This window comes from Vombatus ursinus, unplaced genomic scaffold (genome assembly GCF_900497805.2).
Source record: "Vombatus ursinus unplaced genomic scaffold, bare-nosed wombat genome assembly UNPS02014811.1, whole genome shotgun sequence".
NCBI classification, from domain to species: domain Eukaryota; kingdom Metazoa; phylum Chordata; class Mammalia; order Diprotodontia; family Vombatidae; genus Vombatus; species Vombatus ursinus.
Window position 1 is genome coordinate 1831439 of NW_020954589.1, and position 123001 is coordinate 1954439.

General features: G+C 41.2%; 1 protein-coding gene across 2 annotated transcripts; it reads right to left on the reverse strand.

Moving 5' to 3' along the window:
• Positions 1 to 60150: 60150 nt before the first annotated feature.
• Positions 60151 to 118255, reverse strand: LOC114053643 (leucine-rich repeat and fibronectin type-III domain-containing protein 2). 2 transcript variants are annotated; one of them, XM_027876754.1, is made up of 3 exons: positions 116838 to 118255; positions 60737 to 61195; positions 60151 to 60673 (listed from the first exon to the last, which is right to left on the reverse strand). In XM_027876754.1, the coding sequence occupies exons 1-3, from the start codon at positions 118253 to 118255 to the stop codon at positions 60151 to 60153; spliced, it is 2400 nt and encodes a 799-aa protein (XP_027732555.1). The 2 variants fall into 2 exon arrangements, with proteins under 2 accessions (XP_027732555.1, XP_027732554.1); XM_027876753.1 differs by having other exon boundaries at positions 60151 to 61195.
• Positions 118256 to 123001: the final 4746 nt, after the last annotated feature.

Below are 123001 nucleotides of genomic sequence, written 5' to 3' on the forward strand. Positions count from 1 at the left end.
ATTGATAGATCCTTAGTCATTAGACAAGACTAGGAGCAGCTAGGCAGCACAGTGGATAGAGTGCTGGCCCTAGAGTCAGGAAAACTCATCTTCCTGAGTTCAAATCTGGCCTCAGACATTTATTAGTTGTGTGACCCTGGGCAAGTCACTTAATCTTGTTTGCCTCAGTTTCCTCGTCTGTAAAATGAGCTGGAGAAGAAAAATGGCAAAGCACTACAGTATCTTTGCCAAGAAAACCCCAAATAGGGTTATGAAGAATCAGGCAAGACTGAAATGACTGAACAACAAAAACTGCATGTTAAGCACTGTGCTAAGGTGAAGAAACTTAAGCACATAAGAGATTTTCCTAAATTTACACAAATAGCTGTTGGTAGAGCAGGGATTAAAATTTACATCTTTCAAGTTATTTGATATGAAAGGAACAGGAAGTTTCCACTGACCCCAAATATATCCTTTCCCCTACTGGTCTGCCATGGAACCTGAAGATCTACCATTAGAGATTTATCCCTTTGGGTCTGTAAGATTTTTCTGGTCATATAGATTCCTCTATTAAAAAGGCAGAAACTGCAAGTTAAAGCAACAAGTATTTATTAAGCACTTACTTTGTGCCTGGCACGTTGGCAAGACCTGGGAATACAAATCCAAACAATGTTAAGACTTTCTAGAGGCAGCCAGGTGACACAGTCAATAGATTACTAGGCCTAGAGATGAGTTCAAATCCTACCTCAGACACTTACTAAATGTGTGACCCTGTGTGACCCTGGGCAAGTCATGTAATCTTTGTCTGCCTCAATTTCCTCATGTGTAACTGGGACTGATAATATCACCTTATTGTTGTTCAGTTGTTCACTTGTATCTGACTCTTCGTGACCCCATAGACTATCACAGGTCAAAGCTATCCACAGGGTTTTCTTGGCAAAGATGCTGGAGTGGTTTGTTATTTCCTTTTCCAGTGGATTAAGGAAAAGAGAAGTTAAGTGACTTGCCCAGGTTTACACAACTAGTAAGTGTCTGAGTCTGGATTTAAACTCAAGTCTTCCTGTCTAGGCCTAGCGCTCTATCCACTGAACCACTTAGCTGCTTCCAATAACAACACCTACCTCCCTGGGGTTGTTGTGTAGATCAGATAAGATAATAATAGTAAAGTGTTTTGCAAACCTGAAAGTGCTATATAAATGCTAGCTATTATGATTTCTCAGTTTAAGCCTTTGAAAGGATTATTATATGTGATGTTTTTCAATTTGAAAATGAGGCATAGTTGGAAAGGGATATAGTTAGATTTCCTCAGTTAGTGACATAGGGCTGGCATGTTATGGTGGGCCACAAGTAGAAAGAGCAATAGATTTTCAATAAGACCTAGATTCCATTCCCTGTTTCTATGTTTCCTAGCAATGTGACTATGAACAATTCATAGGACCATAGGTCTTGGAACTGGAAGAGACATTATGTGTTCTCCATTCCATTTTACAGGTGAGAAAATTGAGGCCTAAGGAGTGAGAATAACTTACTCAAGATCCTACCAATAAGAAATAGCCAAGTTGGATTTGAATCCTCTAACTGACTCCCATTCACTTCTCGAACAATGTATTTCTTTTCCATAAAATGTATAACCTGCCTCATCAGGCCGTAAGACAATTACTTTTATAAACCTTAAATGTGACCTCATGCAGGTATTTTGAACAACTCTCATTCTCATTAGGCTTCAAGCAGGCAGCCAAAGCCATAAAAATGTCTATAGGGGCAGGCCAGAATCAAGAGTAAGAGGAGATGTGGTGAAGAAAGAGTTTGGTCCAGAGTACAGTCAAGACGAGCTAAGAGTGATGGAATGATAATTAGGCAATTAAAAAGCATTTGTTAAGCACAATGTTTTAGACCTTATGCTAGATGGTAGAGCACAAAAGCAAAAATGTAATAGTTCCTGGCCTCAAGGAGCTTACATTTTATCAGGAGAGAAAATATGCATGTGCTTCAGATAAAGTACAAGTGATTTCAGTAGCATTTACAGGTCAGGCAGGCAGAGGGAACTCTATGTGGGGGGGTGGAGGCCATTCAGAAACAAAATGAAAACAGGAACAAAGGAAAGCATGGGGGAGGCACATGAACTTTGCCTGATATAATGAAATGGAGGCAAAGAGAGACACAGCATCAAGTGCATTTTGAGCTAGAGAGATGGGGGGACTTTTTTTGTCAAGTCCGGACTCTCTTACATCTTTGCTGACTAAGGGAGAGCCAAGGGAGCCTGTTAAAGAATGGGATTTTTTTTAGAAGTTCTGGAGTGGAGTGTCAATGAGATTGCCTGGCTGGGTGATGGAGGGTGAGAGTTGGGGAGTGAAGGCCATTCCTTCATTAGTGATAAAATGAGGGATGGATGATGCTGAATGGGAGGATTGAAGATGACCAAAGACACACTCATATACATCATAATTTTGCTCAGGGCTGGCCCTGACTCCAGGAATCAAAGTAGGAGTTAACAAAACTCAACGCCTTGGCACTGACTGTTCTCCATACCTGGAATACATTCCCTTCTCAATTTTGGTTTGTAGAATCTCTTACTTTCTTTAAGATTCAGCTCAAGAACCACTTTCTATCCAAAGCCTTTCCTGACCCCCCCAATTTGTGAGTGTATTCCCCTTCCTAAAAGTACCTTAAATTTATTCTATGTGATTATATATGTACATGTTGTCTCTCCCCATCCATTTTGCTCTTCAAATCTGCAAAATCTACCACAGTGCCTGGTGCACACTAAACATTTCATAAATTCTTGTTTGTCAGCTGAATTATTAAAAGTTATGGCCCTTGTTATTTTTCTTATTAGGGCATCTTCATTTACAAAGCTTCAGATTTAACTTTTCCTAAAAATGAAATGGGCTAGGTTATGCATCATGGGGGAATGAAAGAGACTTGTGGTGCTGGGAAGGGTATTCTAGTCCTATTTCTCTGCCCTTCCTGTGGAAGAAGTCTTATTAGTCCTTTCCATTCATCTTCTCCCAGCTTCCTCATCTCAGATCTCCAGGTTGAGTGACAACATGATATAGAGTTGAAGGAACACTAGACTGAGAGTCAAGAGTCCTGAATTCTATTCCTACCTCTTCTACTAAACATCCCAATGACCTTGGGCAAGTCCATTTCCTTTCTCTTGGCCTTGGTTTCTTCATCTGTAAAATGAGGGGGTTGGACAAGACCATCTCTAAAACCCAATTACAGATTTTCAGATGGCACAAAGTTGATAGGGATAGCATCACATTACGACATTAGGCCAAGTCTAATCAAATAAAATTTAATAGGGATAGATGCAAAGTCTTAAACTTTGGTTCAAAAAATCAGTTTCCCAAGTACAAGATAGGGAGGCATGACTGGAGAGCAATTTGAAAAGGATTTGGGGTTTTAGTGTAGTATAAACTCAATAAAGAGTAAAGAGAGGGACATAGTCAAGAAATTTAATACAATCTCAGACTCTACTATGAGATAGTTTCCTGGATTAAGGAAAGGATAATCTCATTATGCTCTTCCCTAGTTAGATCTCATCTCTAATATCATGTTCAGTTCTGGATACCACATGTTAGGGAGGATGTTGGTAGGTTATTGAGCTTGACAAGCATCCACAAGAGGGCAGTGCTAATGATAAAGATCCTCAAATTGATACCATATGAGGATCAAGTAGAAGAGAATATGTAGGGGATCTGATCTCTATCTTTCACCTATTTGAAGAGTCATATGGAAGAGGGATTAAACTTGCTCTGCTTGGCTCCAGACATCAGAACAAGGATCAAAGGGTGGAAAATGCAAAAAGCCTAATTTAAGTTCAATGTCAGGAAAAACAAAATAAAATTTCCTAATGATTAGAGCTCTCTAAAGGTGGAATGAGATGCTTAAGATTGGTCTTACGAAGTGTCTTTGAAGATTAGTCTTGAGCAGAGCTTTGAAGATGGGATATGGACACAATTTTGTGAAAAGGAGATAAGGGCAAAGAGCCTCTCGGCTGGCTCAGAGATAGGAGGTATATCATGTCATGGGCATGTTGGGCTGGAGGGACCTCAGCCCTTAGGATGGCAAGATCTAAGATGAATCTTCATATTATATTAACAAGATTTAGTCACAAACATTCATAAATGTTGTCAGGTCTCATTATCTAATTTTCTAGAGAAAAAAACCCAGGCCTAGAGAGCAAAAGTACCCAAAGGACACCTTTAATTTCAAATCTCATATATTTCTGACTATATAATACATGCTATATAATATAGAAATATAATAATAAAATAAAATACGTAAATATTTAATATACATAAATAAGGGAATTCAGAAATTTTAATCTGTTCAGAACAAATATAATTCATCCACATTTAAAAGAATATACAGTCCATGAGGACCCATGCAAACCACATGCAAAGACCTCTGTCTCTTTAAAACTTGAGGCCAAATGACATTTCTTAGAGATCACAGATTCTGTGAGTTGGAAGGGACCTCAAAGACTATCTGGTCCAGCTTGTGTCTAAAAGGGAATCTGCCCTACAGTAATCCCCCTAAATGGTCATTCATTCTCAATTGAAGATCACCAGGAAGAAGGATCCTGTTATTTCCTAAGGCAGCTCATTCCACACTTCAACAACCTTAGCTTTCATGAGATTTTTGTTGCACTGAGGTTGATTTCTTGACAACTTTCCCCCACCCCCTCATTCCCAGTTTTACCTTCTGGGGCTGAGGAAAATAAGACTAATCCCTCTCCTAGTTTCTGTGCTGTTTAGTATTTTTATCAGTGACTTGGATAGAGGCATAGATGGTATGTTTCATCAAATCTGCCCATGACACAAAACTGGAAGGGATAGCTAAGAGGATAGAGTACAAAGTCAGGAAACTAAAAGATCTCCACAGGCTGGAACATTGGGCTCAATCAAATAAAATGAAATTTAATAGGAATAAATATAAAGTCCTATATATGAACTAATTTTCCAAATTCAAAATGGAGGAGACAGTACTAAATTGAAATTCTTCGGGGAAAAAAAGGTAAAGGGATTTTAGTGGATCACAAGATCCATGTGCCATGGTGTCTCTGCCATCAGACTGAGGGCTGACTCCTTGGAGGCTGGGAATATGTGTCCACCATCAAATTAGGTATGCCCTGAAGACATTCCTTGTATTTATGTCTCCCTCTGCTTTATTTATACAGTCCCTGTTAGGGGGATCTAATGAACTATGCAGGTTATTCCATACCTTTGCTACCAATCTTTCCTCCTTAGTCTCTCCTCAAGCCAAAATAAAGACCATGGTCTCTTCACGGAAGAATTCTCTCAAGTACCCTTGAGAGATAGTCATAAGTCGCATCTTGAATATTTCCAGTCATGGGGAGTTCATTACTCTCAAAGGTATGGCATTCCACTTTTAGGCAGCTCTAAATATTAGGAAGTTGTCCCTTATATTGAGGCCAAATCTCTGCCCTTTTAATTTCTACCCATTGAATTGAGTTTTACTCTTTGGAGCTATTTAGAACAAGTCTAATCCCTCTTCTAGATGACCGTCCTATAGACTAAATAAGATAACTAAAAGATAGTTATCATTTCCCTATAGACAGAGAGACAGTCCATGAAATGTTGACATGAACTGGAAATTGACAGCAAACAGAACAAAGTGAGGGCAGACAAGTTGAGGAAGGGACAGGAAGAATGAACAAGGAGGGGAATGAAGAAGGGGAAAGGTGTGACCATAGAAACAAATGAGATGGGAAGTAGAAAAGCATTTGGGAAAAAAAAAAAGAATGATATGACCCAGAGAGAGCAAATCGCTTAAATTGGTCCTGACTAGATACCTAGAGAAGAAAGCTAATTTGAGATATTCCTGGGTGTGAGAACTAAGAAGTATAGAATAATCAAGTTGGAGTATTGGGAGTAGAAAGTAGGTTACATGACAGGAGGAGAAGTGGCTTGAACTCAGAAGTTGTGCCTGGAACAAAGGTCAGAAAGGGTCTTATGCTCTCTAGGACCATGGAAGCTTTGGTGACCTAGTGTAACCAAAAGGAGAGGAGACAGAGCAGAGAGTTAAGAATAAAAATCAAACTTATCTTTTTAACTGTACCAAACTAGATTCTATAACTATGCTGTATCCCTGTAATTTTCTGACTCTCTGCCCACTAGTAAATGACATTTTAATAGTTTTTATTGGTATCTTTTATTTTTCATCCACTAGATTTTCCCCTGCATTCCTCCCTCTCTCCCTCCTAGAGGTCTATCTTTTATATTAAAGAACAAAAAAGAAAAGCAAAAAAAGAAAAAAAAATCACAAAACCAATTAATACATCAAAAAATATTTATTGTTCGCATCACTCAATATCCATGGACCACCATATCCCCCTATTCTGCAAAGGAGTTGGGGGGAGGGAGATATCCCCTCTCATATTTATTATTTTATTATTTGGCCTCAAGTTTTAAAGAGATAGAGGTCTTTGCATGTGGTTTTCATGGGTCCTCATGGACTGTATACTCTTTTAAATGTGGATAAATTATATTTGTTCTGAACAGATTAAAATTTCTGAATTCCCTTATTTATGTATATTAATATGTAACATGTTCCTTCTAATTTCACAACACACATCTTTAATTGCTTGTGGTTGTTCTTTCTGTTGACATTGGAGTCACCATACTGAGTAACTTTAAGACAAGATTAAGACATGATCCCCTTCTAGGATCATGCTAGTTTCATTTGATTTCTGGGGATCAGTCACAGTCTCCTTTACTTTTATGGGAACTTTCATCTAGCCTTCCAACCCCCTGCATATGCCCGGGCTTTGCTTCTATTCTGCCCTATTGCATACCTCTCGAAAAGCCGTATCAGCTCTCCAAAAACCAGGAACATTTTCTGCTCTCTCAAATTATTCTTGTTTTTTTCTTGTCTTAATTTCATCTCCTGAAATTGGATCCTGAGTGATGAATTATATCACATATTGTTTTCCTGGCTTTGCTTACTTCCCTTTGCATCAGTTCATGTAGTTCTTTCCATGTTTCTCTGTATTCATCACTTTCATAGTTTCTCATAGCACAGTAATATTCCATTACAATCATGCATCACACTTGCTTAGCCATTCCTCAGTCCAGTTCTCAAATGTTATTATTTTTTAAACATCTCACCACAGAACTTAGAGCTGAAAGGGACTTTGGAGGTCTTGTAGTCCAACCATTTTATAGATGAGGAAACTGACCCCCGGGTATGTAAAAGCATTTCCCTAAGGTCACAGAGGGAATGAGTGATGGTGCTGGCACTTGAACTCAGGCCTTCCTACTATAAGTCAGTGTTCTTTTAACTAGACCATGCGCAGTACGTAAAGATTCGGACTTACTCCAGGGGAAGAACGATGAGGAGAAAAAGAAAAGGACCTCATTCCCAATTTTAAAGAGAGCCTCGCTTTTTTTGCCTCTTCAGTAGTTGCAGTGGCTGTAACAAGAAGCCTAATCCACAGATTTAGGATTGGAAGGGACTATAGAAACCATCTAGTCTGACCCACGTATTTTTCAAATTAAGAAATCAAAGCCAAGAGAAGTTAAGCAACTTGTTCCAGGTCACATAGGTAGTGAGTCTCCAAGCCAGGATTATAAATTCTCTGATTCTCCATTTAACCTTCCTTCCTTTGCACCACACTGTTTCTATATGAAGCTTTCTGTTTTGGAGGAGAACTAATATTAGATCACATGGTCCCCCAAATGCTGTCCCTCAGTCTCTCCTAAGCCAGAAATCAAAGTCGTGGGGATGATTGTCTCTTTTGTGTTTAGACATTCCCAGGGAAGAAGGATCTTTGCCATCTGGGGAAGGGGGAAAGGAAGGGAATAAGTAGTTGTTGTTCAGTCATTTCAGTCACATCTGACTCTTCTTGACCCCATTTGGAGTTTTCTTAGCAGAAATACTGGAGTAGTTTGCCATTTCCTTCTCCAGCTCTTTTCACAGATAAAGAAACTGAAGCAAACAGGTTTAAGTAACTTACCCAGGGTCACATAGCTAGTAAGTGTCTGAAACCACATTTGAACTCCTGAAGAGGAATCTTCTTGATTCCAAGCCCAATGTTCCATTCACTGTGCCACCTAGCTGCCCCAAGCATTTATTAAGTACCAACCATGTGCCAGGCACTGTGCTAAGTGCTTTACAAGTTTTATTTCCTTTGATCCTTACAACAACCCTGGGAGGTAAGTGCTGATATTATTCCTATTTTCCCTGGGATCCATAGGTCATGTTTGTTAATCATTGTACCCATGCACCTTCTGGCTTAGAGGAGAAACTGTTCTTTCCCCAGCATGTGCCTGCACATCCATTGTCATGGGGATAGGGGTTGGGGGTTGGGCAAGGTGTTTTTGTAGATTCAAATCCTGAGGCTCTTTCTAAGAAATCACCTGTGCAATCCTTGTCTCCATGGATCCCTATTATCCTGGAACATTATGTCCTGCTCTTCTTTGCTTGTTCCTCTGCATGCATCACAGAAGCTCTGAGCACACGACCACACCAGATGAAATAATTTGGTATGGTTCTTTTCCGTCCTTTTATTCTACAAAAGCCTAGCCCCCATCCCTGGCCCTAGTGATTCACAGCAGATCTGGGATCATCACGTTGCTCACGTTGAGAGCAATGCTCAAAGAGCTTCCCCTTTTAGGATCATTCTAGTTTCATTTGACTTCTAAGGATCAGTAATGGTCCCCTCTACCTTTATGAGAACTTCTACTCAGCCTTCCAGCCCCCTGGAGGTACCTAGACCTTGCTTCCCTCCTGCCCTATTGCATACCTTTTGAAGAGAAATGTCAGCTCTCCAAGAACCAGGAGTATTTCCTGCTCCCTCAGATTATTCTTGTTTGACTGTTCTTGTCTTAATTCCATTCTCTGCAATTGGAGCCTGAGTAATGAGTTATTTCACACCAAGATTGATCTGGGTATTAGTTCATCGTTTAGCTTGTGATTACGACAGCCAGTTCCAGTTACCACCTCCAAGATGTGAAGGGGAAATAAGCCTCAGGCACTGCTTTTCCAGTATTTCCCAAGTTGGGGCTCCATGCCCAAGCTGAAGAGGGCAGAGGAGGAGATCCTGGGCATGAGGGGGTAGGTCTGAAGTGTGGAGAGGAAGCTAAAAAGGAGGAACAGTAGGAAAGGGTGAATGGGGGACTTACAGGGCTGACATGTGAAAAAAAATCTTTTTGCTCAGCCTGGGGAGCTGAATGGAGGGTAACTAGAGCTGGGAAAGGGGCAGACCAAAGGCAAAGAAAAGGAAATATTTGGGGTCTAAAGAGGGAGCTGCTAATGGTGGAAAAACACTTTGTAGGGAGAGCACTTTTCTTCAATAAAACTATTTCCAGGAATCAATAGAGTTACAACTTGTGATTCAGGAAACCAGAATTCCTGTATGGTTCAATAAACTTTCTCCTCTATATAGTCACTGGCCTTATGTTAGCACATCCTATGTACATAAACCCATACTAAGCACCTGCAGATTAATTGAATGAATGAATGTATGGATGGAAAAGCATTCATTAAGTATCTACTATATCCCAGACAGTGGGCTAGGTGATAAGGACATGAATACCAAAATGACTCAGTTCCTACCCTCATGGAGCTTACATTCAAATAAGAGGGATGGCACATTCCCTGGAGTGGTGGCCCAGGAAAGGAGTTATGGTTAGGGAAGAAACAAGTAGTGAAAGTGGAGATAAGTGGGAAAAGATAACAGAAAGAAGGAGGCATGCTTCCTGACCTCACAGATGATCCAGTCTTTTGGGAGAATGAGGGTACAGACTTAGGCAGTCTGGTTTAGAATACTATTGAGTAACATACCAGACAGACTCAAGTTTTTTATTTGTTTGTTTGTTAAGATCTATGATTGCTTCATTTCAAGGAACTGAACAAAAAGTAAATTGGCAACCATAACATCTTATGTCTTAAAGAGTTACCTGAAACTGAGAAGTGAAGGTACTTGCCCTGGGTCACACAGACTATAACAGAGGTAAGTCTAGCTTGTACATTGTAAAGTGAGTTCATACTTACTGAAGGGAGAGAGAGGAAGGGCTACTAAGGAGTCAACTAACCAAGCTTGGAGCCATCAGCTTCCTAAGAGATGAGATCTTCTGGGGGCAAACAATCTCTGCAGGGAGAATCACCATCTCATTCACTGAGGGTAGTTCACAGTGAAGGCAAATGCTGAGCAAGTGAAACCCCAATGAACCCTTCCTTAGAAATAATGCTATGGGGCACAGAGTAAACTTCCATCATAGACCATATTCCTATCACCCATTCTCTCTGATCTGGAGAAATATTACTGGACATTTTATAACTGTTATGAGTATCCCTAGAATCAGTCAATGTCATGGAGGGAAGAATGATATGGAGCAGACATAGGAAGGGAGAATAAGAGGGGGAAAAAGAAAGAAAGAAACACTGTAACAGAGAATCCTATTGTTAAACAATGGTTTATAACTGGGGAGAGAAAATATGTCTGTGAATGGTGAGGGGATCTAGGGAAAAACAGATATGATAACAATATGAAGGGGAAGAGTCTTTGAATGTGTGAAGAAAATCTTACCATAACATCTAAGAGGCAGAATTGGTTAGGGTGTCACAGACACCAGGCTCTGCAGAAAAACAACAGGCTTATTATAAAACAGGATTTGGCTATGAAAACAGAGAGGTGACTTTGCTTCAGGACCTAGCTGTGAACAGCACCTAGCTGTGAACAGCACCAGGCTCTACAAACAGTGAGCCAAACCACTCACTACTCACCTTATAAATAGCACCAGGCCCTACAAACTGAGAAATGTTCTTCAGACAATGACAGTTTTTGTTGTTGTTTGTTTGTTTGTTTTTTTGTTTGTTTTTAAGCCTATGGGCTTTCTGAACAGGCAAAGGGTCTGCACAAGATAAGCTAATGGCAAAATGTGTTACAAAGAGTAATTCAGAAAATTATAGAATTTAGAGGAGGCAGCTAGTCCAATGGAAAGAGCAATGGATTAGAAGGTAGGGGACTTCAGTTAAAATTCTGCCCCTGTATGACCTTGGACAAATCACTTAGCCTCCTTGCATCTCAGTTTCCTCATCTATAAGGACTGAGATTGTTTTTACCTTTCTTTGTATCTCCAGTGCTTAACAGTGTCTGGAACAAAAGAAATGCTTTTTGATTCTTGCTTTACAACTATGATCCTAATATGTAGGGGGGCAGTTACGTGGTTTAGTGGACAGTGTTGTGCCTAAAGTCAGGAAGATTCATCTTCCTGAGTTCAAATTTGGCCTCAGACACTTACTAGCTATGTAACCCTCAGCAAGTCCCTTAGCCCTGTTTTCCTCAGTTTCCTCATCTGTAAAGTGAACTAGAGAAGAAAATAGCTAACCACTCCAGTATCTTTGCCAAGAAAACTCCAAATGGGGTCATGAAAAGTCAGACATGACTGAAATGACTGAACAACAACAAAATATTTAGGGAGACTCTGTCCATACTAGTACCAGAGTGACAAAGGATCTTAGAGATAATTTAGTCTAATTTCTTTCTTTTAAAATATATTTTATTTCTTTCAATTACCAAGCATTTATTTTTTCTTCTTCCTACATCTCTTCAACCATGGAAGGAGAGAGGGAAGGAAGGAAGGAGGGAGAGAGGGAGGCGAGGAAGGAAGAAAAAAGGAGAGAAGAAAAGAAGGAAGAAAGGAAGGAGGGAAGATTGTTGTTGTTGTTTGTTCTTCATTCTCAAAGAGGACCAATGACATCAGGAGGGTGATATCTTGACTTGCAAGTGAATTGGATTTAGGTGAGGTAGAGCTGTGCAAAGTCAGTCATCAGAGTCCAGTGGTAAGACATAGGTCAAGATGACTGGCAATGACCCCAGATGCAGTGGAAGACCTTGGCCTTTTTAAGCTAAGGTCTTTCCCAAGTCTCAGTTTTTTGTCTCAGGCAATGCACATTCAGTAATTAAAGACTAGGAAAGGGGGCAGCTAGGTGATGTGGTGGATAGAGCACCGGCCCTGGAATCAGGAGGACCTGAGTTCAAATACAGCCTCAGACATATAACACTCACTAGTTGTGTGACTCTGGACAAGTCACCCCCAATAGCCTCACCAAAAAAAAAAGCCTAGGTAAGAACTGGGGCAAAAGGGTGGCCTAGTTTGCCTTCATAAAACAATCAGTCTTGGAGTGGAAAACCCTCAGAGTTTCTGATCGGAACAGAAACAACTGGAGAGAAAAAAGGAGGGAAGGAAGAAGTGAGGAAAGAAAAAAGAAAGGAAGGAAAAAGAAAAAAAAGGAAGGAAGGAGAGAAGAAAGGAAAGAATGAGAGAAGGAAAGGAAGGAGAGAAGGGAAGGAAGAAAGGAGAGAAGAGAAGGAGGGAAGGAGGAAGTGTAGTCAATTATAAATGAGGGAACTAAAGCACAGAAAAGTTAAAGTGATTGTCACTTTTTGACAGGTTGCATAGTTACTGATAGAACCAGAACCTGGTCATCTTATCCAAAATATGTTCCTTGAGAACTTTACATCTCTCCAGAGAAGGGAATTGGACATTGGACTCATCCTGCTAATCAACCAACAAAGTTAACAGCCCTGAGCATGGTGAGAGAAAGCTACTAATTCCTAATCTGTAAAGTAGGTAGGCAGCTGCTCTGAGGGTTATGAGAGAGGGACAAGGCAGAGGTAGAGAAATGAAGGGAAGATAATTAATAGTAGGGAAGCAAAGGAAGTGAAAGAAGAAACAATATAGGCAGAGGGTAGGGAAGGGGAGAAAAGGAAGTAGATGGAGGACAAGTGGAGAAGAGAGAGAGGAGGGAGGCAGAAGAGGGCAGATACAGGGAAGAAAGGAAAGGGAAAAGGGGAAAGAGGAGGTAGAAGGAGACTGACATAAGGAGGAACATGGAAAGATAGATGATAGATACCCAGGTAGTTAGTAAATAGATAGATAGATAGATAGAATTTATTAAGCACATATTATGTGCCAAACATTTGCTGAGGTATAAATACAAGGAAGCAAAGCAGTCCCTGTCCTCAAGGAGCTTACATTCTAATGGGAGAATATAACATGGAAAGGAGAACCAGAAATGGGAGAGTGGGGGTGGGGTAGAAGCATGGCAACATGGAGATGGCCAGAAAGTGCTGTGGAAACTTGAATCTGGCAAGATAAAGTGAAAGCTGGCCTATCAAAGCCCAGGGCAGTCCCAAGGATGGAGTCCAGCTTTCAAGTAAGAACTGGGAGAGAAATGAGGAGATAAATACTGAGGGGTGAAGGAAGTAATGAATCTTATGAGAGATAGATGGGAGACAGACAAAGTGGGGGTGAAGGAAGTAGGCACTGGAGTGGGTATAGGGAGGGAAGAGGGAGTGGCAGTATGGATGAGGGAAAGAGTGGGCAGTTGGAATGAAGAGAGTGAGGAGTATGGGAGGGAAAAAGAGGTAGATGGGAGGCTGGAATAGTGATGGGAAAAGGAGGGAGAAGTAGGATGAGAAAGAGAGAAACAAAGAAGGCAAGAGGAAATAAGTAGGGAGAGGAAGGGGTAGTGCAGGCAAGGATAGAGAAGGAAGGGGATGTCAAGTAGAGAGTTTAAAGCAATGACAAACAGTGAGGAGTGAAGGAAGGAAGAGAGAAGGAGAAGTGGGACAGAGGTGCTGGGAGAAGAGAGAAAAAGGCAAATGGGAGGCAAACAGTGAGAGAGGAGGGAAACCAGAATGAAGGGAGGAGGAGACAAAAGAAGGAGGAACACCCCCTTCCACTGCGATAGAATGCAGAGGTAGATGTATGCCTGTGAGTATTTGTGTGTTGAGGCTGGAGGCGGTGATAAATTTCAGGGCAGCAGAAACCCCTGTTAGTAATTACAGTGCTTAAGTGAGAGGTAATTTGAGGGGCATTGCTGGGCAGTGGCAGAAGCACTTAATGAATCGAGAAGGAACCACAAATACCTACTCTGCAGAGAAAAGAGAAACCAAGTTCCCTTAAAGTACCTGGGAACCATAGCCCAGACTCCTTGGTCAGGAAGTAGGCCCATTAGCTCCTGGTCAGGCTCCCTGGCTTCCTGCTTAGCCAGTTTAGAAGCAGCTCCTCTCCTTTTCTTGTCCTACCCACCGTTCATACCTGATGAGAAGGTCCCAACATGACACATTCCTGCTACATTTTTGCACACAGAATGCCAGAAGAGATGCAGCATCTGTGTCTGCTGTCCTTTTCTCTGGCCATCTTATTCAATCCCTGTCGTTTTCTTTTTTCACCTACCTTTGTTTTCATTTTGGAAGGTGTCCATTTTGTCTTAAGTGGAGAGATTGTCTCAGTTCTTTCCAGTCTCCTGGACTTGGAGTCACAGGACCTTGGTTCTAGTCTAAGCTCTGCCATGAATCTACTGTGTGATCTTGAGTAAATCACTTCCCCCTATGGGCCTCAACGTCCTCATGTATAAAATGAGTTTCCTCATTTTAAGCTATATAATCCCTAAGGGCCATTTAAGTTCTATTATTCTATTCTATTCTTCTTTGGGTAGTTAATTGGCCTCTACCTCCTTACTTTCTTCCTCTTCTTCCTTGTTTCTTTTCTTTACTCATCTATTTTGTCCTCTTCTTCCCTTCTTCCTATTCCCTCTCATTCCTCCTCTCTCCTTCCGTACCTTCTTTTTCTCCATTCTGTCCTCCCTTTCTTCCCTTTTTTCAATTCCTTTTTTCCTTCCTTTCTACCTTTCTTCTTTTTAGAATTTGATAAATTAGAATTTCATAGAATTTGAGATTTAGAATGGATATCAGAGGTCATCTACTTTCATACTTGGGAAAATTGAGACCAGAAATAGGAAGTGACTTATCCAAGGTTCCACAGAGAGTTCATGGCAGTATCTAGGTCTTCTGGCTTCAGTAAAGTCCTCTTTTCATTATGTTTCACTATCTCCTCTTCCTCTTAATCATGAGAAGCCTATATAATGTATGGATAAGTTCTTTGAGGGTACTGACCATATTTTATTCATCTTTTTATGCCCCCAGCACAATGCCTTACACACAGTAAGCGTTCAGAAGGTACGCAGCAAGATGGAGACCCATTATGTCTTTCTGGGACCCAGAGTAGCCCTGAGGGTTCCTCAGGAAAATGAAGTAGTTGGAATGTTAACCACAGGACAATCAAAGTAAACTGTTGGGGCAGGTATGAAGCCACCACAACAGGCAGAGGAATGGGTAAAATGTGTGCAGGAACACAAGTGGCAAGACATTTCCTTTCTCTTTAACCTTTGTGTGTCTATGTGTCCATATGTGTATATTTTTTCTCCTTCTTTTGCTCTGACAAGGATTTCTGGCCTGCCATTCCATTTAGATGCAAGGAACAGGAGGGCAATGAACAGTGGCAAATAGACTCAATCTCTTTGCCAGCATTGTGCTTTGGGCATCCACCTGTGGATCAGGAGCAGTGCAGGTAGGAAAACAGAAATCCAGATCGACAGTAGAGAAGCGAAATGTTTGCTGGCTGGAACTTTGGGCAGCAATGTTGCTGCAATACATCACAGAGGGCCAGGGTCTGTGAGCTACTATGGATCACAGAGAAGGAGTGGTGAGCAGAGGATGAGGCAGTGGACCTTTCTCCCCAGATGCCCTTGTCTTCCTATTTAAACTCTGATGTCCTAGATATGAAATGTGTTTCTTTAATCCTTCCTCAAGCCTGGAAATCTGGGAGGGATCACTGGGAAAAGTGCCAAAAGGCTTGAGAGAAGATTGGATGAAATATTCCACATAAGGGGCAACAATTCTTTCACAGTATAACTGTGTAAGGGATGTGTTCTGCTGCATTTTGCCCATGTAGGTTTTGAGTCTGTTAGATGTGGCTCCCAGGGAAGGATGAATAGATATTTCCAGGGTTTCCTCCACCCACCCTTCTTCAAGGGAGACTTTGATTCCTGCCAGGAGGGAAAGCAGGAAGTTGGGGCCAGAGGCTGGCCACTATGTTCTTCTCACAGAAAGCATACCAGGATAGAATTGCATCCATATGGCCCCCTAAATATTGTTAGTCCAGGGGAAACAATTTTACATTCAGCTGAACTCCTGACTACTATCCCTTAAAAGGGTAATAGTACCCCAAGCTATATATCCAAGGTTTGACTTGCTTCCTACCAAGTACCAGTTCTACAATGAACATACATAGAGAATTGTAAATAAATCCATTTATCCAAGCTATTAGCAAACATAAATCAGAAAACATGTAGATGAGACTTTTTTCCAGACAGCACACAAAGTGTATGAGCTCTGCTACTGAGTTAACTAAACTCAAAGAAGAAAGAGTATTCCAGATCTCACTCAAAGGGGAAATTGCCCAAAGTCTCTACTGCAGTAAGCTGGGTATAGGGAGAGATCAAAGTGCCAGCTCCTCTGTATCTTTATTTCTTCCCAGAGTCTTTCTCTTCCTACAGGGATCTCTTCCTGAAGAGAATCTGGAATTGTGCATCTTCTTTCTTAAAGCTGGAAGCCAGAAGACCCAGGATCTCTCTTCAATCTCAAGCTCTTGCTAACTACACCTTCACACAGACATGGAGGATTGAGTAATCAACTTCCACCAATGAGAAGATTCTTATGAAAATGAGCTTTGAGATCAGGGTTACAACTATATTTAATAAAATATGTAACTGAACAGATCACTATTTGAAGACTCTTATAGACTATAGTCTCAGGTTGGTTGACAGAGAGCAAGATATGTGGTCTGGAGGTGGTGAGCCATACAGATTTTCTTATAATACTCATCAGCCATGCTTCATATCCTATCATACCTACATAAACACAAATTAAACATAAAGGACATGAAGAAAAAAAAAAGATGAGTCTTCCTGACTCCAGGCTCAGTACTCACCAGCTATACTACCTACCTGCCCTATATTTTCAAGGAGTATTATCTGGAATTGATATGGTAGTGTTTATATTGGACACACTGGAGATGAATGTTGGAGGGAGGGGAGCAGGAGAACTTATTAAGGTCAGTAGGGAGAAAAAGAAATGGTGTGTGTGTGTGTATGTGTGTGTGTGTGTGTGTGTGTGTGTGTGTGTGTGTGTGTGTGTGTATGTGTGTGTGTGTGTGTGGTGGGGAGAGAGAGTATTAAGTCTTATAGTCAGGTAACTGGGGATCTATAGCAGAGAGAGATAAGGATGAAAGCCGGTTGTGGTAGTTTGGGTTATGGGTATACCCAGGCCAGCTCTAAGCAAAACTGAGAAGCAGATCAGTTTTGATTTCAGTGCGTCCCAGCCCATCTTGTTCTTAGCTGATTGACAATTAATCTTCTGGAAGATATCAAGTCAATGATCATGAGTGAAATGCCTCATGGCTTAAGGTGTAAGGGACAGCATGGTCTGTTGGAAAGAACAGCAGTTTGGGAGTTAGAAGATTTGGGTTAAAAATCCTCATTTTACTCCTTATAACCCAGCAGAAAATAAGTCACTCCTCCATTCTGGGCTTCAATTTCCTCTTAGTAAAGTTGGTAGATTGGAGCAGAGGGTTTTTAAGGTCCCTTATAGATGTAAATCTTATACTTTTTTTTCTTTTGTGATTCCCTGAGATGCTGACGGACCAAAGGGCTTGAAGACCTGAAGAAACAAAGTTTTAATGTTGGTATTTGGAGCACATAACAGATGTGTATATATGTGAACATATATATATGTGTGATTGTATATTTATGTGAGTAAGGGCTTCTAGATTCACCTGCCTCGCATCATACCATATATAAGGGTGCCCTCAATCATGTCCTCTTCTGGATCCCTCTGCTTGGAGCTTTCACAACATGTCACAAAGTAACTTCTCGGATTGGATGCTTACCGATTTCCATTTATCTCACGCCTTTCAGCTAAATATATCCGCCAGGACCGGACAGGTTTTCCTGCCTAATAGTGCTCAACGCTTCTCTAACCAGACAGGGAGTATGAGTCTGGATTTGTCACTCGACAGATAGGGATATCTGAGTCTCTCATCCATGAGACGGCGTTATTCCCAGGGATCTGGGGGACTCTGGTGCCAAATGTTGTCAACCAGAAGTAAGCCGCACATTTCAGATCTGAGGCCAAAACCCCTCTATCCTCTAACATAATGGGGTCACATGGCGAATCATTTTGCAAAGTGATCTCTGTGGATATCACCACAGAACTCAATTTCTAACAGCTTCCTTCCCATCCTTCCCTGAAGGTAAGGCAGGAAGTGTACTTTATTTGGACTTAGAGGACCTGAGTTCAAATCCTCACTCATTTATTTAGTAGCTGTGTGACTGGGCAAGTATCTTTTCTTCTCTGAGCCCTCCTTTGTTTATCTTAGACACTAGACTTTGGGGTGAAGACTTTGTGGGTTCAGATACTAATAAAACCTTGGCAAATCATTTAACTTTTCTGTGACTCTGTTTTCTCACCTGCAAAATGAAGGAGTTGAACTTGATGGCTTCACAAGTCCCACCTAGCTCTAAATCTATGATCCAATGACCATTAGGAGGATGTGGACGTGTCTCAATGTCCTGAGCCTATTGCCAACTTCACTATTGATCCCTCAATTGGTGTAAAGAAGGAAAATCCACATGGGCTGACCACTGCTCCCCACTTCCCCCAGCCATGTGGAAGCTGAGGGTTAGGAGAGAAGAAGGAAGAGACTGGAGTAAGGGAAGCAGATTGGGTTAGGATGACAGCATTCAGGAAAACCTACACTCCTTGAGGGCTAGAATTGTTTATATTTAATTCCTTGGATGTGGTACACATTTATGTCTTGAACTAAATTGAATCTCGCCTTAAACATTGAATGGGAAGTCACTCTAGAGAGCTGGGCCTGGAGTCAGGAAGACCTAAATTCAAATCCAGCTTCTCACACTTACTATCTGTGTGTCCCTGAGCAAGTCACTTAAGCTCTGTCTACCTCAGTTTCCTCATATAAAAAAAGGGCATGATAATAATAGCACCTTCGTCCCATCCCACATCCTCCTAATTTTCTATATTTAGAAAGTCTTAGAACTTAATTGTCAGCAGATGATATCAGGGCAACATGACACTAGATTAAACTGGAATCCTGGTGGGGGGTAGGGTGAGGAACCCAACAAGTCAACCGGAGATAGAGAAAATGCAAGTTTCCTCTCTTTCAGAGACATTAACTCCTCAACTACTCTGCACACAGTGGAGATGTTGCTGAGGTCTGGTGGTAGGAAGAGTTCCTGGCCTGAAACAGGGTAAATGATATGTCCTGGGATCACAGGACCAAAGAAGTTTAGAGTCAGAAGGGATGTTAAAAATCATAAAGTTGAGCCCTTTCATTTTACATTCAAAGAAACTGAGGCCTAAAGAAAGAGGAATGGCTTTCTTTAGGGAGGACTCACATGGTGGCAAGCAGCAGGGTTGAAATTCACTCAGGTAAATTTACATAATAAGCACAGCCTTGGAGGTAGTAAAATTAACATTGTGTTTGGAGTTAGAGAACCTGGATGTGACTTGGCTTTAGCATTCATAAGCTGTGTGACCCTGAGTGAGTCACTGAAGCTCTGTCTGCCTCAGTTTCCTCATCTGTAAAATGAAGGAGTTGGGAAACATGACCTCTGAGGTTTCTGAAAGCTCTAAGTCAATAATGTTGTCATTGTTGAGTCCTGTCCCTTAGAGCCAATTCATGCACAAGTTAAGACATCACCTTGTTTTGCCATTGGTCCTCTTCAAGAAAAGAAAGGATGGACAACAACAACAAGGACAACAAATTGATGACCCTAAGATCTTAGGGCAGGAAGACACTTTCTCTTATCTGATCATCCTTCTAATGCTAGTTTTTCTGTACAAGACTTCTAGCCTCTTCTCAAAACAGTAAGAGCTCACTACTTTGAGAGGCAGACCGTTCTATTGCTGGACAGTTCTATAAGGAAGAGAAAACCAAGAAAATATTCAGAGTTATATATTAGTGGGGAGCTGGGAAGTTGTTTGAGTAAATGAAAGGGATTTGCTTTGGGGGAGGAGGTTGTGAGGACAGGGACCTGGAGGGCCAAATGATCAAAGATGTTATTTATGCCATTATCATTGGCCAGCTAATTGTTCACCTGTCTACCTCAATTGGCCAATGTAGATAACTTCCCTGGGCATATCTAGGACAGGGAGTGACTTTGAATTATTATTAAATCAAAAACTCAAAGGAACTTTGGAGATGATCTAGTCCAACCCCCTGTTTTTAAGATGAAGAAACCAAGGTTCAGAGAAGATAAATGACTTTGCCCAAGATGATACAGCTAGTAAATGATAAAGTAGGGACATGAACCCAGAAATCTATGTTGTGAAGTAGAGAGTGCTGGACTTGGAGTCAAGAAGACCTGAATTCAAATCCTGCTGCATACCCTTACTAACTATATGACCCTGGGCAAGTTGCTTAACCTCTAATCCTCAGTTTCCCCATCTGTGAAATGGAGATAATTGTAAGTATCCACCTTAAAGGGTTGTGAAGTTTAAGTGAGATAAATATTTGTCAAGCACTTCAAAAACCTGAAGGTGTTATATAAATGCTAGTCCTGCCTGGTTCTTCTGTGTCATATTTGTTTCAGCTTCTTGAGTTAGGTAGGTTAGGAGTCACTCTTTGTGGGAGCAGGGGGATGGGCAAGATGATCCCCAAAGGCTTCTCAGAGCCCTGGTACTCCCCTTGCAGCTGAAAGATGTCTTCATTCCCAGTCAGTGTTCCCCAAAGGAAGTCAGCTCCTTAGAATTTTGTTTCTAAACTTTCTGTGCCAAAGTTGTGCCTGATGGAGCGTAGGATCTCCTGGTTTCAATTAAAGATGCCCTAATAGAATTTGAAGTTCTGGAAGATAGAGATAGTTTCATTTTTGCCCATGTATCTCCCATACTTAGCACATGGTAGATATCTAATAAATGTGTGTTGATTGATTAATTAATTTCTTTTTCCACTTCCTTTCACAGCTAAGGAAGGAGGAAAGAAATGCTTGTAGACTCTCTCCTTGGTCTCAATAAAAAGCTGTGCTGAAACCAGCTTTGAAAAGGGCTATTTAACAGAAAAGATTTGATGTGTGTCATAATTTCCTGTAGTCCACAGGTCAGGACACTAATGGCCATCAGGTAATCATATGCCCTGTCACCCAGATATCCTTGTATGCATGTTCCTATAAATGAATGTTAGTATCTCCAGCCTAGCCCCCATTTCAGCACTGGGGGAGGCAAGGGAGAAGAGACAGCATGGGGTAACAGAAATGTTGCTGTGTTGAGAGTCAGAAAACCTGGAATCTGAGTCATGGATCTTTTGCTATTTGCCTTTGTGATTCTGAACAAGTCTGTTGCTCACTTAGAAAATGAAGCTAGACCAAGTTGTGGTATATAAATGTAATGAAATATTATTGTGCTATAAGAAATGATGAGCAGGTGGATTTCGGAAAAGCCTGGAAAGGCTTACATGAACTGATGCTGAATGAAGTGAGCAGAACCAGAACAGTGTACCCGGTAACAGTGACATTGTGTGACTTAGCTCTTCTCAGCAATACAATGATCTAATGCATTTCCAAAAGACTCATGATGGAAAATGCTCTTCACGTCCAGAGAAAGAACTATGGAGTCTGAATGCTGATTGAAGCAGAGTATTTTCTTTCTTTTTTTTTTTCTTTATTGCAGTTTTTCCCCTTTGCTTTGATTCTTCATTCACAATATGATTAATATGGGAATATGTTTAATATGATTGTATATGTAGAGCCTATATCAGAGTGCTTGCTGTCTTGGGGAAGGGGGAGGGGAGGAAGGGAAGAAGAACAATTTTGGAATTCAAGATCTTATAAAAGTGAATGTTGAAAACTATCTTTATATGTAATTGGAAAAAATAAAATATTATTAACTGGGAAAAAAGAAAAAAGAAGAAAACGAAGCTAAATATTTTTTAAAATCCCTACTAGATCTTTGATTCAAAGATCTCTTAGTATCTCTCTTATAAATGTAATGAGAATGTTTGTGTGGGAGGGCTGGCTAATGAAGGCCAAGGCCTGAGGTTATCAATGGGCACTATTCAGTTAGGTCCCCATGTGGGACTGTGTATAGACGTGTATATGTGAGCACACACCCACAGACTCTCTCCCAGGGATGCCTGGCTCAGTTTTGCTGGGTCAGCCAAGGATTAAAAGGATTCATTCACACAACTCTCATTCTGGATAGTGGGCAAAGTCATGGACACTCAGAATAGAGCCTGCTTGAACTTCACTCTCTTCCCTCCCCCATCCTTACCCAAGGGAAAAGGGGCATGGGGGAATGTTGGGAGTTTGAGACTTGAGCTAGGAAATTGCTATCCTCCGCATAATTCCTTGGGTCCAAGTTTCCCCAGAGGTTTCCCTTCTGCCTTTCAAGCCTACCCCCACCTGGTGCTCCCAGCTCCCCAAAGAACAGACGAAGCCCTTGTGACCTTGAAACTGCACATCCAGCTTAATCCACATCAGCGTCAGATTGAAGGCACTCTCTGTCACTTGGGGATATTTATAACCTGCCTGCTGGACTCCGGGTACTGGCAGCTGCGAAGAAAGTAGGCCACAGGAGCATTGGGAGATGAAGGCCCTGTCTGGGTCCACTTGCAACAAATGCCCGAGGCAGGCCTCTTGAGGAAGGACGCCTAGAGTCAGAGCCTCATTCTGTGGCTGGAGTAGGTGGGGGAGGAAGCAGGGAGGCAGCATAGGGAGCATTTTTGGGCTGATGGCTGGGAAAAAATGTGTCCCCTTTCCCCACCTCCCAAACCATCATGAATGGGATTTCTACTAAAGGCAGCAAATCCTATAAATAAAATTTCCGTCTGTTTTCTTCTTCCCATTCATCAGATCAGGCTTGTTTATCTTTGTGTACCCAGTAAGAGGCCACTTCTTTGAGAGAAGAGCCCTTTGCAATACAGTGGAAAGAGGTCGAACTTTAAAATATGATGTGGTGGAAAGATCATCGGCTTCAGTCATACATAGATATAGACCTGGAATGGACCTTGGAAATCCTCCAGTCCAACCCCTTCCTTTTTCAGATGGGGAAAGCGAGTCTCAGAGAGGTTACTAATGACTTGCCCAGGGTTACACCAGTAAGTATTTGAGGCAGTATCTGAACTCTGATCATCTTGATTCTAGGCATTTTCACTGACTATTCCCCATTCCTGGAATGCTCTCCCTCCTCATTCCTGGCTCCTGGCTTCCCTGGCTTCCTTCAAGTCCCAGCTAAAGTCCCACTTACTGGAAGCCTTCCCCAACCCTTCCCTCTGTTGGTATCTCTAATTTATCCTGGACATATCTTGTTTGTACAGAGTTTCTCCCTCATTAGACAATGAGCTCCTTGGAAGTAGGGATTATTTCTGGACTGTCTTTGTACATCCTCACTGCTTAGCACAGTGCCTGGCACATAGTAGGCACTTAACAAATGTTTATTGATAAACTAACTGCCTGGCTGACTCCAAGTCTAGTGATCAATCCACTCAGTCACACTGCTTTGGTTCCAATCCTGTCTCTGTGACTTACTGCCTTAGTGACCTTGGAAAAATGACAACCTCTCTGGACTTTGGTTTCCTTATCTAAAAAAGAGGTTAGCTAGATGACCTCTCAAATTCTTTTCAGCGCTACATCTGTGATCTTATGATCAGAGAATCAGAGTGCTGGATCTGATGCTTAATACTTGTGTGACCTTGAAGAGAGGTCACTTTGTTTCTCTAATGCTCAGTTTTTACATCTGGAAAATGGGAGTAATACTACTTAAATAATTTACCTTACCCTCTTTCCTCTCTTCTCCCTCTCCCCTCCCCAAACTCAAGTTCTCATTTTGGAATGAAAACGACTCTCAGTTCTTCATGGCTATGCCAGCAGAATGGAAATTTTGGGCAAATGATCCCCAGAGGAACAGGTTTTAATTATCTAAACACCAGCCAAACTAAATTTGGAGAATTAAGTCATTTCAAGTTTATGGACCCTTTTTTTTTGGCCACAGTTATGCATAAAGAATTATCTACTAAGGCATGGAAGGGGTGAGATCTGCCTCAGTAGAGGGACTAGCCATACAGAAATGATCATGACTCCTTGGAACATTGAAATACTAACCTTACAAGGTTATTGTGGGGATACAATTAGATTTTATATGTAAATATACTTTGTAACTTCTAGAGCACTATATGAATTATTATTATTATTAGCCACCAGCTCAAAAATCCTACCTTGGCTCTCTAATTCCTATAGGAGTAAGTCTAAAATATTTAGCTTGGCATTCAGAGCCCTCCATAGGTAGACCTCAAGGGACATCTAGGCATATGACTTACTCCTCAATATGTATCCTCCACTCCAGACTGACTGATTTCCTCACTGTTCCCTGAAATCACCAAGCCAATACCCTTGGTTTAAGCAATTTCCCCTGGCTGAAATCATTGTGAGCTGACATTTATAGAGTGCTTTGAGGTTTACAAAGTTGCCTAAATGCGTTATTACCTTATAATAATACTGTGAGGTAATTATTATAAACATCACCTCATTTTACAGATAAGGAAATTGAGGCTTAGAAAGATTAAATGACTTGCTTGTGGTCACATAGCTAGTGTAGGGGGTGGGATTCAAACCCAAGTCTTTCTTGACTCCAGGTCTGTCCACTATACCATACTGTCTCGCTATGCCCTCCATCTTCTATTTTAGCAAGCCAAATCCATACCATCCTTCAAAACAGCTCAAGTCCCAACTCTTCCATATTTATCTTCTCTGACCATTTGAGAAGTGGTATTATGTAGTGACTAGGGTCAAGAAGATGTGGGATCAAATCCCACTTTAGACATTAGCTATACTTTATCTCACTGTGCCTCACTTTCTTCATCAATCAAATGAAAGGTTGGATTCAATGACCTCTGAGATCCCTTCTAGCTCTGATTCTCTGATCCTAGTAAGAGTAGGTAGATCTTCAGCATGTATGGTGGGGCATGCCAATAATCCCTGCTACTGGGGAGTCTGAGGCTGGTCAACTCTGTGAGGTCAGGACTTCTGAGCTGCAGTACAGTTATGGTGAGCCCTAGTCACAGATGGCTACCAGGCTTCCAAAGGAGGGCAAACCAGCCCACATCATCTGTGACATCCCAGTAGTGGGATCAGGCTATTGGGTGACCACAGTATTTCCAGCTTGAAAGAGATAGGGAGGCCCAACCTAGAAGAAATGTTTAAACAATTTTTTTCAAAGATCCAATCTTATTTACATAGCACTTCTCTATTTACCGCTACAAATACATACCTATTTTTCTCATCAGACCCTCACAATGACTCTGCAAGGTAGATTCTGCAAGTATTTTCCTCTCAATTTTATAGATGATGATATTGAGACTCCACTAACATCCTGTTCTGTTGCTTTATCCTGGCATGGAGCTGACCTGGGATTCTTAAAGGCTTTCTCAGGCGAAAACAAATTCTGGCAAGTCCTAGCAGGCTCGAGAAATTTTGAACATAAGACTAGGAACTGACTCTTGGTTTGATATCTGGAAACCAGTGGCTCAGATTCCAATAGCAGAGGAAATACACATGAGTTTTATTTCAAATTTGAGTTCTGCCACTAACTAGCTGGGTGACCTTGGGCAAGTCATTTCCTTTCCTCTGGGCTCCCTTTCCCTCTTCTGCAAGACAAGGAATTTGGACCAGAAAAGGTCCCTTCCAGCTCTAAATACTGCAGTTCTGTCCCACAGCCCAGCTGCTTGACAAATGAAAGCCCAAACTCAAGAGTAATTCCTCCTGTTAAAGCATGACTGACAGAATATTTGCCTTCCTGAACCTAGCTGCTGTTAACCTCCACCATTTCCAATGGGAGCTAAGCCCCTAGGTTCCTCTGATGTTCCGTCACCTCCCTCTGTTTTCTCTCCCTTCCTCTCTCTACTCACACTCCCCTCTCACAGCCCTGTCTCTTCTCTCAGAAAGGGATGACTTGTTTCTACCCATGTACCTGACACTCTCTGGGCTCGTTCCTTTTTTCTTTCTTCCCACATCACTTGTCTGCCCCTCAAAGGTTTGCCCATCTAAACCAGTACCTCCCACTCTGCCCTCAGGGGATTCAGAGGAAGGAGGGCTTCAAACAGGACAATAACTTCTCTTGATCCTCTCTTTCCTTTTCCCCAAGTTCTTCTCTGGCTTTCTCTACTCTCCCAATCTCCCTATCCCCACTCTTTTATTGTCTGAAGCTTGGTCTGACTCTGTACCGATAGGGAGAAAAGGCCTAAAAATGGTATTGGATTGGAGTCAAAAGACTTCCTCAGTCCCTCCAAGTTGAACCCCACTCATTCAGCCAACACCTTGGATCAATTTAGCACTCCTTTCAGTCTAGTTTCCTTTCTCCTACTCCCACCCCTTCCCACCCACATGTAATCTCCCTAGTGCCATCTTTTAAGAGTACGATGGAGAAAAGACTGCTATGCTTGGCATCAGAAGACCTGAAAATGAGTCCTAGCTCCAACACTTACTAGCTGTGGGACCCTAATAAAGGAATTGAAATGTTCAAGGCCTCAGTTTCCCCATCTATAAAATGGGGATAATGATATTCTTACCATCCATCTCACCACCATACTGGCCTTCTATAGCTCCCTAAACATGACACTCCATCTGTCCCTTATCCTTACCTCTGCACCAGCTGTTCCCTGTGCCTGGAATGCTCTGACCCCCCTCAAACTTCTAGTTTTTCTAATTTCCTTTAAGAGTCAGTACAAATGTTACCTTCTATAGGAGGGCTTTCCTAGTTCCTTCAGTTGCTAGTGCTTCCTACTTTCAAATTACTTTCATCTACTCTGTGTATATTTTGTATGTACCTAGTTATTTGCATGTTGTCTCCCCCAGGACATTCGTTAAGTGCAGGGACAGGGAGTTAAGATGACAGATCAGGACAGCCACCCAGCTGAACTCTCCCAACATTCCCCTCCAAACAACTTTACAATAACCCTTCAAATAAAATTTTGGAGCAGCAGAACCTACAAAAGGTTAAGATGAGACTTTTTCTGGCCTAAGAAAATGTAATAGGTTGGCAGGAGAAGTCTGCAACACCAGAGTGGAGACCTGTCCAGAGCCCACCCACATAGTAGAAGCAACAGCAATTGCAGCAGCAGCAACTTTGGAAGCCAGAGATGGTAAGGGAATTGGACAACTGAAAAGAAGGAGATTACAGGGAACCCTTTGCTGGCACTAGGTACAACTGGCATTAATTATCAACTCTATTGCCCATTCCCAGTTTTGAGTTGTAGTTCAATGGTAGAGAGAAGTGCTGGGTTCAGTCAGAAAAGATCAGGGGCCCTTTCTGGATGAAGACCAGACACAGACCAGGAAAGCAGTGACTACACCTTTCCCAGAACCAAAAAGCACTTGCACACTCCCAGAACTAGCTCTGAAAATAGAAACACAGAATATCCTGAAGCTTGGGACAGTGCCCCCCCCCCCACCTCCAGGAAAGCAGAGTTCAACTTTAACAGAAAGTTGAAAGTCAAGAAATAGCCTAGGAACATAAGCAAAGAACAAACAAATTAACTTGACTATAAAAAGCTACTATGGTGGCAGAGAAGGTCAAGATATAATTTCAGAAGAAGAAAACAATGTACAAACAGCTATTCTCCCCACAAAAAAAAACCTCAAAGAAAAATTGTAATTGGATCCAAACCCAACAAGAATTCCTAGAAAAGCTTAAAAAAGAGATAAGAATGGTCAAGGAATATTTGGGAAAAGAAATGAGAACAATGCAAGAAAATTATGAAAAGAAAACTAACAGCTTGGTAAAAGAGGCACAAAAATACTGAAGAAAATAACTTCTTAAAAAAACAAAATTAGACAAATGGAAAAGAGGTACAAAACCTCACTGAATAAAATAAATTTCTGAATAAAATATTTCCTTAAAAATTATTATGGGACAAGTAGAAGTTAACAACTCCATAAGACATCAAGAAACAATAAAATAAAGCAAAAAACTGAACTGCAAAGTAGATCAAAGAGAGATAATGTAAAAATGATTGGACTACCTGAATGCTATGATCAGAGAAAGAGCCTAGGCATCATGTTTAAAAAATATATCAAAGAAAACTGCCTTGATATCTTAGATCCAGAAGGTAAAATAGAAACTGAAAGAATCCATCAATCACCTAGAAGAAAACTTTCAGGAATACTATAGTTAAATTCCAGAGCTCCTAGGTGAAAGAGAAAATACTTCAAGAAGTCAGAAAGAAACAATTTCAAATATCATGGAGCCACAGTGAGGATTATACAAGATTGATCAGCTCCCACTTAAAGGAGCAGAGGGCTTGGACTATTACATTCTGGAAGGCAAAGGAGCTAGGATTACAACCAAGAATAACATGCCCAGCAAAATCCAGTATAATCCTTCAGGGGAAAATTGGATATTTAATGGGATAGAGGTCTTTCAAGCATTCTTAATAAAAAAAAAAACTGTGTTAAATAAACAATTTGACATTCAAATACAACTCTCAAGAGAAGCATAAGAAGGTAAACATGAAAGAGTAATCATAAGGGACTCAATAAAGTTAAACTATTTACATGGAAAAACTGTTTACATGGAAAGATGATACATGTAATTCCTAACAACTTTATCCTTATTAGGGTGTTTAAAAGGAATTTACATAGACAGAGGACATAGCTGTGATTATGTTGGAATGATCTCCCGAAAAATGAGTAAGTGAGAAAGAGGGATGAACTGAGAAAGGGAGAAGGGAGAGATAGAATGAGGAAATTTTTCTAACATAAAGGAGGTATTCAAAGAAGTGCTTTTCCAATGAAGGGGAAAATGGCAGGGCAATGTTTGACCCTCACCCTCATCAGAATTGATTCAGAGGGAAGAATATATATATATATATATATATATATATATATGTATGTATGTATGTATATATATACACATATATATGTGTATATATATATATACACACACACACTGTTGTGTAAAGAAAATTAATTTACACAATAAGGAAAAAGGAGGGGAAGGGGATAAGAAAAGGGGGGAAGTAGAATGACAAAAAGGAGGACAGATTAAGGGAAGGAGTCGTTAGAAGCAAAAGAGACTTTTGAGGAGGGACAGGATAAAAAGAGAGAGAGGAATAAAAACAAGAAAAGGGGATGGAGGAAAATACACAGTAATCATAACTGAATGTAAATGGCATGAGCTCACCCATAAAATGGAAGCAGATGGAGGAATGGATTAGAAACCAGAATCCAACAATATGCTGTTTACAAGAGATACCTGAAATAGAAACACACACACAAAGTTAAAATAAAGGGCTAGATCAGAATCTAATATTTCTCAGCTGAAGTAAAAGAGGCAGGGATCACAATCAAGGCAAAAGCAAAAATAGACCTAATTAAAAGAGATAACCAGAGAAACTAAATTATGCTAAAAGGTACCATAGACAGTAAAGTAATATCAAAAATTTTTACAGCAAGTTTCTCTGATAAAGGCCTCATTTCTTAAATATATATTGAGTATAGAAGTGAGTTAAATTTATAAGAATAACAGCCATTCCCCAATTGTTAAGTAGTCAAAGGATATAAACAAGGAGTTTTCAGAGGATGAAAGCAAATCTATCTGTAGTTATATAAAAATACTCTAAACCACTGTTGATTAGAGAAGGGAAATAAAAACAACTCCAAGGTACCACCTCACACTTACCAGAGATTACAAATTCTAGAGGGGATGAGGGAAAAATGAGCAGGTACAATAATGAACTTCGGGTGGTATAGTGAACTGGTCCAATCATTTTGGAGAACAATTAGGAACCATGTCCAAAGGGCTATAAAACTTCACATACCCTTTGGCCCAGCAATGCCATTATTATGTTTGTGTCCCAATGAGATCAAAGAGACTGATATGTACAAAAATATTTATAGAAACTCTTTTTGTGGTGGCAAAGAATTCAAAATTGAGGGGATGCTCATCAGTTGAAGAATGGCTGAATAGGTTGTGGTATATGAATGTAATGGAATACTATTGTGCAAAGTAAAGTGAGAAGTACCAGGATATCATTGTGCACAGTACCAGCAATGTTGTAATGATGATCGACTGTGAAAGATTTGGCTACTCTGATCAATATGATGATCCAAAACAATTCTGAAGGACTCATGATGAAAAAAAATGCTATCTACCTATATAAAGAGAACTGAAGAACTCAGTGCAAACTGAACTATAACTTTCTCAATTTCTTCTTTTAATATGACTAATATAGAAATTTTTGAATGATTTCATGTGTATAATTGATATCATATTTCTTGCCTTCTCAGTAAGTGGTAGAGGGGGTGGAAGGGAGAGAGAGAGATAATTTGAAACTCAAAATTTAAAAAGAAAAGAATGTCAAAAATACATAACAAATTAAAATGTTAAAAAAAAACTAAGAAACAATAAGTTAACCAAGAAAAAAAAAGAGCAGGGAAATTTTTGGCTTTTTTTTTTAACATCTCTAGCTTTTACCACAGTGCTTAGTATTTAAACACTTAAAAATGTTTGTTGATTGACTTAACTGGTTCATTGTGTGGGGAAGTGCTCTGCAAACCTTAAAGCACTATGAAAACAAGACTTATCACTATTACTCTTTCCCAGAAACTCTAGTCTACAGTGGAAAGAGTCCTGGATTTTGAGTGAGGAGACTGAATGTAAATCCCAACTCAAACACTTATGACTTGTGTTACAGACAGCTCAATGACAAGTAGGTGGCACAGTGGGTAGAGTGCAAAGTATGGAGTTAGAAAGACCTGACTCCAAATCCAGCCTCAGACACTGATTAGCTATGGGATCCTGGGCAAGTCACTTAACCTCTGTTTGCTTCAGTTTCCTCATCTGTAAAATGGAGATAATAACAACACCTACTTCCCAGGATTGTTGCGAGGATGAAATGAGATAATAATTGTGAAGCAGTTAGGACAGTGCCTGGGACATAGTAAGCACTATATAAATATTAACTATTATTATTATTATGTAGGGAAATCAATCTCTCTGAGCCTCCAATTTTTTATCTATGAAATGAGGCATGCATATTGTGTGTGTGTGTGTGTGTGTGTCCCCCTTTTAGCTCCAAATCCATGGTCCTATTATTTCTAATCTACTTGACTCAAGTCTAGTATCATTATTTAATTGTTCTAGGTGTCTCACCTTCACAATTAGACAGAACTATTTGAGGGCAGTAACTATGCCATCTACTTCTTTGTATTCCCCACGGTTCATCAGAATAACAATAGCAAATGCACATATGCATATACATATATATATGTATCTGTAACCTACTATGTTTATATAGAAATGAATACAACACAGTTCTTACCCTATTGGACCTTATACTTTAACAAGGAGACGATATAGGTCTTCCCGTCTTTGTTCCTGAACTGAAATATGCCCCCTTCCCTCTTTGCCTATTGAATTCTTACCCATTCCCTAAACCCCAGCTCCAATGTCATCTTCTCTGTGAGGCTTTCCCTGTTGTATTTCACCTCAGTTACTATCTTCACCCCCAGATCTCACTGAGCACTTTCTGCCGCAACTAGTAAATAGATTTATCTGCTATATAGCTTATCTGCGCAAATGTCTCATCTTCCTACTAAATTATAAGCTTCATAAGGATAGGGATTGTGTCTTATCTCAATGCTGTATCTTCCACTGTGCCTAACACAGTATTCTGCAGACATTAAGCACTAAATAAATATCTTTCAAATTGAATTGAATGTATACGAATAGTATAGCTAAACCAAAAGGCAAGATATGGTCTTTGAGCAAATTATTACTCATTTCTGGAACCCAGATTCTTCCTCCTCCAAAATGAAAGGATTGGATTACATGGCCACTGATAGTTTTCAATCTCTAATTTCTATGTACTTTGTAATAATTAGTGAAATTTACTTGTAATAATAAAATAAAATAAAGATAAGAATCCGTGATATCCTTGGTAAGCGGAACTCCCAGGTAAGGAAAGTCCTTCCACTTCAAGTCAGCATCTTCTCTGAAACTTAGTCTTAAAGAGCCATCTAGAACACTGAAGTATTCCCTTTTTTAGCTCTGATATTCTGTGATTCTGGCCAAATAGTTTTTTTCTTGGTTTCACAGGCTCAACTTGACTCGAGGCCACAGTGATCACAGAGGTTGAATCACAGGTAGGGCTGCAAGCGACCTGAGAAACAATCTAGTCCATTGTCTACATTTTTCAGAGGAGGAAACTACAGAGTTATCTGCATATATGTGTATATATACATATGTATGTATGTGTGTGTGCATGACTTGCCTAGGGTCACATTTGAAAGTATGTGTCAGAGGCAGAACTTGAAGCCAAAGTTTCCTGACTTCCTGACCAGCCAGGTTGGTGATGAACCTCTTTATACTTGGCATAGTGGATAGAGTAACAGACCTGGAGTCAAGAAGACTCATATTCATGAGTTCAAATCTGGCCTCAGATACTTACTAGCTATATGACCCTGGGCAAGTCACTTAACCCTGTTTGTCTTGGTTTCTTGATCTGCAAAATGAGCTCAGAGTTAGGACTTATGGGTAGACAAAGTAGGTATCTGCCTAAGGCAGAACATGGAAGTTGTGTGCATGTGTGTGTGTGTGTGTGGATAGGGTGTTCTGATATATATATATATATATATATACATATAATATATATATATGTATGTATGTATATATATGTATATATATGTATGTGTGTATATGTATATGAATATAGTATATGTGTATGTATATATGTATAAATGTTACTGAGATATATATATATTTTTTTAATGTTAAATTTAACATTTCTTAGTTCTGCAAAATGGCATGGAAAAGAGGTGTTTATTTTATGATTAGTCAAACAGCTCTGTCATTTACTAGCTTCAATTCAAATTAAATTAAATTAACATTTATTGAGTACCTACTCTGGGCCAGGCACTGTGCTAAGGACTGGAGGTACAAATAAGAAAAAAAGTCCATCCCTGCCTATGAGAAGCTTAAAATGTAATGGGAGAAGACAATACACAAAAAAAGAAGTTTGAGGGAGTAGGGCAGCAGGCAGTATCAGACATGAGGGCAGGATGTTCTGTGGAATTGAAACCAAGCAGAGCTGCCTACAGAGAATGAAGAGTTATCTGGAAAGTTCTGATCTGATTCTCTAGAGAGGAAGGCTTTGGGGGGAATCTCTTGCTCCATTCTGCAGTTCTCCAATCAGAGGGAAGAGGAAACTGAGGGAGTTGATAAGGTATTGAGTAGAAAAAATCAATTGGTATGGAGATGAGATTTCAGATGATCTGGTGATTCTGACTGAAATATGATGGTTTGGAGTTGGAGCAATGCACTTTTCCTCTTAACTTGAGATTCTTCCTCAATAAAGGCTGCTCAGTGATGGACTATACATATTTGTAAGAGATCCAACTTTGCTGGTTTTGGTCGCATCCAACTCTCCATGATCCCACTTGGGGTTTCCTGGCAAAGATACTAGAATGGTTTGCCATTTCCTTCTCCAGCTCTTTTTACAGATCAGGAAACTGAGGCAAACAGGGTTAAGTAACTTGCCCAGGGTCACACAGCTAGTAAGTATCTGAGGCCAGATTTGAACTCATGAAGATGAGTCTTCTTGACTCCAGGTCTGGCATTCCATTCATTGTGCCAAGTATAAAGAGGTTCATCACCAGCCTAGGCTTGGAATCAGGAAACTTCAGCTTCAAGTTCTGCCTCTGACACATACTTTTAAATGTGACCCTAGGCAAGTCATGCACACACAAGCATGTGTGTGTGTGTGTACACACACACATATATACACAGATATATACACATATATGTAGATACATACACACATACACATATATATAGGTTATATATGTATGCATATTATCAACTTATCCATATACATATTACTTAATTTACATTATATATATATACATATATATGTTGCATACTTAATGATATACATATTTTTCCCACCAATAGAATGTAAGCTTCTTGAGGTAAAGAACTCTTTCATTTTTGTCTTTGTGTCTTTAACATTTAGCATAAAGCTCATAGAAGGCACAACAAATATTTGTTGAGAAAAATAATAATAATTAAATAAAATAGGGATAGGGATAGAAATTGAAACTGTGATTTTCTTAGTATGGGGATTTCCCAGGTGGGGAATGTCCCTCTATTTAATCTGAATGCACCTGCTTTGAAACTTATAGTACTAGTAGAGAGTTGCTTAGACTATTAAGAGGTTAAGTGACTTGAGAAATAGAATAAAATGAGGGACTTGGACTAAATTATTCCCAAGCTCTCTTTAAGCTCTATGCTTCTACCTAAGAACCACATTGTAAGCCTTCAATACTTGTTGAATTAAAATGATCTGTAATTAACCATGAACTCATTATGTGAGTTCTACGGGAGGCATTTCCCTCCATCTCTTGAAAATCTAATTATTACCATGGACCTTCCTCTAAAAGGTTTTCCTATATGTCCTCATCCTTTCCCAGAACTTGTACAGTCTTTTATCTGGGTTTCCTTTCAGCCTTTTCTTCTACTTTCTCTCCTCTTTTTCCTCTTCTCTCTGGGTCTCCTTCTCCTACAGAAATATGGATGTGGGTTCCTTTAAAAATGTTTCTGACTGGCTAACCCCAGGACATTCTCATGATAAATATATGATGCCAGGGAAGCACACCTGCTGCCTCTGGTCAACCAAATTGTTTAGGTCTAGAACAAAAAGCACTTTAAAATGCAAATCTGTAGAGTCTAGAACTGCCCACTTTACCCTCCATGGCCCTTCCCATCCCTACATACTCTTTTCTGGTCCTAGGCACAAAGAGCCCTTGGTCAGGGTATTGCAACTGCGCTTGACTCTCAGTGTCCCATAATTATGTGTGGTAGTACAAGCTAAATGCCATGTGGGTAGTTGTAACCAATGTAGTTTAGTGGAAAGAGCAGTTGTCTTAAAAATCACAAAATCTGGGTTACAGTCTGTGCTCTTACACTTACTTGCTGGGTAAATCTGGGCAAACTGCTTCCTTAAGCCTCAGTTTCTTCATTTATAAAATGGGGATAATAATAGGCCACCTATATCCCAGGGTGAGGAAAGGAAATGACAAACCTTACATAGCTGTACAAACATGAGTGCTTAAGATTATGAATTATAAGTATCCAGGGGTACATACCTGAGAATAAAGGTTAGGGGATTCATCCTAAGGCAATGAGCTCCATCTTGTCCCCAACAGTCCATCAGAGGAGGATATATGTGTGGAATAGGAGCTGTCCCTGGTGCTAACCCACCTTTCTAGACACTTGTTGGTATGAGCTTGAAATGACAAGGTTAAACACTTCAGAGGGTGCCCTCAGAAAAATCAGGTAGTGCATACATTAGTCATGGTGCCTATTGACATCTCTATCTAAAATGGTATTCTTACTCTTTTTCCAGGTTTCACTCCTACTCTCCCCAGATATTCTTGACAATATCCTAGAAAACTCTTCCTCATGGAAGGTCAATCCACCCTTGGACTCCACTCCTGGACTTAACACACTACAAGTACTTTCTGCCCCTACATCCTCTTCCTCTGGATTATTCCTCCCAGAACCTCCATTTTAAGGTAGCCAAGACTAACCGTGTCTTTGTTCCTCTCCAAGTTGCATTCCTGACTATTACGGATTTTCTCATCCCTGCCCCACCCCCTTCAGCTACTTTTTACACATTATCTTCCCCTGTTAGAAAATAAACTCCTTGAAGGCAGGGACAATCTTCCTTTTAGATTGTTTTGTATTACCAGTCCTTAGCACAGTGCCTTGCACATGACAAGTACTTAATAAGTGCTTGATGATTTGGTTTGCAACCCATATAAACATGGTTCTTTCTCTGACTGGTAAATTACTCTCTGGATCTCAGCTTTCTTTTCTGTAAAATAAACAAAAAGTTTGGACTAATTGATCTAGCTCTAATATTTTGTCATCCTGCAATCCTTACCCTTTATCAATCCTGTCCTCAGTTTCTTCTTAAAGGATGATTGAGGGAAATCCTTTTGGGACTTGAAGAATTCTTTCCCAGTTCCCCCAACATCTAATGTATCTGTTTCATAAATATGTGGGTTTTTTTCATATCCAGGTCTATTCAAGTGGGACAGTGCTATGTGCATGCTTAACCCTGAATAATAAGTATTTTTATGGTTATTAAAAGGTTCTGTTTATGATAAGCTTATTCTCAATAAGGTATTAATGACTGATAATGACTTCACTTACGTTTTAACAGAGGATAGGGTTCTACCTAAACAACCATATTTTTAATGGTGGAAATTCAGGCACCATGAAAGTCCAGTAAGGGAAATACTTTCAGATAGTGGGGGGCAGGGGACTTTTCCAATCTTTCTTTTTCTCCTCCCCCCAAAGTATCATATAAGTGGCTATTGACTTTGACTCTGTCATTCTGATTCCACTCAGATCCTCTGCCAACTAGCATGGAAAGTCTCCTTTTGGTGGACATCATCAGTATCTGGTTTCAGTGATGAGTACAGTTACATCAATAATCAGAGAAAAAAAATAGATCTATGATTCCCCACCTAAGGTCCTCCTCATTTTTACCTTTTCTACCTATTCAATTTTTAAACTCTTGAATAAGAGAAGGGATTTATCCTGTGTGGTTCCAGACAGTAGAAGTTACTGAGTGGTAGATTCTGGCTTAATAGGAGAAGAATTAAAAAAAAATAGAGCTGCCTGAAGATGGAACATGTAGTGAGTCTCTTGCCACCAAATCTTTTCAAGAAGAGACTGAACAAGCCATTTGTCCTAGTGTGTTTCAGAATGAAATACTTCTTCAGGTAATAGTTAGGTGTGATGTCCTTTGAGCTCCCTTCCAACTCTAAGAGCCTATGATTTTAAGAATCCATGATTATCTTGATCTTTTCCTTGGACACAAGGGATGGAGTTTCCCAGTATCCCTGGAGCTCCCCACCTCCCATTCTGACATGATTCCCTCCCCCCCAGATAATTCTCTGCTAACTATGGCAGCCAGTACTGTGATTCATACTCCCATCCCCACAACCATCTCCATCTCTCCATCACTCTGCCCCATGGCCTGACTTGTTAAATAGTACAGATGGTAATGAACTACATGATATAAAAATATCCTGGCCCTAATTATTTCAGGGAAGAGTTTGGGGACCATTAATCAATTATAAAGGGATGCCTTTCCAAAGGCAGCTTGAATAGAATATGTTCTATGTGTAGTGGGAGGGGGTGGCTGGGTAAAAGGGATCTCCTATGCCATAAATAGTTCAGATCAGTGAGATGATAAAATGAGACTCTGCAGGAGATGTAGAAAAGGGTTGGTGACTTTTACCAGTCTACTGGAATGTTGCAGTATTGATTCAGAATCCTTAAGAACTGCTGTTAGGGTCCAAGTCCTCCTCCTTCATACAAAGCAGAAAGAAAACAAAGGTTGTTCCCTGATAATCCCTCAAATTAATAATTGATGACAGAATAGAGAACTCTTGAAGAATTCTAAATCAGCCCATCACTATTCTTCATCCTTTATCTATCCCTCTTTCTTACTTCCACCCTAGTCTCCAGTCTCCTTTTGCTGATTCATAAGATACAAGATGGAGAGACTTCTTTATCTTCCAAATGGAGACTTTCCCTTCTCCCACTCTCCTTGGCACTATCAAGACCCCACCCAGCTCTAGGGAGTGGGAAGAATATGATGGGCAAGAGGAATGAGGAGTAAAATGTGCAAGCAGCTGTGAATCTAGACCAAGGTTCTTAACCTAGAAGTCTGAGTATTTCAATAGGAAAAAAAATCACATTTTTATTTTCACTGGCCTTTAACTGAAATACTTCATTTCATTCAATTATTTAAAAACATGATTCTCAGAAGGGGTCTATCCATAGGTTTAACCAAACTGCCAAAACAGTAAGAAAGATTAAGAACTCTTGGTCAAGACAGATGGAACTGTGAGCCTTCCACAGCTCAGCAAGGCAGTGTGTCCTCAAAATCATAACATCTAAGATTTGGAAAAGTCCTCAGAAGTCACTTAGATGAACCTGTATTTGAATTGAAATCCCCTTTATAATATCAGTAAGAAGTGGCCATCCAGTCTCCGCTTGAACACCTCTAGGGAGGGGGAACCTATCAACTCCTTAGGCACCCATCTGATTCAACTTTTAGATAGCTCTAGTCAGGGGTGTGCTGAAGCCAGCTCATACAGTCTCTCAAGAGCCCACTGGTAAAATGTCAGTGTGAGCATTTATACCTTGGAAATTAGCAAATAATACACGTGGGGGCTTGATGTACTGTTTTGTTGATTGTCTAGACTTAAGAAAGTAAGAAAATGTTAATAATGCAGATTAAACTTAAAAGTATGTACATCTTTCGAGGGAGAGGGACAGTCTATTGTTCAATATTACCAGAACACTCCTGGCTGTAATTATCTCTTTATTTTTTTCTTCTGTCAAGACTAAAATTGACTCTCTGTAACTCTCACCTATTGCTCCCAGTTTTGCCCTCTGGGACTGGGCTGAGAAAGTCTAATTCTTCTTTCAAATACTTGAAGACAGCTTCATATCCCCCCCCCACATTATTCTCTTTTCCAGGGTATAAACATCCCCATTCCTTCAAATTGCACATGACATGGGCTTCCAGCCCCTTCATAATCCTGGAAGTTCTCCTTTGTCCTAGTTTCAGCTTGTTATCTTTCCTAAAATGTAACATGCAGAACTAAGAAAATACTACAGTCAGGTGTAGTCTGACCAGAGTCAGAGTACAACAGGACCATCACTTTTCTTGTTGTGGCTACTATACCTCTTGGTGCAGCATAAGATAAAGAAAGGATGATGAGAAAGAAGGAGGAAGGAGGGAGGAAGGAAAGAAGGAAGGAATAAGATAAGGAAAAAAGGAAGAAAGATGGGAAAAAGAGGGAGGAAGGGAGGGAGAAAGGGAAGAAGGGAGAGAAAGGGAGGGAGGAAGGGAAGAGTGAAAGAAGGAACAAAGGAATGAAAGTGAGAGGAAGAGAGAGGAAGGAAAGGAAGAAAAGAGGGGGAGGGAGGAAGGATGGCAGGAAGGGAGGGAAGAAGGAGAAAGGGAGAAATGAAGAACAGAAGGAAGGGAGGAAGAAAGGAAAGAAGGAAGAGAGGGAAGGAGGAAAGAAAGAAGAAAGGAATAGAGGGAAAAAGGAAGGAAGGAAGAAGGGAGGAAGGAATGAAAGACAGAAGGAAGAGAGGGAAGGAAGAAAGAAGGAAGACAAGAATAGAGAAAGGAAGGAAGGAAGAAAGGGAGGGAGGGAAGGAGGAAGGAATCAACTTATTAAGCACTTCCTACACTGAAGGCACTATACTAAGGACTTCATGAACATTCTCTCCTCTGATCCTCACAACAACCCCACAGTTGAGGAAACAGACAAACTGAGTTTAAATGACTTGCTCAGGATGATATAGCTACTTAAAGTCTGAGGAAGGATTTAAACTTAGGTTTTCCTGACTCCAGGTCCAATGACACCATTTGCTGCACCATCTTGCTGCCTCTAATAACATTTTATAATAACATTAGAGGTTTGGTTGTTGTTGTTTTTTCATAATACTTTTGACTCAATTTTAGTTAATAGGTCATTAAACTCCTCCGATCTTTTTCATAGGAATTATTGTTATGCCTCTCCCATTCTGTACTTGTGAAGTTGATTTTTTGAGCCCAAATGTAGAATTTTACATTTATCTCTATGAACAACTTAATTTTATTAGTTTGACTCATTTTTCTAACCTATTGCAGTTCATTCATTCACTCAGTAAGCTTTTGGAATTTGCCTACTATGTGCTAAGCATTTTTCTAGGTAATAGAGAATATTGGAATCCTGACTGTCATTCAACTTGTTAGTTCTTCCTCATAGCTTTGTGTCATCTGTAAATTTGACTAGCATGCCATCTGTATGTTTATGCTTATCAATGACTTCATTATACTCCATATTATACTCCACCAGAGGCTTCCTTCCTAGTTGACCCCAACTAAGGGTCTAGTCATTTAACCAGTTCCAAATCTACCTAATTGTACAATTGTGTAAACATACGCCACCATTTTACTGCAATGACAATAAAAAACACTTGTTTCTTGGAAGGAAAGCTATATGGCAAATCTGGACAACACAGTGAAAATTAGAGAAGTCACCTTTCTGACAATGGTCTGATAGTTAAAGCTATCGTTTTTCCAATAGCAATGTATGGCTCTGAGAGTTGGACAATAAGGAAAGCAGAGCACCACAGAAGCAACATTTTCAAATTGTGGTGCTAGAAAAGACCTTTAAGAGTCTCTTGGACAGTAAAGAGATCAAATCAGTCAATACTTACATTAATTCAAACTACTTATTGGAAGGACAAATACTGAAGCTGAAGCTTAAATACTTTGGCCACATAATGAGAAGACAAGACTCAGTGGGGAAAAAAAAACAAAACTCTGATGTTGGGAGAGATTGCAGAGAAGATGACAGAGGATGAGATGAATAGATAGTATTATGGAAGCAATGAACAGGAGTTTAAACAGACTTCAGCATATAGTAGAGGATAGAAGGGCCCAGTGTACTATGCTCCATGGGGTCACAAAGAGTCAGACATGACTGAATGAATGAAAAATAACAACATATTGTATGTATAGCATTCCCATACCCTAGAAAGCCTCCTAAGACTCTGGACAGATAGTTTTATGTGCCCCAGTAGCCGTGACCTCTGGGGGAAAAATTCTTGGCTGTTGTATGACTCTCTTCTTTCTCTGGAAACCTATCACCTCCTAGGGTGAGAAAGAAAAAAATCAAGGTTCAAGTAGACTGTATATGTCTGTATGAGAAGTATACACATACACACAGACAGACAGATTGACATAAATACGTGCTCCCCTTTACAAGAATTTCATGTATTAAAATTCACATTTATAAAACAGATACATTCTTCAGAGGATGGGACTCACAGAATGTCTTAGTTGCAAGGCACCTTAATAACCATATAACCTAACCTCATTTTACAGATGTAGAAACTAAGGACCAGGGATGGAAAGTGATTTTTTTTTTCCAGAATCCCAAAGCTTATCCTCCTCTGAGAGAATTCCTTGAAATGTTGCATTAAAAAAGACTCAATTTACAAAAAATTTACATTTTCAGAAACATATAGTATGTGTACATGTATATAAGTAATATCTCTGCCTCCATTTCTGTGTATTGGAAATGGACATAATAATCTCTGATCAGGGATAGAATACACTGTAGAATTGACTGGTAATATTCTCAGGAAGATGGGGGATCTCTGATTTTAAATGAATTAGAATTCACTGATTCTAAATGAACTACTTAAATGACTTGTCTGTGGTTAGAAGCAACATAGTATAGTTCATTGGAGCAGCTAGATGGCACAGTGGCTAGAGTGCTGGGTCTAGAGCCTAATCTTTGTGAATTCAAATCTGACTTCAGACACTTACTAGCCGTGTTACCCTAGGCAAGTCACTTAACCCTATTTGCTTCAGTTTCCTGATCTGTAAAATGAGCTGGAGAAGAAAATGGTAAACCACTCCAGTGTCTTTGCCAAGAAAACCCCAAGTGGAGTCATGGAGAGTTGAACATGACTGAAAACAACTGAACAATGACATAATTCATTAAGAAAGCATTGAAATTAGAGTTAATGAATCCAGGTTTTACTCTTTGCTCTGTCATTTACTATCTATGTGACCTTAAGTAGGTCATTTCTCTATTCTGTGCTACAATATATAATGAGGACTTTGGACTACATAATCTGTAAAGTCCTGCCCAGCTCTTATTACTGTGATGACTGACTTAATGTAACTATCAATCTTTCTTTATATCCCAGTGGGTCAATGACAGCAATCATACTAGAGCCCAAATCTCTTGACTTTTAGTCCAGGGTTCTCTTCATTTGGTTCTCATGCCTGCTTCCCTTTATACACCAGCACATAAACCACACAAACTCATGTACGCATATGCATGCATGCATGCATGCATGTATCTATACACACATACACATATATATGTAGGTAGGTACACACATATATACATATATGTATATACATATATGTGTGTACATAATAGGATTATTATATCATAGGATTTGGATCTGGAAAGAATTTTAGAGATCGTCTAGGACAGTGAAGACTTCATTTTACAGATGAGGAAGCTGAGGCCCAGAAAAGGGAAGTGACTTGACCAAAGTCACAGACTTATACAACAGATACCCATATACATACACACATACATACATTCATACACACACACATATGTACACACACACATACATTCACACACATATGTACACACATACACACATCCATACACACATATATGTACATGCATACATACATACATACATACATACATACATACATTAGAGCAGACCTGTGATTTTACCATACAGGGAATTTCCAGTGAAGAAGCTCCCTTCACCTAGGCAGATGGGTGCCTGGGGCACTCTCTCTGTGTCTCCTTAACTCTCTGTCTCTCCATCCCCCTTTCTTTCCTTCTTTTCATCAGTCTAAGGTACTGCTTTGTGTGGAAACTCCTTCCAACCCTATTGATGATCTTAGAAAGGACAGAGAAGTTCAGTGTCTTGCTTTCGATCCCCCAGGCAATATATATCAAAGGCAAGATTTGAACCCAGGTCTTTCTGACTCCCAATACTGGCCTTCTATCCACTACACCAAGCTGCCTCTCATATGTATAACACACATATGATATCTATGTGTATTTATAACGTATCTATATATGTGTCACATATACATATATTATATATACTATACATGCTAGTTAACATTTATATAGCATTTTAAGTTTCAGAAAAAGAGCTTTCCATGCAGTATTTCACATACCAGACTTAAAAATCTTTAGTTTCACACCAGAAATGAGTGTTTGGGCCTGGGTGAGATAAATGGGCCTTTTAAGTTGGCTGATGCTAAAGACCAGGGTTCTCTTGAAGGACTAATTGGTAATTATCCAACCCGGAAGAATGCAGGACAGAAAATAGAACCTTAATGGCGAAATTCAGAATCTTTACTGCCAGATTCGGTCCTTTGACAGGTTCTTTGTGTGGGTTGCCTAGAGAAATGAAAGACTTGATTAAAAGGTTTGAGAAACCAGCCCTTCCAGGACTCTCCAGAAGGTGGCTGGATTGATCTCGTATTTTCAAGTTAGTTGCTCGCTTGGACTTATTAAATATAGCTGTCCATCCCCAGCAGGCTGCTTCAGCCCTGAGGATGGAAGAGGCAGGATGATTATCTGCTTTAGGGGTGGCAATAGGTTAAGAGATTCCCCTGGGCATAATGGGTAACTGCCCTTTACAGGAGGGGCAGGAGGAAGCCACCTCCAGGGCCTAAGTCCTCATTTATCTTTCTTCCCTACTGAAATATTTGGAGTATGCCTGGAGATTAGATACTAGACACTCAATTTGAAGGAGACTTAGACAATGGGGTGTAGGAAAAACAGTAAAGGACCTAGAGTCAGGAGACCTAAATCTGAATCCCTGACTCAGCTCCTTTTCCAAGGATGAGTCCCTTCTCCTTCTCTGAGCCTCAGTTTTTTCATCTGGAAAATGGGGGTGATCGTGCTTGTACTTTTAACCTAACGGGGTGAGGAAAACCTTAAAATGCTTTTTAAATGTTTTGTTATTTAGTTCAAACCTTTAATTTTGTGAGGGAAGAAACTGAGGCCCTGAGAGGGAGAAGGGACTTGGTTAAGGTCATGAAATGAGCTAGTAGAAGAAGTGGGCCTGGAAATCATGACTCCTGACTCACTGATGCTCAGGCAGCGCCATCTTCCACGTTGGCCTGGGAATATTCTGTCTCGTGTATTGTGTGAAATCATCGGATCATTAAAAAAAACAACTAGAAGGAGCCTCAGAGACTCTTTAGACTGATCACTAATTGGAATACATACAGAAAATGAAGCCTAGAAAGGGAAGATGACTCATTCAAGGTCACACAACTCAAAGGGGGCAGAAATAGGATTTGAAACCAGGCTGTCTCTAAATATAACGCTCTTTTGATTACACCACACTGCCTCCATGAAACCTAGGTTCATGTACCTTGTGGTATGTGTACGTGTAGGTATGCATGTGTGTGTGTGTAAGAACGGGGGTTCCCTTTTCCATCCCTCCAGGACAGGGAGTTTGGCCTAAATCTTCCTGAGATATGACTTGAATGTTATGGGCATCATCACTGCCTGCAGGGAGATGGGAAGAGCCACTCTCCCTTTTCAATCCTATTTTTACTCACTCTTTTCTGGTATAGAAGATGCCTGAGATGAGAAAAGGAAACTCTCTATGCCTTTTCTCTGCTAGGGTGAATCTTTGTCTTCTCTCCAAACATGGCAAAGTAAGCAAACAGGGGTGATGGGTTTGGCCTCCCATGATCTCACAGCTTGTTAAAGATGTTGAATCAGGCAGCTTGACTCTGAATCCCAGGGTGGAGCAAATGCTGGACATAATTATGTTTTCCCTGACCATCATTGTCCTTGTTTAAAAAGCACCTGCTGCCTTCTTGTTCACTGTAAAACTGCAAGGAACACTCAGGGATACTCCCCATGGATTGAGAAAAATCTTCCAACAATCCCAGCCTGTTGGAACTTTGAGAATAGCAAGTTGTTGGAAGTGGAGGACATTCCAACTCACCTCCCATGACTATAACAGTCCTCTTCCTCCGTTCCATTCTTGAAATATTCTTTCTTCTGGTACCATCTCCTCCAGGGAGTCCTTCCGAATGCCGCCCCCCTCCATTCAAACTTTCCTAGAGCACTTTGCATTTCTCCTTTGTCTGAATCTACTCAACCTTATATCATATTTAATCATCCCTACTCCCACACTTCAGTCCAGATTATAAACTTCTTGAGGGTAGACATTTTGTTTTGTCCATTATTTGCATCTTTATATCTCTAACATATGGTGCCATATCTTGAATATTGTAGGTAGGTAGAAGGTGGTTTAGTAGATAGAATGTTCAGAGATTTAGAGTGGGATTAAACTATTGGGGTAGGTAGGTGGCTTAATAAATAGAGTACTGGACCTGAAGTCAGGAAAACCTGACTCCAAATCCTGCCTCAGACACTTACTAGATGTGTGACTCTGAGTAAGTCACTTAACCTCTGTTTGTCTCAATTTCCTCATCCCTAAGATGATTATAAAATTATATGAATGCTAATAATAGCACCTACCTCAAAGGGTTGTTGTGTAGATCAGATGAGATCATATTTGTACAGCATTTAGCCCACTACCTGGCACATAGTAAGCACTCTATAAATGTTAGCTACCATCACTGCTGTTGTTGTTGTTCTTAGAGTCAAGAAGACCTAAGTTCAGATCGTACCTTAATCACATACTCTCTGCATAACCCTAAACAAGTCTCTTAATCTCTCTTAGTATCAGTTACTTCTTATATAAAATGGGGATAATAATAGCATCTATCTCACATGATTATACTGAGGATTAAATAACATATAAGTAATATAATACACATAAAACATTTTGCACACTTTAAATCACTTGTAAATATTGTTATTATATTATTAATGTTGAGGAGATGGTTGGGGGACAGTTCCTCTTTTACACCTGCCATATTGAACTTTCTGAGGTGGGTTCTGTCTGGATTCTGAACAATGAGATCTGACCATTTCAGGCTCCTGCTCAGTAAACTCCTATGGTTCCCTATCACTTCCAGGATTGAAGATCAAATTCTCTACTTAACATTCAAAGCCCTTCCTTACCTGGCTCCTTCCTACATTTCCAGTCTTCTTATACCCTGTACTCTCTCTTTAGTGACACTGGCTTCCTTGCTTTTCCTTGAACAGAACACTCCATCTCCAGACTATGGGCATTTTCACCACCTGTTTCCTATTCCTGGAATGCTCACCCTCTGCATCCCCACCTCCTGGATTCCCTGGTTTCGTTCAATTCCCAGCTAAAATCTTACCTCCTATAGGAAGCTCTTCCTGGTTGCTCTTAATTCTAGTGCCTTCCCTTTATTCTGGCTATCACTTATTTGTACAAAGTTCTTTACATGTTGTCTCTCCCATGAGTCTCTAAACTCCTTGAGAGGAGGGATGATGTTTTATGTTTCTTTGTATCCCTAGATTTTAGCACAGGCATGGCACATAGTTGGCATTTAACAAATGATTATTTTTTGCCCTGTTCTGACTTCTCTGTATCCCTGGGTTTGGTGATATGGCCCTGGACAAGTCATTCTTTTCTTCTCTTAGTCTTTTCTTATCTGTAAAATGGGAATGATAATAGCACTTACCTCATGGGGTTGTTTTAACAAATGAGATAATAAATGGAAAGTGCTTTGCAAAACATACATATATATGTGTGGGTACACATATACATCCATGCTATTATGAGTAATGATCATTCAATTTGTTGGACTTCTATTAAAAAGTAGAATCTATATTTTCATCATTATGCATACTCTCTCTACCACTGTAGTTCAGAAAGAAGCATTGTGATCCAGTGGGAAAGGCCAGGGGTTGGAGTCAACAGATTTGTGCCCAAATCCTGACTTTGCTGATTGGTCATTTTGTGTAACCTTGAACAAATCACTTCTTCTCTCTGGACCTTGGTTTCCCTATCTGTAAAGTAGAGGGTAGATGTTGAACTGGAAATCTACAAGCCAACAATGACCATAAGCCTATATATTTAGAGCTGGAAGGGACCTTAGAGGTCATTTAACCTAAACCCCTCATTTTAAGGATGAAAGAAGGTGAGGTCCAGAGAAAGATGAAATGATTTGCTCAAAGTTTCACAGATAGTATATGGCAGAAATGAGGTTTGAACTTGGGTTCGCTGCTTCCAGATTCAGTATTTTTTTATGATGGATCAAATATTTATAATGTGCTTAGCACAGTGCCTGGAACATAGTAGGAATTTAATAAATACTTGTTCCCTTCTCTCCTTCCCTGTCTACTCAAAGGTCTCTTTCAGCACTAGTTCTTATAAATCCCTCCATGAACTTTCATCATGTTCAAAAGTTGCAATAGCCACCCCCCAAAAAAGCCCCATCATCTGTTGGCTGCCCCTCCAATTGAAGAGTCTTATAGGATTTAGGTAGACTGCTTCCAGTGACTTTGGCCTCCTGTCTATCCCAAGAACAAGACACTCCATTTCTTGGTTCTAGGCATTTTTCTTTGTCTATCCCCCACACCTGGAGCATTCTTAATTCTCAACTATACTTACTGCCTTTCTTGGCTTCTCTTAAGTTCCAAATAAAATCTCATCTTTTATAGGAGATCTTTTCCATTCTTAATTCTAGTACTTTCCCTCTGTTAATTATTTCCTACTTATCCTGTATATAGCTTGTTTTTCAAAAATATTTGTTTGTATATTGTCTCCTTGAGGACAGGGATTATCTTTTGCTTCTTTTTGTATCCCCAGAACTTAGCACAGTGCCTGGCACATAGTAGGTGCTTAATACATATTTATTGATTGAGAGAGCACTTGGACCAAAACAAACACATGATCCTCTGCCAAGACTAGACTTCAGCAAAGGTGGCCTTTTAGGGGCTAAGAGCCTGTACTGATTAGGTGGTATTGGTCACTCCCCCAAGAGATAGGCATGTGTGTGAACATAGCCACAAAGGTAGGTGAAGGAACCAGATCACCTCTATTTGTCCAGCAGACCTATGGACACTAATATGTATCCCTTCAAAGTATCAGACATAGAGTAGGGAACAGTGGGCTCCTCACCCTAAATCTGTAATCCACAATTCATAAACACCAGATCGGTGTTCTGGGCAAATCATATCCCTTATCTTTTCCTCTCAGCTTCCCTTATAAAATGAAGAAATTCCACTACATGGTCTTTCAATGTATTCTAGCTCTGACATTCTATATTCTGAGTTCTAACAGTACATGTTCTAAAGTCCTTTTCCAGCTCTGACATTCTATGTTTTGTGTTCTAACTGTATATTTTTAAGTTTCTTCCAGCTCTGACATTCTATGATTCTGTCATTCCCCACCTGGCTTATTCCACTCAGTTGTCATCTCTGACTAATTTGAAGATCTGGCTGGAGTCGCTCTTTCCTTGATTTTTGGTCACAGCCCACAGTGCTGCTGAAGCTCAGTAGCTGTTAACCATTTCTAGGTGATTAGTCATAACTGTGCCATCTCACAGTCTGGCTGCCCTTCACAACAGTTGACTTATGACAATCCTACAGATAGACAGAGGGATTAACTAAATGATGATTTTGATCTCTTTTAGCATTATTCTAAATCCTAATTCATTTCTCTACTAGCTGTGTGACCTTGGATAAGTCATTTAATTTCTTTAGGACTCACCTGTAAAATGATGGCGTTGGAGTAGATTATCTCTAATATCCCTCCCAGTTTTACAATTTATACCCTATGACCCAAGAACAGTTTCTCTAATTACATCGTTATCACTAGAGGTAGAGTGGCATCACGGGAAAAGTGGCCTCAGAGTCATGAAGATGTGAATTTAATTCTTACCTCTGATGCACATTAGTTATGTGACTCTGGGCAGATCAAAGTTCCAGATTAATCACTAAAAGTTTAAGTTGCAGGGAAAGTGCTAATCCAACTTGTTTCCTCAACTGGAAGTGCACTACACCAATGAAATCATCAGACCAGATGAAATTATCATCACCATCATCATCATCATCATCATCATCATCATCATTGTCAGTTCCTCTCCTACAAGAAGCATGATATAGGAGAAAAATCACTGGGCTGAGAGTCCAAGACATAGGCTCTGGTCCTATCTTTACCACTGAACCACTGTATGTCACTGGGTAAATCATTTCCTCTCTCCAGACCCTAGTTTTCTTCCCAAAGACGGATCAGATTAAAGGTCCTCCACAACTTGACCACAAAGTCCAACTTGGTTAATGACAGAACAGCCACCATCTTTGTGCCTCAGTGGATAGAGCAGTAGGCCTGAAGTCAAGAATACCTGAGTTCAAATCCTGCCCCAGACACTTTTTAACTGTGTGACCAGGGCAAGCCACTTAACCACTGTTTGCCTCAGTCTCCTTGTCTGTAAAATAGTGATAATAATACCACTTACCTCACAGGGTTGTTGTGAGTATCAAATAAGCTTATGATTGTAAAGCACTTAGCACAGTTCCTAGCACATAGTAAGTGCTATATAAATGTTAGCATGAGAATGATTCCTCTTTTATATATCCTCAGGAGAGGAGTAGGTTGATAAAAGTCATTGCCATTAGCTACTGCTCTGCCTAAAATACTCTCAACCTTGGAGGAGGGAGCCATTGTGCCTCCCCAACAGATATTCCAATTGTCCATGAGTATCTCAAATTCACTGATAAACTTGATCATTGGTAACCAGCTCCCCTGCCCAAATCTACTTTATAGGTCTTTCTGTCTCTTCCCCCTACAACACTCCCATAATGCATAAACTCAAGATTATTGATTGATATTGATCTTAATCTAAATTCAAAAATAACCCTTCATCATTGATTGACTGTGAGGTGGGATGGAGGAGAGTGAGAGAGAGACAAAAAACAAAAATAACTAAGGTTATGAATTTAGATGACCGGGAGGATGATAATACCTTTGCCAGAAATATGGTTGTTTCTTTCCAGGATTTGGGGAAAAGGTATCTGGATTTCAGAAGGATTTTATTTTTCAGAAATAGATTGGACTATATGATTGCAAATGTCTTTTTTAGCTCTGATAGTCTGTGATTCCCTTTCCTTATGGTCCAGGTTTGACTGGTGGGCGCATGGACAGATGCCATACAACACACACACACACACACACACACACACACACCTTAAAATCACAAGATGTTAGGGTGGAGAGGGACCTGCATCTTAGAGGTCATCTGTTTCATCTTTCTATCAAGTGCAAGTCTCTGCATCATCCTGTCCTGCTCCAGCACTTCCTAAGGTAGGTAGCTCATTGCTTTTTAAGGCAGGTCGATCTATTGTTGGGAAGCTCCACCTATTAGAATATGTTTCATTACATTGTATAGAAATCAACTTCCCTGAAACTTAGGCCAGATACTGGTCCTAGTACTGCCCTCTGGGGTCAAACAGAACATGTCTATTACCTCTTTCACAGAGCAGGTTTTGTTAGACATTAAAGATAACTACCAGCCCCTGCCCTCCCTTTAGTCTTTTATTTATTCTGTAGTCTAAATAACCCTAGCTCCTGTTAGCATCTAAGCCTCAATTTTCTTCTTTGGAAAATGAAAGGGTTATACCACATAATCTCTAGTTGCCCGTTCAAGTTTTGACAGCTTGATAAGTGTGTGACACAAAAGTCGCAGAGTCCTAGGGGGCTGTTAGGTGTCATAGGGGAAAAAATGGGAATAGAATAGATCAGGGTTCAATCTCCACTATTAGTTGATGTGTGATCTCTTTGGGTCTCAGTTTATCTATCTGTAAAATGGGGTGGTTGCACTAGATAATATCCTAGGTCTCTTCTAGTTCTAATGTTTGTGATTTCACTCTAAATATTTTCATTTACTTAAATGGTCAACTATGTTCTCTGAGCTTTTAGTACAAAAGTAGCTCACTCAGGGGAGAGAACTATTATCTTTTCATTGAATCTTAGGAATTAAGTAAATTTAGGACTGCATGGTTGAAGGTATGTCGAGTTCTTCCTTCTCAGTCTCTAAGGTAAACACTGCTCATTTCAGAAAGCATCTGAGCCTCAGTTTCCTCCTCTGTAAAGCACAGGGATTAGATTGCATAATTTCTAATGCTCTTCCCTGTTTTGACATTCTTGAATTCACTCCAGTTCTTACTACAGACCATATATTCAGTGCTGTATACCAGCATATAAGATTTCATCATAGATTGTCTAAACTGGAAGGAACCTTAGAGAACAGAATGCTAGAATTCAGAAGATAGGATGAACTACTCAGCTGCTACAGCTCAAAAACTATCACTAAGTTTACCAGAATGATGAAAAGTAATCAATAATCAATTAACTTTGGAGTCAGGAAGACATGAATTCAAAACTAGCCTCAGACACTTAATAGCTATGTGACCCTGAACAAGTAACTTAAGCTCTGTCTGCCTCAATTTCCACAACTGCAAAATGTTGTGAAGATCAAATGATATATTTGTAAAGCACTTAGCATGGTGCCTGGCACAGTTTGTTTAGCTGTTTTCAGTCACGTCTGACTCTTCTTGACCCCTTTTGGGGGTTCTCTTGGCAAAGATACTACAGTGGTTTGCCATTTCCTTTTCTAGCTTATTTTACAGATGAGGAAACTGAAGCAAACAAGGTTAAGTGACTTGTCCATGGTCATAAAGCTAGTAAGTGTTCAAGTCAGGATTTGAACTCAGGAAGAGGAGTCTTCCTGACTCCAGGCCTAGCACTCTATCCATTGAATCATCTAGCTACCCAAATTCAAGGTAAGTTGCCCTGTATAAATGTTTGTTGAATGGCACAAGGGTTTCTTCAATGCCTACTATACGTAAAGACTCAAAACACAGCTCAACCTATCTCTGACCCTTGGCAGGACTGTGGTCACTGAATGGTAATGACATCTGTGAAACAGTGGCTTTCGGTTATCCAATGCTTCCTGATGGGACTGTGGCTACATCAGCCCAGATATAGGCAAAGTCCAATTGTTTGGCTGAACTGCCTACAGAAGGGGACAATTATTCTGAGAGAACCTCGGAAAATGGGAATGGAGAACTGAGTCATCACCTTCTCTCTCTGTTTCTCTCATTGTCTCTCTGCTTTCCCCACCCAAGCTCCCTCTCCAGCTTTTCAGTTCTCTTTTTATGTGCGATCTTCCTCTGTTAGAATTTAACCTCCTTGAGGGCCAGGATGATATTTCTTTTTCTTAGTTGTATGCCCAGCACTTAGCACAGTGCCTGACACGTAATAAATGCCTACTAAGTGCTTATTGATTTGATGATGACTCGCTTTTTGAATTTTCTTTGCTTTTTTCCCCCTATCTATTCTCTTTGTCTCTGCCTCCTCTTTGTCTATTTTATCTCTATCTTCTTCCTCAGTTTTTTCCCACTCATACCCTATGTCCTTTGTCAAAGGAGCCAGTTGATACAGTGTGTTAGAGTTGGTTTTGAATCCTGGCTCTGTCATTCACAACCTTGGAAAATTAGATTCACTGTTCTAAGCCTCAGTTGTTATGGTTGGTTTTACATATACATACATATATATATATATATGTATATATATATGTGTGTGTGTGTGTGTGTGTGTGTGTGTGTGCGTGTGTGTGTATGCATTACCATGGAGTCCTGCTAATGTCCATTTTCAGGTTAGACAATGGTGTCCTGCTAATGTCTGTTTTCTAATGGCTGATACAGCTCTGTCTTGTGGTAGCATCCTCCCCAGGGAGACCTTTCTTTATGGTCTCCCTGCTCCTGAGGGACCTCTCCACCTTTTAACATTCTTAAACTGGCTCATCTTCCCCTTTCCCAGGCTAACACCTCCCATCTTGCCAGGGTAGGGGGTGTTCCTTTCCTTGGGGAGAAACAAAAATTAGAGGTTATTTTTGTATCTTTAAGGTAGTTTGGTGTTATAAAATTGCAAAGAGGTTAGTGACATAGTGGCAACCTTGGAGTCAGGAAGAAATGCACTCAGTGACTCAAGTAAAATTTTTTAAGACTAAAAGTTGCGGAGTAGTTGCTGATCTGCAATAGTAGAATTTCCTTACTGTAGGCAAGGCAATGGGATTACAGGTCAGGATCCCCTCTCCAAAAACATAAAAGCTGCAAAGGATTTTGAGAGGACTTAGAAACTCCACTGAAGCCAGCCATCTCTTACTTTCTTACCAGGTTGTACCTTTGGACTTCTTCACCTTGCCCTAGAAACCTATTCATCCAGAAAGATCACTTCCATCCTGGAATTCATACCTCTGAAGTATCTTCAGCTCTGGCAGCCCTCTCCTTCAGGATCGGATGGTTCCTCCTAGAATCTCCATTTAAGGAGGGTACCCAGATCATATTCTTCTGGAGATTTTCTCTACCTTGCCCCTGAACTGGGTACCTTTGTCTTTTCCCTCTTGTCCCTCTTGTCCATCCTCTTTCACTTTCTTTTCATGTGTTGTCTTCCCTTATTAGAATGTAAGCTCATCTAGGGCAGAAGTTGTCTCTCATTTTTCTATCTACACATTTAATAAAATGCTTATCATGTTGCTGTTCTTCAGTCTTGACTCTATTTGAGATTTTCTTGGCAAAGATACTAAAGTGGTTTGCCATTTCCTTCTTCAGCTCACTTTACTGATGAGGAAACTGAGGCAAACAGGGTGAAATGAACTTGCCCAGGGTCACACAGCTAATAAGTATCTGAGGCCAGATTTGAACTCAGTTTTTCTTGACTCCAGGCCCAAGAACGCACTCTATTGACTATGCCACCTACCTACCTTTAGTACATAGTAGATATTTAATAAATGCTTATTGACCCCTTGACTGACTTCTCCCAGGAGCAAGACACAGCTATAGATAGTTTATTGGCTGGTGGGAGAGGGATTAGACCCACAATCATCTTGGAAGATTGAGGTCATTTAACTGGTAGAGGAGTTCATTAGAAGATCCTTCAACTTCAGAGAAGGAAGTGAAGGGTTATGATTCGGGGACCACTTTGTCTAGGAGCCCACTAGACATTAATGCTAAGTTGCCTGAATACTTTTCTAGGTTGGAGATAAGGGGGTATGAGGGAGCTGTTAAGTGTTCATACTGAGGACTTCTGACTACAGACCCTCAATATCCTCAGAGTTTTGGTCTAAGAGGAAGGAAGGAAACAAGCATTTTATTAAGCACTACTATGTCTCAGGCACTATACTAAGCACTTCAGAAATATTATTTCAATTGATACAACTAGCCTAATAGGTAGGTATTCACATTTTGCAATTGAGGAAACTGAGACAGACAGAAGTGATTTGCCCAGGGTCAGCAGCTAGTAAGTGCCTGAAGCAGGCTCTGACCTTAGGTCTTCCTGACTTTAGGCCCACCACTCTATCCACTGAGCTACCTAGCCAAGGAAAATAAAGATGATGAAGGTAGATTCTGGGTGTCTGTAGGAGGGCTGCCTGTCATCCCATAGAACACAATGATGACTGCTCAGAGATATAGAGCAACCAGCACAGGGTTAAACCCTGATGAAGCTGCAGGAAGAGGGAGATGAAACTGATTCAGTCAAACAGATGATCCCACACACTAGTGGAGTAGTGTGTCTAGCCCCATTGTAAGTGCTTAATAAATGTGTTAATTAAGTGAACTGATCTTCAGGAAAATAGGTAGGACTTGGCTTGAGAAAAAGCCTCCCAAAGAAGTCCAGTGCTTTGCCCATTCCAGGAAAGCCCCAGGGCCTCTAGGGGATGGAGATTACAAAGAGCAGGAGGAGGTAAGCATATTTCCCTGTCTTCCAGCTCTGGAAGAGAAGTACGAAAACTTCCCCTAGACAAAAACAAAAGGAAAGGCACTGAGCCACCCAATGTAACATGGAGGAGGAAGGCTAGAGCATAGGAATGGTTATAGAAACCAAGCTGCCCCTATTTGAGGATGAAAATCACTTTAGGAATAAAATTTTCTTCTCTCATTCTGATTCCAGGATAAGACAACTCTTCTCTGCAAGAGAGTGGCTAGGAGCTGGAAAATAAATGGGACAGTGTACTATACTGGTAAAAGCAATGGGTGCAGGGGTGGGGAACCTGCAGCCTCGAAGCCACTGAAGTCAAAGGGCCACACTTGAGGACCTAGAGGGCCACATGTGGCCTTGAGAACTGCAGGTTTCCTATCCCTGGAAGGACCAAGAATCAAATCTTGATTATCCTTCAAATCCTTGATTCTCTGTGTGACCCTTTAACCTTTCTGAGCCTTGGTTTCCTCATCATTAAAATGATTGGGGATGTGGTAGGGAGGAGTGGAGACTAAATTGTTTCTAAGGTTCCTTCTGGCATGATGCAGAGAAGTTGGAGCCTTGTTGAAAATGTTGATCAGCCCAGAAATCTAGGAACCTAATTGTAACCGAATTATCTGAGAAGCTGGAAGCTCGATTTTAAAAGTAAGAAACAGTAAATGTTTTAAAAACCATGAAAAGGAGAAAATTAATTTGTTGTTGTTGTTTATGATGCTTCTACTGGTTCTTTGCAGAAACAGCCTGCCTGGAATTGATGTTGTTATGTAGATGTAGATGAGACTTTAAGTGTTTCCTTGTAAGAAAGAAGGGCCTCTCCTCCTGGTCCTTGCTTCCTGCTAGAACTCTGATTCTGAACGGCTGGTACTCATCCCCCATGTGTGATGTTGTAAACTGCTTATGTTGCCTTTGAGTAAGTCTCTGCAGAGCTGTTGTCTGCAAACTGGCTTTTCTTTTGGAAAAATGTTTTTGTTTGGCTTTGTTGCTTTTCATAGCAGCTGTTTGCAGAAGCCAGAAGCCAGAATTCCAATGCCTGCAGGGATGGCCAGAACCACACCTAGCTGGCTGGGCTTCACAAGCATAGATAACAGGCGATTTGGGCCTGTGACCACCGAAGGCTAGAACTGGAGCTGGAGGATCTGAGTTCCAAACTGCTGTTGTTTGTTCCCTGGGTGACCTTTGACCTTGACCAAACCATTACCTCTTTCTGGACCTCAGATTCCTCCTCTATAAAAGAAAGGAAAGCTCAGACTTGGTTTTGTCTTTTTATCCCTAGCACAACTTAATAAGTAGTAGACACATAATAGATATTTCTTGAGTGGAGTTGAATCGATCTCTAACATTGCTTCCACCTCTATACCTAGGGTCCTTTTCCCGTCCACATAGAAAATGGAAGACAAAAAAGTACAAAAAGATTGTATTAACTGAAGAGATATCACCTATTAAGTTTGAAAAAAGATAAAAATGAAATGAGCTGGGCATTTGGAAATAAGGAACTGTACTTCTCTTTTCTTAGTAGAAATTATGTCAAAGAAAAAAACCCACTACAATATTAAAAGGCCCTCTACTATGATTTTGAGGTGATCCTGTCTTCACCTTTGAGTCACTTGACCCCCATCTTCAGGCTTAGCCCTAGCCCCAGACTATTAGGGCAATTCAGTCCCAAGGCTAAAAGAATATGCAGACCCCAAATCCATAACTCAGAAACATCAAGTCATCCTTGTTGCTTCTCTTATTCTGACCTTGTACCTGCTCCTAGTACCTGATTTCTTCCCTTGTTCCTTGCCACCAAACTCCTCCTTTGGATAGTAAATAGAATCTTATCTTACTCCCTGTAACCAAACCCTTACTCCAGCAATGGGAAAGGCAGGCTTACAGAGAGGGGTACAATGGAAAAAGGATCCTGGAGGGAGTATCCTCAGCCCCAGCCTTTGAAGGACATGAGACAGCTGTGGGCCAGCAGAGGACCATGGAGGCATGAGCATGGTAAGTCAGATAAGTGCTGTTCCCCTTCTCTTCAACAGATGTTGGCAAAGCCCTGGTCTACCTGCCCTAGTAGTGGTTCTGTTCTCCTGAACCTATTAATAAAGTGTTTTGTTATTGTTTACTTGTTTTTCAGACATGTCTGACTCTTTGTGACCCCATTTAGGGTTTTCTTGGCAAAGATATCAGAGTGGTTTGTCATTTTCTTTTTCAGCTCATTTTCCTGAGGCAAAGTTGCCCAGGGGCACACAGTTAGTAAGTGTCTGAGGCCAGATTTGAATTTGGGAAGATGAGTCTTCCTGATTCCAGCCCAGCACTCTATCCACTATGCCACTTAGTTGCTGGCTTAATAAATCAAGCATTTATTAAGTATCATTTATGTCCTGTGCACTGTAACCTACTGATTATAGTCCTACTTTCCGGTCATGTTTCATTCACTCTTCCTTAACTAACCCATTTCCAGAACTTCTTGACATAGAGTATATTTGGTTGAACTTTCACTTCTTGGCTACCCTCAGAGCCCTTTGTTGCTATATTCCATGCTTATCTCTTGGAACATTTACTAGCAGTCTCTACTCAATATTCCCAGTGACCCACTTGTCAGCCTCCACCTATGCCTGTTACCTGGTGTCAGATACCCTGACACTATATAATACTAACAGAAAGAATATTGATTCTAAAGGCAAAGGACCTGGGTTCTCATTTCAGTTCTGCTATTTACTGTATGACCTTGGACACTCCTCTTGAGGCCTCAATTTCTTCTCTGCAATGAAGAGGTTGGACAAGATGACATCTAAGGTCCCTTTTAGCCTTAAATCCTATATACCTGTGATTCCATAACTGGAACCTTTCTAGGTCACTTGCTACACTCAGTTTGATCCATCCCATAACCACTCAGGCTCTGATACTAGCAAAAAAGTACAATCTGCATTGTTGCCTCATAAAAGAATGCATAACTAGACATTAATTAAAATTAGAATGAAAAACTCTCAACTTATGCTTCTGTGGGTTTTGTTTGTGCTTCCTCTTAGTTTCCAAGTAAAGGTGAGAGTGAAGAAGTCAGTTGAACTAAGGGAGAAATGGTCCATTTTGGTCAGGATTGGTACCTTCTAGTGGTTGGGTGCAGTGGGCAGTAGGAACTCCAAATTCAGGAAGAACTTGAATTAATGCAAGTGGAAAACTCTGGAAAGAATGGGATGGGGATGGATGGCAACATTGACCCCTTCAGGTCTAGACTCTTTATTCATAATCTCTTCCTCATGCCCCATGACCGTGTACCAGAGGTTCTCTACTAGTTTGCAGGTATTAGGCAGGGAACTCTATGAAGAAGAGAAGATCTAAACACAGCTGCCTAAAATGTCATTCCTGATAATTCCCTTTAACATCCCAGAGCATTCAGAGGAGATTATGACAATATTCCCAGGAACAAGAAAAATATCCTTTTCCCCCTCCCCCAAGAACCATGGTTGGTATTTTCTGTTTGTTTGACTGTACATGACTGTATATTTTATATAAAAAAGAAAAGAATGGAATCATAATATGACCACAGGGATATCATTTTTCTAAAACTCCAATTTAGAAACATGACAAATACATGAGCTAGTACATACCCATGCCAGATACCACTCTGAACCTGGCAAGAGAATATATGGTGAGCTCACTGGAGGGAAGGAAGGGTCCCCCTCAGCCTTCCCTGCTCTTTCACCTTGTGCCCAAACCACTGAAACTAGGAAAGGTATGATTTGGGAATGGCTTCTTCTATGGCCAGAATTTGAAGACACAACAAAAGCAATGCATGGATTGAGGAGGGAAGATGGGAGAGAAAAAATCTGAGCCCTAAACTCAGTCTCAAGCCATACAAAGTTGATAAAGTTTCAGTGATGAGTAGATGATTCTAGAGTTTCCACCATTCTGGCACTGGGGAATTCAAGTGGCTGATCATAGAGCAACCAGTCTTTGCTGTGAATGACCTTGTAAGGATTGGAGAAAGGGAGGAGAGAAAAAGAAAGAGGGAAGGTGAGAGAAGACAGGAGGGGAGAGGAAAGGATTGGAGAAGGAATGAAAGGGAAGAAAGGGAGGGAAAGGAGGGAAGAGCAAATAGGGATAATGTTATAGATTGAGCAAGGGTATTCCATTTAGATGCCAACATTGGATCCACAAGGCAGCCTTTCATAGATTTCCTCCATTCTCAAGCCATCCAAGAAATCTACCCCTCCATGGGTTTTACTAGGATGACTGGAATATTCCACCATACCTCAGCAAGTAACCAATACCTTTTGTTGTAACAAAAATAACCTCCAAGTTTTATGATGATCTCAGTTCAACCAATAGAAGAAAGGAGGAAAAAGAGGATCACTGGCAGGAAGAATTATATAGAGAAAAGAAAGGAAAGTGTTAAAGGGGGAGGAGGCTGGAGAGAGGGAGAGAGGAAGGTGGAGGAGAGGGAAAAGAACATGGATAAGAGGCAGATAAAAGACAGAGAAGGTGTGGAAAAGTCATTTTGTCCAAAGCCCAGTCATATTAAATCAGTTTCCTGAAGTTGTATCCTCTCTGTCACCCTTCTTTTTCTACATGGAATGTCTATCTTTGTCTAGGAATACGGGAAGAAAAACATGGATTTCAATAAGCCCCAGTATTTCTTTTCTCATTTCCACCCTAAGTGCATGGACAGAGGTCCTCCCTGGGAAAGACAGAAAGTAGAGCATCACCTTAGGCTCCATTTCTCAGGGAGTTCCAAGCTGGGTCACCCAATACACAACCAACTGTGTAGCTCTGTAAAAAAAAGTCTCTGGCATGATTTGTGGGTAGGAGTAGGGAGGGCAGAAACAACACAGAAACTTTATTCCGAAGAATTGGGAAGCCTGAGTTCTAAATCTAGCTTTTCTACTAATTGCCTATGTGATCTTTACCTGTGATTCCATTTCCTCACCTGATAGATTATCTCTTGGATGATTTATAAGGTCCCTTCCAGGATGGTTCTGTGATTCTAAAATGGCTCAGATTTCTCCCCAAACTCCTTTATGCCCCTTCATACATGGTCATTTATCTCAACACTCCTTCTCCAATAACTCTCAGATTATTTAGGTGGAATCCATATAGCTGTTCAGAGGACTCTACCTCTTGTTCTGGGGAGCTCTCTCTGCTCCACCTAACTGAAAAACAGAAAAAAAAATTCTCACCACCAAATAGAACGCTCATCTCCCCTCCATTCCCTAAAAATTACCCCACTTAAATTCAGTGTCAAACTGGGTTTAACTTGATATGATATTTGAGAGTGGGATGCGTGGGAAAAGTTACTGGGGTTAGGGAGCAGGAAGCCACTCGGCTCCCGGTGAGAGGAAGAAGTTAATGCGACTATTTGGGTGTTGGGGAATTCAAGAACCTTCCCCTAGAAACAGAGACGAACTTCCAGTCATTCTCCTATCGTGGCTTTGCTTTGGCCCTCACTGGCTTAGCCCCGTGGGCACAAAATTTCTAATACGTGGTGATCTCTTTATTATCTGTATGGCTGTGTCTTTAGGGAATAGATTAAAAATAAAAGCTTCCCCACAAACAACAGTTCATCCCAAAGCTTCCTATCCTTGGCATTTGTAATTAGAGAGCTCTTTTTCCCTAATATAGGGCTTGGGCCAAATTGCAGTGCATTCCCTGAGGGCACCGGCTGAGCGGTGGGGAAAGGGGACCTGAACTTGAGATGGAAGTGGTGGTGAGGCGGGTGGCATAGGGAGGGGAAAGGACAGGGGATGGTGGTCCCATGTGTAAACGCCGCCCTCGGATAACCCACAAAGTGCACGCAGATAATCGAGTGTAGACTTGATATATATATAAAAAAGGAATGATTTCTTCCACCTAGTTGCCAGCATCCATCCCACCGACGGGCGGAGTAGGGTGGGAGTTGGGGGAGGGGGTTCGGAATTGACATGAGAGAGGAAGGGGCAGGAGAGGGAGGTAGAAAGGGGTGCGGGGCGCTCTCTGGACGCCACCGCCATCTACACCGTGCTCTCCATCACCCACTCGGAGCTGCCATAAGTGCCCCTGGGCCCCGCGAGGTCACTGTCCTCGAACTGCAGGAGCATGCCATTGACCGAGAGGCTGCGCCTGGTCCAGATGTTCGTCACTCTCCGCGGCGGGCTGTAGCCTTCCTGTGCCGCGGCCCCCCCAGACGCCCCAGATGCCGTCCCCGCCGCAGCGAAGTCTCCCATGTCGAAGGAGTGGCTGCGGCGAGCCTTGCACTCCAGAGGCAGCGGCAGGAGGCTCCGGGCCCGTGCCGCCGGTGGCCCCAGCAGTGGCTCGCGGTCCGAGTGACGTCCCATAGCCCCGGCCCCGGCCGGAGTCCTGGAGTCTAGAGGCTCCTCTTTCCTCTGGCACTTGAGGTCCAGCGAGGCGAAGGCCCCCATGAGGCGGTCGAGGTTGGGCTTGGGGCGGGCGCCGGGCGGAGGGAGCCTCCAGGGGCCCCGGCCACCCGCCCCGTCCGTGCTGCCCAAGGAGCTGGAGGACGAAGAGGAGCCGCTGCTGCGCCCCAAGCCGCCACCGCCACCTCTGGCCCCAGCCCCCCCTGCCCCCCCTGCCCCAGACGCCCCGCTGCCGCTTCCAAAGTGCTCGTTCCTCATGGACGCCTTGGGGTGCACTTGCGGTGGCGCCCCGTTTTGTACCGCGTTAGATGGTGGCGGCGGCGGTGGCGGCTGCGCCCCGTTGGTCTGGGAGTAGACATTGCTGACAGCCGCAGCATTCATCTTCCCAGGGCCCTGGTGATTGCACACCTTATAGCGCACCATGAGGATGACGATGAAGACCAGCAGCGTGGCCACGATGATGCCCCCGATGACCAGGATCATTGTGCCTCCCAGTATCTGACTGTGCATGGACTGGCACTGCGGATAGTCAGCCTTGGTGGAGAACTGGGCGCAGCCCACGATGTTGGTGGCTGTGAGTGTGGTGGCTGTGTCATCCCACATCGCCAACACGCACAGGTCATAGCCGGTCCCCGACACCAGATTGTTCACCACGAAGGCCTTGTTGGAAGCTGGGATCATCCTAGGGGTGCGTGTGGGGGGAGGGAGACACACAGAGGGTAGGTTGAGTGAAGGGCAGAGACGAAGACAATAAGAGAGAGAGAGAAAAAGAGCAGAGAGAAAGGGAAGGAGTGGGAGAGAAAGAGGCAGGAGGCAGAGATAGATGCACGACAGAGAGACAAAGAGCGGGAGAGCAGAAGGAGAAAATGAGTGGAGGAAGCAAGGGGAAGACAGGAGATAGCAGATGAAGCAGCGAGTGTAAGGACATAGGACCAGGGAAAAGAGCCAGAGATGGAGAGAGAGACCAAGGGACAGAAAGATATGGTTAAGAGAGAAAAAGAGGTAGAGATGAACAGATTGGGCAGAAGAGACAGACAGAAGGATAGAGAAAAAGTGACAGGAAGAGAGGAGCAGAACAGGAGGGCAAATGGGGAGAAGAGAATCCAACATGGTGTTACCAAAAAAAGCCACAACATACAGAGAGATGAAAACAGAGATGAGGCAGGACAGAAAGGGAGATGAACAGAAAAAGAAAAAGGGAGAGACACAGAGAGGATGTGACAGAAGGGGAAGGGGTAAGACAAAGGAGAGAGAGGTTAAAGAGGTATTCTAGTCCATACATGTTCCAAACCATTGCTCTTCCCCTCAGGGTGCTGGAGAGAAGCATCAATAAAAATGAAGCTTTCCCACTTATCTGAGACAAATCCTCTTTCACCCTGGAGGAGGAGATGGAGGTGGGAGATAGAAGCTCAGTTGAGGAGGAAGGTACTGCTGAGAGCTGCCCTGACTGTGGGAAGAGGGGCAAGGGGGCAAAGGTGGAGAGAGAAGCCTCAGGGACCTGTAAGTCCTACGCTTAGTTCAGGCTCAGTCTACCCAATGTCCACTCCCTAATCCTACACCCCCATCTCCTAGAACAGCCACTGGGGAAAGGTGGTTAGAGCAGATGTGCTTTAGCTTCATGCACTGCTGCCTACTAGTATGCATTTTTATTATTATTTGTAATTACAATAGTTAGCATTATTTATAGCACTTTGTTTGCAAAGTGCTTTACAAATATCTCACTTAATCCTCACAGCAATCCTGGGAATTAGGTGCAATTATTATTCCCATTTTTATAGATGATGAAATTGAGGCAGACAGAGGTTTAATGACTTGCTGAGAGCCACACAGCTGGTCACTGTCTGAGGCTGGATTTGAACTCAGATCTCTCTGACTCCAGGCCCAGTGTTCTATTCACTGTACCACCCAGCTGCAAAGCTGTTTAGGATTCTGGGGGACCCAACCCCCATCTCGGACCTCAGTATACCAAAGCAGGATTACTTACAGAGCTGAGGAGGACCAAATTGTCATCCTATGCCTTCCTCTGCCACTAATTTACCCAGTTCCCCCAAGGCTCCAACCTATATTCAGTTGCTTTAGTGGTTTAGACTTTTATTTAGGCCCTTCTACTCTACTGGCACCATGTTTGTCTCTGTAGGGGGATATAGAGAAAAATGTGCAAGTCCTTGCCTAGGAATTGTTTCTAGTCTCCTTATCTCTCAAAGGGTTAAAATGATCTCATGAATGAGGTATTCTAGAGGATCCTTAGATGTGGTCTAGTTAGTCCCCTATTTTACAGATGAAGACACTGAGTGTTGGAAAGGTGAAGTAATGCCCAAGTGTCAGAGCCAAGAAGTATCCCAGGTCTCTTGCCTATCAGTCTTCTTCTGACATCATCACACTAACTGTTTGTAGACAAACCTGATCCTCTAACTTTTTAAATCTTCAAAAGATCCCATTATCTCCTGACTGATCCCTAATGCCTAGTTAAGCTCTTGAGGTGACCTCTGGTTTCTGCTGACAGAAATGCAGACATTGCTTATCACTTTCCATGTTTTTTTTTTTTTTTTTAAGATTGGGTTTCCCTACCTTACCCAGGCTGTTGATATAGGGACCAATTAACTACTGATCAACACAAGACCTTTGACCTGCTCTGCTTCTGAACCAGGAGGGTTTTCCTCTCCTTAGGCAATCCGGCGGCCTTCTGCTCCCAGAGCCTGACTGTATTAACGCCAAACTTAGTTTGGTCACATGATCTGCTTAGCCCACTGCAGCTCAGAACTCCTCCTGAACTCAAGAGCACTGGATCCTCCCAGCAGCATGCTCCACTATGCTGGTCCTTACCCAAGTTAACCTCTGTGCCCCTTTGTGATTACCTCAAAAGGTCCTACTCTTTTGATATTGCTCTTAACTTCTGTCTATGTTAACTTACTGAAAACTGTTCTCTCCCAATGATGAAATCAGAGGTGAGGACCAAAAACTTATTGGCCCCTGGTAAGTGTGTCTTCATATCTAACACCCAAAAGGGGAAGGTGAGGATGGGTACAAAAAAACAAAATAAGACCACATGCAGGGGCTGAGCTGCTCTGTTTTATGGGAAGAAAAAGACCAGGTGTCTGTCACTTCTAAGAGGTAGAGCGGTAAAGACCTGGTGTTCTAAGTTCATGGAGAGCCTCTGCAGTGGACCATAACTGGTCTCACTTCCTCTTCCTGTTGGTGTCCTGAACTTCATCACATCTAAAGCTCCTCTGACTGACACCTCAGACAACTGACACCCAGCTGTAACCTCTCTCCATCTCCCTCCCTCTGATCAAAGAGCACCTTTGTCACTCACTACCTGGGTGACCTGCGGCAATCAATCTCCCCGGGCCTAGAAAAAAGGAGGGAATTGGATTAGATGACCCCTGAAACCCCTTCTGGTGCTAAATCTATGATCCTAATGGCTCCAGGATGTAGGATATACAAGTATAATGACCTATGTCTCCTACCCCCACTTTCTTTATCTTGTTTTAAACTGTAGGAATTCTCTTATTTGAAGTCAATCCAGTATAATCAAACTTTGAGCATTTCTGACCTGTCTGGGTCTTTGTGAAATGTCTCCTAGTCCCTGTTGAACCTGTGTTCCGGAGTGGGGAATGCTAATCTTCCATACCTAGATCTGCCTGCCTGGTGAATTTTAATCCTCAAAGCAGCAGCCAGGATATAGAAACATGCTCTTTCCCCTGTGCTCTAAGAAAGGAAAGGGCCCCATCAACTCCTGTCAATCCCTCCTCCCCCCAAACCCAGAGTCAAGAGGCAAAATTGAGATATCAAATATGAATTCTGAAGCCTGAAAAGTTTCACATGGGAGCTGGGGTGGAGGTTTGTAGCTGACAGGCAGCTCTTGACAACCCGTCAGTCTTAGCTGCTGCAGCCCAGAGCTCTGAGCACAGGTCTTGCCTACTTATCTGCTCTCTCAGGTCACCCAGGGTAGCTAGGCCCATGGCTAGAGGAGAACACATAGGAGCTTGGCTTCTGTGCTCCATGTTGCCTCTGAAGTAGGGTTTGGTGCTGGTTGAGAGAAGGCCACAGGTGGGGAAATAAGGCAGAGTGATAGTGCTGCTTTACTGACATGAGATGGTTTTGCCATCTCACTGAAAAACCTGCTTGGGTTACTACTGTTTCCATAGTACCTGCCATACAGTAAGCACTTAACAAATGATTGCTCATTAATTAATTCATTCATTCATCTATGTATTCATCCATCTATTTATCCATTCATCCATCCATTTACTCATCCAACTATTCATTCATCCATTCATTCCAATGGACCACATTGTTATCCATGAAAATATGCTTGATAACCACATGTGTAGCTTATGAAAGACACCCTAATGTCATCCATCCTTGATAGACCCATCACATTGTCAGTTTCTCAAGACCTTAACTGTGTGCTAGGCACCTTGTGGGGTGAGAGTGGGAGAATATAAGAGTATGTGCTAAATAGTGTAGTGCACACTACAGATGCTGTAAGATCTCATAGGAGAGGTCTACAATGGTCCCAGATATCTTCATTAAGTAAGTGGAATTTGAACAGGGTTTGGCAGGAGGTATAAGACTTGTATAGCTGGGAGGGGATCCCAGACAAAGGGAACCATGTGGTATAGTAAAGGCATCAGTTTAAAGAACCCAAACTTGTAAGTTCAAGGCCCGTCTCCAACACTTACTAGCTGTGTGATGTGAGGTGAGTCCTTAGCCTCTGAATCTCAGTTCCTTATCTGTAAAATGGAAAGGCAATAATACTGGTAATATAGCAGTGTGATGGATGAAAGTGACCTTGAAGTTAGGAAGACTTGGGTCCTAGTACTTGCTATATGACTCTTGGTAAGCCATCCAACCTTGAACATTCGTAGAGGAAGTTTCCTCACTGGAAATTGCCTACACAGGTGAAATCACAAGTTGAGTAAAAAGAAAAAAATACTAGCAGCTACTGCCTTATAGGATTATTTCAAGGAAAGTAGCTTGTAAACCTTTCAGACAGAACCTGTGATCCTGTGATTTCACCAGTATAGTGAAGGTCTCCAAACTACTAGTAAAAAATAGAAATACATCCATATACTTATTTAAGCAACATTCATGTACTACTATGCTAATAATTATGTGCAGTATAAAACTTGTACAAAGTAGAAATTTAAAAGGTTGAGCTACAGATATAATATTTCTTCCTATGGGCAGTGCGGAGCCACTGAAATTTATTGAACAGGGGAGTGATGTGGGAAGACCTATCCATTAGGAAAACCACTTTGGCAGCTGTGTGGGAGAAGGATTAGAGGAGAGAAAAAGCTTGAAGCCTGGAGACCTTTCTAGAGGCTATTGCAATAGTTCAGGTGAGAGGTGATGAGTGCCTGCACTTGAGTTGTAACTATCCGAGTAGAGAGAAAGGGGCAGGTACACGAGAAGTTATAGAGGCAGAGATGAGATTTAGCAAGTATTTGAGTATGTGGGATGATTGAGGATGAGGAATTGGGGATGAAACTGTGATTGTGAACCTGTTGTGCCCAAGATAACAGAGCTAGGGAGTGTTGGATCCATATTTCAAGTCATATCTTCCACCTGGAAGGATGATGATGATTCCATCAAGAGAAATAGGGAAAGTAGGAAATGGGGTGAGAAGATATTATTCTGTAGGATACAACCTAGCTGTACCTGCTCAGCCAGTGGGACTTATTCTATCCCAACAAAAACAAAGTGGGGTTAGCAGGTGAGGAAGGGGTGGGGCTCTTACCTGACACAGAAAGCAGAGCCAATCAAGGAGTATAAAGCTAGCTAAAGGGTGTCTATTGTAAGTTATGAGGTGATCTGGGGGACAAGATGTAGGTATACTGGGGGAAGGTCTCTTTTTTTAAATCCCAACTTGGTACAGCTGGTGATATGGGCTCCTGAGTTGGGTTTAGGTTACAATTGCCCTGAAGGGCCTACCCTGGGACAGAAGTGGACAGATTGAGAACTTACACAGCCATTGGAGGAGGTGGAGTGGGAGAGTAATGTGTAGATAATGACTGAAGGTGAGGGTGTGGTTATATTACAAACAAGGTCCTTAATCGATCAGAAAGTTTGGGCTGCAGCCCACCTTCTTTCAATCTGATTGATTGATCATGGAACTCTTGAGGTCATGCCTTCAATGCCCCCCTCCCACCCTCTAGATTCGGCCTTCACTTTGGAGACAATTTGTACAGGTACCTCTCTACCAATTCAGATTGGTATCTTCTCTGCAACTTGTGATTCTAGAGATTTGTCTAGGGTCAAAGCCAATATATGTCAGAGGTGGGATATGACCCAGGTCACCCTGATTTTAGTGTAATAGTGGATAGAACACTGGGCCTAGAGTCTGGAAACCTTGAGTTCAAATCCAGCCTCAGACACTTACTAGCTATATTAGCCCAAGTAAGTCACTTAACCTCTGCTTGTCTCGGCTTCCTTAATCATAACATGGGTACAATAATATCACCTACCTCACAGGGTTGTTGTGAAGATCAAATGAGATAATGATTGGAAAGTGCTCAGCACAGTGCATGGCACATAGGCTACATAAATGCTAACTATTATTATTTTTAAAGGTTTTGAGGGGTAAAAGCCAGGAAGGAACTCAGGTGATAGCGTTAGTTTGATCTTGGGAATCATTCCATCAACTGACCTAGCAGTCTTATGGGAGCTAGGTCTCTCCAAATAACCTACATCAGAGAACTTCATGGGAGATCAGGATGGGGGCTTCACCTGACGGCCCACCTGACAGACATCTATCCTTTTCAGGGTGTGAACAGCACATCTGGCCTCTATTCCTCTCTCCCTCTCTCTCACCCTCTCCACCTCTCCATTACCCAAGTTCAGGAAAGAGGGTAATCAGATCAAGACATAATTATGCTGAGCTGCTAATGGGAGGTGTAATCTGCTGCAGCCAATTATCCATGGGGTGGCTGGGCATGCAAGTGATGAGGGATCAAGCCCTGAAAGGCAGGAGAATTCAGATTCTGATGATAATTGGCCTATCAGAAGAGCCTGGAGAAAGGAATTGCTATCCAGGAAGCACTGGAAAGAAAAAAGTCTATTAGTGACAATGGTGGCCTTGTGTAGAGAGTGCTAGGAAATAACTGTGTACACAGCATGGTTGTAGTGGGCTGGGTGATCCTTTTGCAAAATGGTAAAGTTGGCAAAGGGCCATGCTTCCTTTTCAGTCACCTCCCTTTCTGTATCTCTTGCTTTTCATCTATTCTGGGGGCCACCAGAGCCCTCATAATGACCAGTTCATTACCTCACTAGGCTTCGCCTCCCGGACAGTCCCTGTGATCAAGTTAAGTGAAGCAGCATTAATTAGGAGCTTAGTATGTGTCAAGAACTGTGCTATATCAATACAAACTCACAGGTGGGGAGTGTAAGTGAGAGGAAAGGGAAGGAACCAGTGTAGGCATGATGGTAAAGTCCAGAGTAAGAAGGATGGTTGGTCTAGACTGGTCTGGAATCTTCCCCAAAATGGAGGGGAGAAATTCACCAATGGGATAAAGGGGCAGAGGGAAAAGGCAGCTGATCTAAAATTCTCTTCTCTTCCTCCCTTCTTTCTTTAACAAGATTTCCATTCCTTTACTGCCCACATTTAGGCTCTATATCTCTTGACAAAAGTATTATAGGTTAGGCTATACTATGGTATAAATATCACATCTCTCACCACCTAGGTTTGACCATGTCGTTTCCCTAGTTCAAGAATCTTCAGTGGATCCCTATTGCCTAAAATACAAACTCTTCTGCCTCATATTTAAGATCCTCCAAAATTTGGCTCCAGCTTGCCTTTATCACCTTTTTTTCACACTATTGCCTTGTAAGTACACTATATCCTTGCCCCCTAAAAATATTACTTGTTCCTTGATCTCCTCTGTCTTTTTCTGCTTTTGTGCATTTTAATGGGTTACCCACCATGTCCAGAATGCATTTCCTCCACATCTCTAGATGTTGAAATCCTTTTATTTCTCTAAGGCCCAGCTTAGGCACCATGTCTTCCGTGAAGTTTTCTAGGATCTCTCTAGGTCAGGAATGGGGAACCTGTAGGTCCTCAACTTATAGCTCTTTGACTGAATCCAAACTTCACAGAGAAAATCCCCTTAATAAAAAAAATTTGTTCTGTAAAACTTGGACTCAATCAAAAGGCCACACTGGAAGACCAAATAGGCCACATGTGGCCTGGAGGCCACAGGTTCCCCACCCTTGCCCTAGGTAAAAGTGCTGTCTTCCTCCTCAAATTTCCCCATTTCTTTTTGCCCCCTATCACATTCTACTTTGTGTTATGTGTATATGCATAAATGGAGCATCCCTTTCTAAGTGTCCCTTAATTTAAATTTTTGTAAAACTATAGTATCCCACGATTTGCAGTCATACAATATAACCAGAAGAACAGTCATATTCAAATGATGGTTCTTTGTTTCAGGGAGAAGTTTAGGGTCATTAAGATGGCTGTCTGATATCATTGTGTCAAAATTAAACAAGATTACTTGAAAGATAGACAACGCAGTTCACTCTCCTCCTCCTGTTCAATTCTGGGCCCAGCTCACCGTCCATTTGTAGTGTGTGTCTGAAAGATATCTACTGATGGATTAACTCTATAAGCAGTCTATCCAACTGCATATCAAAATCTGGACAACTAGCATTCATCATCCACTTGGTTTTTACTGTGTGGATAGTAGGGATTCCACACAAATTCCTACTCAGATGCTTTATTGTGAGTTGGAGGTGAGGCAGGGTCTAGATTCTTGAAGGACTTGGTACTCTGGCAGATTCTAACATGCTAAAAAGATTTCAACTATGATTTGAACCATAGATATTTTTCTGTTTTCTGAGGACCAATCTAGTAGAGAGGTTCTGTATTAACCAATAGGCTGACTGCGTGATGAGAAATTCTTTGACAAACCATTATACAAAGGAAAATATAAAATATAAAATTATAGAATATTGGGTCTGTACTTCAGCAGTAATGGTGTCAGAAAAGGAGGGGTGGTGGTAGAAGGTTCCAAGAATCATAGTTATTAGACCATCTATAAACATTAACTTGGTTGCTGGCTTTCTAAATGTCAGACCCTTGGCCAAGGACCAAGGAAACATATTAGTGAAGGAAGTCAGTCGTGTCAGTTTTGACATGCTCTCTATAAAGGAAACCAAAAGACAAAAGGAATTTACTGGTTAATAGGATGACTCACAGGCTCTTCTTGTTGAAGAAAATAAAGTGGTGGAGTTTGTTTTCACTGTGCCTCCATTGGCAATTGTTTTCAATTGTTTTCCAGTCATGCCTGACTCTTCATGACCCCTTTTGGGGGTTTTCTTGGCAAAGATACTGGAATAGTTTGTCATTTCTTCCTCTAGCTCATTTTACAGATGAAGAAACTGAGGCAAACAGGGTTAAGTGACATGTCCAGGGTCACACAGCTGGACACACAGTGTTTGAGGCCAGATTGGAACTCACAAAGAGGAGTCTTCCTGACTCGAGGCCTGGCACTTGTTCCACTACATCACCTAGCTACCCATCCACAAGAAAGATCATTTCATGGGACATTTTGTCATCTCAGACTATAGTGCTCATAATGACTATGTGCAAAAAGAAAATCACAAAGATCATTTCAGCTTTTGTTCCAGCATATGTTACAGAGGATAAAGAAATAAAACAAATTCTCTGAAAAACTTGATAAAACCTTCCACATTAAATCAATGTATACCTTAACACTTGGTAACTTCAGTGCAAAGGTGAGGACAGCAAAAATAGTTAGGAAATATGGTTCAAGAGCAAACAATGAGAGGCCAAAGATTTATTGATGACACAGAAGACTCACTCCTATATACCATTAATATTTCCTCCAAGAAAGTAATTGGAAGGTGCAAGACATGGTGAGCACCAAATAACATCATAAAAATGAAATAATTAGATTTTTAACAGTCAGGACTACAGCCTGAGTCATTCATGAATCAGCTATTTATGTGTAGTCAAATCCCTGATTTGTTAAAGCAAAGATATGGGTTGATACACAGCTAGAAGAAAGAACAAACATGAGAACAGATATGGCATGCAATTAAAATAACTTCAGCTTGACCCATTTAAATAAGATATTGGTGCCTCCCTCAAATGGAAAATGGATGGAGGAAAGGACATTGACACCATTTTTGACGAGTTCATACAGAAGTTTAATCAATGTAAATTATCATAATGAGACCAGAAGAAGCTAAAAACCACCTTAGTCAACAAACTCTTGACCTATTTCCCAAGCAAAGATTTGTATGGCAGTGAAGGAGAACACTAGTTTAGAATATAAACTCATTTTAAAATTCCTACTAAGCAGAACACTGAAAAATTAGGAGTAGAAAAACCTCACAAAATACAAAGAAACAGTAAAAGGAAAAAAAAACCAGTTTAAATAAAGTTTGAAAAATCTAACTAAGCAGAATCATCCAGAGGCCATTTAGGTATAACACTAGGAGGACAAAGTCCAAATACAAGATGAGAAAGATCTTCAAAGATTTCACAAGGAACTTTTCAACATCGAGGACTGTGGAACCAAAGCACTTAGATTCAAACATCATGGTCTTGGATGTGCTTATAGAGAAAGCAGAAATTCCACTAAAGAGAACAAAGAAAAGAAAGCAGCCAGACTCAGCCAAATATTCAGAGAGGAGGTCTTTGTTAGAGGTGACACCATTTTGAGGGCATTGACAGATTTTCAAAGTATCTGAAGCAGGGGAAGATATTAGAGGAATGGAAAAAGATATCTTGGATTTCACTATTATCCAAAAAAGTGACCATAAATCTTATGTCTACTTTATCTTTCTATATAAAATTATTATGAGAATAATTTGTACTTACATTGAGGTCTTCCTTGCTGACAGTATTAGAAAGGGATAGGTGGCCTATCATAAACAATATTCTATAATTGACCACATTTTTTCCCCATCACTCAATTAACTGAGAAATATAGATGAACCAGGTATCCTGGTGTACTCCTGGAATCCCAGCTACCAGAGAAGGTAAGGCTGGTGAATCTCTTGAGCTTAGGAGTTCTGAAGTTTAGTAGGCTAAGCCTTCACATGTCCGTACTAAGTCTGGCACGAACATAGTGAACCCCAGGGAGCAGAGAACCATTGGCTTGGCTAAGGAGGGGTGAACAGGTAGAGGTTGGAAAAGGAGTGGGTCAAAGTTTCTGCACCAATCAGAATGGGACTGGGCCTGTGAGTAGCCATTGTACTTTCCAGTCTAGATAAGATAGGACAACTCAGTCTTAATTTTTAAGAAAGATGTAGAGAATCCAAAATCTCACTTGTTTGTCAACTATAAAAAAGCATTTGATTTCATAGAATAAAATACACTCTCAAAGACTTTCCTCCAACAGTGCATTTGTCAGAATTCTGCAAAATTACTTGAAAGATATGACAACAGAGATAACCTTGTTCAGTGACTTTCTGATCACTTTGAAAGGTAAAACTGGGAGAAATAAGTTTGCAAAAGGCTGACCATTGTTATGAAGAAGATACAGCACAGAATTTAAGGAAATGACATGGTACTGAATGTATCAGGTCCAAGATCATTACTATAGATAAATAATCACTCTAAAGAGTTTAGCCTAACAATACACACAGGAAGAAAAAAAAAAGTGAATAAAGAATGCCTATTATTACAGACTATAATATGCATCTGGATAGACAACTTATAGAGCTTGTGGATCAATATTCATCTTGTATAGAAGATGCAAATGGACAGGGGACAAAATTGAACTGGAAAAGGCAAGTGGGCTGGCTCATCTTGGGAGATTGCAAAGTTCTGCCTGAAATAAAGCCCACCTTTTAAAGATCAATATTTTTTCCTGGTGCTGTTGTATACATGCAAGTCAGGACACTACAGTGGCAAAAGAATGGAAGTTGAGGGTCTTCCAAAGGGAAAATAAGGAAGGAAGGAAGCAAGCATCTATCAAGTGCCTGCCGTGTTCCAGGCACTGTACTGAACTTTTTTTTTTTTTTGCTTTATGGTGAAGCAATGGGGTTAAGTGACTTGCCCAGGGTCACACAGCTAGTAAGTGTCAAGTGTCTGAGTTCCTATTTGAACTCAGGTCCTCCTGACTCCAAGCCCTGAGCTCTATCCACTGCACCACCTACCTGCCCCATCACTATACTGAACTCTTAACAAATAGTATTTCATTTGATCTTCTCAACAACTCTGGGAGGTAGGTACTTTTTATCTGTATTTTATGATTGAGGAAACAAGATTAGTAAATATGTATGTGTAGGCCCATATGGACATGAATATGTTATTAGAGAGCACAGGCCTCAAGAAAAAAAAAACGTCATAGAGCAAGAAAGAGGGTCATGGTGGGGCATAAGTGGCTGCAACACATCCAAAGAAAGAATTATGCACAAAAAGTAAAGGAGTTTATCAAAGAACTGGATATTCAGAAAAGAAGATAGGCTGACCAAGAATGAGGAATAGCTGATAAATAGTCCATGGGCTTCATTGATATCCTTGAGTTGGTAGAAGAACTTAAGGAAGGCCCCTACCATATTGGGTGGTCTTACTGGAACAAACTAATTCAGAGACATGCACAAGAGTAGTCAGGGGTCAGGCATAGACGGATTGTGACCTACACTGATGTCAAAAATACCCACATTGATGGAATCCCACAATCATCCAAGGATCAAAGTAAGTGTTCTTAACACTGAACTATTAAACAAATTTGTTTGAAGACAGGGATCCTTTATTTTTCATCTTTTTATCTCTAGGATCCAATACAACATCTTGTACATTTGTTTTTGTTCAGTCGTTTTTTCAGTTGTGTCTGGCTCTTTGTGACCCCATATGAGGTTTTCTTGGCAAGGGTACTGGAGTGGTTTGCCATTTCCTTCTCCAGCTCTTTTTACAGATGAAGAAACTGAGGCAAATGAATTCATTTACCACAGTCAAACAGCTTGTAAATTTCTGAGGCCAAATTTGAATTCAGGAAGGTGAATTTTCCTGACTCTAGGCCCTGTGCTCTATCCTCTCTTATCCACCCAATGCCTTGAACATAGCCAATACTTAATACATGCTGAATTGAATTGAAAGCTTTATAAGGATACCTGTCTTTTAAAAGAAACAGCTGGTAGAGGCAGTGCTTTAATTATGAAGGAAATGCTCCCTAATACAATAATTTTAGAAACAGAGCCAGTGGTGGGAGAGCTATTTGGGAGAAGCCACTTTTCTCAGAGCCCCTCACTCAACTAATTTCCTTTTTTTTGTTTTTTTGTTTTTTTAGGCAATGGAGTTAAGTGATTTGCCCAGGGTCACACAGCTAGTAAGTGTCAAGTGTTTGGTCTGAGGTCGAATTTGAACTCAGATCTTCCTGATTTCAGGGCCAGCACTCTATCCACTGTGCTACCTAGCTGCCCCCCCCCCCACTCAACTAATTTAAAGAGGTAAAGCCCTCTACCCTACCTACTATCTACCTTTCTTTGTAACCCCAGCATTTAACATAGTGCCTGGAGCATACACAGGAAGCTGTTAATAAATGCTTATTGACTGACTGACATATCTACCAGGAGCATATGGACGTGTAAAGTGCATGAGCGTATGTCCTTATGTGGAAGAATTAAGGTACTGCATGTGTAAGGTTATGTGTAATTGTATCAATATAGTTATGTGAGTGGGGTGTGTGTGTCGGTTTGTGTGTGTGTGTGTGTGTGTGAGAGAGAGAGAGAGAGAGAGACAGAGAGACAGAGAGAGACAGAGACAGAGACAGAGACAGAGACAGAGACAGAGAGAGTTGTGGGATGGTGAATATAGATGTGTAGGACTAGCTGGGTGGTGACATAGATAGAGTGCCAGCCCTGGAATTAGGAAGACTCATCTTCCTGAGTTCAAATGTGGCCTCAGACACTTACTAGCTGTGTAACCCTAGGCAAGTCACATAATCCTGTTTGCCTCAGTTTCCTCATCTGTAAAATGAGCTGAAGTAGGAAATGGCAAACCACTCTAGTATCTTGGCCAAGAAAACACCAACTGGGGTCATGAAGAGTCAGACACTACTGAAACAACTGAACAACAACAAAAAGTCCATATGTACATGAATATGTGTTTAGATAGTATGGAACCTCAGGGGGGAAAATGTCAAGTAGAATAAACTTCTCTTCGCTGCCCTCAGCCTCTATTTTCTTAACTTCTAGAAGCCTTCCTCCTCTCAGCAGCTGTTCAGAGCCTTCTTGTTCCCTCAGCCCCCACCGCCTGAAATTTGCTTTCAAGAAAGAGTCTGACATCACTTAAAAGCTTTAAACCTGGAAGGAGCCTTACGTTAAAGGACTATATTGTCCAGTCCCCTCATTCTACAGATGAGGAAACTGAGGCCCAAGGGGGTTAAGTGACCTGCCTAAAGTCATACCAGTGGGCAGTATCAGAGCCAAACTTTGAACTCAGCCCTTTTGACTCCAAATCTATCACTCTTAGCAGTTAAGCGCATTGCCTCTCAGGTTGAAAGTGAAAGCCTCTCCATGCCTCCTCTCAGACATAGTGGTGACTGATTCCTAAACTTCTGAAAAGAAGAAGGCTTCGTTCTTCGCTAAAGCATTGTAGTCACCCAGGCGTCTGACAATGGGAGGTATTCTTTCTGCACCCCCTCATCCTTCCTGAAATCGCACTACCTACTCCACCTCCACCCAGGACTGGCCGTTGTGTGAAGGGGCTGTACGTATTTGTAAATGTGTAGGAGGCTAAAGGGGTGTGAATTCGTTTGTGTGAGTGAGCGCAGGGCTGTGGGCGTAAGCATTGTTACTGTGTATATAAGAGGTCTAGCATCTTGTTTTCTAAAAAGTTTCCAGTAGAGAGAAGCGACTAACAAATCTGTTGTCTCTGTGTTCTTTCTTCCCTGCTGTCAGCCTTCCTCTCCTTTTTCCCCTCCTCCCCATACACACAGAGCTCCTTCAATTCACCCCTCGAATGCTGATGAGAACCCACCCTTCCCATCAAGGCTGTGAGATCTATTCTCCTGTCTGTAATACTGATGGGTGTTTGATTATGCCGGCACTAGCCATGCCTAGAGATCGTTTCAAGCTTTACCACTCAGCTTAGCTTTCCTAGCTACTCTTGTATTGTTATCAAGCGAATCGGGAAAAATCCCAGCTCTCCAGTTGGCATCTGGGGCTCAGAACCTGGTTTAAAAAAAAAAAGCTTCCTTAGACTGTAGTCCATTCAGCCATCACCTCCCATTTCTTATCCGTCTCACTCCAAGTCAAAAGGGTCTTTGACTCTGGACAGATCTCGAAGGATTTTATAGCACGCTGTAGGGGACACAGTCCCCTATCTGTTGTGGTTGTGGTTTGTCCTTGTTCTAGAAGAGGACCATGGCATCAGAGAGATGAAAATATGACTTCCAGTTGAATTTGATTTGAGAGAGGGCTGTGCAAAGTCACCAGCCTCACTTTCTCCTCCAGAGTCATCTGGGTCCTGTGGCCAGATGTGGATCAGGACGACTGGATATCTGTAGAAGCTCACAGAGCATCTAGTGAGGGAAGTGATAGCACGGTGAGTGATAACATCAACTCATAAACATTCCTGAAAACTATTTGCTTCCGGGAAAGTAATAGTTAAAACCATCATTTCATTTGTTCTTCAAGACAACCATATGATACTGGTAGAAGAGGCTATTATTATCCCTATTCTACAGATGAGGCAACTGAGGCTCAGAGAAGTGGGGTTATTTGCCCCAAGCCACCCAGTAAATTATTGGTAGAGCTGAGACTATGAGTCACCACTCCCGACTTCCAGGTCAGGGCTCTTACCAAGAAACCAGAAGGCCTGCCTGGGTTATATATCTTAGCTTCTCATTTGTCTCCCAAAACCAAAGCTGGGAAGTTCTTCAAGCTGATTCAAACTTGTTTTTGGAAGAATTAAGGGACATTGGGGGTGTCCTTTAGCTGTAGAAGGTAGGACAAGGCTTATTGTCCTAGTTAAACCCAATTAAATATGGGGGGTGTCTTAATTTTTTTAATTTTTTAAAATTAGGTTTAAATATTGGGTGGGAGGGGGTCTTAAGATAGGAGGTAACCAGGTGGCTCAGGCACTGGGCCTGGAATCAAGAAGACCTGAGTTCAAATCTGGCCTCAGACACTTACTAGGTCTGTGACCCTGGGCAAGTCGTTTGATCTCCATTTGCCTTAATCTACTAGAGAAGGAAATGCAAACCACTCCAGTATCTTTGCCAAGAAAACCCTACGGACTGTATTGGCATACTATGGTCCATGGAGTCATGAAGAGTCAGACATGACTGAACAACTAAACAATGAGAATCTTAAGGTAAGATGATTGCCTACCACAAGACTTTCCAGAGGGTATTAGTCAACTCTGTGTTTTTTTTTTTTCTGTTGTGGAAATTCTGCCTCTAGGTCAAGCCAAGCATAGCTCACTCTCCATCTTTTTATCAGACCAATCACAGTCATAGATGCAATTTGCATCATTGGCCTATTTTTGTACCTTATATAATCTGCTACCTTTTTAACTGTATAAAAGAGCTGCTCTGACTGTCAGATGCATCCTTAACAATTGAGGGGTCCAATTTATTGGTATTTGTTAGTCATACTAATAAACTGATCATTCTCAGAACTTTGTGCTTCAGTTTCTCTTATTACAGATTTTTATCATGACAAGTGATGGCACTTCTCCCTCAAAATCTTCCTCAGCAGGGGAAGGAAGCCCTTTGGGCCTGAGGATCTCCGTCAAGGGTTGAGACTAGAGCAGAGGCAAGGATGTAGAATCGGAAAGAAAAATTGGGAGAGAGTGAAAGGGAGGAAAAGGATAGTAAAAGAGAAAGGAAAAAGAGCAGAGAAGGAAGAAGCATATCAAAGAAAGGAATTTGGGGAGAAGGAAGAAATAAAAGAAAGGGAAGGGAAGATAAAAGAAAGGAGAGAGGAGAAGACAAAAAAAGATGGGACTGAAAAGGAAGGGAGAAAGATAAAAGAAAAGGAAGAAAAGAAATGCTCAGGTTAAAGGTGGTGGTAGCTGAGAGGGTATTAGCTGCATTAGCTTTAAGGGCTCCTCACTGCCAAGGTCATAGGCTGCCACATCTTGGCTTTAACAGTCACCTTTTTTGAATTCCCCATCTTATGCAGAGCAAGAAGAGCTGAGATAGTTGGAGTTATGGAGATTTCATTCTGTGCTGTCAAAAAAGTGAGCTCTTCTGTCCTGGTTGGAGGAGGTCTGCTAAGAGCCATAGATGACTATGGTGGCTTAATAAGGATTCCAAGGCTTTTCAGACAAATTATTGATTCCAGGACTATGTCAGAGCACCAGGGCACCCTGCCATTATCATCACTTTGGCTTTCACTAATGGAAAACTTGTGGACTTCCTAAGGCTTTGAAATCATCCTCCCTCTGACTTATTACCTCTACTCTATTCTCCATGTAACATCACACTGTGCTCTGTATATACATAAGTACCTCTATATCATAGGAGTATAATATCATAGCACCTAAATCAAAAGCTGTTCAGACATGAGACTTCATAAATTACAAGTCACTCATTTTACAAGCAAAGAAACTGAGGCTCAGAGAGAAGAAGTGAGTTGTCCATAGTTCTGTAACTAGTCAAGTGTCATAAATAGAATGTAAACTAGGTTTTCTGATTCCAGATCTTATGATTTTTCTATTAAACTGACTCCAAACCCAGTGATCTTTTAAAAAAATAGATGGTAAGATCCATGAGGGTAGAGTCTGAGTCTTATCCAGACTTTCTATCTCCCTTAGTTTCTACCACAATACTCTGTAAATGAATAAATGAATAAAATTAATAAAACAAGCATTGCAATTATGCTAAGCACTTTACAGATATCATCTCATTTGATCCTCACAGCAACCTTGGGAGGTAGATGCTATTATGATCCCCATTTACAGTTGAGGAAATTGAAGCAGACAGAGGTTAAGTGGCTTGTCCAGGGTCATACAATCAATCAATATTTATTAATCACCTACTATGTCTGAGCCAGGCATTGTACTAAGTACTGAGGATACAAAAAAGAGGCAAAAGACAGTCCCTGCCCTCAAGGAAGTTACAATCTAATGGAGCTTGTAAGTGTCGGAGTCCGGATTTGAACTCAAATCTTCTGATTCTAAGCCCTAGTTTTCTATCCATTAGGCCACCTAACTGCACACCATAGGCACTTAATAAATGTCAGTATTGGGCAGCTCACTTCCCTTATCTATGTTTTAGTTTCCTCCTCCCTTCTTCTCCTCTAAAAAATGAGAGGGTCCAACAAAAGATGATCTCTAAGGTCCCTAATAGGTCTAATGATTTATATGCTTTGTTTTAGTGTTCCCTTAGTCCTAGAGGTCTCATCCAAGCTCCTATTCTTTTGTCCCAGGTTCCTGTTTTTTTTTTCTTTCATTTAATTGTACCCTGCTTCTCCCCTCAGTTCAAGCTAAAAAGCTAGTTTTTTTTTTCTTAATGGCTCTCCTGAACCTAGCCCTTGGTTCACACCGAAGCCTCTTTTCAGGCAACTTCCTCTGACTCTGTAGGATGCAAGGTTAGCTTGGTCTTCTTCTCCACAAGTCTCCCCACTCACCTACTCATTCCTCTCCTCTCCTTCTTTTTTTACTAACTGCTGTCTTTTCCCTTATTGGATATATCAGTTCCACCGGCCACACTCCGTTGACTCCTGATCCTTTGCGTATCAGCCCACGTAGGTAGGTTATGTATCTAGAATGTATAGGAAATAACATCCTGACCCCCAGGTTATCAAAGAAAGACCTATGCAGAAAGTTGGAAGTGTGGGAGCAGGGAAGGTTAGGGGAAAGACACATGGAATCTTTGAGCAGGATATGAATTTAGAAATCATCTAATCCACTCCCCTTATTTTTACAGAGGAAGAAACTGAGACTGGGACCTTGACCAAGGTCACACAGTGATTGATAGAGCTAGGGTTAGAATCTACATCTTCAGATTCCCAGTCCATCACTCCTCCCTTTGTATTTTGAGGCCTTTGCTGTTATTGAGTTGTTTCGTACTCTTCATGACCCCATTTTGGAGTTTTCTTGTCAAAGATAATGGAGTGGTTTGCCATTTTCTTCCCTAGATCATTTTATAGATGAAGAAAATGAGGCAAACAGGGTGAAATGACTTGCCCAGGGTCCCACAGCTAATAAGTGTCTTCTTGACTCCGAGCTCGGCACTGTATCTACTCCACCACCTAGCATTCTATTTTGAAGCCTATAGATGGGCAGACCAGGTTGAAACAGAGACTAACCACAACAAATGGAGCAGGTAATGTGTAGTAGAAGGCTTATTGCATTGGCGATGGGGGTAGAAGACCTGAGGTATAGTTTCTGATCTGCCACTTATTGTGTGACATTGAGCAAGTCACTTCTCCCTCTGATACTCAGTTTCCTCCTTCATAAAATGGGAAAGATTGGGACTAAATGATCTCTAGTGTTTCTTCCAGTTTTAACAGCCTACGGTCTTACCATTATTCGTGTCTGTAACCATAGATTCCAAGTGTCCCTCTACTCCCCACTCAGTCTCAGTTTCAGTGCCTAGCAGGGTATCTGGAATAACAGCACTTACTGACAATTGAATGACTGATGGGTGGTAGTGCTAGAAGATAAAACTTGGTCAGAGTCTGCATTCTTGCCCCAGCAAAGGGGGGAGTTTAAAACTTTCTCTGGTTTTACATCTGTATCTATATATCTATATTTATATGTACATCTTTATCTCTAATGATAGTTTTCTCTAGGGCAGGGTGGGGTGTGAGGGGGGAAAAAGTGCACAGCAGAGAACAAAAGAAGACAGAAGGAAGCACAGAAAAGCAGGGTAGCTTTGAAAACAATGTGTAATACTTATTATGTAGTTCTTTTTTTTAAAGTAAACAGTATGAAATGGAAATTCATGGTTTTATATTGAATCCTCTTTTTGTGTTGTGCTGTGTACATGGAAATGTTGCTTTTTTGTCTTTTTGTATTTAAATTCAAAATGAATAAAAATTTAAAAAAAGAAAAAAAAATTAAAAAAAAAACTTTCTCTTTCGGTCCTGATCCCTCCCTCTACCTTGCCTTCCACCCTTGCCTCCAACCCCGTCATTATTATCCACTTACAGCTGCCAAACCTTCAATAAAGCTTCAAGGATACTTGACTGGTGAGAAATAAGACTATGGATGCTTAGGGCTCACTCTAGGATGCCCATTTCTGAGACAGGGATGTTGATCATAAATGGGAAATGCAGTTGCATTCATGCAACTAGGACAGGTAATTCATCAGTTGATACATCATCAATTTGACAGCAGGGAGCTGCCAACACCCAAGGTCATGCTGATGATTTGTTCTGATACTTGTTTTTTTTTGCTTTAGCAGGTAAAGTTATTGTTGGATTCAGTATGTTGTGCTCCACAACTGAGATGTTTTCGGAGAGCTCCTCATTTGCTGCACTAGAATACCAGTCCCTAGTGCCCATTTATATGACTCAAAGTGTGTCTCCCTTGGAACCCACTCATTCAGGTTTGGGTTTGTGCATTCCTGGGAGAATAGGGATATCTTGTATGGGTATCTATGACTCTCTGTCTGTGAGTAGTGTTAGAGACCTGGGAAGCTGATCTGAGCCCAAGAAAATACAAGGGGAAGTTGATTAGGCCAAGTTGACCCAGTTCTGAGTAGCTCTGAGGCATCTTCTATTTTTGCTTCTTATTTATGACAACAAGGGAAGAAGTAAGAAAACTCCCAGTCCTCCCACAACTCTCCTACTACCCAGTATCCTCTGAGAAAATGATCCAGATAAAATTCATTCACAGTAAGGTGTTAGAGACTTTCTGGGTTACCATTCTGTGATCTTTCTTCCTTCTTTCCTTCCTCTCTTCCTTTCTTCCTTCCTTCCTCCCTGTTTCCCTCCCTTTCTCCTTCCCTCCCTCTCTCCCTCCTTCTTTCCTTCCTTTCTTCCTCCCTTTCTCTCTTTCTTCCTTTCCTTCCTTTCCTCCTCTCCCTTTTCTTCTTCTTCTTCTTTTCTCTCTCTCTCTGTCTCTGTCTCTCTCTCTCTCTCTGTCTCTGTCTCTGTCTCTGTCTCTGTCTCTCTGTCTCTCTCTCTCTCTCTCCAGCAGAAGCCTGACCCCACTGCTGATTAACACAGAAGCATTGATCTGTCCTATTTCTAATATGGACCATTTTGCCCCCTTTCACACAGCCTGGTGGCCCTCCTTTCCTTAGGGACTCACCATATTGCTGCTGGACTTGGCATGGACATTGGCATGGCATTGACTTAGCCTCCTTCAGCTCAGAACTCCACAACTCAAGTGATTCACCAGCTTCAGCTTCCCCAGTAGCAAAAACTACAGGTATGTACCACCATGTCTTAATGATTTGACCCTTTAAAAGAATCCAGATAGAGTAATGAATCATAGATTTGGAATTGTAAAGGACTTCAGGGATCACTGTAGGTGAGGAAACTGAGGTTCAGAGGGGTTGATTACCTTGCCTACTGTCACTCAGCTGGGTAATGTTGGAGCTGGGATTAGAATCCAGGTCTTCTGACTGAATCCATGGCACTTTACACTCGCCCACATTGCAATATTCAACTCAGTGAAAGGAGTCTCTCATTGTGAAAGGAGACCTGGGACAAATGGGGAATTTTATTTTTCCTCTGGTGAAATTTCAGTCATCATTGGAAGAGATATTTTAGGTCAGGAATTCAAACTTAAGATTTATGGACCCCCAAAGACTCTATGGGTAGATTTCAGAGGGTCTGTGAACTTTGATGGGGGCAAAGAGATACATCTTTATTTTCACCAACCTTTGCTTTTCTTTGTATTCATGTTTATTTTATTTCAGGTGTTCTGAGAAGGGGTCCATAGGCTTCATCAGAACCAGGAGAACCCTCAAAGTTCATCCTAGTCAGAGATGTGTTCTTGGACAGAATCCTGGTCAGAAAGGGAACAGATAAGTAGTTTGAGAGACTGCCCACAGAGGTGTTATATGGTAATGATGGGCAACTTCAGCTATCCAGACATCTGCCAAAAGCAGAATTGCTCATATTTTCTTGACTTGCCTTAATGCAAATTTCATCCTTCAAAAGGTGGAGAAACCAGCAAGGGGGAATTCTATTTTGGATCCGATTCACAATTACAAGGGGAAATCAGTTGCTGAAGTGGAAATGATAGGAACATTATGGAGAGAAGTGACCGATTCCTCCTGGATTTTATAATAAAGAAGAGGAAAGCTGGACATAGCCTGACATAGTCAATAGTTAAGAAACATTTGTTAAACACTTACTTTGTACTAGGCACTAGGGATTCAGTGAAAGGTAAAAGACAGTCCCTCCCCTCAAGGAAATTACAATTTAATAGGGGAAGACAACAAACAAAAGAAAACTTTAAAGAGTAGGGTGTGTGTGGCCGGAGGGGGGGGTATGGCAGAGAAAACAAGAAATCCAAAGTGAGTCATCAAGATATTAATATGAAAAGTTCATGGGACCCAGGTTCAGAACCCTGCAAGCACTAAGGGAAATAATTCCACTGAAGAGAGGAAATGGCAGCTGTCAGTCAATAAACATTTATTAAGCTCCTACTATGTGCCTGGAACTGTGCTAAGTGCTAGGAATACAAATGCAAATAAAAAGATAGTTGCATCCCTCAAGGAGATTACAATATAATGGGGAATGCTAATGAATGAAAGGAAGCTGAAAATTGTGTATGGGATGGAGAAGATACCTACATGGGGGCATGATAGAGAAGTCTAATGAAATCCAAAAGGGTGGAGTCAGGTGGGAAATGAAAAGATGGTGGGCCTGGGCCCTCTCCTTAAATGGAGGTTTGGGGGCTCACAGTTCTACTGTCCAATTAGAGAGGTATTGATGAGATATGAGTACTAAGACTGATTGGATCTTGTAGAATTTTAAGAGACTGAAATAGATATGCAGAGATCTTCCAAACAACTTAAGATTTTTAAAAGATAAGTCTGAAAGATTAAAAAAAAATAGCATGAAATAGAGGGTAAATATTAAAGAGTCCTGTAAGTAAATGTGGCTTCAGGAATAATAAAAATCAGAATGAGTAGAGGCTATCAAGGGAAGTCAGGGAAAAAAATACAAATTGAGGAAAAGATGATTGATCAAGCAAGGGCTGGTACCATTGCTTGGGATGTATGAGATCATGACAACTGAGAAGGCAGAGAGGTTCAATTTTTATTTTGCTTCTATTTTCTCTGCTAAGGAGAATGATTATCATATTGGAAGTGAGAAAATCAAAATGGCTAACATGGGAGTTGATGTTCAGGATAAGTATAAAGAAAAGAAGAGGGCATCTAGCTGCCCTAGATAAATTCAGGTCACTTTGTCCACATAAACCACAACCTCAATCTCTGAAATAATTGGCAGATGTGATTAATGAAGTGTAGCTGATAATACCTAAAAGATTCTGGACAGTGAGAGAGGTCTGCAGGACCAGACAAAAGCAAATACTGTCCCCTCCTTTTTTTTTTTTTTTAACGAGAAGGAATAGAATCTGAAAATCATGGATGAGTGAGCTTGACTTATATTTGTGACTTATATTTGGCAGGAGGTCTCTAGTGCAGTGCCCCAAGTATCTCTGCTTGGCTTTATGCTTTTCAACATTTTTATCAATGATTTGGATAAAGGTAAAGATAGCATGTTTGTCAGATCTACAGGTGGCATGAACCTGGTCTGGGAAATTAATATACTGGATGACAGGAAAGATTTAAAAGATTCTAATAGGCTAGAGCATAGTGCCTAGAATACAGTAAGTGCTTAATGAATATTTGTTGTTTAACTGAGATGAATAGGGGAAAATATAAAATCTTACAATTAGGTACAAAAACTTACTTTTATAAGTATAGGACAGGGAAATATGTTTAGACAGTATTTCATTTGAAAAAAAAATCTGGGATTTTTAGTGGACTGCAAGCTTAATGTGAGTCAACAATATATGTATCCAGGGGTATGCTGATGAATGTTCAACAACTGACTCTCCAGGGGGGAAAAAGGGTGTGTATACATGTGTGTGCACATATATATATATGTATATATGCGCATATATACATACATGTACACATGTGTATATATAGATACATACTTTTTATGTGTGTATTTATGTATGTATGTATGTATGACACATTTTAAAGTTTAAGATGCATTATTAACATTTTTCCCATCACGTTTCTTAAGTCTAGCTATTCAACAAAACACTAAATGTTTGCTTATTTCCAAGGTGTAAATGTTCACACTGAAAAATTAACAACTGGCTCTCATAAAGTGGCTTAAGCTGGTGGTTTCAGCACATTCCTAGATAGGATAATCAAAAACTAATTTGATCTGGGGGTGTATTGAGAGACACAATATCCAGGAACAAGGAGGTAACAGTCCCTTTGTACGCTGACCTGGCCCAGGCCTCATCTGGAGTATTATCTTCTGTGTTGTTGTTGTTCAGTCATTTTAGTTGTTTCTGACTCTTTTGTAACCCCATTTAAGGGTTTTCTGCCATTTCCTTCTCCCACTCATTTTACAGATGAGGAAGCTGAGGCAAACAGGATGAAGTGACTTGCCCAGGGTCACACAGCTAGTAAGTATCTGAGGCCAGATTTGAACTCAGATTTTCCTGACTCCTGGTCTGGCACTCCATCTACTATGCCACCTACTTGCCCATTATTTTCTGTACTGGGCCCTAAAGTTTAGGAAGGTCATTGATAAATTGGATAGGATCCAGAGGACAGCACATAGAATGATAAAGGGTCTCAAGTCCATGTCATATGAGTATCAGTTGAAAGAACTAGGGAAAGAGAAGATTTGGGGGTATGGGATATGATAGCTATTTCTGAGTATTTGGCAGACTGTCATGTAGCAGAGAGACTGGATTTATTTGGTTTGGTCCCATCAGGCAGAAGATTGAGGCTTTATGTCAGCAAAAAAACTGTCTAACAATTAGAATTGTCCCAAAGTGGCCGGGCTGTCTGAGAATGTGTAGTGTTTTCTCCTCATCAGAAGTCTTCAGGTACAGGCTGGATGACCCCTTGTTAGGTACCTTACAGTGGAGGATTCCCACTCTGGAATTCTATGATTCTCATTCCCTCTGGGTGCTATGGATGGGAGGGAGGGGATTCCTACATTCTAACCATCGGAGTGAGATGCTTCTCTCCTCCTTTCCTCTATCCCTTCCACTTTCTCTTTTGCAAGAATCTTTACAAGACAAATGACAAGAATGTTAGTTAACATCCAGCTGAGTGATCATGGAGATCATTGGAAATTATACCAGAATGAGTCTAGAAATAGCAAGGGAGCCCTTGTCAGCACCTCAGCAGAGTTGGGTTTAGTTGGTGAGGAAAGAGGACTATGCCTGCCTATAGAGACTCAGGCCTTTGGTCCCACGGTCTCTATCAATTAATCAATATTTATTAAGTACCTACTATATACCAAGCACTGGGCCAAATGCTGGGGATACAAAATGAGGCAAAAAGTAGTCCCTGCCCTCAAAGAGCTCATAATCTAATGGGAGAGACAACACTTGTACGCAAAACAATCTATATGCTGGATAAATAGGAAATAATTAACTGAGGGGATGCACTAGAATTAAAAGGGGTTGGGAAGGCTTCCAGTAAAAGATGGGATTTTAGTTGGGACTTAAAGGAAGCCAGAGAGGTCAGTAGGCATAGTAGAGGAGAGATAACATTGTAGATATAGGGGACAGCCAGAGAAAATGTCCGAAGCGAAGAGATGCAGTGGTCTTGTTCATGGAGCAGACAACTGCACGGGCAGTAATTCATCAAAGTGATGAAGTTCCACATTTTCTTGGGGTAACAGAACATGAGTTCCTGGTCCTATTTTCCTGGTGCATGATACAGTTTCCTCTCCTCCTAGTTCTGGGGTGCCAGGGCTCAGAGGCAATGCAGGAAGGACATTTTGTGTGAGCAACAGTTATGGACTGACCTCAAGGTGTGCCAAAAAAAAGAAATAATAAGTGTAGTGGGCCAAGCTTGCCAGCACGGCCTCCCTCTTCCTCTGGTTTTTTTTTTTAAATGTGGAAGCTACAGGTAACTTTAGCATGGGGGTGGGGGAGGTGTTTATCAAGCCTATTGATAGCAGCTACTACTTTGCCATTTCCATAGCTCAGCTGCCCCGGCTTTCATATTGCAGTAACACCTTCTGATTATCTAGTCATATGAATATTACCTGCATTAGACTCTTAAGTCCATGAAAGTTAGAGACAGAACATTTGATAGAACACAGTACCAGATCAAGCATGTGTTGAATCTTCAGTTTAGAGTCTTTTGTTTCATTTGAGATGTCTCTGGCATCATCTTCTGGGTGGACTCTTTCCTGGCTTCCCCAGCCCCCACTCCACTCCAACTACTAGTGTTCTACCTTCTCAAAATGCCTTGTATTTAATTACTTTGGTGTGTTTGTTAGTGTGTGTGTTCTTATTATCTGTCCTTCATTTTTGAAGGGGTGATGTCTTGACTCCAGTGTGAACTGGATTTAAACGAAGCAGAGTTGTACAAAGTCATCAGTCTTAACTCTCTCTTCCAGAGTCATAAAGTCCAGTGGCGAGACAAAAGTCAGGATGACTGGCGATGGCTCAGGAGGCAGTGGATGACCTCCACAGCTCCACAGCGCTTGCTTCAGCTGCAAATTGTTCTCATCAGCCCATTCCACTTGGGGGAAGTCTTCACACACTTGGGGTAGACATCCCTCTATATCACTGAAGGATTTGAGGCCCATCACTTTCCCTCAACCTGGTTTAGCCTGACTGTCGAGACAGTTTTCCTGGGGTGTGGCCACTGTGCATACTACAGCTTCCCGGAGAAGGTGAGAGCTGAATGACCAGTTGGACACCAAAGGTAGATGAGCAACCCTGAAAAGGGCTTAGCAGGGCCCACGCCAGAGGTGTTAGTCCTCCCTTAACACCCTGTACACTCAGCATATGTATGAATGTATGTATGGACACATTGATTATATACTTCTATATATACTGTTGTCTCCTATTAGGATGTAAGCTTATGGAAGTTGGGATGATTTTGGTGTTTGGATTTGTATCTCCAATACCTGGTATAGGTCCTGGTACATGATAGGTACTTAATAAATACTTCTTGATTGATTAGTTGACTGGTGAAGGAGGACAGGGAGTGATGATGAGCATCGTGAAGCCAAGATCTCTTGGATTACGTTGGATTCAAACTCTGTTCTCCTAATCTTGATGACATATTGTATTGAAAATGCTTTTTAGTCACTTTGTGTGTTTGCACGTGTGTGTGCACGTGCACTCGCGAGCGTCTTGTTATGCCTCTTATCAGCTGGAAGCTCCTGGAGGGCAGAAAATATGCCTCTCATCATTCTAGGCATTTACTAAGGAGATGATCCGAGCCCTTCCAATCAGACTGGGGCCTCCCTGAGAACATGGACCTTTCAAATTCCCTCATTTTTAGAGCTTCCCAAAGCAGGGTCGGTGTCTCCTCCATCACACTGGGACCATCCCTAAGTGATCAGTGCAAAGACTTGGCACATAGTAGGTACACAGTACATATTGCTCATGAAATGACAGACTGCCTCCATCTTCCTTGGATAGCATTTCCACTATGCTTACACCATGAGCTAAGTTTAAACCACACCATCCTTTATTAAGGATCTTCTGGCTGAGTTTCAAAAGGACCAGATTCCAAAAAAGAAAAGGAAGAAAGAAGAGTTGCATATTCAATTTCCAAAGATGCAGAGTTGCTCCTGACTGCCACTCCTGCCCCCAAAGTAGACACTCCCCCTTCTCCCTGGTGGACAGGAGGAAAACATTCAGCATTTCTCTGCTCTCTGTATCTGCTTATCAATTCTCTGACACTCCAAGGAAGCCAGGCAGACAGGGGAAGGGAGTCATTAAGTTTGGAAACAAAATGCATATCTGCAGCAAGTTTCTCATGTTCAGAGGGGAGGGAATTACCCTCTCCATGCACAGTTTTAGCCACAAACTTAGTCATGGACCACTGGAAGGGAGTGGAGGAAATACCAGGACAATCTCTAACCAAGAAGAGTTCCAGTGTCTGTCTTATATCACTCACATGACGATGGGCAAGCCATTTCCTTTTTTGGGGCGTCAGCTTCCCAATTTCTAAAATAAAGAGTGGTGTCAAGCATCAGTGGTGTCCAACTCATATAGAAATGGAGGCCACCCAACTCAAAATGTAAGGATCCCTATGGGGGAGGGAAAGCTAGGTGGTGCAGTGGATAGAATACCGGTCCTGGAATCAGGAGGACCTGAGTTCAAATCCAGTTTCAGACACATGCTCACTAGCTGTGTGACCCTGGGCAAGTCACTTAACTCTGATTGCCTAGCCAAAAAAAAAAGGGGGGGGGTGTTCAGCTAGGTGAAGCAGTGGACAGAGCATTGGCCCTGAAGTCAGGAGGACCTGAGTTCAAATCCAGCCTTAAACACATCACTCACTAGTTATGTGACTTTAGTCAAGTCACTTAACCCCAACTGCCTAGCCAAAAAAAAAAAAAAATCCCTGTGGGCTGCATATTGACTTAGAAAGTCACACATTAATATTATCTATGTTTTATTACATTTTTATTTCTTTTGTTAAATATTTCTCAATTTCATTTTAACATAATTCAGGTTCACTCAGGAGTATTGTTTGCTGAGTGCAGCCTGTGTGTTTGACATATTTGGTTTAGAAAGAAGTATCTGATATTACATAGTGCCTTAAAATTGGGAAAGGCAGTGTCTCCAGGAGCAAACAACTTAATCTCTCAGTGTTCTAGTCAACCCTCTAAGACTCCAAGTTTCAGAGAAGGTGCTAACATACACTAGTAAAGAGAGTGTCCTCATTTGGGAGTTTCCTAAATTAATGACACAATGACACTAGACACAGGTCTAGTGCCTGTCCTTATTATATCCCATTTGAGTCTCCCTACAATCCTGTGAGGTGCTACTTCCCTTGCCTATGTATCTATCTTAAGGATTTTACACCTGAAGAACCTGAGGCTTGGGGAGTTAAATGACCAAGGTGACATAGCTAGCTCCAAAGTGAGACCTGAATCCAGGTCTTCCTGACTCTAAGACCAGCACACCATTCGCTCCCCCCTTGCTGCCTGTGAGTGACTACTAATGTCCCTTGTAACTGTCATTCTATGGTTCTAGGCTTCCAACATAAGGGAAAGACTATCTCAGAAGGCAACCAAGCAGTGGAAAAAAAAATCTTCAGGAAAGGGGTGACCAGGGCAATGGGATAACAAGGATATTTAGATTTGGTAGGACTCTGGGATAGAGGCATTGAATCTGGGTCTCTGGCTACTTATTTTCACAGCATTGTTGGAGACTCTTAAAATGGGAGCCAAACAGGTACAGCTTCTCTGTGTATTTAAATTACTGAACCAGTGAGGTGGCATAATGAATCAAATTAGGAAAACTAGGTAGCCCAGTGGATAGAGTATGGGCTTGGAGTCAAGAAGACTTGAGTTCAAATTCTACCTAAGACACTTGCTAGCTGCAGAGCTCTGGGCACTCTGGGCAAATCATTTTTAACTCTCTGTGCCTCAGTTTCTCATCCTGTAAAATGAGAGTCTTGGACTTGATGAACTCTGAAGTCCCTTCCAACTTTAAATTTATGATGTTATAATTCCTATATCAGATACTTTATAGCTGTGTGATCCTGGCCAAGTCACTTAATCTTTATCTGTCTCATTTTCTTCATCTGTAAAATGTGGTTATTATAACAGTACCTACCTCACAGGGTTGTTGTGAGAACCAAATAAGATGACATATGTAGAGTGCTTTGCAACCCTCTAAAGAGCTGCATAAATTCTAGTTATTGTTAATTATAATAAACTATACCTCTCCCCAACCATGCCCCACCACCCCCCACACACACACCTTGCCTCTGATCTCCCAGTCAGTGGAATTTGTGATCTCAGGGATGATTCTGGTTGCTAGCATGGAAGGCAGGTTACCAGGCTCATTAAAAGGTTTCCTTGCTTAGTTGGGTTCTCTGAGATTGGGACCTAGCACTTGACTGTTGTGTTCTGATTGTGATTAGGAATAAAGAAGGTATCGTTAATAATCATTCCCTTCCACCACCCCCTCTCCAAGCCTAGGGGCTGGCTAGCCAGCCTCCAGGGAACAATTAGCAGTGAAGAGATCCAGTTAAATGCATTTCAATGTCTCTGGGCTACAAATATGTGATTGTACAAGGTCTTCTTAAATGTCAATGCCTGTAATTTCCTGGGAGTCTATTCAGCACTGTTTATCGATGTGAATTGGTCTTAGATGCCATCGGCTAATTGGTCTGGCTCTTCTCCTACCACTGGGTGCACCAGCTAAGAGATCGCCATTGGGTGTCTAAATAGAACCAGGTCTATAGAGATGGGCAAATTAGGCCTTTCCAAGCATTCGTGCTTTGTTTATTTTCTCTTTGTTTCTCCATTGAAGTCTCCTTTTGAAAAAGCCCATGTCTGCATCATCAGCAGGAAAGAAGAACTTGGTGGGGAGACTAACAAAGCCCAGGAATGGAAGGGAGCAGGAAGGACTCAGCAGGGATAGATAGCCTGAGAGATGCCATGAAATGGGATGAGGATGGATGGACGTGAGTGGGTGTCCATTAGCTAATTGGGAGACAGTGGAATGAATGCTGGGGTTAGAAGTTCTTGGTTTGAATCTTAGATCTGATCATAGTGCACCTGTGTGAGCCCAAGGAGGTCACTTACATTACAGGATGCTAGGTCTAGAGTTAGAAGCATTTATTAAGCACTTACTATGAGCTAGGTACTGTGCTAAGTGCTTTATATCATATTTATTATTATTATTTATTATCTCATTTGATCCTTACAACAACCTTATAAAATAGGTACTATTATTCCTCTTTTACAGATGAGGAAACTGAGGCTGAAGGAGATTAAATGACTTGTCCAGGGTCATACAACTAGTAAGTGTCTGAGGCTGGATTTGAACTCAAGATTTCCTCACTCCAGGCCCACTGCTATATCCACTACACCACCAGCTGGGGAAATAAGATTGCAAGCTTAGGGTCACCTGAAACTCAGAGGCTTAGATGGAAGGGATTTTGTCTATCAGGGCACCAATGACCATGGTAAAGACTACTGGGGACAAAGCAGTTATAAAATCAAAGTCCAAGAGCAGAAAAGGGAACCTCCCCCTTCCCCCTGCCTTGGTTTTTTTGTTTTGTTTTGTTTTTTGAACAGACCTATGATTTCATTGGTTTTCAGATGAAGAAACTGAGTCACAGAGAGATTTCTTGACTTGCCTAGAATCTCCAGGGAGAAGACTCCCCCTGCCAATCCAGACCTATCTGTACCTGTTCTTTGACTTATACTCTTATAAAGTGTGAGGACATGGTGGGGGGGAGAGAGGAAGGGGGAGATGAATTCAAGTGACATGCCTTGGGTCACACAGACAATACGTATCAGAGATGGCACTTGAAGTGACTATGAGGCCAACTCTATATCCCCTATGCCAGGTTCATCTTACTCATGGATAAGATTGTGAAGCAATTTCTGGGAGGGATAACCCGACCAAACCTAGAAGAGGTGCTTAATGCAAAATAATAATATTAACAAATTTACATCATCATTATTAACAATAATAATAGCTAGCATTTATATTATATTTTAAGAGTGGCAAAAGTGCTTTTCATATGTTAATTCATTTGATCTGCACAACAACCTGGTGAGGTGGGTAATATTATTATCCCCATTTTACAGATGAGGAAACTGAGCCACTGGAAAGTTAAGCAACTTGCCTATGAGCATGCAGCTAGTAAATGTCTGAGTCAAGATTCAAACTCAGGCCTTCCTGACTCTAAGTCTCACACTCTATTTGCTATATCACCTAGCTATCTAGGGAAATAGCTAATAAAATAAGTACAATAAAGCAAAGACAATATTAATATGTGGTTTTCTAAGTCAATATGTGCCCCAAGGGATCCTTGTGTGTGGTCTTGTAGGCCCCATTTCTATTTGAGTGTTTAACACCACTGATTTAGTCTGACACCTTCATTTTACAGATGAGGAAACTGAGGCCTATAGAGGGGAAGTGACTTACCCAAATCATGAATAAATGTGGGGAGAGAACAATAAGGGTCACCATGTAACAAAACCAAGGAATCCTCAGCATAATGTTTCTTCTTTGAAATTCAATGTGTGGGATGAAGTCCTGGGCTCCCTGCCAGTCTTCCCTTTCTGATCTTCCCTCCTACATCACCATAGTCACCAGATAATGGGCTCCAGGCTAGCCCAGCAGGCCACAGGGCCCTGGTTACAGATCAGCTACATTCTGAGTAGTGGAGGATGATATATTGACTGCCTTTCTCCATACTCCAATATTTCATGACTCCTGTGTGGCTCTGATGGAATAAATATGACCTTTTATTCCCTACTTTACTTAAGACTCAAGGTCAGCAGCTGAGCTGTGATCTATTGGCAGCTCCCCACTACCTCCAATGGCCTGCAGAGCTGTGGAGGTCCCAGAGCTGTCAGTGATCCACACAGCTCCATCCTCTAGTCCAGCTTGCCTGCCCACTCCTTTGGCAGCTCTGCCTCTGACCATTGATTCAATTCAGTTCCAGTCAGCAACAGTAATGCCTAAGGGCAGTGATTGGCTATTATACCAAGAGACAAACTCATAAATCTATACCCATCCAGGCCCACCCCTATCTCCCGGTACTGGACCTTTGTCCTAGGCTTTCATTTCCTCAAAAGATGAGCATTCCCTAAGTAGCAACTCCAAGAGTTTTCCTGTTATGGAAAGTAGTCTAAACAAGGTTTAAAAAATAAGTTTGAAGGGTTGTGTAAGTTCTTTGGATGGGACTTGCTGAAGAGAAAAGAAGAGTTATCCTACCTGTTCATACTTTTAGGTATGAGTCCATTGTATTTTTAGTATGGTTAAATAAATGATTGGGCAGCTAGGCAGTGCAGTGGATAGAGTGCCAGGTCTAGAGTCAGGACGACTCATCTTTCTTGGTTCAAATTTGTCCTCAGACACCTACTAGCTGTGTGACTCTGGGCAGTCACTTAACCCCATTTGCCTCAGTTCCTCATCTGTAAAATGAGCTGGAGAAGGAAATGGCAAACCACTCCTATAGCTCTGCTAAGAAAACCCCAAATGGAGTCATGGAGAGTCAGACACAACTGAAACAACTCAACAACAACAAAAAAAAAGTACTTGATTTGCTAGCCTAAATACTTGCATGACCCCGAAAGGCCCTTTTCTTTTTGTGGATACCTAAACATGAACCATATCCTGATGTCCCCAGAAGAGGCCACGTATGGGGACATGAGCCAGAGACATATTCAGTGAGACGAAGTTCAGATTCAACCTGGTCCATGTAAATACAATTCTTTGGCTTGTGCTACATGTTACGTTTGTGAGAGATAAAATGAGTCCTGGGAGCAGCCCAGAGGAAGGAAACCTAAATTTTAATTCTACCTTTGTTAATAACTTCTAGTTTGATCTTGCTTAGACAAGTCATTTTTCCTCCATCTCTGTCTTCTTATTTGTTTAATGGCTAGGGGGCTGGGGCTGGAGAAGGCAGGGGTCATAAGAAATAATTTATAAGGTTTCTTTCATCTCTGTAATTCTGGAACTCTACCTAAAAGCAATCTGGCAGCACCAAATGCCTGCTAAACATCTCAACTATTAAGTACCATAAGCATTTCAAATTAAACATGGCCAACTCATTTCCCCCCTAAACCCATGCCTTTCCCCAATTTCCCCATTTCTGTCAAGGGCACCACAACCATTCCAATTACCTGGGTTCACAACCTCAGAGTCATACCCCATTCTTTACCTTTCTTCACACCTCATATCCAATAGCAGCCAAGCCTTGTTGAGTCTGCCTCTATATCTCTCGTACCTTTCTGCTTCTCGCCACTCACAAACCCACCTTTCTATTTCAGAATGTCACTACCTTTTGCCAGGAATATTGCAGTAGACTCCAAATTGGTATCCCTGCATGCAGCTGTCATCACCTCCTGTGGGTCCTCCACACAGCTGCCAAACTGGTATTCCTAATGCACGGCTCTGACCATGTCATTCTCTTGCTCAAAAAATGTCAGTGTTTTCCCATGGCTTCTAGGATAAAATACAAGCTAGTCTGTTTGGCAGAACAGCCCTTCACAGCCTGGATTCAACCCATCTTTTTGGATCAATTCCACATTATTTCCCCTTACACAATTTACATTGTAGCCAAACTTTCATATTTGCTGTTTGCTATACATGGCATTGTTTCCTGACTCTGTACATTTGTTCAGGCTGTCCCTCATGCCTGAAATGTTCTTCATCCACCTGTTGCAATCTCCATTTCCCTTCAAGGTTCAGCCCAAGTCCCAACTTCTAAGAGGGGCATTTCCTTAACCTCTCAGTTGTTAGCACTTCCCTACCACCCCTATTACATTGTATTTTACTTAGTGTACATGTTGACACAGCTGATTGACACAGTGGATAGAGCCCTGGAATTGAAGTCAGGAAGACCTGAGTTCAAATTTGGGTAAGCCACCTAATTTCTGTTTGCTTCAGTTTCTTCATCTGTAAAATGGGGATAATAATAGCCCCTAACTTCCAGGGTTTTTACAATATTTGTAAAGTGTTTAGTACAGTGCCTGGCACATGGTAGTCATTCAATAAATAAGGCATTTAATAAATGCCTTAATTCTTTGGTGGCATCAAAGAGCTGGCAACAAAGTAGATGTCCATTTGATTACAGAATAGCTAAAAAAATGGCAATAGGTGAATATATACTGTAAAATGTGACAAATGCAATAATACAGAAAAGCATGGACTTAGATGAACTGATATAGAGTGACGTTAAGGAGAGCCAAGAAAACAATACATACAACTACAACATTGTAAATGGAAAGAAAAACAACCACCTAACATTTTGAAAAAGAATGTTGCAAAATTACAAAGAAAAAGCTTGTCTCTGAGGGAGAGATGAGAAGAAACCTCCCCTGACGCTTTTGCAGAGGCATGTGGGGTGAGGGCGGGGCACAGTGAAGCAGGGTGAGTCCATGGGTACATTGCATACAGTGTCAGAATTGTTTGAGGTTTGTTCGGTTTTTACTGAATATTTGTTTCTCTTTTTTGTTTTTCTTCCTTTTAATTTTTTTTTCTAAGAGTGGTTCTCTGAGAGGGGAGATGGGGAAGGATACCAAGGGAAATCTAGGAAACATAAAAACAAAAGCTATCAATAAAAATCTATTTAAAATACTTGCTAAATTGAATTGGCAAGGACCTGGAGAGATCCTTATAGTTCTCCCCAGAGAATCCTTGCCTTCTGGGAGGAACACAATTAAGTTATCCCAGGCAACTAGAAATGCCTCCAATTTCCAAAGCTCTCTAGGAAAGATTTCATGGCTTCCCTCCATATTTAGTATCTCATACCCCTCATTGTCTGGAAGTAATTCCCCATAAGGAACCTAAATCTTTCCTGCTTTGGTACCAATCCATTTCTTGTTGGATAATCAGCTGGCAAAAGTGACAATTTGGTCACAATTTTCTGAAAGTGTGCATCAGCTTCCTCAACATCATTATCTTCAGATGTATTTCTGTAATGCTTCAAGGTTTACAGCTTTCTTCCCAAAAAGCCTCTGAAGTTGGTAGTATAAGTATTATTATCTCAACCTCCTTCCTCATCCCTGATTTTATAGATAAGGAAACTGAGGACTGGAGAAGAAAGTTGACTTATCCAAATGCCATAAGGATACTAAACAGCAACAACAATTTACATTTATATAGCACTTTAAGGTTTTAAAAATGATTTAGCTGGAATATAACCCCAGATCTTGGATGTTCAGAAACAGTGCTGGTGCACTGCACCATACCTCTTCTTTTTTAAATTAAATTATTTTATTTTATTTTCCGTTCTGAATTTTCTACCTCCCATTTGGTCCCTGTCCTCCCATTGGGAAATAAAAAAATAAAAAAATAAAACCCGTTACAAATATGTATAGTCAAGCAAAACAAATTCCCACATTAGCCATGTCCAAAAATAATATGCTCTGAGTCCATCAATTTTCTATCTGGAGGTAGATGGTATGTTTCAGAGTCTTCTGGAATTGTACTTGTTTCCATTGTGTTGATCAGAGTTTTTAAATCTTTGAAAGATTTTTATCTTTACAATGTTATTATCATTGTATAAATTGTTCTCCTGGTTCTGCTCATTTCACTTTGTGTCAGTTCATGTAAGTCTTCCCAGGTTTTTCTAGAATCATTCCCTTCATTATTTCTTACAAGACAGTGGCATCTCATCACATATTTAGCTGTTCAGCCATCTCTCAATTGAGAGTATACCCTGTTTCTAGTTCTTTGCCACTATAAAAAGAACTACTATGAATACTTTTGTACATATGAACCCTATTCTTCTTTCTTTGATCTCTTTGGGGTAAAGAACTAGTAGTATCATACTTTTTCTTTAGGTCTGTGAAATACAAGGGACTAAAAAAAATAAAAGACAAGGGGCTGAAGGGTCCATATTTATTAGTAGCAGTGAGAGTGTTGAAGAGGGGTGAGAAATGGACCTTTATTATGAATTGATGCAAAGCAACCCATGTCACTATCCCTCAGTATTAGTCCCTAACCTTGAAGAAAGATACCTTAAATTCATGACATCAATTTTTGCTTCATACCTTTCATTTCATTTCTTTTTCTTAGAAACCTTGACAGGTGGGCAGTATAAGAAGGATTATTTTATAGGTAAATGGAGGTCCATAGAGGTGCCTTGATTTACCCAAAGTCACACTGTGAGTTAGTGACAGAGCTCAGACTAGAACCCAGGTCTCCAGACCATGGCTTGTGCAGGTAACTATACCTCCTTTCCATCTAAGGCTCCTCTGACCACTCTTGCTCCTTGAAGAGCTGTTCTATTTATTACCATTTTCCCTGACCCCCACAAATATGGAATCCTCTCCTACTGGCTTTAGTTGGGGCTCAGTTCAGCTGGGCTCCTCATATATATATATATATATATATATTCTGCCCTCTGTCTGAACCTCTCCTCACTGAGCTGTAGAAGAGGTAGGGGGTGGGGTGGGGAGAGAGGTGTGGTAAAATTTCAAGGATGGTAAAATTGGTCTTCTTACCTCTTCCCATAATTTCTTTCTGAGTTCTATCTCTCTTCCCACTATCCATAATTAAGACACAAAATGGCCTCTGTCCTCCTCCAAGACCCCTTCTGATACAAATCTTCCCAAACACACCACATTCATTCCAGCTTTTGCTCATTCTGTTAATAACAGCCATTTATTTATATAGCCTGTTAGATTCTACACACCATTTTCCTTACAACAATCCCATGAGGTTGGGAGCAAATCTAATACGTGACATTTAAATAGTACTTTCTGCTTTGCAAAACACATTCTAGAGCTCAGTGTAAGTGGTAAGAGTACTGGACTCAGAGCTAGAGGAGAACTGGGTTCAAATCCAGCCTCTTACACTTACAAGATGAATGCCCCACAGGCAAATCCCTCATTATCCACACCTGGTTTCTTCATCTGTTAAATGGGGCACTAATAGTTGGAACATTTATTTCACAAGATGGTTTAGAGGATCAAATGGAATTATGTTGATAACCTTAAAGTCTTCTATTAGCTAACATCAAGATTCATAGACAGAGCTGGAATAGGCCTTCAAGTCCCTGCATTTTACTGATGGGGAACTGAAGCCCAGGAGTTTAGGCAACTTTTTTAAAGTCACTCAAGTAATAAGAGGCAGAACTTCTTGTTTAAATACAATTCCTCTTTAAATATAACAATTCTTCTTTAAATATAACAATGTTATATTTAAATATTCAATATTCTTATTCCCATTCTGCTGACGAAGTAAATGAGACGTGGGGAGATTAACAGAATTGCCAGTGGTGAAAAGGGGTGAAACAGGGGTTACCCAAGTCAGTTGACAAATAGGCCAGTACTTTTTTTTGCTACAACAGAAAGTGGCTTCCAAAATGTGTGGGTAGCCTTGGGTTTGGGGGAGACTCTGGTCATTCTGAGGTAGAGATAGGATCTTATCCTCCTTGCTTCCCTACATCTTCCCTTGTGGCAAAAGTCACATAGAAAATAGAGTGCTCATACTTAGGAAGATCTGAGTTTGAATTCTGCCTCAGACATTGTGTGACCCTGGGGAAATCACTCTCAGCCTTAGTTTCCTCATGTGTAAAATGAGGCTAATAACAGTCCCTACTTCACAGCATTGTGGTGATGATCACATGAGGTATACATTTAAAGTGCTTTGCAAACCCTAAAGCATTATAGGAAGCTAGAATGTCATGGATTCAATCCCTGCTTCTGAGACACTCTGGCTGTGTGACTGTGATCCTGGGCAAGTTACTTATCCTCTCACTGGCTGGTCTAGGGGAGTCTTTAAGACTATGAGTTGTAGAAAAAATCAGTCTGCTATGTGAATAGAGGCTGTTTTAGAGATGAAGCTGATCTACTCATTCTGATCTATATCTGGCCACTGGACCCAGATGGCTCCAAAGAAGAAAGTAAGGCTTTGCACAGCCCTCCCTCGCTTAAATCCAATTCACTTGCATGTCACGGCATCATCTTCTTGGTGTCACAAGAACGAAGGACAAACAACAAAGCAACCTGATCTGCATTGGTAGAGGAAGTGTCTTCTTCTGGGATTTCCCTACACCAATGAAATCATATGTCTGTCACTATCTTTATCTTTATTATTGCATCCATTTTTTTTTCTTTTCCACAGCTTCCCCCTGAACTATGCAGCTGGTTCTACCCCAAGCCGTGTATGCAAGTGCTAGTCAAACTGATTCAGGGTATATTATAGTCCTCTAGCCCATGCAAGCTTACTTAGGAGTGTAAATCAAACTGCTGTTCGGGGAAAGGAAAAAAGCCAGCCCTTGGCTTGGTCTTTCACACAGCAGAGCTTGGCTTGATGGTGAATACATCTGGCAGGTTGTCCCTAGGATCTTACCTCTGTGCCCAGTGCCTCAGTGATGTCCCCAATTCACCCCTACCTGCCTGCCCACACAAGTCCAGGGAGAATAAACACAAATCACTAGACCTCATAAATATTCCATGCTCCCCCTCCCACCTCCAATAACTCCTTATAAATCTTCACATCTAGGCCTAAACAAAAATCCACTTAAGAGGAACTAAATAAAGTGATTTATTTTCAGGACTACTGTGGCACATGCATAATTAGCTAATTAAACAACAACATAAATAATTCTGCAATATCAGGGTGCGATGATGGGAACGAGATGGAAAGGAGGTGAATAATAACTGTGCTGTTAAGAAGATGCTGCCTGCAGACCCAGCATTTTGCTTGAGAAAGGTAATTAAGGCAAATCACTCTTTCACTGTTCTCTCCTAGCTGCTGCCTGCTTGGCTACTAAGAAAGGATATTTTACTGGGCCTTGGGGAACAGAGTATGTGAGAACTGAAAAGGACCTTAGAAGTCATCTAATCTAACTTCCTCATTTTACAGAGAAGTAAACTGATGACTAGAGATGTGAAGTGACTTGTCCAAGGTCAGATAACTTAGCCAGGGCCTCCCTAATACTCCTAGGAAGGAGCTTCCTAGCTATTTCACAGGTGAAGCATCAGAAGACCCAAGAACTCTGCCAAATTCACTTTACTAAACCATAGCGTTTGCTGGGTCACACTGCTGCCCTAGAATTTACACTAGGCGTCCATTATCAACAGGCTCAAGTTTAAATTCTTCAGTTTGGCATTCAAGACCCCCACAACCTAGTCCTAAGCTACTAGTCTTGTCTTCTTCTATTCTCCTAAAAATCTCTCTCTCTTGAACTCTGCATGTTGTTGTTGTTCATTTGTTTCAGTTGTATCCAATTCTTGGCAAAGATACTGAAGTGGTTTACTATTTCCTTCTCCAGTGGCAAATGGCAGTTAAGTGATTTGCACAAGGTCACACGGTTAGGAAGTTTCTGAAACTGGATTTGCACTCAGGTCTTCTTGACTCCAAACCCGGTGCTCTATCCACTGTGTCACCCCTGAACTCACCATCCTTACTCCTCAGGGGTCTTTGCTCATGCCACTCCTTAGAATGCTCTCAAAGCCTAATCAACTCAATCTAATTCAATTCAATGAATGCTTCTTATAAGACAGACTATGTTAGGGGCTGGACATACACAGACAAAATAGAAAAAAAAAAAACAGTCTGTGCCCAGAAGGAGTTCACATTCTACTTAGGGGTATACAACATTTAAAATGATAAGTTTATACATGATAATTAGAGGCAGCAGTGGATTTGTTTAAGCACTAATAACTAAGGAAATGAGTGAAGTAATGAGCAATAAGCTTGCAAAGTTCAGTTGGAACCAGATAATGAAGGAATTAAATGCCAGAACAGTTTGTATTTTATCCTAGAGGCAATAAGAAGTCAGTGGCAGCTGTATGGAGGATGAATTGGAAAAGAAAACTGGGATTCCTATTAGGAAGTTGCTTCAAGAGTCCAGGGCTGGGGTGAGGAGGGGGTGAACTAAGAGGGAGGCTGTGAGAGAGAAAAGAAGGGATGGATGTGAAATATGTTGTAGAGCAACATAAATGAGTAAATGAATGAATAATAAATAAACAAATTAATGAATAAATGAGACTTAGGAACTGATTGAATGTAGCAGGGCTGTGGGGGTGGGAGGAGTGGGGCAGAGGAAGAGGAAAGAGTGGAGAATGATTCTGAGGCTATGAACCTGGATGACTAAAAACATTGTGGTATCCTCAACTGAAATACAAAATTATGAATGAGAGGACGGTTCAGGGAGGAAGATAATTGGAAATATTAGATTCACAATGCCTAGGGGACATCCAAATATAAATAGCAAACAGTATTTGTTGGTGTAGAAATTGAACTGGGGAAGCTGGGTGGCACAATGGATAGAGTGCTGGGTCTGGAGTCAAGAATATTCATCTTTCTGAGTTCAAATGCCAGCTTCAGATACCTACTAGCTGTGTGACCCTGAGCAAGTCATTTAACCTTGTTTTCCTCAGTTTCCTCATCTGTAAAGTGAACTGGAGTGGGAAATGAAAATCCACTGTAATATCTCTGCCAAGAAAATCCCAAATGGTGTCACAAAAAGTCAGACTCAACTGAAAAATGACTCAACAACAGAAGCTGAGCTCAACAGAGAGACAAAGTCTCGATATATAGATAGGAGAAGGTTTAGAGCTGGATGAGACCTTAGAGTTCATTTTGCCCAACCTCCTCATGCAGTAAGTGAGGTCCAGAAAGAGAAAGCAAATTGTCCAAGATCAATTAGGGATCTGATGGTGTAGCTGGGATTCCAACCTAGGTCATGGGACTTCGAATCAGTTTCATTTCCACTGCACCATGCATAGAAGTGATAATGGAACCCATGGAAATTGATAAGGTCACTGAGAGAACTGATAGGAGAGAAGAGAAGAAGACCTAAGTGGATACTCATGGATGAGGAGTAGGACATAGACTTTGAGACAGAAAAGACTACAGAGTGGTCAGATAGGCTGTGAGAGACACAAAACTCTGGGAGGAGAAAGTACTTAGGAGTTAGGGGATGGGGGTTAATAGCATCAGATGCTGCAGAGAGATCAGAGAAAAGGTCATTAGATTTCATTTTCCTCTCTAGCCATGGCATAGTGGATTGAGAACTAGCCTCAGAACTAACTAGGAAAACTTAGGCTCATGTCCTACCTTGGACAAAAAATGGCTGTGTGACTAAGTCACTTAGCCTCTCAGTTATCCAGGCCAGTTCTCAAAGAGAAAGGAGGCCCCAAACCGTATGGCAGCATAATGACTTAGAAAACCACATATTAACATTAACTATGTTATGTTGTAGGGCAGCTACATGGTACTGTGGATAGAGTGTTGGACCTGGAGTCAGGAAAACTCATCTTCCTGAGTTCAAATTTGGCCTTAGACACTTACTTAGCTGTGTGACCCTGGGTAAATCACTTAACTCAATTTGCCTCAGTTTCATCATCTGTAAAACGAGTTGGAGAAGGAAATGACAAACCACTCCAGTATCTCTGCTAAGAAAACCCCCCAAAGGGTCATGAAGAGTTGGACATGATTGAAAAAACTAAACAACAACAACAGGAAATGAGCCCAACAGAGAGGTGAGACCTAGATATATAGATAGATAAGAACAACATGTTATATTGCATTTTTATTGATTTTATTAGTTATTTCCCAATTATATTTTAATCTGGCTAGGGCCAATGGGCCTGCAGACACTTTGCCCATTGGCCCTAGCCAGATTAAAATATAATTTTATATACCTCTGATCTGGGCAACTCTCTAAGATTATGAAATGAATTGGTAGAGAGTTTCCTATGTCAATGAAGTCAAAGGGCTACTCCCTATGAATCTCTTCTCTACCTCTCCAAAGTCTACCTATTTTTCAAAGCCCAATACAAATCCCAATTCCTCTTTGATGCCATCTTTCAGCTGCATCAGTCCACACTTGCCTTTTCTTCCTGAATCCAGCCACTAGAATTAACTCAGGCCATTAGTTAAAAGTTAAGGCAAGAAGATTCCTTTCATGTTTAACTTCCTGACTAATAAGTTACGAGGAGATCTTTCCTACCTTTCTACTTTAATTACTAGTTCAATTAAGAGTTAAATTTAATTGAACAATGATTAAGTTTCAAATGATAGACTTGAAAGAACCCTCGACCTGGACTTAATTTCAAATCCTGCCTCTCACAGGCTAGCTGTGTAAAGAGTGACAAGTCACCAAACCTCAGTTACTTCATCTTTAAAATGAGAATAAAATATTTGTACCACCCAACTCCTGGGTCTATTATGAAGAAAACGCTATATAAATCATGAAGTGTCATATAAATGCAATTTATTGTTATTAGATGGAATAATTTAAGAACTATTGAGAGGGAAAAATTACTTTCCCTTGGGAAAATCAGGGCAGGATTCATGGGAGAGGTGGTTTCCAATTTGGATCTTGAAGGAAAAAAATAATTTTAAGAAGTAAAAGTATGGTCAGGGTCAGGGAGGAGATGGAAGCACTTTTCAGGCATGGTGGAAACTTACATGAATGAGTAGAGGTGAACAATTGGGAGGGGAATACTAAGTAATCCAATTTGGTTGGAAACCATTGAGTCCATGAAGGGAGGTCCAGTGAAAGAACGCTGTAGGTTGGAAGCACTTTTTGAAGATCCTGAAATGCCCAGCTGAGTCTATATTTCATTCTGGAGGCAATAGGGATTCACTGAAGGCTTTTAGGCAAGGGTCATATTTACACCTTAAGAATATTATTTAAGTAACTGGATAGATTAGAGATGGCTGTAGACAGAAGGGAGGCAGGGAGACCAATGAGGAGGTTGTTCCAGTGGTCCAAGGGAGAGGTGATAAGGACCTGGACTAGGGTGGTGGTCAGGTTAGTAGAAAGGATGGATTTTAGGGATGCTACAGGGCTAAAATTAAGGGGCCTGGCAACTGTTTGTATGTGGGAAGTAAAGGAGAGGGAAGAGTCAAAGACAAGTCTAAAGTTTTTCCTGGAGTAGTTTCAATTTCAGATTTCCCACTTGTGATTATTTTGTTTAGCCAGCTTTTGAAGGAAACATTTTTTTGGGGGGAGGAACCCAACAAGTCTATGGTAATATTAATATTGATTTATATAATATGTATATTATATTATAATAATTTAATATTTAGAAAGTGTTCCCTTATTACCTTTCCTCCTCCTTATTGAATTTTATCTTATTCGATTCAACCCAATGTTCTAGCCTATGAAGATCCTTTTGGAGCTTGGCTATTCACAATGTGTTAGTTATCCTACCTAGAACTGTCTTGCATGAAGATTTTATAAGCATATCATCTATACTTTTATCCATGTCATCACTAAAGATGTTAAATGGCACAATTTGCTGGGGGTACTCCATTGGAAAGCTCCTGTCATACTGTCATTAAACCATTAACAATTCTATTCTTTGAGTTCATCTGACTAGTTTTGAATCTATCTGAATGTACTGTTTGTTTAAATCATACTTCTCCATCTTCTCCATAGAATAGTAAAAGATATTATGTACTATACTATAAAGCTTTGCTAAAATCTAAGTAAACTATATCCATAGTAGTCTCCCTCCCCATCCACCATCTACAAGTTTAATAATCCTATCCAAGGGGCAGCTAGGTGGCACAGTGAATAGAGCACTGGCCCTGAAGTAAGGAGAACCTGAGTTTAAATCTAGCCTCAGACCAAATACTTGACACTTACAAGCTGTGTGACCCTGGGCAAGTCACTTAACCCCAATTGCCTCATTAAAAAATAATAATAATAATCCAATACAAAAAAAGAACTGAGATTAGTCTTGAATGACCTGTGTTGGATGAAAACAGTCTGGCTCTTGGTAACCATTTCTCTATTTTCATGTTCAACAACCATCACTTTAATGATTTATTAGAGAATTATTTCAGTAAAAAAAAAAAAAAGTCAAGCTCACTGGCTTGTAGTTTGTAGATTCTGTTCTCTTCCCTTTTTCCCCACCTTAAAATCTTTTCTAATCTTGTACCTTTCCCATTTTCCATCTTTTAAATATCACTGATAGTGGCTTAACAATCCTGGGACCCAAGGTTGTTGTTCATTGGGAACTAGTGGCTAGGTTTTATCACGGACAGCCAGGTGCCTTCTTATTACCACTAAGATCCCTTATATTACTAAAATTTTAGGAATTTCTAATTGTAATAACAGGAAAATCATTTCACAATGTGCTTCCTGGAGAGAAGCAATGGGAAATGGAAAGTGGGCTGAGTATGGAGTTGGAACACCTTGGTTTGAATCTCAGTTCTACCACTTACGAGCTATGTGGTCTTGGGCTTAATCTTTCTGAGCTCCTGTTTCCTTATCTATAAAACGAGGGGGTTGGACTACATGGATTTTCAGGTCCCTTTCACTTCTAAATCTATGATCCTATGAATGTACAATTATCTCTTCCACATTGAGTCTTTCCTCCATCACAGTTTTGATATATCTCGAGTCAGTATAAGAAATTAAATGGGAATTTTTTGGGAATTTTGCAGAAGCCACAGATGACACTCAAAGGCCACCGGATGGCACAGAACCCATGACCAAATACTTAACCCAAATTTTACAATAAGGTATTGTAAACATCCCATAAAAGAAAAAGAAAAAAATTCAGACTTTTTCTTTGTTATGAAGGGAGGGTCAAATTTTCCAGATCACAAGTGCCCCTAACCCCTGCAATGTGGAAGAGATAATGATGTCTGTCATGGAGCCACAAAGAAGGGAGCAGAGAGAGAAAGAATAAAAAATCATAGAATCTTGCAGCTGGAAGGGATCTTAGAGATTATCTACTTAATGTCCCTCATTTCAGAGAAGGAGGTTATTAAATCATAGACCATTAAGGCTTGAAGGGACCTTGGAGATTGTCTAGTCCACCTCATTCATTTTATCTAGAAGAAAACTGAGACCAAGGGAGTAGACACTTGCCCAGAGCCATATAATGAGTTAATGGCGGAGTTGGGACAAGAACCTGTGTCCCCTGCCCATTATACCATGCTGAGTCTGAATAATCATTCTAACCCAAACCCTTGCTTTTTCCCTGCCCCCTTCCCTCAATCACTGACCTCTTAAGTTCCCAAACACTTCTTGAGTTCCAAGGATATTTTGTCATCAAACATTCCTTGGGATCTAGCCCCACCTTTGTCTTCAAACATTCCTTGGGTCCTAACCCATCCTCCCTTCAAAGATTCCTTTGGTTCCAATCTCTTCCTGCCAGCAAACACTCCTTTGGTACTTTCCCAGTGTAAAATAAATAACAACAACAAAAACCCCAAACTAATCAAACACATTTTAAAATTAATGAGAGGCTGGTGCTTGATTCCTGGGGATAGGAGGGGGAGGAGAACATTTTCAAAAGAAAAGGGTTTCAGTCACTCTGTTGTGTCTTTGCACTTGCTAATTATTTTGATCTTCAGCTATTTCTCCAGCCAGAACTTTTTGGAAAAAAAAACAAAACAAAACAGAGAATGACACAGGAAATTAATCACTCCTTACTGACACCCAGGTCATATATGACTGAATGATGGCCCTCTTCTTGTGGCTGATGAGGGTTTTGAATTGGTAGCATTGACCTTATCAGGAAGGACAGAAAGATATCTATTCTTTGATGTGAAGAGGACTCCTTTACAAAAATATCCCTCACCTAATTGAGTCACAGTACCTGAAATTTCACTATTAGCAATTTATTCCTTTGGGGTTTTCAAATAGCTTTTGACCTTTGGGGCTTTCAGGGTTCCCCATGGAAATGTGAATGTCCCTGGAAGCATTCTGAGAGCATGAAATGAAATTTGGATTCAGCAGACCTGGATTAGAATCTTGGCTCTACCATTTACTGGTGTGTATCCTTGGACAAGTAACATCTCTGACCCCCTTTCCTTATCTATAAAATGACCAGGTTAGGCTAGATAGACTCTAAAGTATTTTCCAACTCTAAATATTATGAGTACCTTAAATCCTTACAATGGAACCAAAAAACAAAGAATGTTTGAATCACCATCCCGTCCAAGACCTTCATTTTAGAGAAGAAGAAACACAAGCCCATATGGACGAAGTTACTTGACCAAAGTGAATCAAGGAGTTAGTAGCACATTAGATCTCAAGTTTCTTTTTTTTTTTTTTTTTTGGCTAGGCAATAGGGTTAAGTGGCTTGCCCAGGGTCACACAGCTAGTAAGTGTTATGTATCTGAGGTCGCATTTGAACTCAGGTCCTCTTGAATCCAGGGCTGGTGCTCTATCCACTGCACCACCTAGCTGCCCTGAGATCTCAAGTTTCTTGATTCAACATCAGCTAATACCATAGCAGGGATCAGTTTATTAAACATTTTCCTACCTTGCCAGGTCTGAGAGAATGAGGCTGGAATGGTATGGGAAGGAAGGAAGGAAGGAGAAAGAGAGAGAGAAAGGAAGGAAGAAATGAAGGAAGGAGGGAGGGAGGGAATAGAGAAAGGAAGAAAAAAAGAAGAAAGAAAGGAGAGAGGGAAGAGGAAAGAAGAAAAGGCAGAAAAGGAAAGAAAGAAAGAAAGAAAGAATAAAAGGATAGAAGGAAGAAATAAAGAAAAGAAAAAGAAGAAAAAAGAAAGTGGATGGTAGATTCAGATCCCAGTATTCAGGAAACCAGGCACAGAAAGGGAGACAGGAGGTTACCAAATACAAACTCACTGACTTATCAATGCATTGATGAAAGACATTCCTTTCTTTTCCCCAGGGCAGGGTAGTGTTCTGAGATCCTCTCTGTGCCCATCCTTCCTCTTTGCTGGGAGCATGAAATAGTATTCTCATGGGAAGGCAGCTACATGGCCCACAGCTGGGCCCTGTTTGCAAAACAGATTCCTGGTTTTCCCCCTATTTTTGGTGCTGATGGAATAGGTTGAATCAAAGAGAAGAAAGCTGTAAAATCTCCCTGAGATTCTCCCATTAGGTAAATCCCTGGTCAGAGTACACCAACCATCCTTCACCTGCCTCATGCCCCATGTTAGCTAGGAAGCTCATTAGTTGCTAATTACTAATGGTATAAGAGTACTGTATCTTGGAAATAGCACTCATTCTAACTCTGTTAACTAATTGTGTGACATTAGGACAGTTATCTAACCTTCCTCAGCCTCAGTTTTCTAATGTATAAAATGGGTATAATATCTATTTAGAGTTGTAAATGATCTTAGAGATCATAGAGTTCAACCCCTTCATTTTACAGATGAGGAAACTCCATCCTAGAGAGGTCAAGTGACTTGCCCAGGGTCTCACAGCTAAAATGTGTCTGAGACAGGATTTCAACCCAGGTCTTCTTGACTATAGGGTCATGTGCCATACACCATGATGGCCTCATGAGGGTGTTATGAAGATTATGCTACATTATTGGTGTGAAAGCCATACTTTGTAAAGCTTATATACTAGGGGCAGATGCCTATAATTCCTGTTGCTATGTCTCACTTGAGCTTGAGATTTCTAAGTTACAATAGAGTTAAAGCCAACCAGGTGTCAGCATCAAATGTGGCATCAACAGTGTGATCCCTGGAGGTGGGAAGGGGTAACGGATGAGGGCTGAGCTCTACCAGGAGGAAATAAGACATCGGCTCAGGGCAAACCTTCCCTATTTGCCTTTCCCAGGCAGATTCAGAAGAGCAGTGGCCTGATTTCCTGCCAGAATTGGAGTGAGACACATTTCAGGATCATTTCTGGAAGAAGAGAGAGGGGTGATCTGGTGTTACCTTCTAGCATGGGGGACAGAGTCATGATGGGCAGACCAGTATCATTCCTCACCTTCCACTTCTTTCCCTGGAGAATAACATTCTCACCCAATATTCAGTGTTGATGACAACAAAGGCTGAGCCCTGCTAATGCCAAAGTGTACTTTTAAAATGCGTTTGCTGTTCATTCTCCCTGCTCTCCTGGGGCCCGTTCTAGCAATGTGCTTGGTGACAGATGTTCTTGAAGGCTCTCACAGACAAGTGTTTGTGAATATCACTCAAGCTGATAATGACACACCGGGCACTTCACTTGACTTTCTCTGTGTATCAGGGATGGAGCCCCACCCCTCCCCTCTCAGAAAGATTGGATGAGTTCCCCTCCCATCCATCCTCCAACACTACTGTCTTTCCAGATGTTGTCCTCCAGCATCACAGCATGGTTCTCAGCATCAAAGGTCCAGGCCCTGACACTTCCTTGTTATGCGACCAACTCCAAATTACTTATTTTGTAGATGATCTACACCAAGTGTTCAGACACAGTAGGGAACCCTCCCTGCCCTACTTTTAACCACACCCTTCCTCCACCCTAGTTCTATCCTGCCTCTTCCCTGACCTGGCAAGCTATGCTCATTGTAAAATCATCCAAAAAAGCAGGCATAGCTATGGATAATTAAGGAGTTAAAGCTGCCAAAAAGCAAAACAAAACAAGAAGGAAAAGAAATCATGTTATGCAATTCCAAAGGTAAATATAAATGACTTTTATATTCTCTGTGATTTGGGATATTGTATGCCATTCCTTTCCTTTACTAGACTGAATCATCAAAGGATCATGGGATATTCCATGGTCAGGGAGAATGTTTTGGTGATGGTCAAGTCAACAACAACAACAACATGAATTAAATGCCTATTCTGTGCCCCACACTGTGTCATATGCTGAAGATACAAAGAAAGACAAAAAAATAACCCCTGCCCTCAGGGAGTTTCCAGTCTAATGGAGGAGAAAACACGCAAAGAATTATGTACAAAGGAAGTTATAGATGGGATGAATTGGAGTTAATCTTAGAGAAAAGGTAATAAGATTAATAAGGCTGGGGAAAGACATTTTGAAGAAAGTAATAGATCTCCAACCTTGAGCAGATCCCCTGACTGCTCCCTTTCTGGGTGAACCATCAAGCAATGAAGTAAGCAAGCTAAGAGCTGGGGGTACAAATACAAAAGTGAGGCAATCCTTGTCCTCAAAGAGTTTATATACTGAGAGAGCACAGCACGTTTACAGATAAATCTTAGACATATGTAAAATAAATTCAAAATAATTTAGGGATCATGACAACTGAGGAAAATGAGAAAGTCCACTTGAAGAAGGTGGCACTTGGGTTGACCCTTAACCCTAACCTTTAAAGGGGTTCCAAGAAGTGGAGAGGAGGAGATGCACCCCGGGCATTAGGGGACAACCTGATGCCATTCACATATGAGGGACAACTAGACTAGTTTGGGTGGAATTTGAAGTGTTTTAGGGGGAATAATGTACAGTCTGACTGGAAATAGAATTTAGAACCAGACTGTGAAGGGTTTATATTTGATCCTAGAGCAATCCAGAGGTTGTTTTTTTTTGGGGGGGGGTAATGGAGGTTAGGTGACTTGCCCAAGGTCACACAGCTAGTAAGTGTTACGTGTCTGAGGTTGGATTTGAACTCACATCCTCCTGAATCCAGGGCCAGTGCTCTATCCACTGCACCACCTAGCTGCCCCAATCCAGGGGTTTCTTAAGCAAGGGAGTAGAACATGGTCAGAGATTTGCCTCAAGACACCAATCTGTCAGCCAAAAGGAGCTTGGGCTGGACAAAGGAGACACTGGAAGCAGGGAGTCTCTGTTATAATAATTTGGGTGATGGGCGATCAGGGGCTGAAGTAGGGTGGTGGTCATGTAGGTAGAGAGAAAGTGCGAGAGACGTTGTGAAGCTAGAAGTGAAAAGTCTTGGCAACTGATTGATTATGGAGTGAGTGAGGGAGAGGAAAAAGTGAAATAAGGAAAGGTTATGGAGTAATGGTGGGAATAGCACAGTGTTAGGCCTGGAGTCAGAAAGACTAGAGTTCAAATCTGGACTCAGACACTACTCATAAGTAAGACCCTGGGCAAGTCATTTAATCTCAATTTTCTTCAATTTCCTCATCTATAACATTGGGATAATAATAATAGCACTTATCTCCTGGAGTTTTAGTGAGAACCCAATGAGATAATAATTATAAAGTGCTTAGCACAGTGCCTGGCAGGTAGTAAGTGTTATATAAATGTTTGTTGTTGTTATAGTGGTGGCACAGTGGGGTCAGAAAGATCTGAGTTTGAATCCTGTCTTGGATACTTACTATGTGACCCTGGATATGTCACTTAACCTCAATCTACCTCAGTTTCCTCTATTGCACAATGGGGATAATAATACCATCTACATCCCAGGGTTGTTGTAATGACCAAATTAAATAACATTTGTAAAGCACTTTACAAACCTTTAAGTGTATAAATGCTAGTTGTTATTGTTGTTAATAATAACAATATTATTATTAATGAGAGAGTCTGGAAACAGTAGCGAGGAGCAAGAAGCATGCCTATCTTTCCTGGCCTGGCAAGTTGGAGCTTTAGAGTAGGTACCTAGAGTACCAGGGATGGTAGCCAGGGATGGAGCTAGAATGCAGCAAGATGACAGTGAATAGAACATTGAACCTAGAGTCAGGAATACTTGAATCCAAATCCGGACTCTGACGCTTGCTGTATGACCCTGGGAAAGTTACTTCTGTCTGCCTCAGTTTCCTAATTTGTAAAATGGAGATAATAATAGCACCTATTCCCTAGGATTGTTGGGAGGATCAAATGAAATATTTGTAAGGCATTTTGCCAACGTTATTTATTTATTTATATTTTTTTCTTAGGCAGTTGGAGTTAAATGACTTGCCCAAGGTCACACAGCTAGTAAGTGTCAAGTGTTTGGTCTGAGGCCGGATTTGAACTCAGGTCCTCCTGACTTCAGGGCCGGTGCTCTATCCACTGCACCACCTAGCTGCCCCCATTTTGCCAACTTTACAGTTGCCATGTAAATGCCACCTTATTATTATTATCCAGTGACTTTTGGGAGCAACCAGGTTTCTGTGAGTTTGAGGAGATGGATGGACACCTAGGCAAAAAAGAGGTGCCCCCTCTTAACTCAAGAATGACTGCGGATGCTATGAAAGCCCCAGAGTATGTGGCAGTAGAGTTTGAAAATATTTGCAGTAACAATAAAATTCTTTTGAAATCATGGGAAAGAGAGCACTGCATGAGTTAATCCACATTTCCACACTCCAGCATTTTATTCTCAATAGTCCTGTGATGCAGACAGTGCATTATTATACTGTGATGTCATTGGTCCAATGAATTTCCTCTACCAATGATACTTTCTTTGCAACTAATATTCTCAGAGATTTGCCTAAAGCATTAAGAGATTAAGTGACTTGCCCAGGGTCACATAGACAGGATGTGTCTCAGGAAGGACCTGAGCACAGATCTTTCTGGGTCCAAGATCAGGAAAGCAGCTGAGTTAGAGGTTTGAGGAGTGGGGAAAGAATCATATAATTATGAATCTCAGAGGTGGGAAGAGCCTTTAGAGGTCATAGAGCTCCATCTTCCACCCGGAGCAGGAATCCCCTTGGCAGCATCTCTGACAGATGGTCCAGTCTCTGCTTATACATCCCAGTGACAGGGACCTACTCCTTGATGAAACAGCTGCACATTACATTGTTGAGGCTCTCTAATTGTGAGAAAGTGTGGTCTTTGGTTCAAGCAATGTCTGCCACCCTGCTGTTCTGGCCCGTTTACTCACCATTTACTCACGTCAGCTAGAGGAAGGGGTCATAGGGACATCTCCCACGGGAAAAGGCATTCATTGGGCTGGGGATATAAAAGCGCGGACGGTCTGGAGCAGTTTCAGAAAAGAAGATCATAAAGTGACTTGATCAGGATCACACAGCCAATATGAGTCAGAGGCATGATATGTGGTGACCCAGTATCAGGCAAGTAGTAAATGACAGAGGTAGCATTTGAACCTCGGTCTTCTGAGTTTAAAGATTCACTCTTTCCACTGTACTACACTGTCTCACTGCGGCTCAGGAGTCTGAATTTCAGAGATGTGTGGGCATTTGCTCAAGCTTTCATGGATAATAAGCATGATGTCAGCAATGAAACCATGGTCTTCTGACCCCCAAACCAGTGCCCCACCTACTGTACCAAGGTGCTTTCAAGTGTTCATTATGTAGTATGGTTTTGTGTCTCTTCACCTGATAATTATCTTCTGGATACTTTCTAGGCGGTCAATCTCGTCTTAAAATATGCAACCCAGAACTGAACATGATATTGCAGGTGTCGTCTGATCACAGAAGTTAAGTGGGATATCATCTCTTACCTTGGATGCTCTATTTCTGTTAACAGAGCTTTAGATAACATTAACTTTACTGTCCACTCCCCATTGATTCATTTTGAGTTCACAGTCAATTAAAAGCAACTAGTTTTATTCACAACTGTGGTCAAGCTCCATCTGAATAGCTAGCTAGGTAGCACAAAGTCTTGGAGTCAAGAAGACGAGTTGAAATACATCCTCAGATACTTTACTAGCTGTGTGATCCCAAGCAAGTCACTGAAACTCTATTTGCCTCAGTTTCCTCATCTATAAAATGGGGATAACAGTAGTTCCTACCTACTGGGGTTGTTGTGAGGATTGAATGAGATAATATTTGTAAAATGCTTTGCAAACCTTAAAGGGATAAAATAAATAAATTAAATAAATATAATTAAATAAATAAAATGAATGCTAGCTGTTGGTACTATTATTATCTCCATTCTCATGTAATTTTTTCCCAAACAAAATGGAAGAGTTTACACTTATCCTTGTTGAAATTCATCTTATTAGGATCATGAGATCATACTTTTATAGTGGGAAATTACCTTAGAGGTGGTGGAGTCGAGCTTCATTTTACAGATAAGAAAACTTAGGCTCAGAAAGGTTAAGTGACTTGCACAGGATTACATAGCAGCTAAGTGTCTGAGATAGGATTCAAACCTAAGTCTTTCTGACTCCATGTCTACCAATTTATTCCCTATACAATAGTACCTTTAAACTACATCTTGCTTCCTATGATTCTACCCATCACTTAATCCTGTTGAAGTCTTCTTGGCTCTTGATTTTGTCAATGAATATGTTACACATCCCTCTGAATTTCTGTCATCTCTGAATTTGATAAACATGTTCTATCTTTATCCAAGTTACTGACAAAAATGTTGACAAAATCAAGGCCAATGACAGAATGCCCCATCAGATATGTCCTCTTAGGTTGGTATAAACCATTTTAATACACCTAAGTGTATTATTTTATTATCTGGTCCATGCCACTCCATCTCATTCACAAAGATATCAGGAGACTTTGTCAAATGCCTCCCTGAATTTAGAATACACTCAGTCTGTAATATTCCCTTGATCAAGAAAAGAAAATGAGATTTTTTGTCATGTTTTATTCTGAGTGAATCCATTCTGGCTCACATTGATTATCACATTTTTTTTCTAAGTGGTTGCAAATCGCCTATATATTAACATTTACCTGTTTGATAAATGTATGTATGTACATATGTATTGATTGATTTTGCATCATTAACCAAAGGAGATAGAGTATCCATATCCCTCTCGGAGAACTATCTAATGAGCCTGTATTGCAGGAATTATCTCTAACTTTTCTTCAATTTCTTCTTTTTAACATTACATGCTTATTTATTATATACTTAAAAAGAAAAGTCAGCTGTACAGAACAGAGATTTGAAGTTTCAAGTACCATCCTCTTCTGCTCTACTATGTGAATGAAAATGCTCATTCTACTTGGTAATCAAGTTCAGCATAAACAAACAAAATTAAGAAAGAGAGAGAGAAAGGACAGAAGGAAGGAAGGGAGAAAGAAAGAAACAAGGAAAGAAAGAAAGAAAGCAAAAGAAAGCAAAGGAAGGAAGGAGGAGAAAGAAAGAAGGAAAGAAAGAAAGAAGGAAAAGTAGGGCATCACTATAGTTTGGAAGCCATTAGGTTAGATAACCTCTAAAGTCCCTTCTAACTCTAACTCCTAATATGCCAGCTTGGTCTGGATGAGGAGTAGTGGCCTCGAGGCTACAGGCTCCCCATCCCTGGTCTAGATTATTTCCAAATTCCTTTCAATTCTGAATTTCTAGAAATCAGTCAATCAATAAATAATTGTTAACTGCCTACTATGTGCCAAGCACTGTTCAGATACAAAAAAATTAACAGCCCCTACTTGCAGTGAACTTACATTCTAATATTCTGTGATCTAAGTGGGGCCTGTACTTTCAATAACTATCATCCCTCCTTCCCCAACTTCCATTCCATCTTCTCTTACCCATTAGCTCCTATCCTCTGCGACCTAAGACCATACCATTATAGAGTTGCATCTATATTTTTTATATTTCTTTCTTTTTCTATAGATATAGATATCTATCTATACATACACATACACATGCAAATCTATATACACATACATATATATCCGTGTGTATACATACAAATACATACACACAAACACACACATACACACTTGAGACATGCTTTTCACTGTTGTGGAAAATTATTCTCTCTTGGTCCAGTCATCTCTTTAACTAGAGACTCTCACAATCAGATTCCTTCCTTTTGGAAAGAGATGGATAAGAAGAGAGAACACACTTCACATAGATGACTAATAAACTGGTTGGCAGGTAATTGAATATGATGTATCAGGGGGGGAAAAACAACATAAGATCTGACCAGCAGAGCCCTATCCCATAGTTGTAACAGGTACCTCTTTCTGTGTGTGTGTGTGTGTGTGTGTGTGTGGCCTGGATAGCAGGTGGGAATGGGGGAGGGGCAGCAGGGATTGTTTTTTTCTCTCGAGGTCCATTGCTGTTTAGTTGTTTCAGTTATATCTGACTCTTCATGACCCCATTTGGGGTTTTCTCAACAAAGACACTACGGTGGTTTGCCATTTCCTTCTCCAGCTCATTTTATAGATGAGGGAACTGAAGCAAAGAAGGTTAAGTGACTTGCCCAGGGTCACATAGCTAGAAAGTGTGTGAGGCCAGATTTGAACTTAGATAGATGAGTCATCCTGACTCCAAATCTGACACTCTATCCACTGTGCCACCTAGCTGCCCAAGGTCTTGACCTCCTTACCTCCAATAAAAGAGTCCATTAATTCATTGCATGACTTTGAATAAACACTTCAAATCCTCCACAACAGGGTGGGAGGGAGGGAGTGAGGGAAAGAGAGAAGGGAACAAGCATTTATTAAGTGCCTATTATGTGCCAGGCACCATGTTAAGTATATTACAAATATCCTATTTGACCCTGGCAAGGCAAGGGAGGTGTTGAAGCGGGTTAGATTAGATGATTTTGAGTTTTTATGCTTCATTGAAACATTAACTATGATTTAGGAACCAGTAGTAGAACCACACCTGACATTCCAAAGAGATTAGTAACTACATATTTTTTCTTTTCATTGCTATCACTTCCCAATGACTACACAGAACAAATCTAATCCCTTTTCTCTGTGAGAGATAGATAACCTTTCGGATATTTGAAGACATCTGTCATGCCCAACTCCATGTCTTCTCTATTCTGGCATGAACATCCTAGGTTCTGTTGATTTACCCTTAGATGGCGGGATCTCCAATGATTTCACCATCTTGATCACCTACCTCCTCTCCACAGATTACAGTTTGTCATTGACTGTTGTTAAAGTGGGAAGATTTGAACTGAATACAGGGAGAAGGGAGGAATTAGTAAGAGTCTGTAGTTCCCTTGAACCTACTCAGCCCATAATATCTTTTCTTCACACAGTCATCTTCCCTTTCCCTTTCTACACAAATCACTCAGACAATGTGACGGGGCTACTTCCCCCTTCCACAACTTCTCCTCTGGTGCTCTTTTATGATTTTTTTTTTTTTTTTGCTCTTGGAAACTGCTTTTGGTGTTCTTTTTACTCCGATTTTAGCTATAAAAACTGCTGATGAAGACAAGAGGAAACAAAGCATGATTTGTCCTGGTTCATGGACTTTCCATTGCCCTCCTAGCCTGTTTTCCCCCTTTTTCCCCCCCTGCAGTTCTCTTCCCAGCCCCTTGCTCACCTGTAGATTAATACCTCATCATCTGAGCAATTGTACTGTAGCTGATACATCTTCACCCGGGGAGCCGATTTGCTCACTGACCACTTGACCAGAGCTGAAGTAGTGGTCACATCGGACACAAGCACAGCTCTCTCCGGGGGCCCCTTGGAGGCCTCCCCACCCCCTGCTCCTCCACCACCACCTCCAGTTCCTCCCCCTCGGCCAGCCTTGCTGGAACCGGTGATGTCAGAGAGGCGAGATTTGGGGGATGTGGTACGGCTGGTGCCATTGCTTAGGTGAGGCAACTGGACAATAGATACGTCCACAGTGGCTGTAGCTTCACCGGCTGCATTGGCAGCGATGCAGGTGAAGGCACCATAATCTTGTGAGGTGGTAATGAGGATGTCCAGGGTGCCATTGTCATAGGCAGCAGTTCGGGATGTGTTCCCAATGAGGCGGTCATCTGGGGCCACCCAGTGGATTAGAGGACTGGGGTCTCCAATGGCCTTGCACTTGAGTGTGGCAGCTTGGCCTTCTAGCACCAGCAGTTTGTGGGTATGCTGGGTGATGAGAGGGGGTTCACACATAAACTCCTCTTCACGCACATGCCAGAAGTATCGGCCCTTCAGGCTGGCTGGAGAGCCACATGTCTCCAGGTCATCGTCCCTATCTAGACGTCTCAGCCATAACAGCTCACAGTTGCAATGCAGTGGGTTCCCCCCAAAACTGAGAGACAAGGGTGGGGTGAAGGGTGTGGCAGTCAGACTGGATGACTGGGAGCGGGCAAAGATGGGGTCTGGAGGCAGCTTCTGCAGTCGGTTGGAGGTGAGGTCCAGGCGGGCTAGCTTTTGGAGGTCAGCAAAGGTGCCCTCAGCAATGTGGTCTAGGAGGTTATGGTCCAGACTGAGCTGATGAAGGTTGACCATGCGTCGCACTGAGTCCCAGGGCAGCCCACGGAGATTGTTGTAGGAGAGATCCAGATCCTCTAGGGTCAGCAGGAAGTCCTCAAAGGCGTCATCGGCAATGTTATCCAGCTGGTTATTGTTGACAATGAGGTGCTGAAGGTTGACCAGGCCACGGAGGGTATCCTCACCGATGCTTGGCAAACGGTTACTATCCAAGTGCAGTGACCGGAGGCTCTCCAGGTCCAAGAAGGAGAAGGGCTGGATGTAGCTGATGGTGTTCCTGGACAGTGTCAGGTCCACCAGCCCTGTCATGTTGGCAAAGTCCTGGCGGCTTATGTGGATAATGAAGTTGCCACCTAGGCGCAACTCCACCGTCCGGCGGTCGATGTCTGGTGGCACAAAAAGAAGCCCCTTGGAGGGACACAGTGTCCCTAGGGACTCAGAAAGATTCTGGCAGACGCAGTACTTGGGGCAGGCATCAACGACAGCAAATGCCATGCCAAATGCCAGGAGGCTGCTGAGCAGGGTCTCCATGGTCTGGTCACTTGGGCCTTGGTGCCTGGAAGGGAAAGAAAAATAATTAGGGTTAGTCAGCTGCTACGAGGGCGTCAAACTAGATGGCTTTTGAGTCTCATCGAACTCTCCATCTGTGATCCTATGGTCCTCCAGAAGACTGCCACCAACATAGAAAATTTACACAAAATAGTCCAAAATTCTTTTCTGTTTAGAGCTGGAATAGGCTTGATGGATTCTTTGGGAGGTTTGGTGTGTTTGTTTGCATTTAAAGAACAACCAGATTACCTCTCTAACAAGATTAGGCTCAGGCTGATATTAAAATGAGTCTGCATTCCCTTAGCACACACCAACAGACAGACGATGAGGAAAGATGTCTCAGAAAAGGAGAGAGGTGGGGAAAGATGGCTTTGAATGAAAACATTTGCCTTTAGAACCCACAAAGGATATAACCCAGGCAAAGATAATGGAGAACTAACTTGGTTTGTTGGTACACGGTTGCTCGTATGGTGAGTAGAACAGTGTACTTGCAGTCAGGAAAAACTGGGTTCAAATTCTGCCTTGGACACATTAGCCACATGATAAGAAGCAAGCTACTAAATGGCTTTCTAAGCCTCAAGTTTACCATCTGTAAAATGGGGATTATGCTACTAGTAGCATCTACTACCTCATAGGGTTTTTGAGCAGCTCAAGTGAAGAAATGGGTACCAAATCCTTTGTAAACATTAAAGTGGGGGTAGCTAGATGGTGCAGTGGATAGAGTACCAGGCCTAGAGTCAGGAAGACAAGTTCAAGTCCGGTCTCAGACACTTATCCGCTGTGTGACCCTGGGCAAGTTACTTACCCCTATTTGTCTCAGTTCCTCATCTGTAAAATGGGGACACATTGGAGAAGGAAATGGCAAACTACTCTAGCATCTTTATCAAAAAAAAGTAGTGGATAGAGCAGAGTCCATGGGGTTGGACATGACTGAACAATAATAGCAAACATTTCAGTGCTTTATAAATGTCAATTAACATTATAAAAATAACTAGAAATTTGATTTTTAAAAAGTCAAGAGTATTGGTTATCTGTTGTTGTTTGCCCTCTGTTTTTGAAGAGGACCAATGATGTCATGGGGTGCTATCTTGACTTGCACATGAATTAGATTTAAGTGAAGCAGAGTTATGCAAAGTCATCAGCTTCTCTCTTCCAGAGTCACTGAGTCCAGTGGCAAGACAAAAGTCAGGACTGGCGATAGCCCAGGATGCAATAAATGACTTTGGGGTCTTCAATGTCTGCCCAAGTTCTAAGCACTTCACATCACCTGCTTTAGGCACCTTCATGGCTGTCGGAATAAATTGTTCTCATCTGCCCATTCCAGTGGGGGTGGGGGGAAAACCTTCACATGCTTGGGGTAGACAGCCTCCTAACTCATCAACAGTTTTGAAGACTGTCAGTTACCTTCTACCTGGTTTAGCCAAGATGGTTTTTACCAGGGTGTGGCTACTGCACATACTACAGCTTCTTAGAGCAACAGGTGAGAGCGGCGTAAAGGTGGTCACCAAAGCTTTATGAGCAGCCCTGAAAAGGGCCCAGCAAGCCCTCACACAAGAGGCACAAATCCTCCTTGAACACCCCCCCCCCCACACTCCATTGGTTATCTAATGAGGCAGCTAAGTGGCAAATGGATTAATGTTTTCCTGGAGTCAGGAAGCCTCAAGTTCAAATCCAGCCTCAGATACTTATTAGCTGTGAGATATCTAAAATGCAGATTAGTAACACCACTTGCCTCCCAGGGTTGTTATAAAGGTCAAATGAGTTAACGTTTGTAAAGACCTTTGTAAACAATTAACCTGTCAACTGAAATTTTAACTTTTCAACCAGCTGTTCAGGAATCATGGTCATTACTACTATGACTGTCTCTCTTAGACATTAACTCCTTCTCCCCAGGGACAGGAGTCCTACTATATATCTCACTCAGTGTAATTTCCAGGGTTCAGTCATTTTTTCAGTCAGGTCTGATTCTTCGTGACCCCATTTGGAGTTTTCTTGGCAAAGATACTGGATTGGCTTGCCATTTTTTTCTCCAGCTCATTTTACAGATGAGGAAACTGAGACAAACAGGGTGAAGTGACTTGCCCAGGGTCACACAACTAGTAAGTATCTGAGGTCAGACTTGAACTCTGTAAGATGAGTTTATCTTCCTGATTCCAAGCCCAGTGCTCTATCCATTGAACCACCTCACTGTCCACAATGTCCAGAGAGAATTTTATATCTCTAGAGAGATTGTATAGTATTAGTATTGTCATAAGAGTCTCAGATTTGAAGTCAAGAGAAATTGGTTCTAGGCTCTGTTATACTTGTTATAAGAAAAATGTTATGGAAATAGGAGCTATTATTCTTTTCTTTATCATTATTACCATCAAGAAGTATCTCTTATTAAGTACCCAATTGTACACAGTCCTTTGCTAGGCACTCTAAAAACAATCTCCCTGACATAGTGGACTGCTCTCTTAGAGGTTCAGCCATAGACAGACACAATAACCCTCACCCACAGGCAACTGGTTGGATAGAAATGTTAAGGCAGGACATGAGCAGAATGGGCAGCTAGGTGGAACAATGGATAGAGTGCAGGGCCTGGAGTCAGGAAGACTCTTCTTCCTAAGTTCAAATCCGGCCTCAGACACTTCCTAGCTGTGTTACCTTGTAAGTCAATTAACCCTGTTTGTCTCAGTTTCCTCATCTGTAAGATGAGCTGGAAAAAGAAATGGCAAACCACTCCAGTATCTCTACAAAGAAAACCCCAAATGGAGTCATGAAGAGTTGGATGCTACTGAATAACAACAAATGGGCACAATGTGATGACTGTATTTAATAGTTCAAAAATTTGTGATTTTGTCAGTGTGTTTCTCTACTGAGGCAGGTTATGACCCCTCCATATTTTAGCAGACTTTTTCTGAGTTGCTATGACCCAGAATTTATCACTTGGTGGCCAATTGTCTGGTGATAAGCCACTTAGAAAGGCTTATTTTTGGATATTAGACATGCCGTCCATCGTTGGGTCTGTATGTGCTGTGAGCAACTTTTCTCTTCGGTTATCTCCTATTTATCCTGTATATATATATATATATATATATATATACACACACATATATATATATATACACACACTCATGTATATATATATATAAACATACATATATACATATATATGTGTGTGTGTGTGTGTGTGTGTGTGTATATATATATATATATATATATATATATATATAATTTGTACATGTTATTTCCCCCATTAGGCTGTGAGCTTCTTGAGGGCAAGGACTGCCTTTTGTCTTTCTTTGTATCCTCAGCACTTGGTATAGTGCCTGGTACATAGGGGATTAATAAATACATGTTGACTTGACTTGATCTGTTTCAGTTGGTAGGACCTTCCAGGGCTTGGCCACCACTGGTATATAGTTCAAGAACTTTTATCTTTTTGCCCAAAAAGGTCTTTCCTCCTTTCCATGAAGCCATAGAATCATAGTACCACACAAATTAAAGAGATGTGAGAAATCATTTAGTTCAACTCTCTCCAAAGCACTCTACAGTATCCCCAGGTGGCAGTCCAGCCTCCCCTCAAAGACTTTCAGTGATGGGGAACTCACTACCTTCCAAGGCAGCCCATTTTGCTTGAGATAGTTCTAGCTGTTAGGAATTTTTCCTTCCTGTTGAGCTTCTTGCCTATAACTTCATTCAAAGCTCATCTAGTTTCACTTCTGCCAAGCAGCCTGCCCTGATTAACTCCATCCTATCATGACCTTTCCTTTACTTTGAATTCCATTGGCACTTTATTAATGTGTACCGTTCACTGCTTGCCTGTGGTTATAAATGTGCTTCTTAGACAACTATCACCAACTTTACTTTATACAAATGGCACCTGAGAATCCTCAGATCATTGCTTATCAGAGTTGGAACATTAAGGACGATCTAGGTGGCACAGTGCATAGAGTGTTGGGCCTGGAGTCAGGAAGATCTGAATTCAAACCCATCCTTAGACACTTAATAGATATGTAACCTTGGGCAGGTCACTTAACCTCTGTCTGTTGCAGTTTCTTCAACTGTAAAATGGGGAGAAATGCATCACAGGGTTGTGGGGGAAATATATGAGATAATATTTGTAAAGCACTCAGCACAGTGCCTGGCACATTTTGTCGTTGTTCAATTTTTTCAGTCATATCCTAGGGAAGGAAGAAAGGAAGGAAGGAAGGAAGGAAGGAAGGAAGGAAGGAAGAAGGAAGGAAGGAAGGAAGAAGGAAGGAAGGAGAAGGAAGTAAAATGTAGGGTCATAGATTGAGAGTTAGAAGGGATAGTAGTAATTACAACAGAAGTAGCATAATATAGTGGAAAGTCTTCAGACTTGGATTTAAAATTTGACATTGACTTAGTTGTGCAGTCTTGTTGTTGTTGTTGTTTAGTTGTGTCCTTCTCTTCCTGACCCCATTTGGGGTTTTCTTTGCAAAGATACTAGAGTGGTTTGCCATTTTCTTCTCCAGCTCATCTTACAGATGAGGAAACTGAGGCAAACAGAGTTAAGTGACTTGCCCACAGTCATACAGTTGGAAAGTACCTGAGACTAGATTTGAACTCATGAAGGTGAGTCTTCCTAATTCCATGTCTGGCACTCTATCCACTTTGCATAACTGCCTTGCACATGGTATACCTTTAATAAATATTTACTTCCTTCTCCTTCCTTCTTCCTTCCTTCCTTCCTTCCTTCCTTCCTTCCTTCCTTCCTTCCTT

Bases quoted from the DNA above. Each gene is read 5' to 3' on its own strand.
- LOC114053643 (XM_027876753.1), bottom strand. From the start codon at position 118,255: ATGGAGACCCTGCTCAGCAGCCTCCTGGCATTTGGCATGGCATTTGCT. The intron at 61,196-116,837 runs GTGAGCAAGGGG...ACGCACCCCTAG, and splicing joins GATGAGGTATTAATCTACAG to GATGATCCCAGCTTCCAACA.